Source organism: Prionailurus bengalensis, chromosome A1, assembly GCF_016509475.1.
Source record: "Prionailurus bengalensis isolate Pbe53 chromosome A1, Fcat_Pben_1.1_paternal_pri, whole genome shotgun sequence".
NCBI classification, from domain to species: Eukaryota; Metazoa; Chordata; class Mammalia; order Carnivora; family Felidae; genus Prionailurus; species Prionailurus bengalensis.
This window is the reverse complement of record NC_057343.1, coordinates 239875913-239996445: the sequence shown is the minus strand read 5'-3', so window position 1 is coordinate 239996445 and position 120533 is coordinate 239875913. Positions and strand designations below refer to the sequence as shown.

Below are 120533 nucleotides of genomic sequence, written 5' to 3'. Positions count from 1 at the left end.
ATAGACACCTGAGTTGTTTCTAGCCTTTAGCTGTGAAAACTTGGACTATAATGCGTGACCTCGAACATACGTTTTTCCATGTCTTAATTTGCCAGTGTGTTTCTGAGGTAGATCCTTGGACGGGGAACCGTCGATCCAAACGATGGACGTGGGGACGCTTCTCCAGCGGCTGCCCGGCGCCTCCCCTCGGGTGGCAGGCTGCCGGTATCCTGCCGGCAAAGGCTGAGGAAACCTGTTTCTCTGTAGCTGTGCCAGCAGAGGACAGTGTCCGACCTGTGGAGTTCTGCCGGTCTGACAGGTGAGATGCTGTCCCTTGACTCGGGGTCGTTTTCCTTTCTGTTTCCCTGATCGTGGAGAATAAGCGGCCTCGGGAGCAGGAGCCGTGGCTATTCCGGGTCCCAGGCCGTGCTGTGCTTGCGGTGTTTCTGAGCTAAGGAGCAGCCCCCGCCGCGGATCACCGGGTCTCAGTGCATCGGAGACCGACTCTGCGGGGCTCGTCCAGTAAAAACAAGATCCTGTCGGTGGGCTGCTGGCTCCGGGAAGTTGGAAGCTGCATTCGAGGCGCCACCTAGGTGCACACCTTAGAGAGAACAGCTGCCAGAGGCAGTTTGGGGTAGGGGCCCAGCTCTGCGCATCTTCTCTGGGATCAAGTGGGTTTCTTCGCGTTATCTCAGAAAGTCAGGCGGCCACAGCCGGGGAGCCCGGAAGGTGGCCCCCGTTCTCAGGTGAGGTGTGGGCTCCCTGGCGCTCTCCTTCACGTGGTCAGCATAGTGCGCCCACGGCAGAGCGGTCAGGAAGGGTAAGGATCAGAGGCCCCCGGAGTAGTGCCTGGCACGGAGGAGTGGCCACGTTGCGTGGACCACCCCCGTCATCTTCGCTGGTTAGAACGCCCGTGTGCGAGGTGTCGGGTGGGCTGGGGTAAGAGAAGGGAGGGCCAGGCCCTGGGCTCTGAGTGAGTTCTCGTGGCTGCCGTAACTGGGTCCCACAGGTGGGCGGCTTAGCCGTCAGACATTTACTTCTCGTGGTGCTGGAGGCTGGGAGGCTGGGAGGCTGGGACGCGGGTGGGGGCAGAGCGGGTTCCTCCTGAGGCCTCTCTGCCTGGCTTGTATGTGCCGACCCTGTGTCCTCACCTGGCCGTCCCCATGCGTGTCTATGTCCGGCTCTCGTCTTCCTAGGAGGACACGGGTCATGTTGGATCAGGGACACCCTAGTGACCTGCTTTGGCTTGACCACCTCTGTAGACCTGACGTCCAAACACAGTCACATTCTAAGGGGTTAGGAGTCAGGGCTTCAACAGACGAACTTGCAGAAAACGATTCTTTCCATAGCAGCCCTCAGTTCTGTTGCAAATCCCCCCAGTGTGTCTCCGTAATTAATCCCTGTTGTTTTGAGGGTCGGAGGAAATGCCGGGGGCACGTGAGGCCGTGGGAAGGGGGGAGATGCAGGCCAAGCCAGGACTGTGTGTCCCTCTGCATCCCTGACACCTGAGTCCACACTGGTCCCCGGAGATGCTCCCCAGCCTCCTGTTGGAGGGGGCTGGTGTCAGAAAGGGGAGGTCCAGTGTCACCTAGGAGGGTCTCAGGAGAAAGGGCGGTCCGGTGTCTTGCTAGGAGGTCTCAGGAGGAAGTTTGGCCTGTTCAGGTGTCGGGAGCTGGGTGGGGGGAGGGGTCCCTTGATTCCACTGCCCCCGGGGCAGCGCTGATGGTCCCCAGGGTTAGGCCTCATCAACAGCCCCATTTCCCGGTGGAAAATCAACGAGATTACAGGTTTCAGCCTTAGAACACACGAGCACTATTATTATCTTACAAAAAGCCAGGCTGGCCTTCCCACAACGCTTTTAATACGACTTAGTGTCAATATTGGGGTTCGCGGTTACCTCAGGAAACCCGTCTTGAACAAATAATGGATTCTATTCTCTGGAACACACGGGCCGCCAAACAACGTCTGAAAGCCGACTGGCTCATGGAAACAGCTCTTTCAGTGGCAGGAAGAAGTCAGCCGGAGGCTGTGCCTAATGCTTGATCAAGCTTCCTTGTCTCCCATGCTGACATTTCCCCGACTCCCAGCCTGGGCTCTGATTGCTGGGGTAATTGCCCCTTGGCCACGAGTGGTAATGACCGCTCTGGACCTCCCACGTGGTAAGCCCAGGCGCCAGGGCACCGGGCCTCCCGGGAGCACGGGCACGCTGCCACAGGCTGAGGGGCACCGGTGGACCCTCGGAAACCACGCCAGGTGCACGCGTGGAGCAGGGCCTCGGAGGTGGTGCTCTTAACTTGAGGTTCGGCCCCAGGGCACCCGACATTCCTGTCCGCTGGTCTGGAAGGAAGAGACGCCACGTGAAGGCGCTGTCCTGAGAACAACACGCATCGATTCTGTTCAGTGCCCACAACTTACCCACGTTGGAGCGATTTGCACACAAGGAAACTGAAGCAAGAAGCCTCTGGGGCTGGGGGCCGGGCCACCGACGCCCCTTGAGCAGAGCTCATGCCGCCTGCCACCCCCTAGTGTGTGAAGGGCTGGATGGTGGATACACGAGGATCTGGAAGGAAGGAAGGGGGAACTGGTGATGTGTGAGTGCTCCCCAGGCAGGAGAGCAGGGCTAGGGGTGCCTCGGGAGGGCACAGGGTCCTGCCTCTCTAGAGACCGAGCCATCTAGAAGGGGTGGATATGCCTGTGGCTGCGGAGTCCTGGGGCTTCCCACAGGCGGGAGGCCCCAACATGGGCTGTGTCTCAGGTCCCGGAGCCGCAGGAGCTGGGCTGGACCGGAGCAGAGGGAGCACCAGGGTGGTCAGCAGCGCCCCCATGCACCTGCAGACTCAGGGGCCAGTCAGGGAGGAGAAGGGTCCCCCAGCTGTGCCCATGTGGCACCATGGGTGGCCACGCACCTACAGCAGCAGTCACACCAAGAGGAAGAAACCACAGAAGCCAGGAAGGTGACAGCGCATCTGTGATGGGGGTGGAGTCGGGAACTCAGACGTGGCTTGTCCCAGACGTGGTGCCCGAGACCCGGCGTGAGGATAGGCAGGAGGGGCCGTGTGTCAGGCAAGCTGGGCCAGTGAGCGCTGGGTGCTTTGGTGGCGGCTGGGCAGGGGTCCCGTGCACGTCCCTGCCTGTCCCCTCCAGGGACCGACCCAGCTCAGAGTGGCCTGGGGGGGCCCTCCGGGCGGGCAGTTTATGCCCATCTGCTTACTGCTGTTGGAGGGTTTTCCTTTCAAGCGACACGCCACGCAGGTAAACATCTGTAACCAGACTGAATTCAGCCCCGGGCTGCGGAGACGGGTTCTGGGCTTCAGACATGTCCACCGCTCATGACAACGCCCCGCCCCACCCCTGCAGCGCCCCAGACGTGGGCAAGCAGACCTCACGTGCAAAAGCAGGTTCCCACCGCCGAGGGCACCGAGGGCAGTGCTCTGGTGCCCTCCAAGGCATCTCACGAGGAAACAGGTCGCGGGGCATGCTGCTGCCCTGGGGAGGGGCCGTGGCTGCGGCCACCAAACTGTCCCCACAGCCCCAAGGCTGGCCATGCTGGCATCTGTCCTGCGCTACAGGGCACTCGCTGTGGCGGTGTTTGTAGCAGTGAGGATCGGAGACGGCCGGAACGTCCAAGTGCAGGAGAGCGCCGGCGACATCCAGATGCTGCGGAAGGAGCAGGCAGCGGTCTCCTGAGAGCGAACCGAAGTGAAAACAGAAGGTGTTGACGCACCTAGTGTTCATCCAGTTACAGGGAAGCGAAACGTCTGGGGGAGCGGCCACGTGGGAGGTGAGGCAGGGCTGGCGGGCCGGGCCTCTGCGGGAGGTCCACACACGTAGAATCAGAGAGAAGGAAGCAGGCCGATGCTGGTGTGGACGTCGGCGAAGTGAGCTGTCCCCGGAGCGTCTACAGATTGCAAGGCTTAGAATAAGAGGAATCTGGTCCCTTGAGTCCTGGAGGCCAGAGTCCACGGCCACGGAGTGGGGAGTGGGCACGTTGGCTGCGGGGGCTCTGAGGGCAAACCCTGGGGGCCTCCCTCCTGCTCCCGGGGCTGCTGGCATCGTAGGTATCCCTGCTTGTGGCTGTGTCGACCCTTCTCTACCCGTCTCCACCAGGTGTCTGCGTGTCCCTCTTCCTCCTGCGAGGATGCCGGGGGCGGGGGGTCGGCCAGGGCACAGCCGGCTCCAGGGCGGTCCCATGTTACCAGACGAGGCCCTGCTCTGAGGTTCTTGGCAGACGTGGATTTGGGGGCCCCACTCCACCACTAACGGGTGTGGTGGGAGGCGGGGAGACTGAGCGAGAGAAGTGAATTGTCCCAGTGATGCAGAGCATGGCACCGTGTCCTCAGTGGGATGGACTCAGGGGACCAGAGAAGATCTTTGTGTTAATGGTTTTATTGTCCAGCTTTTCACTCTGAAATCATTACTTACAAAATACGTTATGAAACGCGATGGGAGATGGACGTGGCCCACAGCGGCTCCCCGACGGCAGCGGCCGGGAGACGGGTCCCTGCAGCCTGCCCTGCACTCCTTTTCGGGGCCGGGACCTGACCCAGGGCACAACCCGTTCAGTGTCTCTTGGGTCTCTCCCGGGGGCGGAGCCTCGTCCTCCGCACGTTTGGGGGCATCGGCCATGGTGAGGAACGTGTCCCGGCCTGGGCCCGTCTGCTGTTTCCTGGCGGTCTTGCCGAAGCCCTGCCGGGCCCCACTTGGGAGCGTCGTGGCCAGGCGCTCGCTGTGTCATGCTGACCGCTCGGTGACCCGGCGTCTGCGGCTTCTCTGCTGCAAAGTTACCACTTCCCGCTTCGGTACCTTGTGAGGACCTGCCTGCTGACTTAACGCCCCTGGGGGTCCTGCCTACTGCACGATCGCTGGCCCTGGCGTTGGCCTCGGGTTCTGCCGTCCCCAGCACTCTGCCAAAGGAGGAGCTTGCCCCGCCTTCCCTCTGTTGTGGACTTGTGGGCACTTGTTTTGTTCAGTGGTGCCAGGGCTTGAACAGGTGGGTCCCCCGGATTCATGTGCCACAGCCCTGACTCTCGCTGTGACGGTCAGGAGGCGGGCCTTCCGGAGGCGCCTGGGTGGGACGGGGTTCCCGGGGTGGGCCCCAGGGTGGGATCGACGCGCCCGTAGGAGAGACGCCGGAGCGTGCGCTCCGCCCACGTGAGTGAGGGTGGCGCCTGGAGGCCCTGCTCTTGGAACCGTGAGGAATAAATGTGTCTGCAGACTCCCCAGTCTAAGGCACTTCCCTGTGGCAGCCGGAGCTGTGACGGGGGGCTCCGGCATTGTTAGCTTTGCACAGACTGTGGCAAACCTGGCCTGTGGGAACCTTCGGGCCGGCTTGGGTCCTTCCCACAGCCCTGCCGTCGGGGTGCGCCCTGGCCCTGCGGCTCTCACGTGGCCCAGCCTCCTGGCACTTCCTTGGTCTCAGCTCCGGAGCCAACCCCCCCCCCCCCCCCCCCCCCCCCCCCCCGCGCAGGTGGATGTTAGACCCCAGGCTGTCTGGGAACAGAGCTGAGGGCTACCCTGCACCACCCCCCAGGCACCCAGCCCATCCGTTCCCTGCAGCCTCTCTCTCTCTCTCTCTCTCTCTCTCTCTCTCTCTCTGCTGCTTCTGTCTCCCGAGGCGACACCCTCCTACCCCCAGGGCCTTGTGCTCTGCGGGGACTTCGTTCAGAGCTCCACGGCCGCCACCCTGAGACCCTTTAATGAGCTTTGAAAAGGGCCCCTGGATGCTCATTTTGTGCTCTGCCTGCAAATGATGCAGCGGGTTCTGATTATCTGCTGCTTGCTCGGTTCGAGAACACGCACAAAGTAATTTCAGGCTTGCTAACTCCTGTCTCTCAGCGAAGAGAGATTTCCTAAGTAGGGCACAGTGTCCAGACGCAGGTCCCTCTGTGTTGCAGCGTACGGCCAAAATACTGGCTAAATACCTGTTAGCGTGGAATGGGACCCCCAGACCCATGTCCGCCCGGCCTGGGCCTGCTGGGGGTTGGGGGTCAGGCATCCCTCCGCCTGTGGACGTCCCCACAGCCCTCAGAGCCACTGCTTAGGGTGAGGAGGGGCTGGGGTGGGAGGTGGGAGGCGGGGCCGAGGGGCACGGAGTTGGGGGCAGGTGCCCAGGAGGTGGGGTGCTGGCCCCCGGGGGCTCTGGCTGCGTGGAGAGAAGCTGGCCTCGGCGGTGGCGGGCCAGCGTGTGTGGGGGAGGCTAACTCACCTCACCAGACAGGCAGTGGCCTTGCGTCTGCCCCGGGAGGGAGGCGCAGGAAAGGGGACGGGAGCAAGTGAGCGCACCTATGGCACAGCAGCCCCGGGGCCAGCTTCTTGCACACACCCCGGGCCTGCCGAGGCTGCGTCGCCGGGACCCATGGGGCAGCGGCAGCCCCTGGCCGTGGTCAGCAGGACAGCTCAGCTGGTAGTTTCGATCTGTTTGCATCTCCAGCTAGAAAGTCGCGCGGAGCCGTCAGAAAGCTACTCACTGGATTAAAAACCAACCCCTTCTACGTGCTGGAAACACCCTCTCAGGAGCCGGTGGCCTGCAGAGCGTCGTCCTGCGGCCGGGACCCACGCCCCCACCTGTCGGGCCTCTTGCTAGGGTTCAGCTCCCGTAAGGCTTCTGACAGCTGCCCGGGCATGGTGAGGGAGCAGAGGGAGTGGGAGAGGCCTGTCCTCCCCTGCGGTGCGTCCCCCTCGGCGCACAGACCCCAGAGCGCCCCCCCTTCCCCCCCCCCCGCCCCGGCGCCCAGAAGAGTTAGTTTGCCGCCTTCTGGAATGGATCTGTAGGTGACTATCACCTTTTCCTTCTCAGCTTTTAAAATGATCATTTTGTGTATAATAGAACTTTTTAGAATCTTCGATTGAAGTTTCTTGTGTGAAAAAGGCTTAACGGATATCCGAATGTTTAATAGCTGGTGGATTGTAACCCGCCTTTGAATGCGTTTGTCGAAAAGCCTCTCCAAATATTAGCCTTTGATCCAGACGGAGAAGGAGCGTGCAGTGAGGCCCCAGGGCGGAGGCGTTCTGGTTTGAACCCGACGAAGCGTCTGCCGGACCCTTCATCCACACGACTGATAACTTGAAGAGAGAGGAATTTAGCTCCTGGAATAAGTAAAATTATTTAGATTCTAGACAAATACATTTAGTGCATAAGTCAATACTGGCTGGGTTTTTAAAGTTCAGTTATAGAAACAAGTCCTTTGCATTCTGTTTGGAAAAGCCAGACTTCTAAGCAAATAGCGTTTGTGCTATTTTTTCCCATGCCTTCTGTTCACCCTGTGTGCTTGGAGGGACACCTGAGGCAGCCGTCCCCAGGGGGGCAGCCTTCCTGGAAAACACCACCCCCTCGAGAGCAGGGGCCTGCTCAGGGCAGAAGTTCCCCGTGTCATGACGGTCCCATGGTAGTCTAAGCCCCTCGGGGAGAGCAGGGGGAAGCCGGGAGGAACAGGACGGATGTCTTTGGTCCCTCGTACGTTGCTGGAAGACCGGAGCCTGGGGAGACTCAGAGTCTGAGTTTCTGAGCAAGTTCCCCTGGGTGTCAGACTCATGGCTTTGTAACAGACCAAGTGAAGTCACAAGAAAGGGACTCTGCCCTTTCTGGGCTACGCCGCAGCCCGCGCGGGGTGGATGGCCGTGGGGGCATTGCCGTCCCCACGTGACTTCCTGTGGGGTGCCCAGGATGTGCACCACGGCTAGCCAGCCTCCGCTGCGACCTTGGCTCTGGCGGTGGCTGTGGGAGGCGCTGGCTGGGCGCCAGGGCAGGGGTGGTGGGGAGGCCTGCCCCTAGGCCAGCTCCCATGTGCCCTGCACAGACCGGCCGTTCCCAGGGGCCTCTGTGAGTGACCCCGGGTCCTCTAGTTGGGTGGAGGTGACAGATCTTACCAAGGATCCTGACTGACACAGCGTCCTACACTCGCTTAGGAGTCTGAGGTTCTGGCTTCCCTCCTCGGAGACACAGGTACCGGCCGACACCAGGCCGCATTTCTATGTGATTGAACGGTTCTCTAACATCAGCAGCCTCTGCTCTGCTCTGCACCCATTGCCCTCATCTGCCGACCCCTGGCCAGTGCGTGCAGGTGTCTGTGACCTGTGGCCCCAGGGCCCTTGATTCCTGCTGCAGACAGCGGTGCATATTCCTACACTAAAGGCCGGGAGGCCTTCTGCCCAGGGAAACGGGGGTAACTCAGCGCCCCCCCCCCCAGTCCACCAGGGCTCCGTTGCCTTTCTGTCGTGTACCCGGACAACGAGGGCAGCTGCTGTCCTCAAATCCCCCTCTTGGCCACCCCCGCCCCTCGGGACCCAGTCCCTTCTCAGACTTGCCTGCCCTGGGCCTTCCCCTTCCCCACCTGCCAGCTTGGGCCGAGGGGCGGAGTGGGGCCTGGGGCGATCAAGTGGTTGCCCGCTCTACGGAGGGGGTGCAGGGCCCCGAGTCTTCAACCTGACCTGAAAATTCGTGTCTCCCGCTCTCCTTCTCCCCGCCCCTTCCTCCTGCCTCGCCACCCCTTCCCCTGCTCTGTCCCTGTGTCTCTCCATCTCTCTCTGTCTCTGATCCTCTCTCGCTCTCTCTCACATGCACACACCTGAAGCACATGTTCCACACAGTGGAACTTGCCCTGTTCTCAGGTGCACTGACTCGTATTTTCTGTGTTGTTAAAATGAAGAATGAAGCCAGACTCACTAAATTGAAATATTCTGCCATTTCCATTCTGCGTAAGGACACCAAAAATGGCAGTTGGAAGAAGGCCGTGGCTCTCGAGCTTGGATGAAGGGACTGCTCCCCCGGCCAGCCAACTCCGCCCCGGGAAGCTGGGTGGGGGGGAGTCCAGGCAACCCCCCACCCCCACCTGCAGACACAGGTGGGGGAGCCGCTGGCTTTGTTTTGTTTTCCCAGCCCTGGGGTGAGCCTTCTCTGTGCAGTCAGGCGGGCTGGGTTTTAGGACCCTGCTCTGCGGGGCGGGCGGGTGCCCCAGGCTTTGTGCTACGGTTGTGACCCAGGGGTCTTTGGGAAGAAGAGGGCAGCGGGCAGTGTCTTCCATGGGGACAGCGGCGCACAGGACTTACTAATTAACTGTATCTCAAAAAAGGCAACCTCTTTTTCTGCTGTCAGTGATCAGGAAGCAGGTAAAAGCCATGAACTTTGGCTGGTCAGATGCATCTACAGAGATTAAAGCGGGATTGTGGAATAAATATAAGAAAAGCCAAACACGGAGAATCCATTTACTCCGTAAATCACCTATTTCACGGATACAGAAACTTTATTAAAATGCTTCTCTCAAAGGAAAAATCACATGGCTTTTCTGGGCTTTAACAGCCAGACTTTGTGTCTAAAGGTCACTTGGTGAAGAGCATAAATCCGATGGTAAAGTGCAGCGTGGACACAGGGACTCAGACCTGCGTAGACAGGATATGGGGCAGGGGCAGGCTCTTCCCTCCCAGGGAGCTTGCTTTCTGCAGGAGGTTAGTGTGGGGAGAAAACATGGCTTCAGGGTTTGGAGGTTAATTTCACTTGTATTGAAGAGTGCCATGTCCTTGAAGAATAAATGCTAAAAATAGCATTCATGTCAAGTCCCACAGCAGGGATTTGAGATTGGACCAGAACGACAGACTTTTAGGTGTAATAGAGGACCTTTCACTCATTCATACTCCCGTCCAGCATCTATGCTCCCATCCATCCACCTACGTGCTCATCCATCCAAGTACTCCTCCATCCATCCATCACCTATCCATCCAACCATTCACCATCCATCCACCCATCCAACCATGCACCTTCCATCCATCCATCCACCATCCATCCATCCATCCACCTACCTGCTCATCCATCCAAGTACTCTTCCATCCATCCATCATCCATTCATCCAATAATTCACCCATCCAACCACCCATGCATCCACTATCCATCTACCATCCATCCATCCACCATCCATCCATCCATCCATTGTCCATCCATTCATCCATCCATCCATCCATCCATCTACCTGCTCATCCATCCAAGTACTCCCCCATCCATCCATCCAATCATCCATCCATCCACCCATCCACCCATCCACCCATCCATCCATCGTCCGTCCATCCATCCATCATCCATCCATCCATCCATCTACCTGCTCATCCATCCAAGTACTCCTCCATCTGTCATCATTCATCCATCCAACCATTCACCCATCCATCCATCCACCACCCATCCACCCATCCATCCACCCACCCACCCACCCAACTAAACCATCCATCCATCCATCCATTCATCCACCATCCATCCACCCATCCATCCATCATCCATCCATCATCTATCCATCCATTGTCCGTCCATTCACCCATCATCCGTCCATCCATCCATTCACCTACCTGCTCATCCATCCAAGTACTCCTCCATCCATCCATCATCCATCCATCCAACCATTCACCCATCCATCCAACCATTCACCCATCCATCCACCCATTCACCATCCATCCACCCATCTACCATTCATCCATCCATCCATCCATCCATCCACCCACCCACCCAACTAACCATCCATCTATCATCCATCCATCTTCCGTCCATTCATCCATCATCCATCCATCCACCCATCCACCCATCCATCCATCATCCAACCATCCATCCATCCATTGTCCGTCCATTCACCCATCATCCATCCATCCATCCATCCATTCACCTACCTGCTCATCCATCCAAGTACTCCTCCATCCATCATCCATCCATCCAACCATTCACCCATCTATGCATCCACCATCCATCCACCCATCCATCCATCCATTGTCCATTCATCCACCATCCATCCATCCATCCATCCATTCACTATCCAACAACCCAACCACCTGCCCATCAATCACCCATCTGCATATTCGTCTATCCATTCTTCCATCATCTATCCATTCATCATCCACCCACCCACCCACCCACCCTCCCATCCATTCCTCTACTCCTTCTTCCTTCCTTTCTCCCCTTCTTCCACCTATCCTTCTGTTCATCCATCTACCCATTCACCAAATCCCTGCCTATCCGCTCATCCACCTGTTCATGTAAGTGCCCACCCATTAACTCATTTTTGTGTAAATATATATTAAGTGCCACTATGAACCATGCGCGGGGCCTATTCAAGACATTGGCAAAAATGATAAGACCGACTCCTCAGTCCTTGCTCCCAGCAGAGCTCCCAGCCCACTGAAGAGAGAGACAGCACTCCCCTTCCATGGGGCGCCTGCTGGGGCCAGCTGGGGAGAGTGGAGGAGTTTAAGAAGCAGTACCAGGGCTGAGCCCAGGAGCAGGGGTTAGAGCAGACTTCTAGAGGTGATGTCCAAGAGAAGCAGGGATGGTGTGAGGGTTCGGTGGTTAGAAAGTGGGGGATGGGAGTGGAAAGGAGATTGTTCTAGACAGAGGGACAGGCAGAGGAGAAGACCGGCGAGGTGGACCCCAGCATGTGGTGACAGGGAACCTGAGTTCCCATGCTGGGCAAACCCACCACCTATTCTAGTTCCCTGGGGCTGCTGTCACAGAACAGCCAGGGCCGGGTGGCCTAAAACAACAGAAACATACTCTCTCACTATCCTAGAGTCCAAGTTTGAAGGCAAGCTGTTGGCAGGGCTGTCCCTTCCCCAGGGCCCTGAGAGAGAGTTCCTCTATCCCATGTTCCTCTCCTGGCTTCTGGTAGTGACCTCTGGTCTCGGGCCACATCGCTTCATACTGTCCCTTTGTGGTCACACGTCCTTCTCCCTGCGCGTCTGCATCTCCGTCTCTCTCCTCCCCCTGCAGGTCACCAGACACAGTGGGTTACACGGACCTCCTTCCTATGGCCTCACGTTAACTAATTACGTCCCGTTAAATGTCTTTCCCACGTAGGACACCACTTCACATGTGCAATGACAACCACTTGTGCTGTCGAGTGCGTGGGGCCACGGAAATGCTCATGGGCTCGAATATCCTCCAGAACCACCCTGGCGTAACAGTAATTACATCTCCAAACAAGGTCCTGCTCTGACATGCTGGGGGGACACGAGTTCACCTCCGATGCCACCCCCGAGGTCGTTGCCATCTGCCACAGGTCCTCTCCTGCTAAGCTGGACCACGCTCAACCCCGGGCTGACCGGCATTTCCACTGGTCCCCTTGTGCGTTCGTAAGCACTCGCACGTGCTCCTGACAGATGTGCGCACGCTTGGGGGGGGGCACATAGTTGGGGGTGGAATTGTGGCATTTGGGGGGGCACGTCATCCCCGGTTGGGACTCCTGAGCAGCAGAGCCTGACGGGGGTGCGCCCGATTCGGAAGGGGGGCACCCTCAGGAGAAAGCGAGGGGGAGGGGTGGCCAAGAACAGGTCTGGTTTCAGGTGCAGTGGAGCCCGGCCCGACCCTCGGGGGGCCCGGAGCACACTTCTGCCTCAGGTGGGGTGCCCGGCTTGTGTACACCCGGCTCAGCCGGGGCTTGGCAACCGGCCACTCCCGGGCGGGCCTTGAATGCCAGGCATCTGGGCGAGGCAGTCCCTGGGGTGCTCCGGACCTAAACTGCTAGGCTACAGCCCGGGCAGGTGGGGAATGGTCACACCTGGTGGCGGAAGAAATACCGCACGTGGGGTGGGGCCCCGGAGCACCCAAAACTGGGCTTGCGACAGTACGTTCAACTTTGTAGGCCGTGCAAACGCTTTCCCGAGTAGATGTGTTCATTTGCTTTCCTGCCCGAAATGTACGGGGGCTCCCTGCCCCTGCCTGCTCACTGGCATGGGGCGGGGGGCGGACTTCTCAAATTTCGCCGGTGGGGCAGGTGACGGGTGGTGTCACGTCGTGGTCTGCCTCGCACATCCTCCCTTCTTTAACAAGTCTGAGTGCCTTTCCGCATCGGCCACGGGGACACGCGTCCTCTGCTCGGCACCTGCCCGTCTCCCTACTGGGTTTTCGTGACGTTGCAACTTATAACTTACGCACATACTTGTATACGTTTGGTTTTCATCCAGGGCTCCTGGCTCACAGCTCCCAAAACTCTGAGAGAAGAGTCATGGGAGCATCGTGGGCGACAGCATTTGGTCTCTGGTCCTCGGCTCCTGAATCACTCGCAGCCACCAGGGTGAAGTGTGTGTCTTACCCGCAGCCCTTTCCCAGCCCCGCTGGGCTTACTCGACGAGGGCACTGTGGGAAACCCCGAAGGAGCACTGATTGCCAGAGGAACCCCCCTGAATTGAGGGTTGGAAGATTCAGCCCCACCCCTGGTTTCTGGGGGAGCCTCGGCTGGGGCTGGATCGGCGACCAGTGGCCCGTGACTCAGTCCACCACAGCGCGCGGTGAAGCCTCCTAAAACCCGGAAGGACGGGGTTCAGGGGGCATCCCGGCTGGCGGGCCGGACCGCTCCGTGCAGCACCGTGCTGGGCCCGAATCCCAGAAACCCTTTGGCTGGGGACGTCGCCCTGTGTATGTCTTCCTCTGGCTGTTGACCCGTCACCTTTGACACCCTTGGTAACAAACCAGTGCTCTTTGGTTTTCTGAGATCTGTGAGCCACTCGAGCAAAGCATTGAACCTGAAGAGGGGGCTGTGGGAACCTCTGACTTGCGGCCATTCGGGCAGAAGCGCAGGTGACAGCCCGCACTTGTGACTCACCCAGAGCGGAAGTGGACGTCTTGCGGGACCGAGCCCTGAGCCTGTGGGATCTGGCGGATGGTGTCAGGAGTAGCCAAACCTCCAGACAGCCCGCCGGGGTCACACAGAACTGCCTGGCGTGGGGAAAACCCCCGCGTGTCAGAACTGGACTCAGAGTCAACACTGACCACTGACCAGCAACGTCCCGTTTCTATTGACTTGTAGGAGTTCTTTATATATTTGAGGGATAAGCCCCTCGTCGCCTCCGTACGTGGCTCAGCTCTGGGAAGCACACGGCTGTCTGTCCGCGGACTGCCTAGGCAGGACCCCAGCCCGGACACTTGGGGCCAGGACACCGGCGAAACTCCCGTCATAACCCAAGGGCTGTGGAGACCGGGTCCCTCAGCAGCTCTGGGGAGGCGTGGCTCTGTGAAGGCAGCTCCCGGCACCGTCCAGAAAGGCACTGCATACGCCTGGCTTTCTGGAGGATCTCTGCTGATTGCTGCAGACCGGGCGTGAGAGCACGTGGGCGTGCACACGCGTGCTCACGTGTGATGTGTGCAGCGTGCGTGGTGTGTGTGTCCACGCACACGTGCCGTGGGGGGGCATGTACGAAGAGGGCAGCCCACGTGTCTGCAGCTTCACGTATGTGGCGTGTGCAGCACACACAGTGTGTGTACGTGCGTGTCCCCGTGTGTCCAGGGACGCGGACAACCTGGCCTCCAGGAGTTTTGGACGTCCTTCCCACCCCAAGACCTCTGGCCCCACAGCTCTCCCAGGTATGTGACGCCCAGAGGCCTCCCCGTGGGGGACCGTGGCCACCGGCGCCTGGGGGAGGGTACAGCAGGAACGGAATAGGCCAGGGTCCTGCCTGAGCTGCCGGAGGCCACGGACACTGAGTCAGAGTGGACCTTGCCGGCTCCCGAGGCACCTTGGTGACTGGTGCCTTGGGAGGCATAACCACGCTAGGGCCCACGTGGCTCATCCCCTTGGGGCAGGGTTTCTGTCCCATTGGGGTCCATTGTGATGGCTCGTCTTCACCCTCGACATCCAGAGGCTGGCAGAGGTGGAGACACCTGGGGGCCCGGGAAGGTGGGCTGCAGCCATGCAGCAGACAGGACCCCGGGGAAGCAGCGCAGGAAGCTCCGGATGGTCGAGGCCTGGGTCAGCAGCACGTGGCTGGGGCCGTGGAACTGACAGGAAGACTCTCTGTGCGTGTCCCACGGTCCCTGAAGGAAGCTAGGTGTCCTTTGGGGAGGGCGATCTGGGGCAAGCATGGCCACATGGGTGGGGGCAGGAGGGCCCTGATGTGGGTGTGCCTGCGGGATCCGCCAGCTGGGGGCAGGGCTGGGGGCCTTGTAGGAGTGACCGGTGTCCTGGGAGGTGGGTCACAGCCTGGCGGGAGGGACCAGCTGAGGGGCAGAGCTGACTGGCATCTAGAGGGACCCCTCTGGCCACAGACTGGACGAGAGATTCTCAGGGACCAAGGGCAGGGAGCCACACAGGACTCTGGTGTCCTGTCCCCAGAAGAAGGGCTTGGGTTGGGGGTGTGGTGGTCTGACTGCAGGGCTGGAGTCTGCACAGGTGGGGAGCCTGCGGGGGAGCGGACGAGCGCATGAGGGCTCCGGAGAGTCGAGCCAGGGTGGGGCTGAGCCAGTGGGCACCAGGGACACCTGTAGGTGTGGGCGGGGGGCTCCTGCTCCCCAGAGGCCCAGCTGTGCTCCCTGTGGGTGAGCTGGGTTAGAAGAACTGACTCAGGAGTGAGAGCCTCAGGCACAAGGTGGGTGAGGCCATTGCTCCAGCCAAGAAAAGGTAGCCACAGAGCTACGGTGGTTTTTCCCACACGGATTTATTGTTGGTGATACGTCACACAAGATGCCGACGACGGACACAGACAGACAGATGCGACACCCGTTATCTATGCAGAGTACTCAGCTCCTCAGAAGGAGGTAGACCCGGTTCCTGTTGGCCACGACCCCCGACAGTCCACGAGCTGGTTTCCCTGCGCCGGGAGCTCCTCGGCCCCGGGCACCAGGGTCCCCTCGCTGGGCCACCACGCGGCAGGGTTCTGACTTCCGACAGCTGCCTCCCTCCAGGCGACGCGGGCCGCAGTCTGCACCGGCGTGGCTGATATTCCTTAACCGACAACCGGAACGTTGGCAAGCAGATGTTCAGAAACCAACCCTGCGTTCTGAGAACTGGCTTTGATTCACAGGGAAAAAGGATTTAAAACAGCCATTCCCTAACGTAAACGGTGTTGTTACTGATGCGACGCGTGCCTGGGAGAAATCAAGTCCCGGGGGCCTTCCTCTCCAGGGCCCAGGTCTCCAGGCCGCCTGCCACGGGCACGCTGTGTGGTCAGGGCCCGCCAGGGGGGCACACGCTCCACACGTGAGGAGCACGCCTTCTCCCACGGCCGGGGGTCCACGTGAGGTGGCCACGGCTGACTGGGGTTCACTCGGACTCCCCGGAGTTTTATTTCTCTTGGCTAGAAGGAAATACAGAGCATCCGCGCTGCACACGCCGGGGCCCTTGGGGGCCGCGAGCGACTGGCTGCGTGGCGTGGAGACACGTGGTGGCCCCCAGTTTGTTGCCTTGTGCGGTTTCCCCGCTGTGCCTTCTGCACAATGAGGCGAAATATGACAATGGGCTTTCTTAATTTGAGCCCAAACGGAACACCCAGGAAGTTACAAGCACTGGGCTCTTGGCATCCACAATTACACTTTTGTCCTCAACACACGGGCGACAGCAGGACCCGCGCGGCAGGGCGGCCGGGGGAGGGGAGCTGGCGGGGCACACACGGAACGCGGACGGACGGACGTCTTCTACCTGCGGGGACGGCACAGATCTACGGCAAGTTATCACGGCGACACAGCACGGACGGCCAGTCCCGTCCTGGCGGCAAGGAAGGGGCGCAGGGGGTCAGGGCTGAGCCTCTGCGTGGTGCGGTCCCGGGAATGCAGAAGGGGGAGCCTCCGAGCAGCCGTCTCTCCCGAAGCCCGGCTTCCCGCGGCGGGGCCCCCCGGCCTCTGCGTCCTCTACACCAGCAGCCAGTGGCGCAGCTAGAAAGGAAACGGCCTCTTCAGGAGCGAAGCGGGAGCCACTTGGGTAAAGGCGGCTCCTGGGCCGAGAGACCCGCCAGCAGAGCGCCCGGCCGCCACGCAGCACGCTCAGCCGGGCACGCTGGTCCGGGGCGCCACGGGCCGGACGCCCACGATGAGCTTCTAGGAACACGCCTCGCGTAAACAGCCTTCCACGTAATGTAAATGTACGTGAATACACCACACGTGAATACTTACACGCTGAGCCTCAGAGAAACAGGTAAACAAACCCGTTGGCGAGGAGCAGCCAGAGAGCAGGGCTGCGGTGGGCGGGCCGGGGCGGGGCCCCCGGGGCGTGTGTCACGCCAGCCGCCGGGCGGACAATGCCGGCTGGCCGACCGGCGATGCCCCGGGCGCCCTGGGGCCGCCTCTGTGGGGCCTCTGAGGCCCGTCCCCGTGGACGGCCGCACCCTGCGCTTCCGTTGTGTTTGCTCGACCCCGGAGGAGTCGGGGGCAGGCCCCACTTACCGCTCCGGGAGGCCAAGACCGACAAGAGTGGTATTTAGTCCTCCGGCAAATGTCACCACCTGCTATTATGCAGCTGTTACTTCGGCCTATTTTTGAGCACAAGCCGTTCGATCACTAAATGGCAAGAACCGTATGTTTTAAACGCTTCGAAACGAGAACATGCAGGCTCGTTCCTGACGCGGCCGCACCAGGGGCGGGAAGACGCTGAGTCTACCGCGGGTGGGACAGGGCTCCCCGCCCCCTCCAGGAGGACCCGCAGGGCGCGTCTGCAGACACACACTGCCCGCCGGGGTCCCCGGGGGCCTGGGCAGGGCCGTGTAGGGCAGGCAGGTGGAAGGGGCTGGAGCCCTAGAGCTCCACGGGGACGCCCCACTTCAGAGCAGTCTGCTTTTCAGGGACACAGAAGTATCTATCGATATGCAGGGACCACACGAATCAGAGGTCAAGCGAGAGACCAAAGTGGTGGGGACTGTGTTTGCTTCAGGGGTGGGGGGAGGGGCGCAGGCAGGCGCACGTGTTTCTCAGCGTGGCGTCCGTGTGGCAGTTCACGGGGCTTTGTCACTTAGACAAATAAATCTAACAGGAGGAGCTGTGTGTGCACGTGCCTGCGTCGCAGAGTTCACGGAACTTCTGAGGGAGCCGAGACCCGGAGGACTGGGCGAGTGTCACACACCGGAGCCCCGGGGGGAACAGAGGCAACGGGCAAGGGTGGGAGGCGTGGGCTGCAAAGTTCCCAGGACCGGCAACACCCACCGGTCCACAGACCCTGGACGCACACGATGTCTCGTGCAAAGGGAGCCGCCGAGCGCAGCCTCAGAATGCCAAAGACAGCAGCTGTCCACCGAGAACCGTGCGTGCACGGAAGCGGTCTCCTGGGTAAGGGCAGAATAAAGTTCACAGACACACGAGAGTCGGGACGTGTGTCAGGCGCCCTCCTTAAAGGCAAGTCCGAAGGACTGTTTCTTCAAGCAAGAAAACGATCCTCAAAGGGGCGATGTATACGCCAAAAAGTCGGGAGGAAAAATAGCCAACATGCATGTTAACCCAAGAGAGCACTTCCATACAACACAGAAGTAATTGTGATAATAAGTGTCTAATCTGTGGGTTAAAAAAAAAGACAGAAATTGGACGCTAATAGCATAATAAGTCCTTGTAATATTAACGATGGGGGTAGTTTATATATTTAAAGTGAGATATGTACGTACGATTTCAAAGGTAACTGTTAAAGGAATAAAGTATAATTATGTAAGCAAAGCATATGAGTATGTAAGTTCCAAACAGAAAAAAGGGGAAAAAGGCGAGAAAAAGCAAATCCTCCAAAAAGCGTTCCATAAAAAGGTAATAAAGGAAAAAAAGAAACATTAAAAATGCAGCAAAGAGTTAAAAAGATCATGGAATCAAGCCTGAATGCATTAATGATCACAACAAATGTAAATGGACGAACCTCTCTGTCAGAGCAAAAAATTCCAGGTGTACCCCAGGTCTGCAAAAGAGGCCTGCATTTTGAGACCGTCGCAAAGTTGAAAGTGAAAAGATTACACAAGAGGGCGCCCGGGTGGCTCAGGTCATGATCTCACGGTTCGCGGGTTCGAGCCCCACGTCGGGCTCTGTGCTGACGGCTCGGAGCCTGGAGCCTGCTTCACATTCTGTGCCTCCTTCTCTCTCTCTGCACCTCCCTGCTTGTGCTCTCTCTCTCTCTCTCTCAAATATAAACATCAAAAAAACTTTAAAGGATTACACAAGATATTTCTGGGAGACTCAGGAGAAACCTGGTGCAGCTATGCTCATCTCATCCCAGAGAACTTTAGCAGCAAAAGCACCACAAGGGAGAGAAGACGAAGTCCCGGGGGAGACGTGGCCGTCCGAAATGTGTCTTTACCTCAGAAGCAGCCTTAGGATATAAAGCAAAAATCTGTTGGAGCTACGGGGGGAAAGCGGACCGGTACGCTCCCCAGGTGGGATATTCTAGTGTTTCCCAGTCCTCTGGGCGAGCCAAGCCGAAGGCGAAGGCGTCGCGGGTACCAGACGGACTGCAGCGACCACAGCCTAGCGGGGCGGACGGAAGGGGGAGCGCGTCAGCGGCGAGAGGGCATGTTCATCTCAGGACGCGCTAGCGTCTGCCAAGGGTCAGGGGCTCAGCCGCACACAGGCCCGCACTCGCTTCCGGGAACAGGGTCGCAGACGTCTGAGCGAACGTGACTGCTTCACACACGGACCGCAGGCAGATCAAGGAGACATGCCTACACATCCGGGGCCTTGAAGGCACCTCGCGGGGTGGAGGAGTCACAATGAAAGTTAAAATACCCTTAGCACTAAGCGATCGGGAAAACACCAGGTTAAACGTGGTGGAATGCTTTGTTAGGGAAGAAGAGAGCTTGGACACCGAGGGCCCAGGGTCTCACTTGAGAAACTCGCGAAAGTTAAATGGAAGAAATCCAAGGAGGGGACAGACCCAGTTCTGCCGCAGGCCCCGTGGGACCCGGCTCCTCCCACCCCGGGCGCCCTCCTGCCTCTCTGCAGCCTGAGTGACCCCCTCAGGTCGGGCTCCAGACCTCCCGGCCTCTGGCCTCCTGCCCCCCAAGGGCAAGGCCGGGCAAGGCTCTGAGCTGTTTCAGACCGTCTCCCTCCCTGGTCCCCGGTGGGGCAGCCCCCTCCCTCACGTGGGAGGCCCCCTCCCGGGGCCCGCGCCCCACGCGTGACCCCTCTGCTCCCTCTTTCTGCCCCCTTGCCGCCCCGCCCGGTACAGGGGTGCTCAGGGGGCAGGCCCGGCACCGCACGGCCCGCTCCCAGTGTTTGCTCAGGGAATGAACGTGGCCTCGTGGCTCAGAGAGGCCCGAGACGGCAGGGGGGCACTCACCCTGAACTGGCGCACCTCCCCGCTGTCCACCAGCTCGCGCTCCTGCTCGGGTGTGATGGCGTACGCCAGTTTCTAGAAGGGAAGGGGAGGCGTGGGCACAGGCGTGTGCTCGGTGAAGTGCACAGGCCCCTCGGACACGCCGTGAGGCTGGGCCTGACGGCCTGGCCTCCCCAGACCCTGCAGCAGAGTCCAGCCCGCGTGAAAGGGGAGGTTTCTGTCTCGACACCAAGCTGGCTGTGGGTTCCGGGTGAGTGAATGGCACGCACTCCCCCTGGGAGTCTCTGGGCCGGGGACCCTCCACGGTCGCCACAGCCCACCTGCCTCACCTACTGAGATGTTCTGTGGTTTGTGTTCGGAGTCTGGCCCTTGGGGCTGCAGCCCTGCCTGCTCCAGGCTGAGAGAGGGCCCCTGGCTGGGCCTCGCAGGCAGTGAGGGGTCCCCCTGCGTCATGCCAGCCTGCTTTGCCTGGGGCTCCGGTGACCCTGGGGCTCCCTCTGTCCCTCCCTCCCAAGAGGTCCCGGGGAATCCCAGGGACCTGGGGCCGTGCCTGCCCCAGACCCGGCCCGACTGGCCAGGACTGCTCATTCCAGCCTGTGGGGGAGCCGTGTGGCCCCAGCAGGGTCCCCGGACTGGCCAGGGCGCAGCCACGGGGCTCGGCTGCCCACTCTCCCCAGGAAACTGTGTGGGACGCAGGCACAGAGCGGCCTCGGAGCGACCTTTCGGGCCGTTCCTTCCAAGGAGGCCTGGGCCCTTTGTTGCTTCCAGGAATCCCGGGCCAGGAGATAAAGTGGTGGCTGGTCCCCCGCCCCCTCCTTTACAGGTGGAGGAGCGTGTGTGTGTGTGGGGGGGCCCCAGGGCAACCCCCACCACACAGACTGGACGCGGATTCCAGCCCCAGCCCCTGACCGCTGCCCTCCCACCTTCACCAGGCTCTGTGGAGCACGAGTGTGCACAGACAGGTACACACACGTGCGCACACGGGAGGGCACGTGAGACGTGCACACCCAGGGACACGCACATAGACAGCCGCGATTCCTCCTGCACCTGCCTTCTCCGTTGTGGCCCCGCCCCTTCCACGCCTCCTGGAGGTCAGAAGTCGTGGGGGTGCACAAGCAGGAGCAGGGCTGGAGGTGGGGGGTGGGGGGTGGACGCCCACTGGGCTGGGTGGTCTCCCGGCGGGGGCGGGGCGGGACAGGGTGGGGCCCGTGTGGACACGCACCTCCCGCAGGGAGCCGGGCAGACTGCAGAGCTTGTAGGCCGCGTAGACGGGCACCATACACATGGAGGACGAGGCGATGGCCCAGCCCAGGGCATTGGCCCACTTGGGGAAGGCGTAGGCTCCGTAGTGCGGGGGCCTGAAGGTCACGACGCTCACCACGACCACAAACTAAAAGTGAGGGCAGAGCTCAGGCTGCAGCTCTCAGCTGGCAGACCACGTGGCCCGGGAGTGAGGGTTTCACGGGGAGGGTCTCCCGGGCAAGGCGGCTCTGGGGTCCGGGCCCTGCAGACGGCGCCCCTCAGAGGGTGGGGGCGCTCACATGCCGCTCCGCGAGGGCGGGGGTGGGGTGGGGGTTGCGCGCCCCCTCACCCCTGGTGGCCGTGCCTGGCGCACGCCCTCCGTGTCACCGTGTCCAGGAGACCCCCCCCCCCGCGCACCATGCCCCGGCCACCTCAGCTCTCGGAGCGCCGCCGCCATGGTCTGGAGGCAGGCGCCGGTCGGGGCCGTCGGCGGCTTCGGGGTGTCTGGGTGCAGCTCGGGGAGAAACCCTGTCCGTGCTGGCGGCCGGGCTCCCGCTTCCTCCCGTCTCCCTGCCTCTCCGGCTCTGGCTCTGGCTCTGGCTTAGTCTCTATCTCTCTGTCTCCATCTCTCTCTGTCTCCGTCTCTCACTAGCCACCGGCTGGCCCAGGATGGCGCGTCTGAACCGCCAGCAGCTGCAGACACGCAGCCGGGGACCGTCGGGCCGGGTGGAGGGCCAAGGGGTCAGGATGCTCGTCCCGGTGAGCAGCTCAGACCTAGACCGCCCTCGAACGGCCTCCCGGGGTCACCTGTCCAGGTGCTCTGGGCCACCGGGCCTCGGTCCGCTCTGCTGTTGAGGAAGAAGCCAGGGACGATCCCTACTGAACCCGTGTGGCCCTGTGCTAATAAAACTGGCGGCCCCGGGCCTGATGACACAAGCCAGGCAGCTCCCAGACGTGCCAGTGGTGCCCGGGGAGAGTCCCGAGGGCGGCGCTCGTGACAGGGCCCGAGTCACTCCCGTCCTCGGCATTAGAGCCCCCGTGCCGCACCCCACCCCCGAGGTGCAGATTCGCCGGCCCTCTCTGGCCTCGCTCCCGCGGCAGAGGTGAGACGCACGGGGACCCGGTGCCGAGGCTTCTCAGTGTGGCCGGGGGCGGGGGGGATGCCGTCAGGAGGCCACAGAGGATTTTTGGGGCCAGGCTGCTCTTCTGGCTAAGGCCAGCGTGCAGGCCCCACCCCGGCCTCCCATCATCGGGGAAGCCCAGGCGTGTGCGGCCCCGGAGGGACCCGGACCGAGCCGTGCGCGCACGCGGGGCCCTTACCAGGAGGAAGCAGGGGCTCACGAACTTCCAGCACAGCCTCCAGTACAGGCTGGGCCGCCGCCCGGTCATCTGCTGGATGTCGTCGCTGAACTGCCGCACGCCTGGGACGGAGGGAGCCAAGCAGGCTGGTCAGGACACCGCCCCCCCCCCCGGCCTATGCTGGGTGCTCCCCTCCCCACCCTCCACCCCCCTCCACCCCCGAGCCTGTGCTGGGTGCTCCCCTCCCCGTCCCTCCCCCCTGGGCCTGTGCTGGGGTGCTCTCCTCCCCAACCCTCCCCCTCCGGGCCTGTGCTGGGGTGCTCCCCCCCACGCCCCTCACCCCCTGAGCCTGTGCTGGGGTGCTCCCCCCCTGCCCCTCACCCCCCGGGCCTGTGCTGAGGTGCGCCCCTCCCCACCCCTCACCCCCCGGGCTGTTCTAGGGTGCTCCCCTACCCACTCCCACCCACCCCTACGCCTGTGCTGGGGTGTTCCCCTCCCCACCCCCCTCCCCAGACCTGTGCTGGGGTGCTCCCCACCCCACCCCCTGGGCCTGTGCTGGAGTGCTCCCCTCCCCACTCCCACCCACCCCATGCCTGTGCTGGGGTGCTCCCCTCCCGACCCTCCACCCCCTGAGCCTGTGCTGGAGTGCTCCCCTCCCCACTCCCACCCACCCCTATGCCTGTGCTGGGGTGCTCCCCTCCCCACCCCCCTCCCCGGACCTGTGCTGGGGTGCTCCCTCCCCCCCGCCCCTCACCCCCCAGGCCTGTGCTGAGGTGCTCCCCTCCCCACCCCTCACCCCCCCGGGCTGTGCTAGGGTGCTCCCCTACCCACTCCCACCCACCCCTACGCCTGTGCTGGGGTGCTCCCCTCCCCACCCCCCCTCCCCAGACCTGTGCTGGGGTGCTCCCCACCCCACCCCCTGGGCCTGTGCTGGGGAGCTTCCCACCCCCCTGGGCCTGTGCCGGGGTGCTCCCCTCCCCACCCCACCCCACCCCCTGGACACCGCCCCCTGGTCTTGCTGGCCAAGGTCCCCATGCACGTTCACTGTTGTGACACGGGTGACGTTGGCTCCTCTACCATCATGATCACCGAGGGACACGTGTGAGGCCCCAACGCCGTCCCTGCCTTTCTGCCTCAACTGTTCCTTTTTCCCTTTAAAAAACTGTGGTAAAATACATGACGTAAAATTGACTGTTTTAATCATTTTTAAGTGCTGAGTTCAGAGGCATCAACTCACACTGCTGTGTAGCCGTCACCACCATCGTATCCAGAACCTCCCCCTCCCCCACACACACCGAAGCTCTGACCCCATGAAGTGCTGACTCCCCTCCCCCGCCCGTTCTGACCTGGCTTGTCTCGCTCAGCATGGCGCCCCCCAGCGGGCGTCACGATGTCCTTCCTTTCGAGGCTGGACGGTGTGCCAGCGTTATGTCCACAATCACTATCTTTTAAGGAAAGCTGTTGCCGGAAGCCTAACGAACCGGCACTTTCTCTAGACCTCAACAGTGACCTCTCCCTCCCTGAGTCTGGCCTCTGCTCCTACGACCACAGCTGGTCTGCTGAGCCCAGGGTGGGTCTCGTGGGTGTCACGAGAAGACACCTCCATTCAGAATTCCCTCCGCACACGCCAACCCCATCATCAGAACCCCAGACGCGGGGACGGACCAGGGGAACGGGGACGGGCAGAGCCAAGGCTGGCCCCTCGGCCCCTCCTGGCACCTGGTCGTCGGCTCGGGATGCTTGGTGCAGAGAGCCCCGCACACGGACGCAGCCATACAAGCAACACAGGCTGTGCGCTTGGATCGGGGGACGGGAGTTGCCGTTTGGAGAAACCACGCGGACTCCGTCTCCTGAGGCTTGGGGAGCTGGCGGTCCCCGGCGCCCCTTGCACCTCCACCAGCACTGAGCTCGTGGCCGGAGGTGGGTTTGAGGCGCCTTCTCTTCCACTGCCAGGCTCGACTGGGGGGTGGGGGAGAGAGCGCCACTTAAAGTGATAAAGCACTGACTCCAGGTGCTGACGAAAGCACAGAGTTCGGGGTTTCCCTTTTCTGTAGAAAAGAGAATAGGAAAAACGTTCTTGGAATAGGAGCTACTGTCAGGAAGGCTCTCAAAGCCCACGGGTCTCTCCAGGCCAAAGCGTCCGTGGCTCCGAGGCAGAGATGTGGCCCTCGAGGGGCCCTGGGGCTCCTGCACAAGCCGACCTGGTGTGGCACCACAGACCTTTAGCTCAGGGCTCAGTCGCACAGGGTCACGGACAGGTGCGCCTGCTGCACGGAACTTTCTCTGCTAACTCCCTCAGAAGCCCGGCCAGGCGGGTGGGGCCAGCGCCACGGCCCCACCGTCCGGGACAGGGAAGGGTAGGGCCTTCTCCAGCTCGGGTGCCCGTGGCTGTCACGACTACACCTGGGCGCCCTGGGACACAGCTCGGCAGCCCGGGAGGGGTCTGGGGGCAGCCTGCCCCGCAGCGGCTCCCAACCACAAGGGGCTCGTAGTTGGGACTCAGGAGGCGGCGGCTGACTCGGGGAGGTCTGCCACCCAGCTCGGCGGGGACGCCGGGTACGACAGCAGCCGTGGCACTTTGGAAGCCTCCCATCACCTCCCACCTCGGCGAACTGCGTCGCTGGTCAGGCTCCCCAGGAAGAAACAGGCCCGTTTCTCTGTGAGTCGCCTCACCTCCGCCAGCCGTCAGCGTCCCAAAGTCACCACAAGCCCTTCTCTGCCAGCGGCCAGCTAGGACGTCTGCACGGCACGACCAGGTGGCCACGCTGAAAGCTTCTGACCACGGCAAGCACGTGCGCGCCATCCAGGCGAACCGTCCTCGTTGACCCCGCCCGGCACATGGTTCCCCAGCCTCCCGTCCTCGGTGACGCTACGGGAACCACGACGCTCAGCTTCCGGGAGTCCACGCGCACCCCTTTCCGAGGCGGCTTTGTGGGAAAGGAGGCGGCACAGGGACAGAGCCGGCCCCGGCGGAGGCTCCGTCCTTACCATAGAACCAGGCCACCCCGATGGCCTCGATGAGCACTCCAAAGAGGATGGACGTGCCGGCCGCGAAGTGGTCCAGCAGCGTGAACACGTAGATGCCCCCCTGCGAGAGGGGGAGAGCCCGCTCAGCTTGGGGTGTCCGGCCTGGCACGCCCCGCCCCGCCCACGGAAACCTCGCTCACAAAAACGCTTTTTCCGAAACGTACACCCGGCCTGTGGGTTCGGCCTCTAGACGTTCTTACTCCCCACACAGGCCGGCTGCAGGCACTGAAAACCAGTCCACACGCAGCTTCTCGGGGATGTGCCTTCTGTGCAGAGACCGGAAGGACCGCCCCTCCCCTCCCCTCCCCTAACACCTCCCCTCCCCTCCCCTAACACCTCCCCTCCCCTCCCTTTCCCTTCCCTTCCCTCCCCTCCTGGGGCTCTGGGTGCAATCAGAGATGAAAAGCAACCACATGCCAAACACAGTAGGGCCTCCGAGGGAAGGGAGCTCCCGTCCTCATGGACAGGCCTGTCCCAAGCCCCCAACCCCACAGATCCAACAGGCAGGTACTCAGCCACAGGCATTTTCCCGGCGGGTGGGTGGGTGGGGGGGCGTCCAGGAGCTGCAGTAACCTGAGGCTGTTTCACATGCTCCAGGGCTACCCCACGTGTGACCGCGGCTACTCACATGTGACCGTGGCTACCCCACGTGTGACCTCGGCTACCCTGAGTGTGACCACAGCTACCCCATGTGTGACCACAACTACCCGCGTCATTACAAGTCACGGCTTGTCTGGGGGGAGGCTCTCGGACACGCGGTTCTGTCTGGCCTGGTGGCACCAGCCCCCTGTCCGGCTCCAAGTGCTAATAATGAGAATGGTCAGGCCAAGCGCCAGCCGGTACTTACGTTGGTGACGCAGAAGAGGGAGAGGAAGAAGGTCGCCAGGACGATGGAGAGGGTGAAGAGCTCCCGGTGCCGGTGCAACAGCTGGAACTCGTCGGTGAGCCCGGTGATCACCGACTCCATGCCGCCCATCTGCAGCAACAGCAGGGGTGCGGCACTGCGGGCGGGCCTCGGTCTACGCAAAGCCCACCGAACCCACACCCGGGGTGTGCACACAAGCGGGGGCCGCACGGCATCCGGGGTGCGAGTGCCCTCGGCCACCGGAACGTGGACGCGGGGGCGGACGCCGTCCCCCGCGGTGACCCCCGAGTGGCCAACGTGGTCACACACTCACAGGACACCACCCGTGGCACCGCCACGAAACCTCAGCCCCGCCCGCCTACTCTAAACAGACGTCTCCCCACAGCACGGCCTGTTGGTTCCTGGGGAGACCTGGCGTGGCCACGGGCCCCGTGCTCACTGGGACAACCTCCCGGACTCCGTGCGCCATCGCGAAGGGGCGTCTTCCAAGCGTCCTCCTACTTGGTGGCCCTCTTTGCCCTACTCTGCCGAAACCACTTCCTCCGGGAGGTGCTGTTCATGGGATTCATCCCCACCAGCTGTGGGGCCCGGGGCCGTGGTCACCCAGCGGGCATTGACCAGATGGCTGGGACACGGGGCCCAGGACGAGGGTCCGTGACCCACACACAGGGAGGGATTCGTGGTTCTCTGCACCTTCCAGGAAGCCATGGGGACCCCGAGGTCTCAGCTGTTGGTCCCGAGCAGGCACTGGGGACAGATGAGCCCGAGGGAGTCCTGTAGGCCCACGTGCTGCCTCCCTAGCGCACACGCGCACACACGCACGGGGCCACAGGGAAGACACTCGGTGGGCCGGGGCCGGGCTGCGGTGCCATTGCTGCCCTGCCCTGCAGGTGCGTCCACCCCTCCCGGGGGGCTCAGGGGTCCCGGAAAGCGGGGAGTAGGAGGGGCCGGCCCTGGCTCTGGGTGGTCCTCACCCCATTCCCTGTGCCGCCCCTGCCAATGGCCCCGCACGGGTGCGCTTAGGGTCTGTGGGACTCAGGCACAGGGCAGGGCTGGTGGCCCCGAGCGGAAGAAGGGGGAGTTGGCCCAGCCCCCCCGCCTCCGGAAGGGTCTCCAGCGGTCGTGGGGTCCCTCCCTCCCGCCAGGCAGGGTCTGGGGGTGAGCACAGAGACTCTGTGGGGGGGGCCTCGAGGGCACCCAGCTGTGACGGGCAGGGCCCCTCTGGTGCACGAGGTGGGGGGGGGGGTCCACTCACGGCGCTGTCGATCCCCAGGGTGAGCAGCATGATGAAGAAAACCACGGCCCAGGCCGAGGACAGCGGGAGCGTGGCCAGCGCCTCGGGGTAGATGATGAAGATCAGCCCGGGCCCTGAAAGCAGACCCTTCACTCGCTACTGGCTCGCAGCCTCCTGCCTCCCCGGCCCGGGGAGGGGGCAGGGTCCTTCCCGTCGCCTTCTTCCCCGTTCTCCCGGAAGAGCCCTCTCTCCTGAGGACTCGGTGGGCGCCTGGCCCAGGACTCCGGCAAATGGAAACCGGAAATCAGCCGGGGGGCGCGCGCCACGTTCCTCCAGTCCCTCGGTGGGCCAGGTGCGGGGGCTGCAGAGGAAACGGGGGCAGGACCGACACGGGACAGGGCGGGAGGGGCTCCGGCGACCTGCCCGGCGGCCCTGACAACCACAGGGACACCTCCGGGTCGGCTTTCCCGTGCACGCTGGAGACACACGCACCCACACACACACTCGTGCCCCAACGCAAATGCACGTTTTCATACACGCGTGCTCACACGCGTGCGCCCACACACAGTGCTCACACACTCATGCGTGTGCCCACACACGTAAAAGCTTGCACACGCTCATGCATGTGCGTACACACACGCACGCTCACGCACGAACACGCTCACGCGATGGTACCCGTAGCATCACGTCAACAGTTTTCTGTGTCAACGCATCGCCCTGTGTCTGATCTTTGAAAACCACACAATGAGTATAGAAAATACCAGCTCAGCGAATGCTTCGAAGGGGCAGGTTTCTGCTCACATCTGAGCCCTGGGGATCATCCCCTTCTGGGACATCCCCGGGAGGGGGCCTTGGGTGCAGGACACACACACTCCCGCCCTCTTACCCCGTGGGTGCGGCCTGGGTGGGCGTGGAGGCCGTGGGCTCCGGGCCGGCAGGGAGGCAGGGATGGGAGCTGTGCGGGACTCAACCAGACTGAGTGCGGTGTGGTCTCAAATGATCCCAAAGTAAAAATATTCCCACGAGAAACTGGTAATTCACTATTTTCACGGGCACTAGCACACCTGCTGCACCTGTGCGTGTAAGGACATAACTTACAGCTTCCCGAATCTTCCTTCAGTCTCCAGCAGGGCCGTGGCGGGCCCCAGCTGACGGGATCGGGGCACTGAGGGATCGTGGTGGAAAATGGAAGAGCGGCCACAGCCAGGGTGTCCCAGGGTCCGCACGGGACCCTGTGCTCGGACCTGGGCTTCCCTGCGTTTCCTGTTCCCATGGAAGGGGCACAGTCCCCAGCGTGGGGGTGAGGGGCGGCTCATTAGAGATGCTCTTGGGTCCAAATGCCTTAAGGCTTGGACCCAGAAAGATGGCGGTCAGCCCGACTGAACGTGGTGTCAGTACCTCTGCCTTTCGGTTCTGAACCTCAGTTAACATTTCACCCTGTTTTCTCGAGAATTAGAGCTAAATGACATTTACTTTGCCGGCCATGGAAACGCATAGAAGACATTCACTCTGAGCTCAGGGGTTAATGGGGGTTCTGTAAGCGATTACTATTTCTCATAAAAAAGGGCAAAGGCAGGAGAAATGCATAAATGCAGCAGTGAGTAAATTTCACCGCTCTGTATTTATTTGCAGTATGTTCCCCTTCTCCTGCCTTTATTGGATTTTTTTCCTGGAGGAAAGCGCGTGGACTGAGGAGGCACACGCCCAGCCCCTGACCTCCCTGCCAGTCCCGAAGGCCGGACCCTCGCCTCCTCCTTTCACGGCGGCAGTCTGAGGCCTCAGCGCTGCAAGGGCCAGACGGGGTGATGGCTGCGAGCGGCGGGCACGGGCGGGGCGGCCCTCTGCTCCCCTCCTCCCCTCCCTGAGCAGCTGCCCTGCCCCTGACTTGAGTGAAAAGACCCAGGAGGAAATGAGTCAGTGAGACTCAGGGCTTTCCCGAGCCTGAGGAGCAGCCCCCAGGAGGAGAGGCGCCTTCTCAGAGGGAGCGAGGGGTGAAGACAGAGGCGCAGGGGTAGAGTCCTCCTCTCTGAGCTGCCAGGCAGTCCTGGGCAGGCGAGGGGTTGTCGTGATCTCAGGAGCCCCTGGAGTCCCACACCGACCCAATGCCAGGACTTTGCACCCGCGTGCCAGGACTGGGCAGCCCCCACAAATGCCCAGGGGGCCCCGTCTGCACCCCACACCTGAGCCCGGCCTCCCGGCACGCTTCCTGCTCCCCGTGTCACCCACCTGTGGCCACTTCCGCACTCACACACCTGGTGTCTGCGGATCGGCTGGGGGCGTGGGCTGGGAACATGTATCTCCATTGCCCTGTGTGTCTGAGACTTGAGGATCTCTCCGGCCATTATGCACAACCCCTCCAAATCTGTCCCAAGCCACCCAGCTGCTCTCCAGCCCTGCCATCTGTGTGGCTTGGAGTAGCTCAGGGACCCCACCCCTGAGCTGCAGGGCCCCCCAGCGAAGTGTAAACGAAGTCCAGGGGGGTGCTGTGTGCCAGGTCCCACCCCAGGGACAGGGCGGTAGACCCTGGTGCTGCAGCTCCGAGGCCTCTGGCGGGAGCTCGTGGGCAGCGGGGAGGGAGCGGGGCGGCGGGAGCGTCGCTTCACCGCGTACCGTGGGTTCTCCGCTCTGGAACACGTGACACTCCCGTGAGCTGCACCTGAGGCCCCGGCTCTCCCTCCCACTGTGCGAGGTAAATGCTGGGAGGACCGGGTGGGGTGGCCAGGGCCGTGGAGCAGGCAGAGCTGGGGGCGCCCCGGGCCTGCCCAGGGGGACTCACCGTCCTTGGCCACGTCTCCGATGGGCACGCTGTGCTTCTGGGCCATGTACCCCAGGAAGGAGAAGACCACGAAGCCGGAGGAGAAGCTCGTCAGGGAATTGACCGAAGTGGTGATGACCGCGTCTCTGGGGGATGAGACAGCCCCGCCACGTGCTGCGGCAGCGACAATCTCCTGCCATTGTTCTTAACGTACCGCGTCTGGGGCAGGTGGCTTTGGAGGGGCGCTTTCCCTGAGGGACCCTGCCAGCCTCTCCACGGGCTGTACCGCAGACAGCCTGGTGCTCGCGGTGGCTGAGCAGCTCTAGGCTCCGGGTGTGTCCAGGCTGCAGCCCCGGGCGGGCCCCGGGGTGACCAACCGTCCGTGTCCCGGCACCGAAGGTGAGACAGCGCCCACCTTCAATGCTGGGACTCCGGGGGTGCAGAACAGACAGCCCAGGGTGTCCCCAGCCATGTCCGGCAGGGCTCCTAGATGCCTCGGGGGGATCTTGGTAAAATGCAGGTTCTGAGGGGAGGGTCTGGTGGGGCCCAGATGCTGTACTTCTGTTGGTTCCCGTCGCGGGGGTGCCTGTACCGCCGGCCCGGGGGCCCCACTCTGAAGGCTGGGGACTGAGAGGGCTGGAGGACAGCAGGGCAGGGGCAGCCCATCGGGCGCCAGAGTGGAGGAGGGGCAGCTGCACGGTGCCCGGACCCGGGTGAGGACCAGGTGGGCTTGGGCAGAGGCTGTCCTCCCTCGTGTGCGGCCCCTTGGCCGTGCACGCTGTATTCTCACTGCAGTTTTTGTCCCCATGACGCGAAGAAAACAAACACGACCCCATAAGGATCAAAGAAAGCAGGTCCCAGATGAACTTGCTCTGGTTTCTGCAACCATTTGGGGTCCAGCGTGTGGCTGCAGCTCACCGGGCCTTCCCTGGGTGCCCTGCACCGGGTCTGGGGCCTCCGCTCCCTCGGTGCGGGACCGGTGGGAAGACACATGGGCGCTTCGTCGTGGGGGGGGGTCTCGGGGGAGGCCTGAGCTTGGACACTGGGGGGAGGGGCAGCTGGGGCTGGAGGAGGGGGATCCTCGGGGGAGCGGGAGGAGCTTCCTCCTGGGGGTGTGAAGAGCCACTTCGTGTGTTCTCTGTACCTTCTTTACAGGGAAAATCAACATTTTGCCTGTAACTTCTGCCTTTCAGTTCCCACTTAAAAAGCCATTCTGGCTCAGAGGCTCTGCAAACAGCAAACGCCCTCCCTTCGTGTGGGGACACGTTCTCTCCAAAGCTGGGAGTTGGAAGGCTCTGGGGCAGGGCCAGGCGCTCGGCTCTCACCTGTAGCAGTTGTTGGTGAACTTATTGTAGCTAGAGAAGGCGATCAGCACCCCGAAGCCGACGCCCAGCGAGAAGCACACCTGGGTGGCGGCATCTATCCAGACCTGCGCAGGGCAGAGGGGAGAGAGGGCGCGCTCAGGAGGGCAGAGGGGAGAGAGGGGCAGGGGTGCAGGGGGCGCGCTCAGGAGGGCAGAGGGGAGAGAGGGGGGCAAGAGGGGCTCAGGAGAGGTGGCTGTCACAGGCAACCATGCGAAAGACCGCCACCGGGGGCCGTGGAACAGGGCTGAACTTAAACACGACATTGTTACGAACAGCAAATCGCAGCGACCACATGATCGGCGGCAAATGCTGTCTCCGGGAATAACCCTGCCGTGTCGCTGGCCCGAGAGCCCAGCACGCAAAGGGGCCGTGTCTTAGGGCCTTGTTTGCAGCTTCCCCCGGAATGTCAGGAGGTCATCCACGCGGCCAGACCCGTCACTCATTTATTAATGCTACGGACGTTGGTGCCTCGATTGGACCTGTGCCCGCTGACACGGCTTTACGTCTCTCCCGTGGCACGCGGTATACACTTAGCGACCCACGTGGACGGGCCCGGGAGGCCTGACCGCAACTCAGACACTGGTGTGTGCTTGCTCGGCCCAGCACAGATGACACCGGGGCGGCACGCACGTGTACAAGGCGTGTGGCCGATGACTGGACCGATACGGTATCTGAAGTCCAACAGGAGCGTTTGCGTCCAGGTGACACGGGAGCTTCTCGGGGAGGTGGGCACCGCCTCGCTCCCGCACGGCCCTGGCTGGGGGTGGAAAGCACCTGGCCCCCTCCCTGGGGGAACCACCCCGCAGAGTCGAGGCCACAGCTGCCGTCTGAAGGGGCTGGCTCGTTCCGGGGCCCGTGTCTGCAAGACCCTGTGGCCCGTGGTGGCCCGTGTGGGCGGGACCCTCAGGCAGTGCCTCCAGGGCTGCCAGGGGCCGGCCGTCCACCCACGCTCAGGACCAGCAGGGCTCCTGTCATCTGGGCGGCATGCTCAGGGTCTTGGGATCACTCTGACGATCGGTGTGCTACAGGCAGCTGGCTGGGCCTCAGCACGAGGCCGAGGGTGGCTGAGTGGGCAGTGGGCCAAGGGACCCCTGCTCGGCCATCTCCCGTGCCCCCGTGTGCCGGTCACCGGTCAGCTGGCCTGGCCAGGCGGCTGCAGGCAGGAGCTGAGGTCACCGGGGGCTCCTGCCTCCTGCTTAGCCCTGGCCGGGTCAGCGTGCACCCGGCCTCTGCACGTGCGGCTCGCCAACCAGGATGTGCCTCCCGGACTTCGGTCCAGGCCTCTGCTCCTTGCCCCCCGTGGGACCCAGCTCCGGACCCAGCCCGAGACCCACGCTGGGACCCACCCTGGGACCCACCTGGCAGCCACTCTGGGCTGACCTGGAACCGCCCTTCCTTCCTTCACTTCCTGACCTCTGCTCCCCCGCTGGAAGGGGAGCTCTCCCAGGACGGGTCTCCTCCGCCCCCGCCTGGACCTGGCCCACCCCGTGGAGCGGCCCCAAGGTCGGCCGATGGAGGAACGAGGGTCTGGATGCACCTGAGGATGCTGACCCCTGAGGAGGAGCCCCCTGTCCGCACGGGGGTCCGGAAACGGAACCTCAGGATGCAGGGCCGCCTCTGTGTCAGGACAGGGCAGGGACACGGGAAGGGACGGGGCAGACGCTCTCTCTGCCCTGTCTGCTTGCCAGGAGCCTGTGCGTAAGCCCCGCTCCAGACGTTCCCGAGAGTAGTGAGGGTGCCTTCCGGCAGGTCCCCTCGGACCGAGCCTCGGGGGATGGGTCGGGGCCAAGCCTGGGAGGAGGCCTGCCAGGGAGCCAGTGACCTGATCTGGGCCAGCCTGGGCAACCACGTCCCCGGGTGCACCTGTGGGTTACGGCTCCGCTGCCACGCCCCAGGGAAGGACGCCCGGGTCACTGGATGTCTCTGTGTGTGGCCACCAAGAGTCGAGGGTTGGAAATACCGGCAGCACCTGGGCCGGAGGAGCCCTGGGAGGACACCCCAGCACCATCAGCAAGCCAGTGAGGCCCCATCTCTGCCACACCCACTGGAGGCCTGGAGGAGCTGCCGCAAAGGGAAGCCGGGACCCCACAGCAGGACAGGAGTGGCTCTGCCCTCTGGACCCGGGATCGCAGGGACCTGTCTCTTCGGGACCTCAGGCTCACCGGAGTCCAGGGGCCGTGGGCCTGCTCTGTCCTGGTGTACATCCCTTCCTAGCCCTGAGCTGACAGAGTGGTTGGAGAGGACGGGTCACGCTGACTGGTCCAAGGTAGTCATCATCTATCCATCACCCATCCTCTGTGTCCGTCAATTGGTCACCGAACTGTCTACCCATCCACTGGTCATCCTAGCAACTACCCACTATCTATCACCTGTTTTACCATCATCTATCTATCCAAACATCTATCATCCATCCATTACCTATCTCTCCATCAATCCATCATCTATCTATCCATCATCAATCCATCTATTCATCCATCCATCATCTGTCTACCTACCTACCATCCATCTATCCAATCCATCCGTCCATCCATCCATAATTTATCTATCCACCTACCTATCTACCTACCCATCCATCTATCCAATCCAATCCATCCATCTATCATCTATCCATCTATCTACATACCTACCTATCTACTTCTCCATCCATCCATCATCCACCTACCTATCTATCCATCCATCCATCCATCCATCCACCCTTCATCTATCCATCCATCTACCTACCTACGTACGTCTCCATCTATCCATCCATCCATCCATCTATCATCTATCTACGTACCTATCTATCCATCCATCAATCCATCATCCATCCATCACCCATCTATCCATCTATCTACCTATCTATCCATCCATCATCCATCTATCCAATTCATCTGCCTATCCACCCAACCATCATCTATCTATCCATCTACCTATCTATCTACTTCTCCATCCATCCATCCATCATCCCTCTATCCTTCATCCATCTATCCACCTACCTACCTATCTATCCATCCATCATCCATCTATCCAATCCATCCGCCCATCCGTCCACCCATCATCTATCTATTCATCTATCCACCTATCTACTTCTCCATCCATCCATCCATCAATCTATCATCCATCTATCCATCTACCTATCTGTCCATCCATGATCCATCTATCCAATCCATCCATCATCTATCTATCCATCCATCACTATCTATCCATCTATTTACCCACCTACCTATCTACTTCTCCATCCATCCGTCCATCCATCATCTATCCATCTACCTACCAACCTACCTATCTATCCATCCATCCACCCATCATCTATATATGCATCTATCTACCTACCTACTTCTATAAACATCCATCATCCATCCATCCATCCATCCATCATCTATCTCCCTACCTACAGACCTATCTACCTATCCATCGATGCATCTATCCATCCACTTATCTATTAATTCTACTTTCCATCTATCATCCATCATCTACCTGATCTTCGGCAACCTCTCACATCTGCCATTTCCTCTTCTCTGCCTCACACATGAGCGTCTTTCTGCAGCATCAGTCTGGCTTCTTCCTGTGCACTGCCCAGTTTTCCTGCTCGAAGTACTAGCCTCTTTACGTTGTTCTCACGTTATTTTCTTCGAATTCTTCCTCCTCCCGCCACTGGCCTCTGACACCCACAGCCTCCTCCTCCTGCAAGAACACCGCGTCTGCCCATCGGCCTTCCCCACGTGAATGCTCTCCCGCTTTCCTCGCTCTCACGGAGCACCCGCCTGCTGCTCTCACGGCTTCACTGCCTGTCCTCGCGTGGACCGCTGTGTGCTGCTCACCCCGCCCTTGCCTGCGGGTGCCTCTCACCGCTGCTGCAGCTGCACAACCTTGCCCTGCCACTCCCCTGCTCCCTGGGGGCTAGGAGCTGCACCTGCCTCCCCTCCTACCTGTTCCCCCATTTCTGCCTGGGGGCCGCGCCTTCCCTCCTCGCGGCTGAGCGCCACACCTGACTCTCACCGCCTCCTGGTGGCATCGGGCAACAATCTTCCAAAAGGCCCCCGGTCCCCCGCCTCGTCCCCCCAAATCCCGGCCACCCTTCCCCGTGAGGCCATTCCCCGGGCAGCCACTGGGGTCCCCACCATCTGCTAAAATCTAGTGCACCCGAATTTTCAATGATCTGCCCTGAATGCCTTTTCCATCACTGCCCGCTTCTGCCCATGGCCACCCCCATTTCTGGGTCTTGTCTCCCTAAAATGCTGCTGTGGCTTCTCTCTCCCTGTCCTGGGAGACCTCTGTCCCACAGCCTGGCCAGGCCTCCTCCCTTCACGAGGCCGTCCCCCAATATCTGCACACAGAACGAACGCGTCCTGTGCTGGAGAAACGCATGGCCCGCCGCAGACCTAGTTTCTGATGTGGTGTGACTTAGACGGCTCCCGTGTGCCACGGCACCATACGTGAGTCACCAACAAGGTCTGGCTTCCCCAGGAGGGGGTCTTGGTCCGTGCACCCGTGCTGAGCAGGGAGCCAGAGCTTGGGCTGCGTTCCAGGTGCGTGGCCACACTTGCTGGCACAGGCTGGGCAGAGGAGGCCGAGGGCCTCTGTCCGGGAGAGGGGTGGGCCACGCGGAAGGTGCCGGGTGGAAGCAGCCTTTTGTTCTGTTCCTGCAGAGACGGAGCAGGGGACCCGCTCCCCCAACTTTCTCATTTGGTCCATTCAGCTCCCTGCCGCGCCCGCACGTCCCTCTGTTTGGCCTGACAGTGCACTCTGGTGGGCGGGGCCCGGGGCCGGCGGACACAGCAGGGCAAGTAAGAGGCTCCGGCCCCACTGCCGCCTCCGGGGTCCCTGCCCCAAAACACGGGGGGAGCCCCGCGGCACGGAGCCTGCTAGCGCGTGCGCACAGCGGGGCCACGAGCGAGGCCGTACTCACAGAAGACTCGCAGAGTCGGTGGAAGTCTACGCTCAGGTACGCTCGGATGCCGTCGACGGCCCCAGGGAGAGTGAGTCCTCGAAGAAGCAGGGCAAAGAGGACGGCGTACGGCATGGTGGCCGTGATCCACACAACCTGGGAGAACACAGTGCCACCAGGCGTCACCGGCCACCCACCGGCAGGGCGGGCACAGCGTCACCGTGGTTGGTGGCCTCCGGATGGGAAACCCATCGTCCCAAACAGTCACGGGATGCCAGCTCAGCAAAGTCTCCCTGCAGCGCACCGTTAATGCCCTCTACCCTGTAACTTTCCCAGGGATTAAAATGGAACAGACCATTTGGCAGAGAAGGGACATTCCTCTTCTGCATTTGGTCTGCAGCAGTGGGCGGGAGGGGCTGAGTCCCTGATGAGTGAGACGCAGTGAATTTGCACTGGGTGCGCACACGCACGCGTAGTCGGCGTGTAGCCGACGGACTCCGGGCTGTGAGACGGAGGGAGGAAAGGAACCCGTCTTCACCGAGAGGCTCCCGGGGGTTGGTATCCTACTCCATGCATACAGCAAGCGATGCACGTTTTGGTCAAAATTGCTTTGGGTGCCCAGATAACCACCAAAATATTTTCATCGGCAAACACCAATTTATGTGTGCTTGCGTTCACGCTGGAAACACCCTGCCGTGAGCGCCTTTCTCTTGACGCCATTCCTTACCCACGGCCACCTGTCCACTTGTCAACCTACCACAGCCACCTGCGCCCTCCCCAACGTACCACGGCCCACCTCTCCACTCCCAACCCAACCGCGGCCCCCAAGTTCACTCCCCGAGCATGGCCGTGTGTCCTCTCCCTAGTGGGCAAGGCCTCACCTTCCCAGAAGTCTTCACTCCCTTCCACAAGCTAAAGTAGAGGAGGATGATGACCAGCACCAGGCAGGATGTGAGCTGCCACCGAGGGGGGCCCAAGTCGTCGATGCCACGGCTCTCGTGAAGGTGCAGCACGCCTCGCCTGGAGAGGGTGGGACAGGCGGGTGCTTCGGGGTGCTGCCTCCCTACCCAGAACCGGAACCGTAAAGCTGAGCTTGCCCAGAGAACTCCCCGCCCCCAAGAGGCCTGGCGGAAATCCCCCGGCCCGATGGGACCAGAGACCCCGCTCAGAAGGGTCAGGCCCAATAGCGTGGCTGGGGGGCAGGGCCCATGCCCTCGAGGGCTGTATCTTGCCGGGAGCCCGCAGAAGCCCAGCCCCGACCTCTCGCTCTCAGCGTCCCCGCTTTGCGGAGCTGCAGAAACCAGAGGGAAGGTGCTCAGTGATGTGGTGCCCTGCGCGGTGATCCAGGGCGCCCTCGGCAGAAACGAGGCTGAGCTCGGGACACACAGACGCCTTCGCCGCTCTCTCAGGGGACGGCGGAACGGCTGGCAGCACCCGCTCTCACGCTCCAGCTGCCTCGAGCAGGGTTCCGCGGGTAACGGACTCAGGACGACTCTGCTCCAGGCTTGCCCAAGAACCCGTCTCGTGGAGGGAACCCATCCTCAGGGCAGGCCACGAGGCCACGAAGAAAGGCAGCGGGACTCGTGGCCCACGGAGCACTCCCTGGGGGCCGGTCTCTCCTTAGATCCCTGCGAACATCTGCGGGGGTCCCGGGTGCCTCTCTGCCCGGCATCCCCTTAGATCCCGTGCCCGTGTGCGAGGGTCCTGGGCACCTCTTAAAATGTTTTTCTTTTTTAATGTTTATTTATTCTTGAGAAAGACAGAGACAGAATGCGAGTGGGTTAGGAGCAGAGAGAGAGGGAGGCACAGAATCGGAAGCAGGCTCCGGGCTCCGAGCCGTCAGCGCAGAGCCCGACGCGGGGCTCCAACTCACAAACCGCGAGATCGTGACCTGAGCCGAAGTCGGACGCTCAACCGACTGAGCCACCCAGACGCCCCCCTGGGTGCCTCTTTACATGCTTTCTCCTTAGATACACAGAACCCTTAGTTCCCGTGACCACCTGTGGGGTCCTGGGCGCCTCCCTGCACCGTAGTCCCTTAGGTCCCCGTGACCGCCCGCGGGGAAGGTGGCGGCACCATCACACTCGCCGTGCACCCGCTGCCTGGCCTCGGCGGCCGGGATTTCGGATCGACCCTGACGGCAGGCTGTGCCGCTGCTCCAGGAAGCGCAGCGGCCCCGTTTTATGAAAGGAGCCATCACTGCCCAGGTTTGCTGAGGTCCTAAGAGAAGAATCCTGATGCCCACGGGAGAAATCTGCGCACCCCAGAGCTTCCCACCAGCTATAGGCGTCACGGAGCCATGGTGGAGGAATCCAGGCTTCCAGACTCCGGAATCAGAGTTTCGTGGCGGGGGGGAGGGGGTGACGGGCACGAACAGAGCCCAACTCGACACTCCCAGCTCCCTCAGCACCACCAAAGTGTCACATCAACCTGTCTCCTCTATGGAGTGCAGGCCACCCCTCACGTGACAGGAGCCCCCGACCCGACACACACACATGCTGTCTTCTGTGTGAGGTCTAGGAGTGGAGATCCCTGGGGCAACAACGCTCGGGCAGCTGTGCCCTGCCCGTCCTCCCCGAGTCCGTCCTCCCGGAGGGCTGCCCTCCCCTGAGTCCGTCCTCCCCGGAGCCTCCCCCGGCAGCACCATTTCCAACGACTTCCTTCTCCTCTCCCCTCCCCGCAGCCCTGGCCCTGCCTGACGCCCCCGCGTCCTGGCCCCCCAGCCAGACCACTTCACCCAGGCCCTCTCCTCACCAACAGAAGTCTCTTTGGGACGACAGCGCCGAGGGAGGCCGCGTGGCCGAAGGCCCAGTCACACCTCGGCCTCCCTGCAAGGCCTCACACACGGGTACCGGTCTGCGACGTGGCAGACAATCGGAAGCCGGACGAAGGACACCAAACGTGTGTTTTCAGACGAGACCGGAGATGATGCAGGGCTGCCCCCCCAGGAGAAGGCAAGGGATGAGGTGAGCCCAGTAACGCCCCAGCTTCCTGTCTGGCAGGGTGTCCCCGAGGCTGGGGCAGGCGTGTCCCAAGGACCGCAAGTGACGGCAGTGTCGATAAAGCTCAGGTGGCCGGAGGTCTGGGAAGGACGCGTCCCCGTGTCCACCAATTCACGGTGCAGGACCCGGGGGCTCCCGCAGGCCAGGGCGGGGCACCTGTGGGTCACACGGGGAGCTCAGGGGAGGCCCGGAAGCGCCACACGGCAGTGCCCAGAACCACCGAGAGACAGCTTACGGACCGGCGTCAAGACGATAAAGCTCTCCGCGAGCAAATTAACTTCCCGCCAGAACGCAACTAACAGTCCTTAAAGGAAGACGACAAAACCTAATGCAAAAGTCAAACTTACTACGTCCGACGTGGAAGAAGAAAATTAGCAGACACACAGGCGGAACACGTGGCCTACAACCACAACACGAAACTTAAGTCGAGACGGGAAAAGGACCCGATGGAAGAGGTAAAATGGTAACGTTCTTGGAAGAAAAGGGCAAGTCTTTGTGACCTTGGGTTTGGCAATGGGTTTTCTGATATGACATCAAAATCACAAGCAACAACGACAAAATTGATAAACCGACTCCATCAAAACACAAATTTTGTGCATCAAAGGACACTACTGACAGAGAAAAAGGTAACTCACAGAATGAGAAAACAGGTAAGCGAGTAACAACCAGAATATGGAAAGGTTTGTATCTCGATAACAAAATGCCCCCCAAACAATTCAATTTAAAGATGGGCAAAGTGGGGCTACATCAGACTAGGAAGTTTCTGCACAGCATAGGAAACCACCAACAAAATGAAAAGTCAACTTTATCCGAAGAAGATGAAAACACTAAGTCGAAAATATACTTGCACCCCTGTGTTCACTGCAGCTTTATTTACAAAGGCCAAGACAGAAAAACAACCCAAGTGTCCATCGACAAATGAACACGAAAAATATGGTTCATCGATACAGTGCAATAGTGATCAGCCTTAAAAGGAAGGAAACTGACAGCTGCTACAGCAGGGATGGCCCCTGGGGACATCACGCTGAGTGAAATAAGCCAGACACGAGGACAAACGCTGAACGATTCTTCCTACACGAGGTCCCTACGGTCATCGAATTCATAGAGACAGAGCACAAGATAGTGGGCGCCAGGGGCTGGGGTGGGGGTGGGGAGGGAGTTAGTGTTTCACGGGGACAGAGCTTCAGTTTGGGAGAACGAGAAAGTCCTGGAGATGGATGGTGGTGACAGCTGCACGGTGCCGTGACTGTGTAATATTAAACCGCACGCTTAGAACGGTTAAAGAGATGTATTTTGTTATGTAGAGTTCACCACAATTTACGGAACTCCCCCCAAAACAACGCAACATGTTTCAGAAAAACTAAAGCAGAGAGAATTCGTTGCCGGCAAGTCTATGCTGTAGGACGTGTTAAAGGAAACCCTTCAGAAAGGAGGAAATGATGCCCAAATGGAAATCTGGATCTGCACAGGGCAGGGAGGGCACCAGAAACAGCGGACGTGCTCGTAAACATAAAAGGTGTTTTTCCACTTAGACGTACCCGGAATACAATGCACCGTTTAAAGCAAAATAGTAGCAACGCGTTATGGAGTTTATAACAGATGTGGAAACAAAATCTGTGACAATAAAGGGCAGGAGTGAGAGTGGGAGCACGCTGTTGTAAGGCTCCTAGTTTCCGCGTGGAGTGGCAGGACGCCATCTGAAGGTAGACCCTGACGAGTTACAGACGTGGGTCATAAACCCGGTAAACAGCCACAGAAATGAAAACAAAGAGCGGCTATAGCGTATTAGCCAACAGAGTAACTCAAACGGAAGCCTAAGTGTTCGTTAATTCCAAAGGAGGGACGAGTAGAGGAAAGAAAACACAAAGAGATGGGACACAGAGGAAAAACGTGGAGACGAAAGACTTAAACCCGACCTCGTGGAAGATTATTGAACGGAAAGCCCTACGACGAGGCAGAGATGGCTGTACCGCATAAACGGCAAGAACCATGTCTACGCCGCCTGCAAGAAACGCGCGCTCGGTACGACACACGTGGGTTAAAAACACAGGATGGAAAAGGTGCCGGTGCAAACGCGGCCCACCGCGGGCCGGGGAGGAACGCTGCTGCCGGACAAAGCTGCTCCAGGAAGAGGAACGTGACCAAGGGGGACATTTTATATGGAAATGGGTCCGCTCAAAGACTTGACACACACACACACACACACACACACTTCGCCACAGAGTCCCAGAAGCACAAGTCAGGCAGAAGCCGACGGAATCAAGACGAGGCACATGCACAGCCCACATTCCCACGGCGCGTCCCACAGCCGGTAGCACGGTGGACAGTGAGGACGCAGAAGACCCGGCGGGTGGCACAGGAGCTCACGCGACCCGTGGGTGCAAGTCCCTTCCCGGCGACAGCAGGACTCACGTTCTGTGCCAGTGCACCCACGATACCCACCAGCGTAAACCACACACTAGGCACGAAAGGTCTCAGTAGAGTTTGGAATAATGAGGCTTTGTACATATATTATGTCACTAAATCAGAATTAAATCAGAAATCAAGAACAGAAGCGGATCTAGAAAACCTCCAAAATTTTCGACACTAAACGGGAATGCCTCCAAAATCTCCCATGAGTCAAAGAAGAAATTACCAGGCGGATCAGGGAATACTTGGAACCGAATGAAAGTGAAAACAGCACCGGGAGCTTTGGGGGAGCAGCCAAAGCCGTCTCCTAGAGGCAAACGTGTAAGTAGTTTTAAACGTATAGCTCTCTAGTTTACAGTGGAAAGTAGGCGACGGTGGTGTCGATAAGTGTCTGTGGGACTCGGGGACGTTTAAAGTGGTTGGGGTTACACGAGCCTGTTTGGGGGTCTCCAAGCCCACGGGCGCAGTCCTGGCTCGGCCCTCATGGCCGTCCAGCGAGTCCCCCGCGCGGTTTCTCAGCCCTGGGAGCCACAGCCACGAGCCTCTGGCTTCTGCTCCGAGCCTGCAGGGTCTCCTCGGGCACGCCCACCAGGGACTGAAACTGGGACCCTCGGCTGGCGCAGGGGCTGCCGAGGACAGCGGTTCTGGGGCTCCGCTTTCTTGGGGAAGATGTGACGAGAATAACAGCAACATCAGTTTTCACTCTGGGGTCTCAGGAGGAGCCACGTGCTTGTCGGAGTCCTTTCCCCCGTGAATCCGTCCACGCCTCCGAACAAAAGACAGGTGGCCCCCAATGGCGTCACTTGGCACCTCTCAGCCTCCGTGAGCTCTCCAAACTTCAAAATTGCACGGGTATCCATCTCGAAATAGCGAGAGACGCCTCAGCACGAAACCTTAGTCCCCAATTTGTTGGTGTAACGACGGATTAGACCCAAGCCAGCACCGAGCGGCTGAGCGTCCCTCAGCGTGGTGGGCCTGACCGTGGGGCCCCAGGTGCTCGCGCGCCACTGGGTCCTCATCTCCCCTTCCTGGTGCAGGGGGTCCCCTGCGGACCCCTTACCTCTGATCCCAAGCTGAGCCGGCTCGGGCCACAGGGGGAGGGCACACGCAGCCGGGGCCCGGCCCGTCAGCGAGACACCATCACGTTTGGGAAACGGAGCAGTTAGCGAGACAGCGGCAAGCGACAGCAAACTCGACTCCTCCTTTCCTGGGCAATTCTCGCTTCCTCGTCGCACCGCAAGTCCCACCCACACACTCAGATAAACTTCCCCCGGTCTCCTTTCTCACAGACGCGCCTGGCCGGGGTCTCTTGGGCAAGTCAAGAGGGACAGACAGACCTCTGAAACCAGCCGGCCACCCCGGAGAGCTGGCGGGGCTCACGGCCCCCCCGCTCCCGTCAACCCCCCGTTCGCTCTCCTCCAGTCACCAACCACCACCGACGGCGTCCTAAAAACACAAGCAAGTCCCATGGCACACGACGGTCACCCGCCCTGACTGCTCTTCCTGGCCACGGTCTGGGGAGAACGTCCTCCCAGCATCGCCCAGACCCTCCCAACCCACCTGACCTGTCCCCGCCCCTCGATGCCACTTTCCACGACAGAGATTCGGTCCCCGCTCGGGGCTCAGAATCCCAGAACAAAGCATTCGGAGTCTCAGTGTCCGAAATGCAGTTCAAATCCAGGACACCCACCTCCCTGCTGGCGGTATCTTGGAAGTCCACAGGTCGGGTCGCCCGGCTGCCCGGAGGCGCTGTTTCTCTCCCCTGTGCCCGGGACAGGGCCCCTTTCTCCCAGGAAAGGCCTCCTCGAACCGTTCTGGGACAGAAATGGAGATCCTGGGGCGGGGGGGTGTCTGTCCACCTGCCCAGTCCCTGGGTCTTCTCGGAAGGACGGGGCTGACGCCTAGACACCCAGACACTGTGTTTCTCAGCTCACGGTTTTCAACTCCACGCGTGTTTTGCAAACGTGCCTATTTGCTGGTGAAACCAAAGTTGTTTTATTTTCGTCGGTCGAAGTTCCTTTTGCTAAGTTGTGAGCAGACTCATTTTCACATAGAAACGTTAACAGAATATATGTAAGCGGACAGCTGAGACTCAGTCCCCAAAAGAAACGTCCCACTGGCTGTGAAATTGTGGCGTCACGGGAAGCCCCTGGGATGCCCTGTGCTCACCTCCGGAAGAAGCTGCCTGTGGGGACGCTGAGGCAGCCTGAGCTACGCGGGGACCCGGGAGGGGCTCCCGGAGCCGCTCCACACGCCACCCGGCCCGCTCACGTTTACCAACGTGTCTCAGGCACACCACTCCGCCAAGGCCGGGTCGGCGTCGCCCCGGCAGGGCGGCCTTGGGACACAGCGGGTCCTCGGCAAGTGTCTGCATTCTGAGGAGAAGCGATGTACCCATCGGGCCACTGACGGCCCTTCCAGGCTGGGTCGGGCCACGTGGGATAAGAGCGAGGGGGGCAGGAGCCGTGGCAGAAAGGACCCCGAGAAGAACAGGTTCGGCCAGAGTGACGTGTCCGCAGGTGGTGGATGCCAAGTGGCGCGGAGGGCAGGGGCTGGAAGGGGGGGCACCGGGAGCGCCATTGGACGTGGGGACCGAGGGCAGCCTCGGACCAGAACTAATGTTGCGTTTGTACCGGAAACAGAACATCTCGGAAAAAGCAACAGTCAGCGTGTTGAGCAAGGCTGGAGACCAGTCCTGCACAGCGTGCAGGGGTGGCCGGGGGAGCGGACGAGGCAGAGCCCGGCCCACTCGGGGGGCGCCGCCCCCCCACCCCCCTGCCCTCCGTGCGCCGCCTCCGCCAGCCTCCCGCACCCACACCAAGGCTGCCGAGGACTCACCCCGCGAGAGCGTCGCTGGGCCACCAGAGGTGGGATTCGGCACGGCGCCCCCCCCTCCCCCCCCCCCCCCCCCGAGAGCCCACGGGCACGGGACGGGGGCGCAGCACAGGGCAAGGGCCCTCGGCACACCTCGCGGGCAGCGCGGCCGGGGCGCCTGACCCCCGGGGCTCCCGCATCCCGCCCTGCCCAAGGCAGCCACGGAAGGGCCGTGTCCCCGGAGCCCCACTTACTCGAAGTACTCGGTGGCGGGCGTGGTGTGGAGGGTGCGGTTGGGGCCCGAGCCGGGGCCGGCGGAGCGCGCGTCCACGCAGTCGGGGCTGTTCCACGTGTTGTTGCAGTGGACCCACGGCAGCTCCGCGGCGAAGGAGGAGAAGAAGTAGTGCAGCGCCCAGGCGATGATGACGTTGTAGAAGAAGCCCACGTACAGGGAGATGAGGATGACCGTGAAGCCCACGCCTAGGGCAGGGAGCACACCGCGTCAGCACGCGCCTGGGCGGGGCCACACGGCGTCAGGGCAGGGAGCACGCGACGTCAGCACGCGCCTGGGCGGGGCCACACGGCGTCAGGGCAGGGAGCACGCGACGTCAGCACGCGCCTGGGGCGGGGAGCACACGGCGTCAGGGCTGGGAGCACAGGGCGTCAGCACACGCCTGGGGTAGGGAACATATGACGTCAGCACGCGCCTGGGCGGGGCCACACGGCGTCAGGGCAGGGAGCACGCGACGTCAGCACGCGCCTGGGGCGGGGAGCACACGGCGTCAGGGCTGGGAGCACAGGGCGTCAGCACACGCCTGGGGTAGGGAACATATGACGTCAGCACGCGCCTGGGCGGGGGCACGCGACGTCAGCACGCGCCTGGGCAGGGAACATTTGACGTCAGCACGCGCCTGGGCGGGGGCACGCGACGTCAGCACGCGCCTGGGCAGGGAACATTTGACGTCAGCACGCGCCTGGGCGGGGGCACACGGCGTCAGGGCGGGGAGCACGCGGCGTCAGCACGCGCCTGGGCAGGGAACATTTGACGTCAGCACGCGCCTGGGCGGAGGCGCACGGCGTCAGCAGGCGCAGCCACCTCCCCTCCCCAGGCCGGCTCCTTGGACCTTGGACGCCTGGCAACTTTTCTAAGTACCAGAGACAACCAGTGAGCGCTCAGTTGCCAGAATTCCCGCCAGGGTCACAGAAAGAGGACTGTGCCCACCCCCCGAAATAGCCATGGCCATCTCTGAGCACCCAGAGACATGCAGGGTCACCAGGGCCACCCTGGCGGAACCAGGCACCCGCAGACAGTGTGACTAAGGGCCGTCTGTGGCCATCCACTACCACTTGCGGCCGCTCAGCATCAACATGGTCATGTAGGGCCCCCAGGCCACACAAAGCCATCAGAATCATCTAGTGCCACCATCACAAGGTAGGACCATCCGGGACACCCAGGAATGCAGAGCACCACCAAGACCCAGCGGAGACCACCCCAAACCATACAGGTCACCCAGGAATACCCAGTATCTTCCAGAGCCATCCAGGGCCACCAATGGCCATTAGATAACCAGGGTCCTCCACATTCACACACAGCTACCAAGAGCCACTCAGAGACATTTATGGCCACCTATGGCTGCTCACACCCCCTCAAGACGACCCAGGGCAAACAGAGTCATCTGGGTTTACTCATAGGTACCCAGAGCCACCTGGAGTCACCCGGGGCCATGCATGAGCATCCAGAGTCTCCTGAGGCCACTGATGGCCTTTTCCAGTGACCTTCCCAGTGTCACGAAACCTGGCATTTGGGATCTGTCATCGAGGGGCTCCTGGCCCCTCGTGAACGAGGGCAGAGTGGCAAGCGGTCTTTGGGGCTGTGCTGTCCTGACTCACGGCAGATGGGGCTGGCCTCCGCCCACTGGCCAAGGTGCCCTTGCTCAATGCCAGGCAAGGCCGCCCCGGTCCTGCTACGGCGGCTCCCTGCGGTAGGCGCCACGCACGGCTATTTTCCTTCCAGCTCTGCGTCTCGGCTTCGCAGGCAGGACTCGTGTGGACGAGAGCTCTGGCTTGCTTTACTAAAGTCTGTTTGGCTGCTACGTCCCCGTCCTGCCTGCTCGTGGCCGGGAGGGGGCAGGAGGGCGGGGAGCATGCCTTCGAGGTGGTGTTTATAGGAAGAGGCTTGGGTTGTCTTTTATGAACGGAACCCTGAGAAGAAGTAAGTCAATGCTCAGGGCACTGCACCGAAGTCGCCTTCCTCCCCCGGAAGCAGAAAGAGGCAGTAAAGTTCATTGGTGCACATACATTAAACAGATCCCGTATCGGGAGGGCCCTAAAGTCAAATGGGCCCTGTTGTGCAAACCCTCTCGGAATATGTGTGCAGCAGCAGTGGTGACCACAACACAATTTTCTGTGCAAGGTCTTCTCCCACGTGGACTTGGTCAACACTAAACCAAGCTATATTGCAATTCTGCTCCCTGGGTTCCCAGGAGAGAGGCCGGGCCACGGTTTACAGCGAATCTGCCCGGGGCAGCCGTGCTGTGGGGAAGCCGTGTTCCCAGGAAAACGTGCTGTGGGGAAGCCACGGTGCTGGGAAGCCGGGCTGTTTAGAAGAGCATCACAGAAGGTTCTCCCTGGCAGGGGGCCGACTGTGGATGCCTGACCTGAAACCATTCTGAGGTTAAAAGTGTGCAGCCTGACCCTTGGGGGAGTCAAGGGAGCCTCTGAACCAACCCGAAGCAGATCCAGACCCACCTTGCGAAGGAAGAGTTATCTTGGCCGCGGCCCTTCCTGCACCCGTGCCCCGTGCACAGCCCCCTGCTAAGCTAGGTTTCTCCACCTTCCTGCCAGAGTGACAAGGTCGCCACGGGCCGATGTGGCTCCCAGAGCACGAGGGCCTGCCCCGTGGCAGCCGGGCACCGGAGGCCCTCCCGCATACGAGGGTCGCCTCCCCTGGGCTGCCCTCCAGGTGCCCACATGCCTGGGCAGAGGGCCCAGTCCCCAGGAAGGTGGCTGTGAAGGTGGGCTATTTGTGGGGTCACTCCAAGTCTGTCCCAGGTGGACACAGCCTCACAAGCCCACGGGCTGGGCCACCATCACCACACTCCGGTTCATGTCACTTTGGGCCCCCTCCCGGCGGCTGCAGCCATGTTCCTCCTTGCAAGAGCCTCTAAATAAAGCTGCACCTGACAGAACTCTTCTGTCGCGGATGGCATAGGACCGCGTCCCCCGGTGGGCGGGCTCGCCCTGTCCCGAGTTCCCAGGAAAACATGGGAAATCCGCCCACTCCCGCCACCCCCCTCCTTCCCCCAGCCCCTGCTCCCCCCCAGCCCCTTCTTCCCCCCAGCCCCTTCTCCCTCCTGCCCCTGCTCCCCCCCGCCCCTGCTCCCCCCCAGCCCCTGCTCCCACCCCTGCTCCCCGCCCCACACGCCCAGCCCTGGCTCCTGCTCAGTTCCTGCTCCTGGGACCCCGGGACTAACCGTGAATTCCAGCCACGGGTCTTAATGTCTGGTTTCTGAAGCTTCTGTTTTCCTCAGTACTTCTTTATGTTGACTCTATAAACTTTAGCCTTTACAGTTAACTGTGTGTATTTTATCTCATTTTAAGCTACTTCAAATTCTTTTTTTTTTTTAATTTTTTTTCAACGTTTTTAAATTTATTTTTGGGACAGAGAGAGACAGAGCATGAACGGGGGAGGGGCAGAGAGAGAGGGAGACACAGAATCGTTAACAGGCTCCAGGCTCCGAGCCATCAGCCCAGAGCCTGACGCGGGGCTCGAACTCCCGGACCGCGAGATCGTGACCTGGCTGAAGTCGGACGCTTCACCGACTGCGCCACCCAGGCGCCCCATCAAATTCTTTTTAGAAAGAGGAGTTTGATGAATCACACCGAAAATATCACAACTGTCTCCCACTCGGCAAAACAGGGTGCTGTGTCTCCACAGCACCGGGAGGCAGGTCTGTGTCTGGCAGGTAACTGGGCCACCTAAGGGGGGGCATCCCGGTGGAGCCCACCCCCCACCCCCAACTGCGCGGGCTGCTGCCTCCGGGAGCCTGTCGGGAGCACCGGCCACAGAAGGTGCTCCTGGAGGAGTGGCCTGGCTGTCCTCACGACGGTCACTGCAGGCCACTGCGAGGAACACACAGGATTCCTCCGGACAGTCTGGGCATCCTGAGTGTCTGCTGGGTCTGTGCGTGTGCGCACGTGTGCGGAGGAGAGGGACAGAGACAGAGACAGAGACAGGGAGACAGAGAGGGAGAGACAGGGAGAGACACAGACAGGGACGCAGAGACAGGGAGACACAGATGGGGAAACAGAGAGAGCCAGGGAGACATAAAGAGAGACAGGAAGGGAGATGGGGGCAGACGGAGAGAGATGAGAGACAGAGAGACAGGGAGAGACAGGGGGAGAGAGAGAGTCCACCCACAGGGGCCACGCAGCCCCAGCACGGCCCTCCGCACGGATGGGTGTCCAGAACTGGACAGAAGGTGTCTTGGGCTGCAGGCAGTGTGGACGTGGGGCTGTGGGGCAGAGGGAAATCTGAAGGAAGCAGTGTCTGCCCGCGGGTGCTCCGGGCCAGAAGGAGGTGAGACGCCCCGCACCTGGGCTCCCCTTCTCCCTGAGGGTGCTGGAGCTCCTGCTACCGGGGTCACGTTTTCCTATTAACCCCTCCGTTGGGTTAAGTCGTCCTAACGGGCGCCTGGGGGGCTCAGTCAGTCAAGTGTCCGACTTCGGTTCAGGTCACGATCTCCCGGTTCCCGAGTTCGAGCCCCGCGTCGGGCTCTGTGCTGGCAGCTCGGGCCTGGAGCCTGCTTCGGACTCTGTGCCTCCCCCTCTCTCTGACCCTCCCTGCTCGCACTCTGTCTCTCTCTCTCTCTCAAAAATAAATAAACAAAAAATTTTAAAAAACAAGGATTAAGTCGTCCTTTGAGATCTTCGGGAATCAATCGCTATTGACACTTTATAAACTGCAATATAAAAACCTCTCTACGTTGGCAGCTTCTCTGGAGAACATCCTTCTCCTGGCAGGACATACGGAGGCAGGGCGGTGGGTGCTCGGGGGTCCCCGGCGGGAGCGGGGGGGCCCGGCTTGGGGCACGTGAGAAGCAGACACACTGCAGACGCACAGGGCCGCTGCCCGCAAAGCCAACAAGGCAGCCGGCAGCGGGAGGCCACCCCCGCCCCGCACTGCCCCCGGGGGGTCACCCGAGGACGCACGGACAGCACTGACCACGGCGCTGGCGGCGCGCGGGCCAGGGGGATGGGCCGCTCCGGCCGCGTCCACGCTGCGCGCGCACGGAGACGCCGCGGTGCCGGCTGCTTCCCCCGCCACATCCCTCCATCGGGCTTCACGGAGGAAGAGACCAGCGTCCGGCCTCTTGTGTGGCCGTGCAGAGGGGACGCCCAGGCCCGGCACCGGAAGCCACAGCCGCGGGCCTCGTTCTGAGGTTGGGGGGGGGGGCGGGGGGGGGGGCGGGGAGCGGGCAGGCCTCTCCTGAGTTCTGTCTGGGGGACCCACCGGTCACGTAGCGGAGGGACAAGCTGCTACCATCCCGAAGCTCGGCAAGCGGGCCCTTAAGAAGGAAACCCGCACAGCGCCGGAGGGGACATCGGGCCGGGCCAGTCCCCGTGCTTCCGCTGCCGGGCGGGCGGTGCCCCCGGAGCCCCGGCCACACGGCCGCGCGCCGTCCTCGCTCCTCGGGCCCCGGCAGCTGCCATCTCTGACCATGACCCACCGGCCCATCCTCGCGCGTCCCGGAGACCGGGGGGGGGGGGGGGCTTCCGTCCTCCTGCAAACACACTGACTTTTCAAGGATTTCTCGGGAAGTCCTTGGACTGATCTCTCGGCAACCGTTTTCGTGATGAAACCCGGCAGCGCGCCCGCGTCTCCCCACGAATCCTCCCCGAGCCACGGGCTCCGCAGGCGCGGTGTGGCCCGGAGGCCGCGCTCAGGGGGAGACGGCCGGGACTCAATCCCACGCTGCCCCCCGGCCAGGGACATCATCCTTGGTGCCCGAGTCTCCAGGATGGGGACAACACAGAGGGCCCTTCTTCCCTGGGCTTCTCACGAAGGTGGAGGGAGGCGACCGCGGAGGAGCTGACTGCCAGGCTCTCTACCTCGGCTCAGTACAAGGCGCCCCTGTCTCCTGGCGCCCTGGCATCTCAGCAGGCGACTGGAGGGAGGGCTCAGCACAAAACTAGATCCCTAGATACACACAGGTGGCCCGCTAGAGAATAGATAGTGAGAGAGATGGAGATAGATGGGGGATGGGGGACAGGGGATGGGGGGATGGGGGATGGGGGATGGGGGGTGGGGGATGGGGGCAGGGTATTGGGGGACAGGGGAGGGGGGAAGGGAGAATGGGGGATGGGCGGATGGGGGTTCAGGGGGACAGGGAATGGGGGATGGGGGATGGGGATGGGGGATGCGCAGGTGGGGGGATGGGTCACAGAGGGATGGGGGATGGGGGCACGGGGGGACAGGGGGATGGGGGACAGGGGATGGAAGAAGGATGACAGGCAGATGACAGGGGTTGATACATGACGGGTGACAGGTGGATAGATCCTGGATGGCAGGTGATAGGTGGCTGACAGGTAGACAGAGGGACACAGGTGACAGATGACATGAGTTGAATTGCGTCCCCTCCAAAATTCACTTGCTGAATTTCTAAGCCCCAGTAGGTCACGGTGTGACCTTATTTGGAGGCAGGGTCTTCCCAGAGGTAATCAAGGGAAGTTGGGCTGTGAGGGTGTGCCCCCGTCCCGTGTGACCGGCGTCCTCAGAGTTATAGGGACACGTGTAGGGGAGGTCTGGAGCAGATTGTCCCTCACGGCCTCAGGAGGAATGCCTTCTACCCCCCACGCACCTCGATTTCGGGTTTCTGGCCTCGAGCAACGTAAGGCAACAAAGGTCTACTCCTCAGGCCGCCCGGCGCGTGGGGCGTTGTACACGGCCGCGGCCGGCCGACGCAGAGAGACGACGGGTGGATGGACGGCCCGTGACGGGCAGAGGGCAGACCGACAGACGGACGGGTGTTTTTTTCCTGTCTAGCGCATAAACACCGACAGCACGGCCCCCGGACGGCAGGCCTCACGGCAGGGACGCGCGCTCCCGAATCCCGTCACCACAGGTCGAAAGGAGGACCAGAGTTAAGATGCTACGTCCAGGGGCAGAGACGGGGAGCAAAGCGGGAGCGAACGCACACGGCTTGGGCCGTGCCACGGCGGGGTGTGGGGCGTCCCGCCGTTACCTTTCAGCAGGGGGCAGATCTTCCAGACGCCAGCGGCCCCTTCCCTGGTGAACTGCCCCAGGGCCAGCTCCATGTAGAAGAGCGGCACCCCAGCAATGGCCATGAAGAGCAGGTAGGGGACCAGGAAGGCGCCTGTGGGACAGGACAGCATGTCAGCCCGCGGGCTGCGGCCGGGCCCGTGTGCTCCCCGGGGCGCGGCCGTCCCAGCGCCACCCACACCGGGTCTCCCGCCGGTTCCCCCCTGAAGCTCCCTGCGTGGCCACCCTCCGAGGGGAAGTCCCTGGCTGGGCCGGGTGAGCCCCCTACCTCCCTGCCCGGCCCCCACTGTCATCGGCGCCCTGTCATCACGTCCCCACTGAAACCCCGGCCGTCCCTCGGGCCAGGCTTGAAATCAACCCGAGAGCAGAGCAGATGAAGCCCCTGCCCACACCCCGTCTTTGCTCCTGGGTCCGGCCTCCCCCTGCCCTGCAGACGCCGGCCTCCGCCCCGCGTGAGCTCTAACTGCCCGCCGGGAGCTGAGGTCCAGTCCTGCCCTTCGTGGGGTCCGTCACCCACCCCCAGCTCTCCGTCCTCACAGCCTGCCTCGGCGGGGGGTTACGTTGACAGGTGCCGCGTGAGGAGCCGGCGTCCCTCCAGGGTGGCGCCCGGCCCTCCTGTGGCGGCCCCCCGTGCTGGGCACAAAACTCGGGGCCTCGCGGGCCCCGGCCCACACGAGGGGGCTTTGCCGCGGCTCTGGTCCCGGGGCGGGGAGGGGGAGGCAGGGAGGCCCCGCGGCTCCTTGCACCTGCCTGGGCCCCAGTGTTCTCCCCTCGGCACGGGGTGGGGGCTGGGAGGGCCTCCCACGGAGGTCCTTCCAAAGCCCTCGTGTGTGCGGCACTGAGTGACCACGGGGAGCGGCCACCAACTCAAGGGTTTCTCCGCCTGAGGGCTTTGGGTGACCCGTGCCTGTTTTCGTTTTCTAGTCCCGAGGCAGCTGTGGGGGAAGGGCTGGCTGGCTTCGGGGCAGGCGGAGGGACACTTTCTCCGCTACTCCACGCTCAAGGGCCTCCGCACCGTTCGCAGACACTGGCTTAAGTCGGCCAAGGGTACCGCTCTGCGGGCACCTGAGAATGTTCCCCGCAGGGTGACCCGGCCCCGCCTCTGCCCCCGTGTTTGCGGGCTCCCCCCGCCCCCGGGGACTCCGCGGGCCCCACTCACCGCCGCCGTTTTTGTAGCACAGGTAGGGGAACCGCCAGACGTTGGCCAGGTCCACGGCAAAGCCGACCACCGACAGGAGGAAGTCGACCTTCTTGCTCCAGGTCTCTCGTTCTCGGGTCTCCACGGGCGTCTGCGTGGGGTTGGTGAGGGCGGAGCTGGTGAACTGCACCCCATTCCGCTCCTTGACCAGGACGAGTTCCACGGCCTTGGGGCCCGTAGCGTTGGGCTCCTTAGCCGGGGCCACGCCGGAAGACATGGGCACCTCCGGGCGCCGGCTCTCACTGGTGCGCAGCCTGGGGCCTCGGACTCGGTGCGTCCTCCTCCGGCCTTCAGCCAGCATAGGAAGTAAGCACACACAGGAAGGCAGCGGCTCAGGAGCCCGGACCGCGGGGCGCCTCGCCGCAAGAGCAGACTCGGGCAGAACAAGCGCAGGCCGAGCACCTGAGACGCCACGGCCAAGGTTGGGGACACTAGGAGAGGGGAAGTTCCTGTGGGGGGGGGGCGGGACAGCCCGTGGAAACCTCAGGACAGACACCTGCCACCTGCCTTGCTCCCCCCCAGCACCCTCTCTGTTCCTACACCTGCCACCTGCCTTCCTCCCCCCCCACCTGGCACCCTCTCTGTTCCTACACCTGCTTTGCTCCCCCCCCCCAGCACCCTCTCTGTTCCTACACCTGCCTTGCTCCCCCCCCCGGCACCCTCTCTGTTCCTACACCTGCCACCTGCCTTCCTCCCCCCCACCCGGCACCCTCTCTATACCTACACCTGCTTTGCTCCCCCCCCAGCACCCTCTCTGTTCCTACACCTGCCACCTGCCTTCCTCCCCCCCACCCGGCACCCTCTCTATACCTACACCTGCCTTGCTCCCCCCCAGCACCCTCTCTGTTCCTACACCTGCCACCTGCCTTCCTCCCCCCCCACCTGGCACCCTCTCTGTTCCTACACCTGCTTTGCTCCCCCCCCCAGCACCCTCTCTGTTCCTACACCTGCCTTGCTCCCCCCCAGCACCCTCTCTGTTCCTACACCTGCCACCTGCCTTCCTCCCCCCCCACCTGGCACCCTCTCTGTTCCTACACCTGCTTTGCTCCCCCTCCAGCACCCTCTCTGTTCCTACACCTGCCTTGCTCCCCCCCCAGCACCCTCTCTGTTCCTACACCTGCTTTGCTCCCCCCCCCAGCACCCTCTCTGTTCCTACACCTGCCTTGCTCCCCCCCCAGCACCCTCTCTGTTCCTACACCTGCCTTGCTCCCCCCCCAGCACCCTCTCTGTTCCTACACCTGCCACCTGCCTTCCTCCCCCCCACCCGGCACCCTCTCTATACCGACACTTGCCTTGCTCCCCCCCCAGCACCCTCTCTGTTCCTACACCTGCCACCTGCCTTCCTCCCCCCGACCCGGCACCCTCTCTGTTCCTACACCTGCTTTGCTCCCCCCCAGCACCCTCTCTGTTCCTACACCTGCCTTGCTCCCCCCCCAGCACCCTCTCTGTTCCTACACCTGCCTTGCTCCCCCCCCAGCACCCTCTCTGTTCCTACACCTGCCTTGCTCCCCCCCAGCACCCTCTCTGTTCCTACACCTGCCACCTGCCTTCCTCCCCCCGACCCGGCACCCTCTCTGTTCCTACACCTGCCTTGCTCCCCACCCCCCCGGCACCCTCTCTGTCCCTATCAAAGTTCAACACTGTGTCATCTCTAAGTCTGCTTTTTAAAAAAGGTTTATATATTTATTAATTTTTTTTTGAGAGAGAGAGAGAGAGACAGAGCGTGAGAGGGGGAGGGAGAGAGAGGGAGACACAGAATCCGAAACACACTCCAGGCTCCGAGCTGTCAGCACAGAGCCCGACGCGAGGCTTGAACCCACGGACCGTGAGATCGCGACCTGAGCTGAAGTCAGATGCTCAACCGACTGAGCCACCCGGGCGTCCGTGATTGTACTTTTAATAATAACGCGAAACGTCACCTCTGCCCACATCGGCAGGGACTCATTTTATAATCTTCACGTAGCACTCAAAAGTCAAGTCTTCGTAGCAGGTGCATATGTGTTCTTGACACACAGCAGTAAAGGTGAAGAACAAATTTTTATACCCAGGGTCGCCCACGGTGATTCCGCTCCTCGTGGAATGCCCCCGTGATGCCCTCCACCTGTGGCCGGGGACTCAGGCGCCCCCGCTGCAGGCGGGCAGACCACAGCACTGTCGTCACTTAGCTGGGGGCAGACGGGATCCCCTGGTCAGAAACTTTCCCAAGGAACTGCTTCCAAGATACTTTCCTAAAACTCCACGCAGCATAATTAGAACAGAAGGATTACGCACAGACATAGCAGGTGGCCCCGACGGCTGCGACGGTGCCTTCAAACAGGACCCCTGGCTTTGGGGTCCATCAGGATTGTTTCCATTGCACACACATGCGTGTACACACACATGCGCGCGCACACGCACACACACACACATGCACACACACATACATGCACATACACGCATACATGCACACATACACGTGCACACACACATACACATACATATGCACACACAGATACACACGTATATACATGCACACATACACGCACACACATACACGCACACACGTACACACACGCGCGCACACGCACATACGCACATGCACACACATGCACACACACATATACATGCACACACACGCATACATGCACACATACACGTGCACACACATATACACATACATATGCACACACAGATACACACATATATACATGCACACATACACGCACACACGTACACGCACGCGTGCACACACATGCACACACACCCACACGCACACACATGCACACACACATGCGCACGCACACTGTGCACACACATGCCCCGGTTGAGGCAGAAAAACCGACATTGGCTCTAATGGGCGTCATTTCCCTCCGCGTTCAAACTGGAACGAGGACTCTCGATACAAGTTACTTCCCCACCACTTGTGTGCGGCCCCTTCTCCTCCAGTGACAAACCCAGCCTTCCCGAGATGCCGGAAACCCGGGCCTGGCTTTGCAGGGGCTGAGGACCAGTGGGACTGGCCTGTGGGTGCAGCAGGGAGGGCTGGAGGGTGCCCACGGCCCACAGCAAGCCTCCCCCCCCACTACAGGCACACCCCGGGAGCCCACGCTAGTATCTGGGGCGAGCAGACCCAAACCTTGAAGCCACGGCCTCAGGGGCCAGGTTTGGGTACAGAAAGCAAGGCGTGGCCTCTCGGAAAGCTCCGCTCTGTGCCCAGAACGAGGCGCTGCGCTGGCCGATGAACCCGTTCGCTCCTGTACTCCCTACCCTCAGCCTGGGCCCGCAGCCCCGCGTCTCCGCGCCCGCACCCCTTCTTTGCAATCCCACAGTCTTCCCGCCAAGACGAGGCGCTGGCCGAGAAAATCACCCGGATCGGTGATTGCTTCGCTCCCGCCGGCCTCGCCCGGTTCGGGCCTGTGCGCCCTCTTCCCTCCCCACCCCCCCACCCCCCGGCACTCCAGGGGCCACCGCGGCGCGATCGTCCCCGCGCCGCCTCCTCGCGGCACACCTGTCGGCACCGCCTCAAGGTCGCTGCACGCCCCCGTCAGCCACTTTTGGAGACGCCGCGGTCTGCAGCCCGCGGGGCCCCCGACGGTGCCCGCCCCGGCTCCGCGCCTCCGGGCCAAGGGCTTCGGGGTCCGCGGGGGGGAGCGGCGCGCCCCGCGGATGCGCCCCGGCTTACCTGCCCGCCCCGGCCTCGTCGCCGCGCTGGGGTCCCGCCGCCGGGCGCCCGCGAAAGCTCCAGCGCCGGCTCGGGTCCCGCAGCGCCGGGCGGTCGCGGCCTCGGGGCTCTTATGGTGTCGCAGGCCCGCCCCGCCCCGCCCCGCCCCCTCCCCGCCCCGGGTGGGCGGAGGACCAGACCCGGGCGCGCCCCCGTCCCCGCCCCCGCCCCCGGACCCGGCAGCCCGCGCAGCTCCTCTCCGCCGGGGACCTCGCGCATCCCAGGGCCTCGGACGCGTGGGAGCGGGGACACGTCCGGGCTCCGGGTGTCGCGGGCCCAAGACGGCGGCTGCCCGGAGGAACCGGTCCCGGCGTCCCCGCGTCTGCCCCGGGGGAGCGGCGGGCGGGGAGGGAGCGGGGCGGCGGGCGCGCCGGGCGCAGCGCTGGGACTCGCGGGCGGAGCTGGGCGCCCCGACTCGCCCCGTCCCTCTGCTGCGCGGACCCTGGTCCCCAACCGTCCGGCGGCACCGACTCCTCCCCCAGCAGCCTCCCTTCCCGCGGCCGGCGCCCCGGGCGTCTCCCAGCCGGGGCTCGCGCGGAGCGAGGTTCGGTCGGCGGCGCGGGGTCCCGGGTCCGGCGGGTGCTGTCCCGTCGGCGTCCCCGGCCCCGCGGGGCTGACCCCTGCACCTGCTAGAGCCGCCCGGGGCACTTCCTTGCCCCCCTGGGACCCCGTGCCAGGGCCTCTGGGCCGCCAGGTACCTGGCGGTCGCCCGGGGCCTTCTGGAGCCGCGCGCAGCCACTGGGACCGTAGGCCCGAACGGTGCGCCTCGGGAGCCGGTTTCTCCGGAGGGGCCTGGAGAGCCGCGGCGGCCGGAGCCCACCCCACTCTGGGACCCAACAGGCCCGGAATCTTTGTCGACGTGCCCGCGACGAGATTGTACGTGTTCCAGGCCACCACCAGGGCGCAGGACCCCGACGTGCGGGGAACGGTGTCAAGGTGAGTGGCCGCCTCCGGGGGACCCAGTCCCTGGCGTGACCTTCCTCCTGGGGAGCCTTTGGTCTCCCCACTGTGCGTTCGCGGCGGCGGGGCGTCCGCGCCAGTCGGGGCTGCGCCGTGCGTCTGGGCCCCCTGCGGTCGCTCCGCGGCGCTCTGTCTGTGCCAGGGGACCTGAGCATCCCTGTCCCTCAGAACCATGCCAGCACTGCGCTCCAGCCCCAGCCCCGAGGCCGCCCTCGCTGCCTTTCACCCCGCCTCCTGCTAACCCAGGACCCTTCCCCGGAGCCCCAGGAACTGCTCTCCCAGACCCAACCACAACCAGGCAGACTGGGGGCCTCAGGCTGCGTGGCCACAGGAATAAAAATACCACAGGACGGGAGGCTCATGAACCAAAGAAATTTATTTGTCCCCGTTGCGGAGGCTGTCAACTCAGGGTCAAGGCACTCAGTGGCGACCCGGTCCTGGTCCCTAGCGGTCTCTGCATCTGCACCTGGAGGGAGCTCCCTGCACCCTCATGACCTAAGCACCCCCAGAGGGGTAGGATCTCAACACGCGACTGTGACAGAGACACAACTCAGTCCCCAGAACTCAGGGAGGTGACAGGGAGTTCAGAAGATGGGGCCAGACCACCCTGAATGCGTCACCCGGCCGTGGCCGTCGCTCAAGGGCTGCCTCTCCCCGCACAGGCTCAACAACTCGGGTTTCAGGGAAAGAAGTGGCCGAGCGACAGAGCTTTAATCAACAAGGACAACGACAGAAAGGTTTTCTTTCCAACAAGGGAAGCCAAGGCACACGGTGGGGGGGGGGGGGGGGAGTTCAGACATACGGACACACGTCCACTTCTCTCAGTTCTGGAGTCCGCAAGCCTGAGGTCAGGGTGCCGGTCAGGTCTGCGTCCGGAGAGCCTCTCGGGCTTGCGCTCACGTGGTGGGCGGGCAGGGGTGCTGGGGGAGGAGAGACGAGTGGGGCGTGGAGATGGATGGACAGAGTGCACTTCCCGGCCTCTCCTCGAAAGGGCACTGATCCCATCGCGGGCCCCTCCCGCCTGACCTCGTCTACCCCCAGTCAGCTTCCCAGACCCCCCCGGCCAGTGCACAACACTGGGGCCCCTGGGAGTTAAGGCTCCAGTTTTGGAGGCGCACAGACTGTCTGTGGCTCACAGCTCCGGACTGAGGTGTTGATGTTATTCACACCGAGCTGCACCGTCCTAGGGTTTCATTTCCCTTCTTGGAATTTTTTTGCTGTCCCTTGGATTAATTATTACCTGTTTTGTCATTCGTTCATTTTCCACGCTCCTGTTATTAATTCAACTCCAAACTCTCCAGCAAAGGTATAAATCACCTTTACGTCTTTTAAGCCTTGGGAGGCAGTTGGGACTTAGAGCCTCCTGCCTCTGCCCGGTAGAACAGCTGGCCCTTCAGTCCTGGCACCCCGCCATCGTCCCGGCATTTCCCGTGACCTTGACTCTGGGAACTTCGGACACGCTCTCCTTCACCACGCCCCCGTGTCCAGGACCCCACGCGCTCTGTCTTCTATTTTATCACCTTGACCTCACCACCGCCTGCTTCTCGGATCTCCTCTGCACCACAAGGGAGGAACCAGGAACTCTATGTCCTCGAGTCCCTGCCCCATACGGTTCCAGGTTAGAATTTGCCGGTAAGAGACAGTCATAAGTGACCAGACAGCGGGAAGCAAAGTGGAAGCCATTACCCCCCAGAGGCATGCCGCCAGCTCTGATGGCACCTGTTCAATTCTTAGCCGCCCCCTCAGGCCTTTTCAGAACCACCTGCTTTAGCTGCTCGTGAGGGCTCAGCTCCACCTTCAGGGCTGGTTTCCTAACTGCAGTAACTCAACTCACATCCTGGTCTATGCAGCCACCGATGCAGTGAGTGCCCCCCACCCCAACGATTATGCGGAAAGACCGTAAGGCCGGTTTCCCCTCACATGGCAGGGAGAGCAGTACGCCCCCCGTCTCAGCACTATGTCAACCCTCCAGCTCACCGTCACGTCCAGTCCACAGACAGTTATCGCCTGTCACCCACTCCACAGCGCACGACATTGGTCCACACCGCCAACGGCGTGCTGAATCAACCAGGTGAGCAAGAAATAGAAAATACCAAGATGCTTCAGTGAGACACAAGCATACTAAGGATCGGGAAAAAAATAGAAACATAAATATTCCAAAGCTTGCCATCTTGGTGAAATTTCTATGGGTCCACAGTTTGGGACCGGGCGAGATACACATCCAAATAAAAGCTAGCTACACCTGGCGATCTACTTCTAAGGAAGAATCAGCATATGTGGCGAATGTCTTTGGGTTTTGGGGTTTCCAATTGGGAATGCGTCTCTGACCCATTTCCTGAGTTACCCCCAAGGTGTTCAATTTCGAGGAGAGCCCAGAGCAGGAAGGGTTCCGTAAGGGTGTGATTATTCTCAGACTGTAGCATGTATTGAAATCCCCTAAATAAACTGTGTTTATGGTGCATTAAGCACAGATCTCTGGGGCTCACCCTCAGGTTTAGATTCGGTAGGTCTAAGGTGGAACCTGAGGACTTTCATTTCTGACATGACGAGTTCCCGGGTGGTACTCATGCTGCGGGTTCAGGGACCCCCTCTCAGCAGAACCAATAGGGTGGGAGGGGTTTCCAGAAGATGGAGCCTCTGGTGTGGAGCGTCTGTAGGTGACCACAGTGCAGACACGTAGAGTTTTGGAGAATAGCCAAATACTCTTCTCAAAATACGTATTCTCCTTTTGAATGGGTGTGTTCCTGAGTCGTGCAGAAACTTATGGAACTCTAAGTTAGCACATAACCTCAACAGCCCATCATAAACCAACGTCACAAACCCATAAAGTTTGGTATTGACAGCAACCTGCCATCATGAAATGGAAGCTATATCTACGGAATCACGCTCGAGTAGATGCTGAAGACACGAGGCTGCACGGACGAGGGACACACGAGGGTGCACGGACGAGGGCCCGCTCTTGTTGCACGAGTGTAGCCCCTACCTCTAGCTTCATGGCTGCCTGAGGAAGCACACGGGGATCCCATATGTTGTAGACTACACACTGACCCCACCAGGAGGTGGAGGGCTGCAGCATCGCAGGGACCCTCAGAAGGCACCGGGGCAGGAAACGTTCCCAGTGGGCAGAGAAGCAAGCAGTGTGTCAGGCTGTTACTTAGCCAAGACAGAGGGATGGCCAGAGAGAGGTCTCAATTGGCTCACGGGCATTGGCTAATTGTTTGTTGTATCGTAAGAGACTTCAGAGGAAATTAAGAAGATGACAAAATCTTTATTGGCAGACTGCATAATTATGCAGAAAGTCTTAAGGAATCCTAAAATCAACTACTAGAATTAATAAGTGAATTTAGCAAGGTCGTGGGGTGTAACGTAAGTCAATTGTATTTCTATAGACCAGCAACAATCAACTGTAAAATACAATTTAAAATAATTTCACTTGCAGTACCACCTAAAACAAATGCCTCGGCCTAAAATATGTGCAGATCTCGTAAAAAAACCTACCCTGTGTTAAAAACTAGAATACGTTGCTGAGAAACTACAAAGGCCTAAATCAGTGGACAGGTATACCATGTTCATGGTGGAAAGGCTCACTATTAAGATGTCAGTTCTCAAATTAATGTACAGATTCAACTGGATACTAACCAGAATTCGATCTTGCTGTTTTTGAAGAAATGTACCAACAGATTCTAGAAAATATATGGAGATGGAAATGACAACTGCAACCAAAACAGCCTTAAAAAAGAAGAATGAAAATGGGGGACAGAGGAACCACCATTCATAATCCCACCATCCTAACAAAACCGATCTTACTGTTTCTGTCATTATTTTGCCACTTGTGTCCTCTTTTTAAAAACAGCGTTGTTGTTGGGGTGCTGGGTGGCTCCGTCGGTTGAGCGTATGACTTTGGTTCAGGTCATGATCTCGCGGTTTGTGAGTTCGAGCCCTGCGTCGGGCTCTGTGCCGACAGCTCGGAGCCTGGAACCTGCTTCGGATTCTGTGTGTGTGTCTCTCGCTCTCTGCCCCTCCCCCACTCGTGCTCTGTCTCTCCGTCTCTTAAAAAAATGAATAAATGTTAAAAAAGAAACAGATTTGTTGAGCTATACACAACAAACGCATTTCAAGTGTAGTTTGATAGGTTATTGGTGTGGCTGTGGAAACATGAGCACAATCGGGATGATGATATGTTCGTCCTTCTCAAGCTCCCCCTTCCTTGGTGATCCATTTTGACCCCACCCCATCCCAGGCAACCTCTGATGCGGTAGCTCTAGATTATGTTCCCCAGAATCTTATATACTTGGAGCTATACAGTAAGCACTGTTTTTTAAGATGTTCTTTTCCACTCAGCGTATTTGAGATGACTCCATGTCATGGTGTGAATCAGCAGTTAATTCCTTCTCTTGCTGAAACACTATATACTTCCAGCATTGCCCATGCACCCTCCACCTGTTGATGGGCGTTAGGATATTATAAATAAGACCACTATGTACATTTGTGTACAGGACTTTGTATGGACACATGCTTTCATTTCCCTTGGGTGAGCACTTAGTTGTGGGGCGGCTGAGTCGTCTGGTAGATGTGTGTCTGTTTTTAAAAACTGCCAGGTTGTTTTGCAAAGTGGTCATGCCATTTTACTTTTCTGTGAAGCACGTATAAGAGTGTCAGTTGGTCCGCATCCTTGCAACACCTAGCATGGTCAGTCTTTTTAACTTCAGCTGTCCTAATTGTTGTGTAATAGTGTCTCCTGGTTTAAGTTGTCATGTCTCTAGCGACAGAGATGTTTCAGCAACCTCCCTGTGTGTGGCTGCCCTCGAGTTCTCGTCCGTGTCTGTTCAAACATCTTGCACGTTGGATTGTTTCATTATTCTCGAGTTTTCAGGGTTCTTTACATGCGTCAGCTATAAATCCTTTATCAGATAGGTAATTTGCAAATCCTTCCCCTGGTCTTGGATTATGTTTTCATTCTCTTCGTGGAGTTTGTCAAAAAACAAGACACTAATTTTGAGGAAGCCTCATTTACTTTTTTTCTTTCTTTTATGGATCTTGCTTTTAAGTGCTGTATTTGGGAAATATTCGCCTAACCCAAGATCACAAAAATTTTCACCAAGTTTTTCTTTGAAATGTTTGAAATTTCAGGTTGCACATTTAGGTAGATGACCCATTTTAATTGACATGGTCGAGATAAGGACAAAAGTTCGCTATTCTACAGGTGGGCAGCCCGTAGCTTCTGCTGCGTTTGTGGAAAAGACATCTTTTCTCCACTGACCTGCCTTTGCACCTTGGTTGAAAAATTCGTTGCCCTATATGTGGGTGTGGGGTTATTTCTCAGCTGTTTCCTTGACCTATTCCTCCATTTTGTGGTTGGTTCCACTCTTGCTATGGACGAATCGTGTCCCCCCGCCCCCAAAATGCCCTAACCCCAGGGTGACTGTATGGGAGATGGGGTCTTTAGGAGGCAAAGTTAAATGCGGTCATCAGCCCAATTGGACTGTGGCCTCGTAACAAGGGATGACCCCTCTCCCCGCCCACCACGTGAAGACACAGCCAGACATCGGTCGGCCCTCTGCGATCAGGAAGAGAGCTCTCACCAGGAACTGAATTGCACAGACCTTGGTCTTGGACTTCCCGGCCTCTGTGCGAAAATAACTTGCTGTGGTTTGAGCCATGCAGTCTATGGTGTTTTTGTTATGGTGGCTGAGCTGACTAGTACAGCACTATCTTGGTCACTGTTGTGTTGTGATGCATTCTTACGTCCGGTAATAAAAGTCACACAACTTTGTCCTCTTTCAAAGCTCTTTTGACTATTCTGGGTCATTTTCATTTTTGTATGAATTTTAGAGTCAACATTCCCATTTCCATAAAAAAATCCTGCTGGGATTGCTTTCGGTGGAGGCTGTCACTCGTTCGTGACCTTTGTTCTTTTTAAATCTAAGCATTTGATGCCATAAAGTTCGTAAAGTTTGAAATATTTTTGTTTACATTCATTTCAAAATATTTCCTAATTTCCCTTTTGACTTCCTCTTGGAACCATCGTCATTCATAGATGTGCCAAATTAGTCTCCAAATATTTGAGGATTTTCTGTGTATATTTTATTCTTTTCTGGATGTATCTCTTGTATCGGTACCTAATTTACTTACTTTCTCATTGGAGAACACACTTGGATCCTTTTAAGTTTGTTGGGACTCATCTTATATTCTAGAGTACGGACGATCTTGGTAGGTGCTTCACACGCATTTGAAAAGGTATATTCTGTGTCACTGGGTGATAGGCAAACTCAAACAGGGCAAGCTGGTTTTACGGTTTCTGTCGTCTGTATCCTTGTGCACTTCTGCACACTCGTCCAATCCGGGTTGGGAGGCGGGTGCCGAGACCCCAGGTGGATTGTGTGGACCCGCCCGTTTCTCCTGCGGCTCTGCGTGTCCCGGTCCCACCGATCGTGAAGCTCTGTGTGGGTCACACACGTAGGACCGTTCCGTCCTCCTGGGGAGCTGAACCCTAATAACCTCTGCTCCGAAATTGACTTTGATGCTAGGACCATCACTCCTCCTTCTTTCCAGTAGCGTCGGCATCTGTCCTTTGCCCTTTAACCCATTATTTCAAGGGTGTTTCTTTCAGGCATCATGTAGTTAGGTCTTGCTTTTCAGCCCAATCCTTAGTTTCTCCCGTCACTGGGGTGGAGCGGGTGTTGAGATCATCTACGTTTGATGGGAATGTTGACATGGTTGGGTTCAAACCTACCGTCTGCCATCTGTTTTCTATTTTTCCAAAGCGTTCTCTGTTCCCTTTTTCCTCCTTTTCTGCCTTCTTTCGGGTCGAGTCGTTTTTTTAAAATTCAACTTCCCCTCTTGTTGGGATCATTAGCTACGTCTCTTTGTTGTGTTACTTCGGCGCCTGTCCCAGTCTTCCGTTGAGTGATGTGACCCCCTCCTCACACCGTGGGAGGACTTTGCAGGCACTTGCTTTCCCCTCCTGGTCGTTGTGATGTTGTGGTCAAACGTGTGGCCTCTGCACGCTGGGGACCCAAGCACGTGGAGTCGGGTTTCCTTCAGGCCGTCGATTGTCTTTTAAAAAGATTTAAATAATGAAAAGAGAAGTGTAATTCCCATCTCTGGACCTCATTCTCTGTCGGTCCAGATTTCAAAACCGTATCATTGTCCTTCTGCTTTAAGGACTAACTTTAGTATTTCTTTTAGGTAGGGTCTGTGGGCGATGAATTCTTTCAGCTTTTTTAAGTCTAAAGACATCTCGGGGCGGTGGGTGGCTCAGGCGGTTGAGCGTCTGAATCTTGGTCTTGGCTCAGGTCATGATCCCAGAGTCCTGGGATCCAGCCCCTCGAGTTGGGCTTGAGATTCTCTCTCCCTCTGTCTACCCCCCGCCCACCCCCCCACCGCCGGCCCCGCTCGCTCGTGTGTGCTCTCCTCTCTCTCTCTCAAAAAACATTTATTTCTCTGTTTTCTGAGTAAAGAATCCTGGGTTGGTGGTCTTCTGTTTCCCCACCCTAAAGACCTCGGCCCACTGTCTTTTAGCCATCATGATGTGCCTGGTAGTTTCTGTCATGGTTCCTGTGCTTAGAGCTCACCGAGCAAATTGGATCCATGGGTTTGCAGTTTGAATCGGATTTGGAAAGTGATTTCTTTAAATATTTTTCTTTGCCCTTTTCCTCTGGGGACCCAGCTTGAGCTCCTACCGCTCACTGATGCAAGGTTCAATTCTTTCTTTTTTCTCTATTTCGTCTTGAGCTGTTCGTATGGCTTTATCTTGAAGTTTACTTGCCGCGTCTTTTGCGACGTCAAATCCACCCTTAATCCCAAACGTGCCTTCGCGTCTCAAACACTGTCGTTCTCTTCTCTAGAATTTAGATTTGTGTCTTTCAGAAGAGACTTTTAATTCTCCACTGAACACGTTACATGTTGGCTCCACGAGGTTTCTGAGCAGGTGAAAACGGTTGTGTAGTGGGACAAGCCGTCAGTGCCTGGTCCGCAAATCCGATCACCCGAGTCACTGCCAGGGCTGGTTCTGTTGACGAGAGATCTCTTTTCCGCTTTCTTGCATCCCGGTGATTTCCGACTGGATGGCAGGCGTTGTGAATTTTACTGTGTCGGGTGCTGCACAATTCTGCATTCCTGAGAGTATGCTGGCACTTCTACTGGGGCTACAGGTAAGTCACTTACAAACAGCCCGCTCATTCTTCCAGGTCGTGCTTTTAAGCTGTGTTCGGCCGGGTCAGCGCAGCGTTCGTCCCGGGCTGGTGCCTCCTCAGTGTCTCCTCCGTGACGGCTTGTTCCCGGAGGGAGGGTGACCCAAGGCGGTCTTGGTTCCTCCATAGCCACTAGGAGCAAAACTGTGGACGCGTTAACTTCTATTCACTTCAAAAGAATTGATCGGCCCGACTGGCCCTTGGCGGTATCACCGGGCGGGGGCTGGTCCCCCGTTCGGGGAGGAGCCCCGCTCGGCCCCCCGGAGACTCGGTCAGGTGGGCCGGGCTGCAGCCGGCGGAGCCCGTGTTCTGCAGCCTCGGTCCCAGGAGGCACATGCTCCTCACGGTGCAAATACTTCCAAGTTTACAGAGATGCACCTCTAGCCCAGCATCGCGTCTGTTTTGTCCGCGGCTTCACGCGCGCTTGAAAGAGCAATTCAGTCAATTTAGTAAATGGGGTTGTTCGAATTTCCTCCATAATTATGTCTCTTTCCCTGGTGGTTCTATTGATTACCGAGAGAGCTGTGTTAAAGCCTCCAACTAGATTTGCTGATTTCTTGATCTCTCCTTTTAATTCGGCCAGTGTTCGCTAAGTATATCTCGAGCCACGCCGTTAGGGACATATACCTTTGGGGCTATTGTGTCTTCCGACTGAACGGGGCCCTCGATGGTCATGAAGGTGACCCCTCACCTCCACACTCACTGGGACCACAGTCTGACCACACAGACTTCCTTACGGTTATGTTTGCACGCCACGTGCACCTCCCATTTAAACATTGTCAATATACCTTTAAATAGCAATGGTTAGGTTTTTAAAAAATTTGGTCTGGCAACTTATTTAGGAGTTTTTTAGTCTATATTTGATATAATTATTGGTATGGTTGGATCGAAATTTACCGTTTGCTGATTTCTGTTTGTATTGTCTGTCCTTTGTTCCCTTTTCTCACTTTCCTGCTTAGTTTAGATAAAGTATTATTTAAAAATATATTTTACTTCTGCTACTGGCTTCTTAGTTCTACATTTTGGTTTCTTTGGGGGCTTAGGATACACATCGATCCTATTCTACTTTCAAATCCTCGCAATCCTTGTGCACACGGTCTCGACGTGCACAGTCCTCGTGCACAGGGTCTCCACGTGCATAATCCTTACGCACAGGGCCTTCACATGCACAATCTCGTGCACAGTCCTCATGCACAGGGCCCCCACGTGCAAGTCCTCGTTCACACAGTCTTCACGTGCGTAATCCTCGTGCACACGGTCTCCACATGCATAATCCTCGTGCACAGGGCCTTCACATGCACAATCTCGTGCACAGTCCTCATGCACAGGGTCTCCACACACACAGTCCTCGTGCACAGGGTCTCCACATGCACAGTCCTCGTGCACAGGGTCTCCACATGCATAATCCTCGTGCACAGGGCCTCCACGTGCACAGTCCTCACGCACAGGGTCTCCACGTGCACAGTCCTCATGCACACGGTCTCCATGTGCAGGCCGTGGAGGTTTCCTTTCTCTGGCTGCTTGGACAATGGTCTCTCTGTAAGTGGCCTTTGTTTGTTTCTTACAGTGCGGTTTGCTGTATGTTACGGTTACTCTGCTTGTGGCCTCTTGTGTTTCTGGGATGCCTGAGTATACAGATTTGCAAAGATCCTGGCTGTTACTTTGTCAAGTAATTTTTTTGCCCTGATATTCCCTGTTCCAGGACTCCATCACAGGTGACAGAACACTGAATGTTTCCTTCTGTTTTTGGCCCGTGTGTCCCCGGGACCGCACACTGCTATTTTCTCGAGAATACTTTCCCCAAAGGGTCTGGTCTCTGGAACTCGGTCCAGGGCAGGACACACGGGGTGGACGGCGGCTGCCTCTTCTCCCAGCCAACGCAGCGTGTGGACACCTGCACAGGGCGGCCCTGGAAGGGGACTGAGACGAAGCAGAGTTGGTCAACCGGGAGACCCCCGGGCCGATGTGGTCACACTGGTTCCCCCTTGACAGAAGCAGCTCCCGGACGTGGCCCCCGAGGTGCTGCCGCTCCCTGGAGTCCGGCCGATCACCCTGGATCCTCCTTCACCGAGGGAGGCCGTGTCCTCGTTTTAATAAGCTCCTTCCAGGGATGCGTTTGTCTCCTCTACCCTGGGCACCTCTGCCGGCACCGTCTGCACACTTAACCGGGGGCTTCCTCCCGCACGGCGGGTCGTGTGCGGCACTAGGGGCGGGGCTTTGCCAAAGGAAGCCCGGGCGTGCGCTTGCACCCCTGCTCTTACCGAGCTCCCCCCGCCCGGAAGCAGCTGGCCTTGCTGGACGAAGGAGCCCCGAGGCACCAGGACCCGGCCCGGGGGGACATCCGTGATGTGGGCGTGTCCCGAGGGCTGTTTCCTAGCAGGAGACACTCCTGTGACCCAGGCAGGGCGGCGGCTCTTCTGACACCTGGTAGTAACGGGGGGGTGGGGGGGGGGTGGGGGCTGGTGTGGTTTTGCCTCATGGCAGGTCCCTCCTCCGGACAGACCCCCTCCCCCCCCCCCAAGCCGATTCCAGCTGCGCGTGGTTCTCTGGCCAGGGAAGCGGGAGCAGCGCTGACGTGTTTCCTGCGCAGACTCCCCGCCCCTCCCTGTGCTGTCCGCCCGGCGGACCGGCTCGCCGCCCGGACACCAACGGGTCTGCAAGTGGCCTGTCCCCCGGGGCGAGGGGGGGACCTGCCGGATGCCCTCGTTCCCGGGAGGCCGGTCACGCACTTCCGCTTCTCTTCGCGGCTTTGGGCTCCTTCGCTTTGAGGTCATGGTTCCTAAGGATGGAGCGCCACCGCCTGGGGACACAGCTGACCGCCCCCCGCCCCCGCACTGAGCTCAGCGGCCCGCAGGACGGGGAGGGCGGAGCCCCGTGGCCCTCTGGGCACTTTCATCACTAAGATCGTGGCTGATAAAGGCTCCAGATACCTCGGGACGGAGATGCTCCGCTAGGTAAGGACACTCACCTTCCGGGGACGGCGGGAGCCAAGGCCACGTGCGTGCGGGTGGGAAACCCCGTAAGCGGCCACGCGGACGCCTTCCTGGCCTGGTGTGTGCGCGTGCACGGCGTGTGCTTGTGCGACGGAGCACACGCCGCAGGTGGTTGGCCGTTCACTCACTCCCCCCACTCCGTGGACTCCCCGTGCTGTGGGTGGGAACGTGAACGGCGGTGGACGTGAGCTCTGTGTTCCGTTAGACAACATTGGGGGGGGGGGGGGTGTGACCGCGTCCGCGTTCACGCTGCCCAGGACTGGACGCAAAGGTCCGCGGGCGGGTAAGTCCCGGGGAGAAGGTAACGCGTCTGTTGGGAGCGGTGGCTCAGGGGCAGCACCCCGGACGGGAGGCGCGTGCGGGAGCGGACAGGGGACGGACGGGCAGCGCCCGTCGAGCGTTCAGAGCGCCGCTCCACCAGCCGAGGCCAGGGGTCTGGCGCTCTCCCACCGGCGGCTCCGGGGGGCGCAGCAGGGGCCTGGCCGGGGCCGCGGAGACGCCTCTTCTGCCCCCGGTCCCCGATGGAGACTTCCCGAGGGTGCGCGTCCCCGTCAAGCCCGTGCCCGGCGGGGACGTGGATGTGCCGAGTGCCCAGAGGCCGCGGCAGGCACACCCCGTTGTCACCGCCACGGTTCCCACAGCCCATGGCGGCTGCTGCTTCTTCCCGCCACACCCGGAAGCCCCCGGCTTCGAATGTGACTTGAACCCTTCGAGAGGCAACACCCAGTTATGACAAGAAACAGGGCAAGGAAGTAAAAACCGTTTCACGGGTGAGTGCCACCTCGGGGCGCAGCCTCCCAGCCCACCCCGCGGGCCGGCTTCTCTGGCGCGTCACACCGAGCAGGGCCGTGGCGCATTCCCCCGTCCTTGGAGGGAGCGGCCACTTAACCGTCTTGTTGCGGTTACTTCTGGGGACTGTCGTGACCTGGCCGTTTCTCTTCGTCCACTTCTGAGCCCTTTACGGCCTTGAGAAGAGGCCCGAGCCCGGACCCTTTCTCGTGGCCGCGCCACGCGGAGCGCTTGCGAAATCCCAGGAACCGACCCACCAGGCAGGCGGGCGGCCGCACACGTTTGGGATCCCGGGGTGTCAGCCGCTGCCCCCGGCCGGCAGGAGCGCGTTTGCGACAGAATTTCAATTCCGGGGCTTTCCAAACATGCCCCCAAAGCCCCATCTTGACGGGCTCTCGGTCGTGGCCCAAGAACCGTCTGTGGTCGCGTCTCCAATAAAGAACGACACGTGACAAGGCGCGTCCTCAGGTACGTACGACTTTACACTTTATTCATTCCAGTGGAGACCAAAGCTGTTTCACGGAGCCCACCCCGGACCCCCGGTCCCCGCGGGGCCCCCGTCGTCTCCGTCCCCACCTCCCACAAAAGGGGTCCATCCATATCCACGTTCTGAACGCCCGCAGGTGCGAGGCCGCACGGAAGCGCAGGAGGAACAAACATCCATCCCAAGTCTGCTTATCAGAGGCTGTTTTCCTGAAAATGCGCCCGGCATTCCGTTCAAACAGCCCTTCATGCGCAGACGGGGAGGGGCCTCCCCTCGGGATATCTTAGTCTGTTCACCTCCTTCATCCGTCACTTGTACGTTTTCTCTCTTAAAAACAAAACTTTATGCATCTACAGTCACATAACTGATCGCCGTGAACCGCCAGGCTGTGTCTGGCCACCGCGGGCGCCCAGCTGGCACTGTCACGCTGGTGTGGTCGGGGAGGGGGCACAGCCGAGGCCGGGGGGCTTTTCCTTCACTCGTGGCCGTGGCCGTGGATGGAAATGCGCACCGAGAACTCCTGGGGAGGTTACAAACGCTTTTTCCTGTACTTCGGGCCTGGCGGTCACTTCCTACGCAGAGGCCCAAGAACAAAATACAACTTTAGAAATTCAGAAGAACTTTCCCCCCAGGCAAACCCAGAGGCTTTGCTTCAGGGAACGGAGTGGAGACCGCGGGGCTTATGTTGTGCTTTAAGGACAGGTTTCCAGCTGTGTGTCCAGGGAGTGATCCAGGCCGAGCTCCGGGGGGGGAAAGGCGACAGGAACCTTCTTTCCTGCGTCTGGAGGCTGTGCTCCTCCCCTCGGGGTCACCAGAGGCCTGACAGCCTTCCCCAGACCTCCTGCCATCCGCACGGGCTGTCCCCCAGGCACCGGCTCCCGCGGTCTGCACACGGTTCCCTTCCCCCACAGCTCCTCCCCCTGCACACGTGGGACCCAGCACCGGGAGCAGGGACGAGGGTCGGCCTCCCAGCAGGCCCGGCCCGTCGGCAGCCCCCCTGTCGGCCCAGCACCACCGTTGAGGCCGCTATGTGCACGGGGAGGCAGATCACGTCCCGTTACACGGAGACACCAGGCTGGTAACGTCTGTAGAAAAGAGGGGTCTGAAAAGGGTTAAAGAGGCAGATGCGAGCTCTGGGCCACGTGTGTGGGGGACCCAGACACGGGTGGACCCGGTGGAGAGAGGCCGGCAAGAGGCTGAAGTCAAAGCCCCACACAGCCTCGGACCTGATCACAAAAGGGCCCGTAAATAAATATCCTCTAGCCCTGAAAGGAAAAATGAAGTAGAAAACAAGTTTTGTTTTTTTTTTAAAAAACACTGTGAGCTTCCCGAAGTATCTAAACGAAGTTTATAAAACGCCCGCGAGCGCCCACAGATACAGAAACGTTTAAAATTAGATGCGGCCCAGCCAGCCCGTGACCCCCAAGGTCGGCGGACGGTCTGTGCCGGGATGGAAACGCGCGTGACGCGCCCTGGTCTCAAGCGTGTGTCGCGCGTGCACGTGGAGGCCCGTCCGCCGGGCGAGCCGCCGAGAAGGGACACGAACGGGGACGTGGCAGAGACCGTGGTGGAAACGAGCCAGGATGGTCCGGGCGACGGGGACAGGCACCCGGCCACGCGGCCTCCCTCACGCGGGGCTGTCCACGGAGGAGCAGGGTGGCGAGCCCGAGTCTTGTGGATGGGCCTGAGGCCGGCGGGCGCACGGCCACGTGGAGGCGGGTGGTGACTGGGCCACGGAGACGCCTCATCTTGCCAGAAACCTTCATCCTAGTCCAGTTTCTTCCGGAAAGGTTTCCTCCCAACGCCCGAGTTTTCAGGGCTGAAGTCAGCACAGAAGCCGTTGGGGGCTGGAGCTGGGGGCGTCTGCGGGCAGCTCTCAGGACGCGTCTGGTCAGGGTAGAGGTAGTCCTCTGCAAAGTCGGGGAACGCTTCTGCAAACCTGCGGAAGTCGGCTGAAAAGACGGGCACCTGGGTTACAGGGGGACAGACGTCTGGAACCTGGGGCCGCCATGCCTGGTTCTGCATGGGCAACCAGCTTACATCTCACACCCTCCCGGGAGGGCTGGGTCCATGTGTGTGGGGAGGGCTGGATCCATGTGGGGGGAGGAGGGAGGGGTGGGGCCCATGTGGGGGGAGGGGGGAGGGCTGGGGTCCATGTGCGGGGGGAGAGGGAGGGCTGGGGGGGTCCATGTGGGGGGGAGGGGGAGGGCTGGGGGGTCCATGTGGGCGGGGAGGGGGAGGGCTGGGGGGGGTCCATGTGGGGGGGGAGGGGAGGGTTGGGAGGGTCCATGTGGGGGGAGGGCTGGGGGGGTCCATGTAGGGGGGAGGGGGAGGGCTGGGGGGTCCATGTGGGCGGGGAGGGGGAGGGCTGGGGGGGGTCCATGTGGGGGGGGAGGGGAGGGTTGGGAGGGTCCATGTGGGGGGAGGGCTGGGGGGGGTCCATGTGGGGGGGGAGGGGAGGGTTGGGAGGGTCCATGTGGGGGGAGGGCTGGGGGGGGTCCATGTGGGGGGGGAGGGGGAGGGCTGGGGGGGTCCATGTGGGGGGGGAGGGGAGGGTTGGGAGGGTCCATGTGGGGGGAGGGCTGGGGGGGTCCATGTAGGGGGGAGGGGGAGGGCCGGGGGGGGTCCATGTGGGGGGGAGGGCTGGGGTCCATGTGGGGGGGAGGGGGTGGGCTGGGGGGGTCCATGTGGTGGGGGAGGGGAGGGCTGGGGGGGGTCCATGTGGGGGGGAGGGGGAGGGCTGGGGGGGAGGGGGAGGGCTGGGGGGGGGGTCCATGTGGGGGGAGGGGGAGGGCTGGGGTCCATGTGGGGGGAGGGGGAGGGCTGGGGTCCATGTGGGAGGAGGGGGGAGGGCTGGGGTCCATGGGGGGGAGGGGGGCTGCGCATGAACGGGGCTCAGAGCCATTCGGCTTTGCCGCCTTGGGGAAATCTAAGGCGAACGTGGTCTTCGAGGTGCGGGTGTACTCCGGGTGCTTGGCACGTGCAAAGGAGCCGCTGTTCACCCAGGAGTCGGCTCAGAGGCAGGACAAATTGTCCACACCGTGACCTGATGACCTGCGAGGCAGCCGCCACTGGTGACCCGTCTACGCGCTGGAGACACCAGGGTCGCCCTCCCGGCCGATCACCTGAGTGGCTCTGAGCCCCCGCGTCGTCTACCAGGCCTGGGACCCAGTCTTGGGGTGGGGAGTGCCCCCGGGGCGCCCCAACGGCTTGGAGACGCTCTAGGCCTGGGTGTGGGAGGGCTTTTCTGGAAGGTGCTCACTTGGCACGTCATCACCACGCCTCAGTGCGCCCGGACAACACCACCTGCCCTGAGGCGGAGACACGCGCACGCACACACACACACACACGCTCACGCTAAACCAACACACGTGTCTGACATTTGGACGCAATTTAAAAACACATCCAAACAAGACACGAACAATGACCTTTCCTGAGCAAATGTCTACTGTTTTTTTTAGCGAGGAAACATTCACTTCCAGACGTGCGCACTGGCTGGTGTGCACAGGGGGCTGCCTCCTGGGGGTCCTACTGCCCCTCCCCCTTCCCCCTTGGCCTGCGGGTGGGTTTCAGGTCTGAGTCCCCGAAGATCTTGGCTGTCCCACTTTGCGTGGCCGAAAGCAATGAGCCGACCCCCCACCCCCTCCCTGCAGCGGTCGGTCCTGATGGGGCTGGCTCCCCGCCTCCACGGAGAACCCGGATCGCGGACCCCCGTGGGCGGCCATGGCCCGGCCTCAGCACACACCGCCCGCTGCCCTCGGGGGTGGCATGGATCTGGGGTTCGAGCCTGGGCTTGAAGTCTGGCCCTATTAATTCCCCGCAGGGATCAGATCCCAAGTGGCCTAACCCATCCCCGCCAGGTCTGGGGAAGAACCTTCCTTCGGACAATCTTGTGTAGCCCGAGACACCGCGGGGCCCTGGCGAGCATGGATGGTGTCTCCCACGGCCCGCCTCCTGGGCACACGCCTGCACAATGCAGCCGTCCTCCCCCTGCGCCCGGGCCGCTCACCAAACGTGATCCTCCCCGTCTCCTCCTCGTCGATGGCCCGGAAGAGGTCGGTCACGGTGAGCTCGGCCACGCCTAAGGCGGTCTTGAGGATGCTGGACAGGGCGCCTTCATCGACGCAGCCGTCCTGTGACCCGTACATCTGCAGGCAGAGGCAGGTGTCACCCACGATCCCCCAACTGTGCAGAGGCCCTGACCCCACGGCTCCCACTCCCAGGAGCACAGAGGCCTGCGTGGGTGCTCAATGAAATGGATGTGCCACCACCGTGCTTGACCTTGAGGGGGTGGCTGACCCACTGACCTTTTCCAACAGCTTCTGCTTAGGTTCTGGCGAGTGACCGAGAGAGTCCCTGTGGGGCTGGCACCAGCTGTCAACCGCAGTGTGAGCACCCCAGGGCTGGTCACCGTCGGTCTGCCCGTTAGCCGGGGGCCGCCCTCTCCCGGGCTCCCCCTCCTTCAGTGGCCTGAGAAGCCTGCCCGTCCAGTGGGACCCCAGCACTGAGATACAAGCACTGCCTGGCTTATACATCAGGCTCTCACGAGTCTGGGTAATAGGAGTTGCATCTGGGGGCATCTGGGTGGCTCAGTCGGTCGAGCGTCCGACTTCGGCCCAGGTCATGATCTCACGGTCTGTGAGTTTGAGCCCCGCACTGGGCTCTGTGCTGACAGCTCAGAGCCCGGAGCCTGCTTCGGGTTCTGTGTCTCCCTCTCTCTCTGCCCCTCCCCTGCTCATGCTCTGTCTCTGTCTCAAAAACAAAAACCTTCAAAAAAAATTAGAATAGCAGGTGCATCTGTAACAAGGAGCCGTTCTCAGACCCTGACAAAACTGTGTTTCTGGGGAGTGAAGCCGGCCCAGCCCCATCCCAGCTGACAGTGTCCTGGGGAGGCGGCCGGGTGGGGGCACGTGAGCCGGGACCCCGTTATGGGTGTTTCTCAGACTCTCAGAATCCCGGGGATGTGGTGGAAGGCTCGGCGCTGGGCACACAGCCGCTGTGCAGCCTGAGCCGACGCGCTGACGAAGAGGCCGCGGTGGGAGAGCGGACCGGGTGCGGGCTGCGCCGGATGGATGGCGTAGGGCAGCCCTGTCCAGGCGCCCCGGAACTCACAAAGATCCTACCCCGTGCCCTTCTCGTGAGTGTGGACCACGAACCGCAGGAGGAAATGGATCGAGGACGTTTTGGGCGTTTTCACAAACGACGGCTGACACGAGCTTACGTGGAACGGCAGCGGGCACAGAGGAAGCCCGTCCGTACCGCAAGGGCTCGTAAACGGGTGCGGCGGGCCTGATGTGATCTGCGTCTCGCCGTCCCTACAGACGGACCTCATACGCACTCCACACTTACCCTGAATGCCAGCTGGATGGTGTCCAGAGTCCGGGACGGCCGGCAGACGACGGACAGGGCGACGACATACTCCCGAGGATCCATCGTGCCGTCTCCACTCTGGGAAAGAGACACATCCTCAGGGCACAGCTCGGTCCCTCCGCGCGCGCGTGTGGGGCGGTGCTGGGGTGTTAACGCTAATCCCTGGATATTAACGGGAAGGTTAGGGGCATCTGGGTGGCTCAGTGAGTTAAGTGTTCGACTCCGGACTTCAGCTCAGGTCACGCCTCACAGTTCCTGAGATGGAGCCCTGAGTCGGCACAGAGCCCGCTTGGGATTCTCTCTCTCACTCTCTCCCGGGCCCTCCTGTGTGTGCACCCACTCTCTCTCTGTCTCTCTCTCCCTCAAGATAAACTTTAAAAAAAAAAGTTCCACTTGATTTGCTATTACCTGCTTACATGAAATGTGTATTAAAAATTTTTTTGTGTGTGTTTATCTGTTTTATTGAGAGAGAGAGAGAGAGAGAGAGAGAGAGAGAGAGGGAGGGAGAGAAATGGAGCATGAGCAGGGGAGGGGCAGAGAGGGAGACACAGAATCCAAAGCAGGGTCCAGGCTCCGAGCTGTCAGCACAGAGCCTGACGCGGGGCTCGAACCCACGGACCGTGAGCTGAAGTTGGACGCTTAGCCAAATGAGCCACGCAGGCGCCCCACGAAATGAGTATTTTGTAAGAACATTCACGGCCGACTGGCCTTTACAAGGTGACCTCAGCACACACCCTTTTAGGATGTTACAACTGATTCTCAAAGTCTACAAGAGCAGCACGCGAATCTCCTCCGGAAAGTTCACGCGATGCGGTGCCCGCTGCCTAAGGCTCTCCTTCTAGAAAACCCCAGCAGACAGCAAGGCTCTCATCTGTGCCCCGAGAACCTAGGTGAGCACGTGGAAAGGTGGGCACACAGCCTGGCCTGCCGCGCGCCCACGTTGCATGTCCCCAGGGAGCCTGCGGGCCGGGGTGCTGTTGAGTGAGCAGGCCGCCACAGGGCGTGGGATGAGCTGGGACGGGGAGGTGGAGGCCTCGCGGGCGGGGAGATTTCTGGCACAGGGGTGGGGGCACAAGGGTCCCTTGCCGTCCCCCGAAGGGAAGGGACAGGCTTCCCTGGGATGGCGCCACGCCCATGGTGCAGGCGGGGTGGCCTCCGGAGCGAGCTCAGGGGCCAGGCAGGTGAGTTCACTTCGGGCCCCTCAGCCTGTGTGTTCCCGGCCCTTTAGCTTCTGGGTCTGAGGGTCTTTGTGTGGAACGGGGAGTGTCTGCGTCGCAGGGCCACTGGGCGCCCGGGGTGGGAAGTAAGACCTAACAGCCGCGTGCCGCGGCGGGGGGTCTGCGGGTCCCCACCCGATGCACGTGCCGGGGACGCCGCTCGCTGCTGTGTTCCAACGCGACACCGTGGCAAAGCGCCAGTGTGAAAATACCGCCACGGCTGGGGCTCCGACGACGGGAGCGCGCGGCCAGGACGCAGCTGTGAGCGGCCTTTCCGCGAGGGGGACCCTCCAGGCCAGCCCGCCGGTTTGTGACGGCGGCACACGGGGCCATGCACTGCGACGCGTCAGCAGGACGCCCGTCACCGTGACCTGTGAGTGCCTGTGGTGTCTCTGACGTGCCCGAGTCACACGCTTGCCTCTCCTTGGTCCCACCACGGGCCAGGCCGCACGGAACGTGGCACGTCACCACAGAGGACACGCTGTGATATTCACGTGGAACGTGCTGTGCTGTTCACACACATTTGTGGCTGAAGGGGCTGCTCGGCACATGGCCTGCCGTGGGACTGGCCGCCACGGGGGTCCATCCCTCGACGCCAACATCCGGGAAAGAGCGGGCGTGGCAGGCACGGCCGACCGTGGCAGCCACCGCTCCCGGCGTGTGGTCTCCCAGCTCTACTCCCGGGGCCCAGCTGGCGCGGGTGGCCGTGGACCCCTGGTCCAGCCACGACACGTGACCCGACTATGACGCATGGCTGGCGGGGGTGAGGGACGCTGTGCTGGGGGGTCCTCTCGCGCTGGACGGGAGGTCCGTGGCGACCCCACGTGCCGATCATGGGGAAACAGGCCCGTTATTCGGGAATTCTGGATTTCTGGGGAAGGGGACACTGATATTACTAGGTTTTTGGCGGTCCCACCGTAAAACCCCAAACCACAGGTACGTTTATCAGCAGACATTAACTTAAACGTCCGACTTCTGTGTGCGTTTAACAGCACGGGAGAAAACTCTGGGCGGGCTGGTCGGATGGGCGCGGAGGGGTCGTTCCCGCCCTGCTTCCTAAGTCTCCAAGAGATGCTTCTATCGTAACAAAACAATGTACACGGAAAAGCTGGAAAAGCTGGAGGTTCTGCCTCGAAACCGCTCACAGGGCTATGGCCCCACCTCATCAAACAGGGAGAACAGGTCTTGTAGTGTGTCTGAGACGGGGACGCCCAGGTACTCGGCGAACTCGGGGAGGCCCACCCTGCGTCCCCCCTGCGTCTGGGCCCGGTCGGAGTATTTATCCAGATCTTTCTCCAGCGTTTCTGGTTTCAACCTACACAAAAAGAGAAGGAAGGACATTTTTCGGTGAAATTACAGCATGCTCAGAACAGGGAACGTACTGTTAGAAAACTCAAGAAAAGAGTGAAGTCGCTTTTACAACAAGAGGCAAGTTCGTTTAAAAAAAAAAGTGTTCTAATAACTTTGCCTCCGGCGTCTACAGGAACGAGGCCCCGCCAGCTGTGGGGACCCACCCTCGGGCAAGTGGGGGCGGCCGCCGGCCGCGCTGCGACAGTCCTCCGGGTGGAGCCCACAGAGACCGCCGCCGAGCACTGGGGGTCTGCAGCGGGTATTCGGAAACCCCCCCGAAACCCTGAGCACAAGCCCTTCTATCTGCTCGACGGCCCCCGCGGACCCTCCGCGCCCACTGCCATCGCCAGCCTGACCACCAACAACTGCAGGGGTGGGGGCCCCTGCGAGGGCCTGACAGAAGTTTCTGGAAGCTTCCTGTCTGAGAAGCGGCGTCTCGGCAGTGCCCTTCAGAGCTCTCCCCGTGGCCGAGCAAACCACTGGAGCTCCGTCAAAGCCGCCACAGCCTCGAGGGAGGGCCGTTCCGGGCTGACGGCTCGAGTGAGAAGAAGCAGACTCACCCCAGGCCCCTCACCAGCCGGGCGAACTCGAGAAGGCAGGTGTCCGCGGGGAGACGGAGCTGGCCTTCCGCCAGGGCCAGCTGGCAATCGTCATACGTGTAGTCGGTCACCGAGACGCCCAGGGCCCTGCGGGAGAGGAGGGCACCCCGTCAGCCCCCCCCCCGCCACGCAGCACAGCAAGGAGCCTGTGCAGGGTGACCCCGGGAGCCCGGCGCTGGGGAGGGCGTGGGGCGGGCTGAGGGCGAAGCTGGCACCCCTCCCCTCCCCCCGTGGGACACGGTGACATTCCTCATGCACTCCCGGCTGCCCTCAAGCTGAGAGAAGGAAAAAGCACACGGTTACCCGATAGAGTTCACGGTCCTGCGGGACGTGAGTCTCAGTCGGTTTGCAAACATCTTAGTAAATTACAAGAAAGGGCGACCTCATCAACAGCCCCATCTCCAGAAGCCCGTAGGCTCCGTTCCCCACAGCCCCCACATCACCCCCCACAGCGCCGTGGGGACAAAGGCCAGAAGAAGTGGCAGGTAACGTCAAACTTCCTTGTGACCTGCGGCCCACGGACAGAGGCCTGCGGCAGGTCCAGAGGAGAACACCTGCCCAGAACCCCCTACTGTCCCAGGGGTAAGGCCTCCCCAGGGGGAAAGCAGCCCTAGCTTCCCAACGGCAAGGCCTCCTCTCCTGGGATCCTCCCGGGCACGTGAGAGCCCTCCTGCCAGCCTTCCCAGGTCCTTTACAAACCGAACCCCCAGATGCAGAACCGCCCCAGCACGCTCCTCCTGCCCACGGCCCTGTCCCCGCGCTTCGGCGAAATCCCCCTCTGGCACCGAAGAGGTCTCAAGACTTCTTTCCTGGCCGTCGGCAACGGACCCCCCACCCCTCCAAAACCCCACCAGTGCTAAAGTCGCAGCGGCCCCACCTCACAGGCCCCTCCCCTGTGGCTCCTGCCTCGTCCACACAGCAGCAGCACCTGCCGCCCCACACGTCCGTGAGGCGCACGGTGGCTGGTGCGCAAGACCTACGCTTGCGGATGGCGATCCCTGCCTCTGGGTCTAAGAGGTTTATGTGCCAGCCACGTTTCTCTGGTACTCTTGTGGCCCCGTGAAAACCTGTTTCAGTTCGACAACAGGAAGAAACTGCTATGAATACAGGTGGTGTCAGGGTGGGTGTGCCCGTCAAGGACAGAACACGTTTCCCAAGAAGGGACACCCACTGGACGACCACGCGACGGCAGCTGGAGAAGAGGTTCGCACCAGAAAGCCACGGTGCGTCTGTGGCGCTGGGGGCTGACAAAGAACTCCCAGAAGCAGGATGAACCGTCCACATCGGAAGTACGCCCACATTGATAAGTCTTAAAAAGTGGGGCGTCTGGTGGCTCAGTCGATGGAGCGTCCGACTTCAGCTCAGGTCACGATCTCAAGGTCGGTGGGTTGAAGCCCCGTGTCGGGCTCTGGGCTGATGGCTCGGAGCCTGGAGCCTGCTTGGGATTCTGTGTCTCCCTCTCTCTGTGCCCCTCCCCTGCTCGCACTCTCTCTCTCTCTCTCTCTCACAAATAAACAAGAAAAAAACCTTGTAAAAACTGGACTAAAGCACACGAATATGTGAAAATTTCTAGTAAGCAGATGAGCAGTTCTCAAGCCCGCCTCTCAGGGGCTCGTCACCCGGCCCAGCGCTCTGTCCCTTTGGATCCTGCGGGCACAGCACAGCTGTCCCTCGCAATTCCGGCACCCGGCAGCCTTTAGGCAGGTGAAGCCGGGGAAGGCCGGCTCTGGGGAAGGCTCTGGGGAAGGTCCGCCCTCTGGGCCAGGACCCTTGTGGTTTCCCGAGTGCCCCCTCCCGTCCACTCCTGCATCCCCCCAAGATGGGGGTGTCTGGTGGGGCCCCAGCAGGACAGACGGACCCCCACCTGGAGGAAGGAAGGAGGGGAGGATGGGGGGTCTGAGCAGGGGCGGCGTGGTTCCAGGGCATCAGCCCTGGCTGCAGCCCTCGCCCCACAGCCTGCACCGGCGTTCTCACGCAAGCCCACGCGGGCACCCGCCACGCACGAGCCCGTAACCGGAGCCACGGGGTGGCGGGTGCTCAGCATGCCGACGTGCACAGAAAGGCAACGTGTCAAGTCTACACGGGGCACTAAACAGAAAAGCTTATGAGCGAACCCCAAATTTCAGTTACTTGGACCCTGGGGCCCCAGGCTTCGTGGCTAGCACAGTATTACCACGGTCCCCCTGCCAGGCAGCCGGCGGGTGCCTCCAAGAGGACACCGCCCCGCGAAGGGGGGTCTCACCCGGAAGTCCCGCTGGTCTAACGGTGGCGAGGGGCCGCTCTCATCAGACTGATGGTGCCCTGAGGTCAGAGGCGGGGCTCAGCCATCCTAAAGCATTGCATCAGGCTTCTGAAAAGTGTGCGTCTCCCATTAAAGGAAACCTCAATGGTAGAAAACTCACCACGTGTTGAACCCTGGGCCCCTCCCCTAATGACCGAGAGCACCTCCCACCGTTCCCACAGCCCCTCGTGGCAAGACGGTCCCACGAGAGATCGTGGGTAAGGAAGCGGGTTCTGAAGCGGCTCTCCCACAGCTACTAGGATCCCCGTGTGGGGACAGGAGCCGGAATGTACCCGGAGCGTCTTAGACTGTCCCTCAGGGACCCGGGCTGTTTCCAGGTGGGTCTGGAACCAGGAAGGGGACACCCCACATCCCTGTTTCTGGGTTCTCTGCCCTTTGCCACTCGACGTATGATGTCCTCTGTTAACAGGCAGAGTTTGTGAGATGCTCATCAACATTAATGGCTAATTTATTTGAACGGGAATTAAAAAGAACTCACACCTGTCAAGCCTTCGATCCCGTAGGGATTATTTACCTAGAGGCTGAAGCAAGGTGTCACTGAACGCCCTGACTGGAGTCACGCGCATCCTGGTGGCCAGCTGCTGCCTGTGTGTCCGGGATTCTGAGAGCGGGAGGGACACGGGCTGCCAGTGGCTGGGCACCCAGGGGGACCGGAGCCATCTGCTGGGCTCTGTCCCCAGCCTAGCTTTCTGAGGGGCGTGTGGACACGCGGAGTTCGAATTTACCTGTGTTCAGGTTAGGATTCTGCTTTATACAGTCCCACAGAGTATGTCGCCACAGGGGTGCGATCTGTATACAGTGAGGGGACAGGGTTGAATTCACACCCAGGCCACACCAGCTCGGCAAAAGTGCCTGTGAAAACGCCTCCGAGGCCACGCAGACCTCCCGCCGGGGACCCCGCGGAGCCCCTGAGCTCTGAGAACCCCTCCCGGGACCTCAGTGGCCACACAGAGGCAGCCCCTGCTGCCGGGGAGTAGAAGAGAGGAGGAGAGAGGAGACGGGACACGGGGGGAGGGGGTGCGGAGGGCGCAGGCTGATGTCTCCCCGTCCGCAACGGCCGGGAAGGATATGGAAACAAAAGCGAGAAACTCCCCGAGGGCACGCGCGCTCGTGGTGGAAGCACTTTGTCTTCCAGGATTAGACTTGGGAAGAGGGAGGAAGAGGGCTGACGGCTACCACGGCGGGCGAACAGAGAGCTGACACGCACGGCAGCCCCGTGGGCCCCCAGGCGGTGCGGCCCCTCGCCCTCGGGCGCAGACCCGGCACCGGGCTGACCGGTTCCTACCCGCGCGTCTGAATTCACCAAGTTAAGCAACGAAGCAGAGGCAGAACCGTGACCCCAGGGCCACCGGAGGTGCGAAAAGAGTGGCCACGCACGCCCCCCGCCCGTGTGCACACTCAACAGGCCCTCGCTCGCTCCTGCAGAGACTGTTTTCCTGCGGCCACTGGCCAGTTTGCTCCCAGGGCTCAGGAGGAAGCTGCGGCTGAGGGGCAGACCCGGGCCGTCCTCGGGCAGTGACAGGGGCACCAGGGTGGCGGCGGGGGCCTGCGCCCGGGGCGTGGGAGGGACGGCACTCACTCTGCCATGACGCGCCGCACGTTGCTGGCATACAGGGCCGGGTCCTTCTTCTCCTCGTCCGAGGGGCTGTACACGGGAAGGAACTGAGCACAGAGAAGGCCGAGTTACTTCCACGGGCATCACGAGGCCACCGGAGGTGACGGTCGCAAGTCTGACACGATTAAGGTCTGTCAAAGCACTTTCCGTTAGAACCATCTTCAAAGTGGCCACGGTGCGCGTGCACGCATGCACGGACACGTGTGTGAACACTCACAACCCACGACTCCTGGGCAGGAGCGCCCCCTGCCTGCAGGCGCACTGGGTGACAATCTCACACGGAATCTTCCTCTACGGATGCAAAAAAGTTACTCGTGTGCCTTCCTCTCGAAAGGCCTCAGCTGGTGTCGGGGGTAACTCGACAAACTATTTCCTCATGAAAAAGCACCAGATTTGACATCCGCTGCATTTTCAGATTACGACAAACCGTCCCACGGAAGTGTGCATTCGCGTGAGCGGCGCTTTAAATGAGTGAGTCCCACGCTCTGCTGCCGCCCCACTGTGTGCAGGCGTCACTGTGCCCTCTCTCTTTATCACAGACATCTGACAGTACAAGGACATCCCGAAACCCCACCAGTCCTCATCACGTGACTTCATTCACCCGGCACCGTGAACTAGACACCGTGGAAGTCACAACAGGTGCTCACGGACACCTGTAAGCATGGCGTGAGTAAAGACACTTAGAGCGATTTCAAAAAGTCATTGTGTCTTTTGAACTCAGAACATCAGAAACGAGGCGTGAAATGGAGTTCACACCGGAGGCACGGTCCTCCGAGGCCCCTGCACCGGCTGCTTCCGGGCCACCGGCACACGAGCCACATACAAAGTTCTAAGGGGCAGGCCCGCCACCCTCGGATGCGGGCCGGGGACCCTTTGCTTCAGCCTGTTGTGATTAAGTGGCTTCTGTTCTCCTGAAGTAACAAACCCGGAGTTCCGGCCGAAAGCCAGGCTCATCAGTAAGTTCGGTGCAACACGACAACTTTTACCGGAAGGACGTTGTCTCGTTACGCCCTCCACGCCATGAACGGGCCATCCCTACTCTGCGGTGCGGGACTAGCCTATTGGTTCCCTTCTTAAAAAGGAACCCTCCTCCCTCATGCACTTGGATGAAACGTGCAGGCTGCACGATTGTGACTATTTAACGGAGTGGAGGGAACAGGAGTCGTGACTCGGGAACACCCAACGGGATGCAAGCCGGGAGGCAGGTTATGCGATCCGACCGAGCATCGAACAGAAAACAGCAGTGTGAGACATGTGCCACGTGAACTCGCCAGTATCAGACCACGTAAAAACGCCAAAACATAACTCACCGCGTATGCACCAATTTGCTAACCGTGTTAAAAGACGGTTGTGGATTTTTAAAATCCTATGTAAATGGATTCAAAATCATGCAAGAGACACAATGTGATTGATGAAAAGCCACGGGAAGTACCTCTAAGGAGCTACAAAGCAAGACAGATGCGTATAACACTGAGACACAACGTGACACTGTATAGTATGTGCCGCGACAACACGTAACACTGTGGAGACCCCGACGTCGTACAACACATCTCCACAGACACAAATATGACACAGTATCCGCTAACACCACGTCCACACAGGTAACGTCACGTTGTGTTTCCACGACACGACACCAACGCGACATTACATCTGTACGGACAACGACGTAACAATGCTCAACTCATATCCGTAGAGTCCCCAGTCACAGACTGTGAAACGCTGTATCCGTGTAGACGTCAACATACAACTTTACCCGCAGACGCTGTATCACATCTGTTGGTACAGATGTTAATACAACATTGTATCTGCATACACCCCAGTGAAGGTTGCCTAAGCTGTATCTGCACAGAGGATAACACTGTGCGACGCTGTATCTGTATAGAGCCCGACGTAACACCGTATCGCGGTGCATCTATGCAGACCTCGACGCCAACACTATAGTTCCTACCTTTATAAACCCCGACATGACATTGTAGAGGACGCCGCATCTATACAAACCTCGATCTCCACTCGATTGTGAAACTGACAGAGCGTGAGCCACAGGATTTTCAACCTTAAAACGAACAAACAGATTTACAGCATTGGTTAAAGGATTCTCGATTTTGTTTAAACTACTTCCGATTCTGGAGCAGAGCCTCCGGATGCCTTCCCCTGCAGAGGGCACCACTGTGCAGTGAATTCTTTCAGCGGACGCCGAGCCTCCCTCAGCCTGACCCGAACCTCGCAGCAGTGAGGAGGATGGGGCTACCTTTACTGAACAGGGGACTACCCTGTCCCTACTAAATGCACCGACCCTGCAGCTCTCCTTTGCCCTGCATGCCACGTTTCCCCCGAGTGTCCTCCGGCCCAGGACACCTCACCTACCTGACGCTGTCCCCGACCTGGCCGTCCCCAGTGACGCGGACCTCTCCGGGCCCGGCCCTAGAGCTCCTGACCGGCATCACCACCCTGTTCTTTGCAGAAGTCGGACAAGGGGAGCCATCTGAGTCCTGTCCTCGGGCCATCGCTCACCCTCCACAGTGGACAAGTGCCCTCTTAACTCCGTGCACACCCGACTTCTGCCCCGTCACTGCCACCCCCAAGCCTGACCGCCACAGCCCAGAGGAGCCCCCTCCTGCCTTTCCCAGCTTCCCTCTTGCTTCTTGCCACCCACCCTCCACACTCCAGCCCCCGCAACGCTATCACTCCCCCCCCCCACCCCTCGCCGGCGCAGACGCTGCCCTTTAGGGAGTCTTCCCAGCATCCCGTTCCAAATGCCTTGGCAAGGCCTGGGGGCCTGGCTCCACCAGCCCCTTCCCACCGCCAAACAGCAGCTCAAATGCTGGCGTCGTGGGGAGGCCTGCTGTCCTGGAGCCCCCGGGCCTGAGACGGGGGCCGTCCCCGCAGCTCCCCCCACTTCCCAGCAGCCGCAGGTGTCCGACATGACGGTGGTCACCGAGCCGACAGGCGCAAGTGGGAAGGAGAGCCACTCCCAGTTACCTTCCCACAACGAACTTAGGTCCTGGACGCCAGGAGGGTGAGAACGGGCCAGGTTTGTACACCTGGTTTGCACAGGGGGCAGAACTGAACTGCTGTTGAACAGCAGCGGGTCACGCGTCCAGAGTTCCCACGTGTGCACAACGCAGGCCAAAGTGCAGGCCAGTCGCTTGAGGGGCCACTGTGCTTTCTGGGGAGGACAGGACGCGTGAGAGCGCGCGGTGTCTCACTTACGCTCCAGGTCCTTGCCACGTCCACGTGATGGTGTCCTGGGGGGCAAGAAAGGAGCAGGATGAGTCACAGCTGACCCAGCGTGTGCCCGCCCTCCGTCCTGGCCTCGACCTGCCCGTCTCTCGCCAAGACGCTGGTGCCCTCTTCTTCCCCAGTCTGCTCTGGGACAAGGGGGCAGGCGGGTGGCTACCACCTCCGGGCCACTCTAGACACACTCCTCTCCTCCCACGGCTCCAGGGCCGGTGCATCCCTCGTCCTGTCCCTTGTTCAAGCCGTCCTGCAGCTTCGGTCTACGGCCCAGGAGCCTGCCTTGTGCGGGCCTCGGGAGCGGTCCCTACCGCGTGAGGTGCGTTCCAACCCACACCCACCTGTACCCCCACTGCGGGGCCTGTGCGTGCCCAGCACCCCGAGACTTGTGGACGCCCCCCACCCTCGGTCTTTGCTGCTGTGCCAGCACTGGGCGGGACGGACGTCAGAGGACACGCGCCCTGTTTCTACCCTGACGCCGGTCTCCCACGCGGGCTTTCTTCTGAAGTCCTTCCCACAGGCTGCTGAACACCCTCCCCTCCCCGACCCCAACCTCAGGGGCTTCCCCGGCCGCCGACCCCATGGCCCTGGCCCACCCTCCTCCCCACAGGACCGGGTGCAAAGTGGTCAGTGGTGGTTTTCCGGGAAATTATGCAGCTGAAGAGGACGACACAGGCCAACGAGAAGAGACTGCAAAGCAGCCAGGCTGAATGCTTCTAGAAGAACCCAGGAGAGGCAATTTGCTTAAACTAAGTTGACAAAGCAAACTTAAGAAGTGGAAAACCTAGAATTCTACACGTCGATGACAGATTCTCTGACTCTCAGACGCCGGCTGACGCACGCACCTCTCTGGTCACGTACCGCGAGACTGTGCCACCTGTCAGTTTCCGTGGCTTCCGCTTCTGACGTTTACTCACTGGCCACTCTGGGGGCCTCTTTTGTGTCCGTCTGCACCTGAAGGCACGGGGTCTGGTCCGGCAGAAGGTGGGCCAGGCCCCTCACGCCCACAGACGTCACCCACAACTCTGCCCCCATCCGTGCCAGCGACTCCAGACCCCACCGTGCAGCGACTGGGGAGTTTCTGTTTTGCCGTCACAAAGACACAGTGGGACAGAGACACAGCTCGCTGTGACAGACCCACCTCCTGTGTCCTCCGTCAAGAAACAGCGCAGCGCATCCAGTGCCCAGGCAGGGCCCAAGGACGTCCCCCTGGCAGGGGTTCTGGCAGAAGTGAGATGCTCTTACAGAGGTGGCAGCGGAGGGCACGGGGGCCTGTGACCAGAGCCCGCTGAGGCTTCGTCCAGCTCCCTGCCTCCCCTGGGCTGGGGGTCCGTCGGGATCACCCAGGCACTCGGAGCCCCACTTTTACCCTGCTCTGTCACAAGCAAAGACCTCTGCACGGAGCCAGACGCACCGCGGCGGCGTATTAAATACCAAGTCACTTAGTTCCTTTCCCTCCTGCGGTCTCCAGCCTTTCAGAACTTAAGCACTCTTAATCTTAGTGTTTCCTGGTAAACAGGCAGTGAAGGCTCCTGGGGACGTGGGGGCCCGGCTCACATCAAACCGTCAGACCCAACAGACAGGAAGGGCCTCCGCTCACGACCCACGAAAACAGGACTTCACGCACGAACGCTGAAGCGTTCTGGAATGTCGGGATTGACTACAAACGGTGCCTGAAACGTCTTCAAACTCTCACTCCCAAGTAAATCACCGGAATCCCCGGGAAACACGCTCACCAGTTTGTTCGGGTACCGCAGAACCACAGGCTGGACGGGAACTCCTGGGATGAACGCACCTGCGGGGGAAAGGGGAGCGTCCTGGACCCCGAGCCGCGGGCCCCGCGCTGGAGCCTCTCATGCTGGTCTCGGAGTTAACGTGAGCTTTTCTCCCTCGCCCGCCGGGTCAGAAGTCTCATGAAGGTGCCTGGAGGGACCCTCAACACGGCTGCCAGCTGCGAAATCTCAGGGGAACCCCAGGCTCACAGCCCGTCCTGCAGGAGCGCCTCCGGCCTGGGGTGTACTTTTGTGGGAAACCTGGGAGGCACCGGTGGGAGCAAGGGTCTCCCCTGCTTTCTCGAGGAGGACTTTCTCTGTGGAATTAAGAAAACTAAGGGGCGCCTGCGTGGCGCGGTCGGTCGAGCGGCCGGCTTCGGCCAGGTCACGGTCTCGCGGTCCGTGAGTTCACGATCTCGCGAGATCTCGAGTGATCTCGCGTGAGTTTGAGCCCCGCGTCGGGCTCCGGGCTGACGGCTCGGGGCCCGGAGCCTGCTGAGGATTCTGTGTCTCCCTCTCTCTCTGCCCCTCCCCTGCTCGTGCTCTTTCTCTCTCAAAAATGAATAAAATGTTAAAAAAAATTAAAAAAAACCCCTACGTACCAGGCTTGAAGGTAATTAGGCACGTCCTGTTGGTACATGTTCCTTCTGGAAAAATCATGATCTTGGAATGAAAAGAAAAAAAGGTGAATCTTAGACATAATTCAGAATACAATCTATTTTCTCTGCTGCTGACATATTTCAGATGTTTAATCTACTCTGTTGAAACGGGTCAGACACAGGACGAAGGCATACATGGACGGATTTCCTCTCCAAGCACGGGTTCTACTAAAGTCTAGAAGTGCAGACCTACACACAACACAGCCTCCTTTCCCGAGTGTGCAAAGGGGTGTGCTCACGAGGGGGAGTGCTCACGAGGGAGTGCTCACGAGGGTGTGCTCATGAGGGGTATGCTCACGAGGGGGTGTGCTCACGAGGGGGTGTGCTCACGAGGGGGAGCGCTCACAAGGGGGAGCACTCACGAGGATGTGCTCACGAGGGTGTGCTCATGAGGGGGAGTGCTCACGAGGGGGAGAGCTCACGAGGGAGTTTACTCACGAGGGGGCGTGCTCATGAGGGGTGTGCTCACGAGGGCGGTATTCACAAGGGGGAGTGCTCACGAGGGGTATGCTCACGAAGGGGAGTGCTCACGAGGGGGATTGCTCACGAGGGGGAGTGCTCACGAGGGGGGTGCTCACGAGGGGGAGTGCTCAGGAGGGTGTGCTCACAAGGGATGTGCTCACGAGGGGGATTGCTCACGAGGGGGTGTGCTCACGAGGGGGGAATGCTCATGAGGGGGAGTGCTCACGAGGGGAGTGCTCTCGAGGGGGAGTGCTCAGGAGGGTGTGCTCACGAGGGGGAGTGTTCATGAGGGGTGTGCTCACGAGGGGGAGTGCTCACGAGGGGTATGCTCACGAGGGGGAGTGCTCACGAGGGTGTGCTTACAGCTGCTATGAGGCCCAGGTGCTGCCACCTGGGGACACACTGCCAGTGCGGAGTGGGCCCCCACAGAGACACAGGCAGCAAAGGCACACAGGTGAGGGCCGTGGGCGGAAGGAACCGGGCCGGGCCAGAGCGGCAACACCACACACGCGGTTAAACTCCTCCCCAGCGGGAGCTGCAATGACTCGGACTCACGCTGACCCCAGCGACACAATATAAGTCCCCCCGACGTTGGAAAATATGGCTCACGTGGCCACGCGGCCGCTCTCAATCGTTGGGCAGCCCAGGGGCACAGGGGCCTGAGAGCCAGGCCTTCTGGGGTTTTCTGAACATCTAGAACCCACAGAGTCCCACGGACCCCAGCCCCTCGATGTTGGAGGGAGGATACACAGCGTGACTGAAACCGTCCTCAGCCGACACAGGCCTGCAGCCAGGTCAGGACCTTCCCTCGGGGCTCCGTCCAGGCTCTTCACAAGGAGTGGACAGGCCTCGCGGACCGACGTGCCGCTGAGACGTGGGATTGTGCCAACCACGGAGCCCAGGTTAGCCAGCTTCCGCCCGGTTGGAGCTTACGGGGAGACGCCTTTCCATACAGAGGCTTCGGCAACTTGAGACAGGCATGGCGATGCTTCCCTTGTTTGAATTTAAAAATTTCAGGACCCAAAGTACCCCAAGGTCAGCACAATCCTGAATTCACACACTCCTCAAAAATAAAATGAAACGACAAATCCAGCCCCAGGGAAGGCTAGTTCTGGCCCTTTGGGTCCCCACCACCCAGCCCCACCTCTAAGTTCACATCTCTCGGGACAGATCTGCTGAAAACGCGCCTGTGCTACCTGCGGCCACTTTCCGTTCGACTGTGCCCGCCTCCTGATCTCCTCCACGGTCTTCCTGCGGGAATCCTGGTCCGACCGGGACACGAACACCGGCCGGATGTACTTTATCAGAGCTGGAAGGGAAGGAAGGCACTCGTGTGGGAACAGGCCACAGGACTGGAGGAGGGACAGCAGTGGCCCTGAGGGGCAGGCCGCAGTCGATGCGTGACCCTGAGGGAACCGAGCATCGGCAAAGCTCCCTCACACGGCAGCACGCAGCCCCGCACCCTGCAAGGTCCGCAGTAACCACAGCGTCCGTGGGCCTGTCCATCAGGATAAAGTGAGAAGAACAAGGCTGACCGCACCCCTGCTAACAGAGGACGGTGGGGAAGGCTCCAGGGTCAGAAGGGCCTCAGGCATGTGGCTTAAACCCCACCCGCCCCTATTATGGGCACACCGTGTCTCTCGAAAACACAGGCTGTCGTCCTAACCCCAGTGACCTAGGACCGTGACTTCATTTGGAAACAGGGCGTCTGCAGATGCAAATGTATGACGAGGTGGTCCCGGAGTGGGGTGGGCCCCAGCCCAGGCCCGGTGTCCTCACAAGACGTGGAGGAGGCCACGGGACACCAAGGACTGCGGGGAAGGGCCAGGGGCTGCAGGGGGCTGTGTGGACTCTCCCCCCCCCCCCCCCCCCCCCCCAACACCGCCGCCCAGGACCTGCCCTGTCCACACCTGTGCTCTGCACTTCTGGCCCAGGTGGAGAAATCAACACCACCCAGCACGGGTGAGGCAGCCGCAAGCCCAGCCATGCGCCACAGGCCACATGTGCCACACGGCCCCCTGGTGAGGGGGTGGGTCAGTGCTCCCACCACCAAAGAGAATGGTTGTCGGGAAAGAGGGTCTAAACGTGGGAAGATACACCTTAGAAGAGAAACCTGGAGCCCATGTGTCCCGACGTGTCCACATCTGAACCCCCAGAACCTGTGCACGAAACCTTATCAGGGAAAACGTTCTTCGCGGACGTAACTAGTTATGGATCTGAAGATGAGACCACCCTAGACCATCCAAGGACAGGCGTCCTTATAAAAGACACACACACAGAGGCGGCCTGTGACGAGGGACGCGGGGCCACCAGGAGCTGGAAGAGGCAGGAGGGATCTTTCCTGAAGGCCTCCGGAGGGAGGGCGGCCCTGGGACACCCCAGCCTTGGACTTCTGGCTCCAGAAGGGGGTACAAGCTTCCGCTCTCTTAAGCCACCAGTTTGGTAATTTGTCACGAGGCCTAGGGACACTTGCACAGCTGGGCTTCCGGTACAGGAACCAGTGCTCTGGGACACAGCTGGGGAGCTGTCCCCAGGCGTTAGAGTGCCTCTGTGATACAGAAGCTGATGACCTGCTCCAACACGTCACGACATCTGGGGGCACTTGTGTGTGCACGAGATGTAAAAGTTGTAACAACAGATGCTGCAAAGGAACCCTAAGAAAAGGAAAGAACAGACCCAGGACAAGTGCCTAGGTCACATGGGTGTGACCTGTGCCGACCAGCAGGAGGGGGACTCACTCCCAGTAGGAGGTGGGGAGGACTCACTCCCAGTAGGAGGTAGAGGGGACTCACTCCCAGTAGGAAGGGGGAGGACTCACTCCCAGTAGGAGGAGGGAGGACTTACTCCCAGTAGGAGGTGGGGGGGACTCACTCCCAGGAGGGGGGAGGAGTCACTCCCAGTAGGAGGGGAGGACTCACTCCCAGTAGGAGATGGGGAGGACTCACTCCCAGGAGGTGGGAGGACTCAATCCCAGTAGGAGGTGGAGGGGACTCACTCCCAGTAGGAGGGGGGAGGACTCACTCCCAGCAGGAGGTGGGGGGGCTCACTCCCAGTAGGAGGGGGGAGGACTCACTCCCAGTAGGAAGGGGAGGACTCACTCCCAGTAGGAGGGAGGAAGACTCACTCCCAGGAGAGAGGAGGAGTCACTCCCAGAAGGGGGGAGGACTCAATCCCAGTAGGAGGTGGGGGGGGACTCAGTCCCAGTAGGAGGGGAGGACTCACTCCCAGTAGGAGGGGGGAGGACTCACTCCCGGCAGGAGGTGGGGGGGCTCACTCCCAGTAGGAAGGGAGGGTTCACTCCCAGTAGGAGGGGGAAGGACTCACTCCCAGTAGGAGGGGGGAGGACTCACTCCCAGTAGGAGGGGAGGACTCACTCCCGGTAGGAAGGAGGAGTACTCACTCCCAGTAGGAGGTGGGGAGAACTCAATCCCAGTAGGAGGTGGGGGGGACTCACTCCTAGTAGGAGGGGGGAGGACTCACTCCCAGTAGGAGGTGGGGGGACTCACTCCCAGAAGGAGGGGAGGACTTGCTCCTAGTAGGAGGGAGGACTCACTCCCAGAAGGGGGGAGGACTCACTCCCAGTAGGAGGTGGGGGTGACTCACTCCCAGCAGGAGGTGGGGGGGGCTCACTCCCAGTAGGAGGGGAGGACTCAGTCCCAGTAGAAGGGAGGGAGGACTCACTCCCAGTAGGGGGGGGGGACTCACTCCCAGCAGGAGAGAAGGACTCACTCCCAGTAGGAGGTGGGGGGACTCACTCCCAGTAGGAGGTGGGAGGGCTCACTTCCAGTAGGAGGGGACGACTCACTCCCAGCAGGAGGTGGGGGGGGGCTCACTCCCAGCAGGAGGGGAGGACTCAGTCCCAGTAGAAGGGGGGGAGGACTCACTCCCAGGAGTGTGGAGGACTCACTCCCAGCAGGAGGTGGGGGGGGCTCATTCCCAGTAGGAGGGGAGGACTCAGTCCCAGTAGAAGGGGGGGAGGACTCAGTCCCAGTATGAGGGGAGGACTCACTCCCAGTAGGAGGTGGGGGGACTCACTCCCAGTAGGAGGGGAGGACTCAGTCCCAGTAGAAGGGGGGGAGGACTCAGTCCCAGTAGAAGGGGGGGAGGACTCAGTCCCAGGAGTGGGGAGGACTCACTCCCAGCAGGAGGTGGAGGGGACTCACTCCCGGGGGGGGGACTCACGCCCCACATGGGGAGGGGGAGCTCACTCACTTCCCCATATTGGGATGTTCCTGCTCTCTGCCTTCATCACGATGGAGGACATCGTCATGGTGACAGCGATGGCGTCGAAGTACGAGGAATGGGGCGCCAGAGTGAGGATGGCAGCCTCAGAGGGTGGGGCCTGCTGCCCCTTCACCACCACCCAGTGGAAGCCTCCGGCAAACCACATGGTGCGCATGATGGCCTTGAGCAGGACGTCCACGACCCTGCAAAAGAAGGTGCTGTGGTCAAACCGAGGCAGGGCGGGGGGGGGGGGGGGGGTCGCAGGCCGGCTCCGTCACGGCTTGTGAGCCTGAGGCCGGCCCCGTGCACACGGACCTGACCTGCCAGGCCATCCAGGGTGCCGTCCAGCCTGATCCGAAACGTGCACCGGCCGGAGGAGGGAAGAACACAGGTGGTGTGCTTTCATCCCTCTGTGTAGACGTGCAACGTTGTGACTTTGTTAGGAAAACGGAAGTGGCTGTGCCACGCCTCACAGCAGTGTAAAGACACACAGAGCCCCGACCTCACAGACTCCGGGGCCACAAGCGTTGGAAGGTGACGGATTCGCATCCTGAGCACGGAGGTTTTAAAGAAACATCAGCCCACTAAAAAAACATCCAAAATGCAAGTAAAATCAGGAGTGAAGTCAGGCCGAGACCAGGAGCAGAGGCCTGTGGTGAGAAACCACGGTCCCACCTCCCTCAGGCTGCCCGTGGTCCCAGGACCAGATGCCACGCTGTTAAGCCTTTTCTAGATGAGATCAGGTGGACGATGACTTTGGAGAAAAAGGAAAAGTCAGCCTAGATTAACTGAATTTGCTTCCTATTTATTTTTAGGTGTACGAGAATACAGACATCCTGAATCTGCACATCCTTCCGTCGTAATCTCTGACCAGCATTTCCACGTCACCGGAACTACACCGGGGCCAGTGGCACGGGCTGTCCACGGTGCAGTCCACGGCGAGAAGGGGTCACCTCTGTGTGGACGCAGATGACAGGACTGAGCGACAGAAAAGAGCCGGAAATCTCACGGGACTGATCCCCTCAAGAGAGTTCTGGAAGACGAGGCCTGAGGGCTCTGAGCAGCAGTCCCTCACGGGGCCGCCTTGAGCCGCCGTCGCCTGCAGGGGATGAACAACCCCGGTGTGGTTGTACACCTGCTGGGGGCCAGGCTCACACATCCCCACATCGCCACAACCGGGTGTGATCACTTGCTTACGTGTCCAAGCGCACATTGCTAAGCGTGTTTGTGTGCGCGTCTGCTACTTTTCCTAACAGGAACACGTGCAAGAATCAAAGCCAGCTGACACCTGCTGATGCGTAAGGAAGGGGGCGCCGGGCAGGCTGTGGCGGAAGGGGAGCCAGTCCCGGGAAGCTGGGTGCAGGAGAGGGGGGCTGGTGGGAAGTGGGGACCAAATCCTGATGTTTCTGTTGGACACACACCCACCACCCCTCAGGCCAACAGGCCAAAGGGCACTAAGCAGAAGTGGGCGGGGGGGGGGGGCGGGCGGATGCACCACCCCTGACGATTCTCTGAGGTCTCGGGGAATGCCATCCCCAGGACACCGCCCACTGGGAAGAGCCGGCCTGCGGACGTGGAACAGGCCTCCTGGCCTGACGCCTCCCGGCCAGGCTCAGGCAGCCACGACAAGCCTGAGGTGCCCGGAGCGTTTCCTGGGAATAGAGAGGCAGGACACAGACCTACACGCACAAGGGCGTTCTTGCTGCATCGCCCAGGCGGGAGCCCAAGAACCTGAGACGTGAGCACAACCAGCCCCGTGATGGAGAAGAGACCGACCAGGGGAGAGGCTGCGGTCCACACCGTCCTCGAGCTGTTAGAATCCAGAATGGGGCGCTGTGAAAGGAGCAGAGGACGAGGCAACAGTCTGGCAAATCCAGCCTCTCGCTGCAGAAGCAGCCAGTTCCCTGGGAAGCTGAGGAGTGAGCAGGATTCCCCCGGGAACAGGCAGGGAAGAAAGGACGGCACTTCGGACACGAAGAATTTAACACGAAACCACAGACTCCTACAACTTCCTTCGAGAATTTTTCGAATTCCCAAGGACGGACAGAAGATGCCAAAACTTCCAGAAGAGCAGATGGGCTACCCGGGCACCACGGCACACTCGCATCTTCGCGGCCCCGGGGACGGAAGGTCTGGAACCTGTCGCCTGTGCCCTGACAAGCTACCCGTCAACACTGAGGGGAAAACAAAGACTCCCGGGCATGAAACGCACCTCAGTTTCTCCTGCTTGTCCTCTGAGAAAAAACCCCGATGCTCCACAAAATCTTGGGAGGAAAAAAAACAAGGGGAAAAAAAAAAAACCCAAACCAGGCTGAGGAGACAGACGACGCCCAAACCTGCAGAAAGTCGCTGCACCCAGCGGAAGAGGAACGTGTGATGGGGGGCCGGGGGCTCGGGGACCCCCAGGAGGAGAGCATCATCGCAGCGTGGACACGGGGCAGAAGTGCAGGCTATGCTTGGGCTCAGCATCCCATTAGCCACAGGCGAACGAGAGTCTGTAACTGGAAATGAGGTTCGATGGGGCCCTAAGAGCGGGGCTGTGGCGCGATGGAACAGGTGTCCCGTGAGAGACAGACCGGAGCTGCCCGCCAGGTGAGGACCTCGAGAGAGCACGTGCACAGGCCAGGAGCGGGATCTGCCCGATTCCAGACCCCGCAACCTCGCGCTGTTCCCCAGCCTGTGGCACGTGGCTGCGGCGGCCCAAGGGGACTACCACCGGCCCTTCCTAACCTCGTGAGTGGGCCCAAGAGGCAACGCCGAGGACCATCCTCCACCGCTGGCCTGCTGGTCGGGTTTTGCAAGATGTGCTGGTTGTTTACACGACTGCGGTTGGAAGTAAGTAAGTGTGTTGTGAGACTGTTCATTCCTCCCTTCCCTGGAGGCCCAAGGCTTTTCCTTTAGCAAGTCCGAATGGCAGGAGCTTACATTCGGCAAAGCCCCTCCCCGACGGAGGAGCATCAGCCCGCTCAGACCCGCACGACTCTGCAAGGCGTGAAACTGCACACCTCCCGGCCGACCCCACGACTCTTCTGCACAGGCCCGTGTGCACTAATCCGTTTCCTCCTAACTCCTGAGCCCCTGGATCAGGCATCTTGTCTCCACCTTCTCCTTTAAGGAGTTCAGTGTTGATGGTACTCGTGTTTTCCCTCCAGCACCAGACCCAGCGCAGGGCTGTGCATGGCTCGCACACACACACACACACAGTGTACACACCCACATTTGCATACACACATGCATTCACATATATACACATGCACGTGCTTGTATACAAATACACATACACACTCACGTACATACCTATATATGCATGTATACGTGCACATGCTTGCACATGTGCACACACATACGCATGCACGTGCTTGTACACACATATGCGCATGCACACTCATGCACACACCCACATGTGCATATATACGTGCACACATTTGCACACATGCATATACATTCACACGTATATACACATGCATATGCTTGTACACACATATACACACTCATGTACACACCCACACATGCATATACACGTGTGCACATACACACCTGCACGTGCATGTACATACACACAAATGCTCACACACAACACATGCGCGCTCACATGCCCACACATGTATGTATGCATGTGCTCACATGCTCACACACATATATACACATTCATACATATATGCACACGCACATGCTTGTACACACATGCTTGTACACACACATGCTCACACACAGGTACACATATGCACGTGCACATGCTTGGACACAGGCACACACATGCTTGCGACGTGCGGTCTCCATGGACACAGACACCTCTACTTCTCGCTGCCGAGGACACTTCTTAGGCATGCTCTGGGCACACGAGGCACCTGGGAGGCAGTGGCCCGTCTGTCACCAAAGGAGCCACATGGAGCCGCACAGGGTGGGCACGGGGAATGGAGAGCAGCCCGGAGTCCCGTACTTTGAAAAGACAGAATCTGCACTGTGTGTGTGGACAGAGGAAGGGATCCCAGCCCAGGGACAGAGCTGAAGAAGGAAGGAATTAAGACAAAAATGCCAGGAAGTCGTGTTAACCTATCATGACTCAAACCTCAAATTTTTAGTCAAATCACTTGTAGTTTGTCAAAAACTACAAAAAACTCTGCTTTCTACTATGGATTCTCAACCTAGCGACACTGAAATTCTGATTTCTATTTGGTCTAGATTTTGTTTGATTACACATTTGACACTAAATCCCTATTTTAGGGCTAAAACATTGAAAAACACCCTCCAGGTTAAGCAAGCTCTTCAAAGAGAATTAAGAAACCCAAGAAGTCAGAACGAGGACCCCAGAGCCAGTGATGACCCCAGTGCACCCAGGTGACCACAGTGGACAGGAATGCCAAGCAGCTGTCCCTCCCTCGGGACCTGCTTCCTGGCGTCCCCGGGCCAGGGGCTGTGCTGGGGACAGAAGGGGAACAGGTCACGGCCTGCCTTTGGGACCTCCGGGAGGGAGACAGACTGTGGCTCACTTGGTACCGATGATGGTCCAAGAACGTGAAACACGGCAGGGGGTGCACACAAAGACCCTGTGTGAGGGGTCCCCCAGGCACCTGGACCGTCCCCAAGCATGGCCACGCCTTACTCATCACTGGCTCAGCAAACGCTTGACTCGAAATTGGCCATCTTTGCCCCGCATGTCAGTGCCCTGTGTGAGCACGACAGGTGCGTGTCGGGACCACGGGCACCGAGGACCCGCCAGCTCCCGCCTGCTGGCCGTGGGCATGGTGTTCCTGCAGAGCAGAGAGCAGAGAGCAGACACGCTCCCGGTGCAGGAAGTCGAGCCTGTCCCTCAAACCCCTTAAGGCCCAGGAGCGAATACCCTGGGCTCTGTCTGCCCTGGCGACTCCACCCTCCTGGGCGGTATGCGGGTCAGCGGGTGTGGCTGGGCTCCAGCAGAGCTGTTGGTAAACCGAGTGCAGCTGGACCTGGCGTGTGCACCTTTCTGCTGACCCCTGTGCGGACCTAGTAGTAACTCTTTCTGAACAGACCGTTCAAGGGCCCCGTATGGCTGCTGAGAGGTGTTAGGGTGTGGAGAGCGGGGAAGTCTCCGGGTTTACGACAGAAACGACAACTTCCAGGACACTGGAAATACTTCTCGAAGTCCTCCTGACACTCGCCACCTTCATTTACTAAGGCGTATACTCTGCGAACAGCTTTAGGAAGAAACAAGAAAATACTGTGATTTCATTTAACTTCCTGTGGTCCACGTTGGGTCTCTGGCTGAGACGTATTCACAACTCGTCCGTCTACAGACGGCTCTCCTTTGTCAGTATCTGGTGAGCAAACGCAAGGGACCTTCCAGGTGTACGAAGCAGGGAGGGTCGCTGGACCCTGTGGAGACCAGACCAGCGAGAAGGACAGACGCTGGCCGACACACAGCCTCGCAGGGCTGGGGACACGGAAACCCGCGGGGAATCTCTGTGCTGAGGACACGCCAACAGCAGCCCAGCCCCAAAGGACCCCCTCAGGGCAGGGGTGTGGTGGGGGCACGGCAGGGGCGGAACCAGCCACTCCCCGAGGGGAAGGGGGCATGTGGCCGGCGGTGTCCCGGCCGGGAGAGGGCAGCCTGGCGTGCTCCAGGCCCAGGCGGGGGAGGAAGGCCAGAGGGGCAGGGCACGCGGTGGCCCTGCAGACGGGTGACTTACTTCCGCCAAGAGGCCGGGGACGGCTCGGGCTCCCTCTCCGAGGACCCCAGCGTGGCGAAGAATGTGAAGGGCCAGGCGAGCAGCATCGCGATCAGGACGAGCAGCAGCCGGATGGGGAAGAGTGTCAGCGTCATGAAGGCCATCTGGGAAGACAGAGGCGAGGTCATTCCGGAATCGGCGGACTCTGCACGGGCAGCCAGCCCCGGAGCTGGCGTGGAAATGCCATGCCTGCCCTCACACGTGGCGGCGAGTGGCCAGGACGTCCTGCCGAGGCTCTGGGCTGCACCGCCATCCCCCAACCCCGGCGCCCACAGTCCCGCACCTGAGCCCCTCTGGGGCCCGCCCAGGGACACACGCCTGAGCCCCAGCACGACCCGGGGACGCCTCTGCAGCGCTGAGGTTCCCCGTGGTGAGGCGGATGCGGGAGCTCAGGGAGCACTGGGGACGCCCGTGACTCTCCAGCCCCAGGACATCACGGGCGGGAGCCCAGCAGAGAACGGGCACAGCCAGCCCACCTCCAAACGGGCAGTCTGGTCGGGGTGACACCACGGGAGGGGCTCCGTGGGGATGGACACATGGTTCACCAGAGGGGTCAGGGCAGGAACACGGTGGACAGATGGCCATTCCTAAAACCAAGCGCCCGTGCGCACAGAACCAGGCTGTGGTCCCCACCTGGGGGCACACGCCTGGGGACACACGCTCAGGAGCCTCGCGGTCTCAGAGGGCCAGCATCTCAGCGATCAGGGAGGAAACAGGGCAGGGGACGGACGGCACAGCTTAAACTTACAAAGGATTGGTGATCAACAGATGCAACTTACAATTATTTGCAGTAACACATGCTTCGAACGTGTAGGTTTCGGCGCAGGGAGGACAGAAAAGACAGGCCAGGAGAAAGTGCACAGCGACGCCTCCTAGCTCCCGGCTGCAGGGCCCACGGCCGCCCCCCTGCTCGTCTGTTACCTGCACCGGACGGCCCCGCGGTTTCTCTGCAGGCACTCCCGGGTCCCCTGTCAGGAGCAGCACCGCCCAGCAGGTGGGAGACAAGCCGTGTGTGTGAGTTTAAACTGTCTAGTGGCCCCACAAGGTGAGGAAGTGAACGTAGCACAGACATCACATCTGCTGTCCTGTGGTTGATGCCGGTGACGACGTTTCCCATCAAGTGCGGACTTGCTCTGGGCTGTAGCAGACGTGCTTTGCTGATGAGAAAGTACCTTCCCGCCCCTGGGTTCCTGGGAGTTGGGTTTGTTCCACGTCACGAATGGGTGAACGCGACCTGCTGTCCTTCCTGCTTCTGGTGTTTGTTTGCTCAGCCCGCATCCGTCACATGCTGCTTTTAGACGTGAGAACCTTGGTCACAGCGCTGGGGTTTCTTTTTTTTAATGTTTATTTATTTTGAGAGATACAGAGCACAAGCAAGGGGGGCAGAGAGAGGGAGAGAGAACCCCAAGCAGGCTCCCCGCTGTCAGCACCGAGCCCCGCGTGGGGCTCGACCCCACAAACCGTGAGACCACGACCTGAGCCGAAACCAAGAGTCGGGGATTTTTTTAAGGAACTGCTGAGTCTGCTCACCGATGCGTCTCTGGGTCGAGTCGGGGGCAGGCCTGACCCACAGCTTCCCTCCGGCGGATCCCGTGGCGTGGCCGCCCCTGCACACCAGCGAGCTGCCGCTCGGGGGAGTTTCCACGGCGATGCGCACACAAGCGCTGTTCTAATTTTATTTTCATCGCTTACCCGGGTGTCCCACTTCCTCTGATCCTTCAGTGCCACTGAGAAAATCCTCTCTGGGAGTCCCCAGCGGGTTTTTCCTCCCCTAACCAATCTCCCACCCCGCACGCGTCCGCAAGAGAACCGAGAAGCTGCCCGCGGCCCTCTCCCGTGCCTCTCGTCACCCTGCCCTGCCGTGTAATCGGCATTGTTCGTGCCCTCTGAAACTTTTCGGCCTACACTGACCGGTATTTTTCTACTCTACCAGCCTGTTTACTGAACCAGTCTTGGATGGGTTTACCGTCCCCGGGGCCAGTCGGTCGGTCGTATGAATTTTAGCTCCTACAGGCACCCCGCTCTTACTCGGACTCTAACGCCCCTCTTAACTTCTTGAGGTAAAAGCACAGAGCGGTATTTTCGGAAGCGCCCCGTTTCCCGCTGCCACACTGAGAACGCCCAGCTTTCTCCAGCCCCACGGTAAGTTCCGGACGGCTGGCTGCGGGCGCCCCGGACGGCCTTTACACCTGCTGCCGCGCGGGACGGGCCGAGGGACGACCAGGCAGCAAAGCACGTGAGCAGAGCCCGCCAGGAAGTGTTCACAGTGCGAGGGTGCAGCCGCGATGCTGTTCGCCCGCCATCAGGCCGACCCCCCACTCTGGGTCAACAAAGACAGAACCACACGGGTTCCTGGAGGGCGTGGGAGCGCCAGCCCCGCCCCGTGCCTCTGAGAACCACAGACGGGGACGGGGACGGGGATGGGGACGGGGAGGCGAGGGGCCCCTGGGGGGCAGCGCCCCGCTCCCTCCAGGGGTGACCCAGACCCGCCCGGTGCCCCGAGTCAGGGCACGTGTGCCGCTCCTCACGTTGTTAATGACATGTGTTCCCGTGGGTGGCCAGCAGCTGTTGGACCCGGGACACAACACGTGAGTGACCACAACTGACTGTGACGACAATTCGTGCACCTCTTACACGCATCCCGAGAACACCACCTGGTTTCCGAGTTTCACGGTGAGCGGGGAGGGGGCGTGTGAGTGCCCAGCACGGGCCGGGGCCCTCAGCTCACAGACAGGGCTCGTGCACAGTGTGGTGAGTGAGCGTCACAGGCCTGCAGTGACCACCTGGCTGGGCCTGAAGGACGGGGAGAAGGTGGACACGGGTTTACGAGGGCCACGTGAGCGACCTGGGGAAGGCGAGCACCTTCGGGGGGCCCATGGGGTGCAGGAGGGCCCCGGCCACCTGGGCTAAGACCCCGTGTGTTTCCCGGGCTGCTCCCCAGGACCCCATGACCCTGCCTTGACCTTGCCCCAGCACTGGGCCCACGTGCTGTCCACTGGGCTCAGCCCTGCCCCGGAGAGGCAAACGGTCCGCAGAAGGGGCAGGACTCGGAAGGCTTCCTGCAGCCTCTTCCAGAACGTTCTGTGGGCTATGGCCACTCCTCCTGAATTCCAGGCTACCGGCTGGTTGGACCCTCCTGTCCCCTCGCATCTTCTGGCCCACCTGCGTCCTTCCCAGGCCCGGCCACCTCCCGGTGCCCTCGCTGTCCACCACGCCCTGTGCCCAGCCTGTCGGAGCACGCTCAGAGTTTCCAGCCACAGGACCACAGGCAGGGCAGCCGTGCCAGCCACACGGACGTTCTCAAGTGTGCTGGGGCCGAGGAAATGCGTGCTCAGAACGTCCTGGCTGGACTGGAAAACAAACAGGGCCACAAGCAGACGAAAGGGGCCAACTGGGCTGTTTCCAGGCAGTTCCGGCTCAACGTTCGGGAGGCACTGTAATTAGCAACTAGGCTGGACACGGTATTTCCTTCCCGGAGCCAGTGGGGGGCGTCCCATTCCCCAGTGGGAGTGCGCCGGGAGGCAGAGGGAGGCCCCGGGGAGAGAGCGGGTCTCCGCTCCCCACAATCTGAGTAAGACCCAGCTCTGTGCTGGACTCCCTGGCTGGGGCGTGCCCGCTCCCACCGGAGCCCCCCTCAGGGCGGCCCTGGGCCGGAGTCAACGGGGCCTCAGGGAGAGAATGCTAGCCTTGCCCCCGGCAATGGCACAGGGCAGGGGCCAGGGGCAGCAGTGGCACACGGGGAGGAACGCTGCTGACCAAGCAGGAAAAGGCTGCTAACACGGGACCGCGTCCCCTCCAAGATGCTCCGAGGGCTGCGGCCTGTCCCTGTCGGGAGCCCCAGTCACCCTCAAAAGGGCCAGGCCGGCCCTCCCATGAGCTGAGGGTTTATAACCCAGTCCCAGGGGGGGCCGTGGTGACAGTCCCTGGCTGAGTCGGTTCACGCTCCTTGGAAGCTGGCTTAGATACACGGTCCCATCGGAAAGGGGTCCCCAGGGACAGACGCTGCCCTCCAGGTTCACGGTTGCCCTGAGTCACAGAGCAGCTGTTCCGGCCCGGTATGCTCTGTCTGGAGTCCCCGCTGGAGCAGACCCAGGCGCAAGGAGACCCTCACGGCCGCCTGCAGGCTCCCGGCACTATTTCCTGCCAGACGGAACCAGGGCTCCTGGGCAAAGGCACTCCCAGCGGGGGCAGAAAACGTGGAAGGGGTACCTGGAACCCAGCGGCACAGCGGAGATGGGGAAGGCAGGCAGAGGTCCCCGGGCCCGGGAGCCCCCGCGGCAGACATGCCACTGTTACCACGGTAAGAGCCATCGATGAGGTAACGGAACTTCACACGTGCTCACGAGTCCATCAGCCAGGCGCACACGCCCCACCTCACTGGGGGCCTCCGCGGACCCCAGGAGACCAGCTCCGAGTGGCACCCGGGCCAACAAGGACGAAGAATCAGGCATCGTGCTGTCCATCCCGAGACTGTCCCTTGGGGCAGCCACGGGGAGAACCCGGGAGTGTCCCCACGGGCTTCCGGAACCTCACCACTCGCACACACCCATGTGAAGGGGCCTGTGTGGACGGAGACAGACATGTGAGCCGGGCGCCGTGTGGATGAGCCACGTGACAAGCCAACAGAAACAGAGCCTCCTGATTCTGGATCAGAAGACACGAGAGACACGGGGAGGCGATCGGTAAAACGCAGAGCAAGACGCTCAGGGACAAAAGCCCCAAACACACCGTAAGAAAATAAAAGCAAGGAGCTGGAAGGAGGCTCCAGGGGAGGACGTGTGTGAGGCTCCGGGGTTGACGCCCGCGGCCCTGCTCGAGACACACGCGCACCCGGGAGCATCTACAGGTCAAGTCTGGGCTTTGCTTGCGGATCAGTGAGACCAGGGAGAGAGCGGGCGTCGGCGAGACCAGAGTGGCCGGAAGTTGGCGACTGCTGAGGTGGGCGAGGGTGGGCATGGGGCTCACTACGTTTTCTCTGCTTCAGTGTTAGGGGCTGAACCGTGGGCCCCCCTTCAGTACTGATGCCACAACCCCCAGCCCACCTCCCGACGTGCCCGTACTGAAGACAGGGCCTTGGAAAGGGTATTAAGGTACAATCAGGTCACCAGAGCAGACCCTAATTCCATAGGACAGGTGTCCTTATACGAAGAGGAGACTAAGTTACAGACACGCACAGAGGGGCAGCCGGTGAGGACTCACGAAAGTCACGGCACCTCCACGCCAAGGAGAGAGGCCTCAGGAGGAACCCACTCTGCCCACGCCCGGGTCTCGGGCTCCCAGCTCCCAGGACTGGGACAGATAAACGCCTGCTCTTAAAGTTGCAGGTCTGTGGGGTCAGCACCCGAGCACACTCACTGGCGTCCATCTCAAACCTCCCGGAGGAAGACGGTTCTAATGTAAAACGTTCCCCGATTCTCAGTGAGCTCACCGGATCCGTGGTCTGGAGCTGTGGTCACAACACCCCCGCTCAGGCTCACCTGGCAGCCACTCCCTCCTCTCTGCCAAGGCCATGAAGGCCACCAGGACCGCCGACATCATCGTCACGCAAGCTGGTCCAAGCGCCTTGTGTTTCACAATCAACACAGAACCGCCGACAGGGTGCACGAGAGACAAAGACCTCGGGTGCACACGAGGAAGGGTCCCCGGTGTCTCCACCTGTGCCGCCCTGTGGCAGGCCAGGTCACTGCAGTGACACGCGTCCTCGCAGGGCGTGCACAGGCTGGCCAGGCACCGAGAAACCGTGCGCCCCCAGCGCACACCGAGGGACCCCAGCCTGCGGTGCAAGGTGCTATCGGGGGGAGGGCAGGTTGCAGGGAGAGCGGGTTCCAGGGCCAGCGTGCTTCAACTGCAGAAAGGATAATCACCACCATCCAAAGGACACGAGAACGTGTTCCCAAATGCACTAGAGAAAGATGCACCCTCCGTGTGATTTGAGAAAACAGGAGACACACGCGGAGGCACCTGCCGGCCACACACAGTGACACACGGTCCTACCCTGCACTAGTTCCACCCAGCGGCTTAGAAAGTGTCAGGGAATGGCGCTCACACACGGCGAGCACCCCATCAGCCCGCAGGCCGCACACGCCCCTCCTGGAGGCTGCCGGACACACAGACGAACGAGAGAGCGAACGTGGGAGACCACAGCTCGGCACCGTGGCCATGAGGCTGAACACAGGGCCCCGGGGCCCACCGGCTGTGGGGGAGGCCAGGTGCACCTGGGGTTCTGCAAACAACCGTCTTCTCCCACGAAGCTGCGCGACAAGGCGCTACGGGTGACAGCTCAGGGAGCCTGTGTGTGCAGCTGGCGGGCCCAGCTCCCCGGGAGCCGCTCGCGCGGGTGTTGCTGCTGACAGCACAGCCGGATGGTGCCACCAGGGGACACTGAGGCGATGGTCACTGTGTGACAGGTGCTGGTGGCCAGCCAGAGGGAGGAGCTTCGAGGACGTACCAGAAGGGACCGGCTCCTGGGGGAGGAGCTTCGAGGATGGACCAGAAGAGACCGGCTCCCGGGGGAGGAGCTTCGGGGACGGACCCAAAGGGACCGGCTCCCGGGGGAGGAGCTTCGAGGATGGACCAGAAGAGACCGGCTCCCGGGGGAGGAGCTTCGGGGACGGACCCAAGGGGACAGGCTCCCGGGGGAGGAGCTTCGGGGACAGACCAGAAGAGACCGGCTCCCGGGGGAGGAGCTTCGGGGACGGACCCAAGGGGACCGGCTCCCGGGGGAGGAGCTTCGAGGATGGACCAGAAGAGACCGGCTCCCGGGGGAGGAGCTTCGGGGACGGACCAGAAGAGACCGGCTCCCGGGGGAGGAGCTTCGGGGACGGACCCAAGGGGACAGGCTCCCGGGGGAGGAGCTTCGGGGACGGACCCAAGGGGGCGGGCTCCCGGGGGAGGAGCTTCGGGGACGGACCCAAGGGGACGGGCTCCCGGGGGAGGAGCTTCGGGGACGGACCAGAAGAGACCGGCTCCCGGGGGAGGAGCTTCGGGGACGGACCCAAGGGGACAGGCTCCCGGGGGAGGAGCTTCGGGGACGGACCAGAAGAGACCGGCTCCCGGGGGAGGAGCTTCGGGGACGGACCCAAGGGGACAGGCTCCCGGGGGAGGAGCTTCGGGGACGGACCCAAGGGGACCGGCTCCCGGGGGAGGAGCTTCGAGGATGGACCAGAAGAGACCGGCTCCCGGGGGAGGAGCTTCGGGGACGGACCCAAGGGGACGGGCTCCTGGGGGAGGAGCTTCGGGGACGGACCCAAGGGGACAGGCTCCCGGGGGAGGAGCTTCGGGGACGGACCCAAGGGGACCGGCTCCCGGGGGAGGAGCTTCGGGGACGGACCCAAGGGGGCGGGCTCCCGGGGGAGGAGCTTCGGGGACGGACCCAAGGGGACCGGCTCCTGGGGGAGGAGACAGGGCTGCCACCTTCGCATCAGTTAGACCCCAGTATTCGGACGGCACGTTCTTCCAGAACAACAGAGCCCAGTGAGCGCAGGGAAGGGAGACGATCACGAAGGAGCGAGGCCCGGGGGGATGGTGGAGCCTGGATTAATGGGGGTGCTACAAATACAGCGAACACGGGAGAGGGTCCAGGGGGGACCACGGGCACCCTGAGCTGGCAGTGAGGTGCCATCTGAGCGGTGGCCTGCCCACACCCAGCAGGACGGGCTCCCAGGGCCGAGCAGGGAAGTCCCAGACTTGTGGACACTGGGGGGCTCCCGGCCCAGAGACCCAGCTCACTGGCTGAAGGGACGCCTCAGGACCAAGTCCCCGAAGGGCTGCCGTTCCGGGAGCCACACTGAGAGGGAACCAGCTAGCCCCATCAGGTAGGCCCGGTGGCTCAGGGGTTAGCGCGGGCTCATCTTCTGAAACGAGCCTGCACAGGGCTCAGGCGCTGAGGGCACCCTGGCGTCTGGGGTGGGTCTTGTAGTTTCCTCACACAGCACCCTGGGGGGCTGGGCTGGCCTGGGTGGCTCCAGGCTCTTCCCACGAGGAGAGGAGAGATGAGACACACGGAGTCTGCAGAAAGATCGCCAGGGCAACGTGGGATAAACAGAGGAGAACCCTACCTGGGGAATCGCTCTCTTCTCTTTGCTGTCACTTACTTAAAAATTCGAAAGCAAGTTGTTTTTGAAAATCCTGATTTAGAACAGACAGAATATTCCGAAACTGGGAAGCCAATGCCCAATGTCCCCCCGCCCCCCGAGCCTGGTCCAGGAGGGAAGCGGTCCGCAGAGCCACGTCCCCTGGGGCCACTGTCCCCCGACGCAGCAACAAAACACATACATCTACCTTTCCTTCTAAAGAACTTAGAAAACGTGCAGCAACTGTCACAGGAGAGCCATCAGCTGGCAGTCCAGTGCTTCCCTGCACAAACCCCCGGCCTCGGAGCCTCGGAAGGAGAGTGGCCATGCGGACCCAGCGCTCTACAGATGCCTGCCCAGCAAGCCAACCTCAGAAAGCACATCCCCTCTGTGTCCCCACAGGGGGACGGAGCAGGGGACGGGGAGCACGCTGTGCCCCAAACGCACGCGGCAGGGGTGGGGATAACCACCTCCTTCCAGTAGCTTCCTTACTGGAAAGCAGACAGAGGGAGCCGCGCCCTGAACTGTGCTGCGATGCTCCCACGTCCTCACGCGCGGCTGCTCTCACGCAAAGACTCCCCTCCACGAAAAGACAAAACACGGAGCGAGGCTAGAAATCCGGGGCGGGGGCGGTGCAGGGACGTGGGGGTCACGTCGGAGGCCAGCTCTGTCTTCACTGGGCCTCCTGCGTGACTGTCATTGTTTACTCTGGTGTCAAATCCCCATCGGACTGACCGTCCTTTCCTGGCTGATGTGTGCAGGTGATGGTCTTCTCGCCCCTGGGCTCCCACGGTCCCTTACACTGAAGCCGTCTGTCCGGCCATGTGACTGTCGGGCCACGCTCACCGATACACAGAAGCTATTTTTTCTCAGCTCTCCCACTCAAACCTAAAATTAAATATAGCGTTCCTAAAACCTGCTTTTTCCCTCAACCCGCAGGCAGCCCTGGTCCTGTCCGTCCGGCGCCCCAGTCCTGTCTGTCCAGGAGCTTTCAAACCTCATCTCGAGCACACTCACCCAACCTGGAGTTTCTGCAAAAGGACAGTCTTTCGGTAATTCACTCTGAGTTTGCAACCTGCAACGCAGTCCAACGGCAGAGCCGTTTTCCCAGACACACACACACACACACACACACACACACACACACACATCGTGCCTGACACGCTGGACGGCCTGGCTCGTCGGGCAGCAGCAAACAACTGTGCGGTTCCCTGCGGAATCAGAGTTGCTCTGTCCATGGCACCCCGGGGCACGCACCCCGTAACCAAGGGAATCTGCATTACTCGGTCCTCCTCACCTGCCCTTTGACGAGCGTCTGAGGGCCCGGGGGCGGAGGTCAGAGCCTTGCAGGGGCTCAGGCCCGTGTCTGGTCTGTCACCAGGCACTTCATGGGGTCCCGTGTGCAGGCCCCCGGCACCAGGGCCCACACACAGTCCAGCTGGCGAGAGAGGCGTGAAGCCAAGTGCGTGGTCAGCGGGCAGCCAGGAGGGCAGTTCAGGGCCCCCGGTGAATGCAGCAGACGGAGGCACGGGGGGCCCCGAGGGGGCGGGCAGGGCACTCGGGGACATCAGGAGATGCCTGCCACACAGACTCCAGGTCCCCAGGAAAAACCACCAGGGGCTGGGTCCCCAGGCAGGGGAGGGACGCAGCGGCCGGTGGAGAAAGGCCTGGGAAAGCAGGGACCTCGGTGTCCCTGCTGCACAGACAAGAGAATGAAGGACCGGACGGGCCTGGGGGCAGAGAGGAAGACCCCCGGACCCCTGCCGCACTGCCACTGTCACGGCCGCCACCTCAGCTGCCCAGGCTCCCCCGCTGGCGCTCAGCCCTGAGAGCACGCTGCTGGGCAGCGGCACGATGCCCCCTCCACTGAAGACCCGCTCCTACCTGAGCACCTCTGAGCTCCCAGGGCCCCTCGTGTGCCCCCGTCTCCCCCCCAGTCTGGGCTTCCCTGAGCTCTCGTCCGGGCCACATCAGGGTTTCAGCCCGAGTGCACCTGCAGAGAGCCCTGGGGGCGGGGGGGGGGGGGGGGGCAGCGGCTCGGGCTGTGAGTAGGCAGAACACATGTGCTGGAGAACAAGTTCACCGGGCCAGCGCACACACGCCAAGTGTCTATCGCGAGCCAGAGCCAGCGTGCTCCCGACGCCCACACGGCATGCACACCAGTGGGGACAGCCCTGGCTGGCTCACAGCCCTGCGGGCAGCAGCAGGCGGGGGAGAGGGCTTGCCTGCGGGCAGGGGCAGGGGCAGGGGTGGGGAGGGGAGGGAGCGCCTATCCTCCAGGGGAGGGGACGGGAGAGCTCCGCGCTACCTGGTGGGGTTTAAGGAAAGACAAGAAGTGCAGGGCCCTGCGTGGAGGGAGGGGGCGGTTGTGGGTGTTCCCGGCCGGCCCCTCCCGGCTCAGACGGCCAGCACACGCCCTCGGCCTCCGCCTCTCCTCGCCCCTCCCACCCACGGAGTTTCCCGCAAAATCTCATTTCCTCAGGGTCTTCCGGACCCCTGAGCTAGAGCCGGAGCTCTGTCCCCGGTCCCTGTGACTCCACGCTGCCAATCCTGTGCCCCCCCAGACGTGAAATTCCAGGCAGGCCAGAGGCCCTTCGCGGGTCCCGGGTCACCCTGAGAACTTAGCGCCCCGGCCTGGCTCTCTCTTGGCAGGTGCTCAGGAACAGACCAGCGGGACAGAAGCAGGAACACCATAAAGAGTAAGATTTCTGGGCTGGACGTTCCACTCTGGGGACGAGGCTCACATCCAGAGCAGGAATTGGCCCCAGATCCCTATTTAAAGACTGGAGGAACTCAGCGACAACTGACCCGTTTCCACAGGCGTCTCACCTGTGGGGCCAGGACACCCTGTAACTACACGTCCTCAGAAAGGGAGCTTTCCAGGCACAGAGCTCCCACCTACAGGGTGGCGGGAGCCCTCTCCCCCACAGATGGGTACAAGCCCAGGCTGGGAGCACAGCTGGAGGGGGACACGTCCTGGTGAGGCGCTGGGGGGGGGGGGGCGGAGGGGGCGGCACATCCTGGTGAGGGAGGGACTGGGAGGGGAGGGCCGCCCCGCCCCCAGAGGCACAGTGCCTCTCCCAACCTAAGGGGGCTAAGGGGAGGGACCAGGACCTGACCAACCAACCAGGGAGTAGGCGGGAGCAGGGAGGGAGCACGGAGAAGGCCCCCTGTCCCTGTCCGCTGAGCAAAGGAGGCTCAGAAGCAAAGCACAGGGTCAGAATGCAGCGGGGCCTTTGGGGATGAGCACCTGAGTCCCTGTGCCCCGGCCGCACCAGGAGCTGTGAGCTAACCTGCCCACGAAGCGTCTGCTCCTCCCACAGCTGCTGCCCCGGGACACAGCAGGGCCCGGCCCTGAAGCTCAGTCCTGACAAAGTGACGCTCAGGTCAGGTCCATCCATCCGAGGACACAGCCCGCAGCTCCTAACAGCAGTGTCTCAGGTCGGGGCGTGTCCTGGCATGGAAGAGGGCGCAAGGGTCCTGGGGAGCAGCTTACCGTCGCTCGCCTCACGGTCAGGACTGCTTCAGCCACGAGCAGAGCAGAGCGCAGTCCGAGGGGCAGGGAACGTGCGAGGGGCACCAACCTGCCCTGCCCCGTGGGGGCCTCAGGGCTGGCATGAGGCAGGGAGGAAGAAGACTGAGAAAAATAAGTAACTGTCAATCCCCCCTCCCGCCCCCCCGCCAGACGCACCTGAGAGGCACAGACCCGGTCCCCCCAGCTGCTCACCCCCACAGACACACCTGGCCTTGCGCCCCAGGAAATCCCTTATCTCTAGGGCCCTCGGCAGGATCTGAATAGAAGAATCTTGAAATTCAAGAGCTGAAGCATTTCCAGAGACTTCCAATCATTCGGCAAATATCCAGAGAGCCTGTGGGGCCCAGGGTCATAGCACATCCTCAGTCCCTCGCAAGGGGCCCCTCCTGGAGCCCTACGATGCCCTGCCTCCAGCTGCAGACACCCCCGTCCAGGCACCTCCTACCCCACTCCCCTCACAGACCGAGCGCCCCCAGGACATCTCCGCTCAACCTCACCCCCAACAGCTGGCTTCCCCAAAATGATGGCTCCAGGGCACCATCTGCGGGAAGCTCCTGGGGAACCCCCAGGCCCTGTCCCCCAACTGCAGGGAACCCCTTAACCACATGCCGCCTCCAGCCCCCAGCTGTGTGAGTCCCTCTCCAGCTGCAAGGAGACTCGAGGGTACAATCTGTCCCCCACCAGCTGTAGGGAGCTCCCAAAGCATCCTGGCTGTCTGCCCACCCAGAGGTAGGGAGGATCCTGGCTCTGTCCCCCCAGCTGCAGGGAGGATCCTGGCTCTGTCCCCCCAGGTGTAGGGAGCTCCCAGAGCATCCTGGCTGTTCCCCCCCACCACCCAGATGTAGGGAGGATCCTGCCTCTGTCCCTCCAGATGTAGGGAGGATCCTGGCTCTGACCCCCCCAGCTGCAGGGAGGATCCTGGCTCTGATCCCCCAGATGTAGGGAGCTCCCAGAGCATCCTGGCTCTCCCCCCCCACCAGATGTAGGGAGGATCCTGGCTCTGACCCCCCAGCTGCAGGGAGGATCCTGGCTCTGTCCCCCCAGGTGTAGGGAGCTCCCAGAACATCCTGGCTGTGTCCTCCCTCAGATGTAGGGAGGATCCTGCCTCTGACCCCCCCAGCTGCAGGGAGCTCCCGGCCCACCGTAACACTTTCGGGGTGAGGGTGGGTCTCACACCAAGCCTGGCAAGGGGTGGAGAGGGGCCTGGGAGCTCGCTACCCCAACTACCCTGGGGAAGGGGAAGTGTGGAGTGGGCTGGTCCAAGCGCTCCTGGGCACAACACACAAAAGCCGCCGGGACAGGATAGGAGGGCGTGGGGTGGGGGCCGGAGGCAACAGTGGCCGTGGCTGCTCTGGGGGGCAGGGGAGGGGGACTCTGAGCTTGGGAGCTGCTGAGCTCCGTGGGCCCACGAGGACGTAGAGCTCGTGAGTCACGTGGCACAGAAGTGACTAAGGACTCAAGTCCTTCCTGCTGGTGAGAGACTTAGCGCCACAGGGACGGGGTTCCGCTGTGGGCCCTACGCTGGGAACATTCAGGGCCTGATCCCAACCAGGCCCTCAGCCCTGGGATTCCCGGCTGTCTTGGAGCAGGGTCACTTCTGGGCATGCTCTATATGGAGCAGACCTGCCCTCCAGGCCTCAGGGACTCTGTCTGAGCCCGGCTCTGTGCCCCCGTCCTATGGGTTTCAAATATTAACACTGCTAAAGATGCTCTTCAGAAAGACTCTATGTGGGAAAAGGAATCACCACACTGGCTCTAGGACGGAAGGAAGACTCGTGGAAGTAAAAACGCCACGGTGTCCAGGCACCTGGAACACGTCCCACGTGTGAGCACTGACGGAGCCAGCGGCTCTGCCCAGGCCGGTCCCTGGCAGCTTCGCGGGGCGTCAGCAGGTGTGAGAGAACCGAGGGGGCCCTGTGCTAGAAGAGGCGGGTGCCACTGCTGCGTCTGCGTTTAAGGGCAGCATTTAGCAGAGGTGCCCTCACTGAAGTGTGCGAGGCTACCACACGGGGAAAACACAAAACACCAGGAACATGCAACTCGGTCACGCTGCTGCCCATCGTGAAAGGGAGGGCTGCAGGATGGCTGACTGGGCCTGAGAAGCACAAGCACTGTCCTCACACTTCAGACACACCCTTCGCTCTGGCCTCCTTTGCAAAATAATCTGCAACTTACTAAAGGCGTGCGGAACACCAGAAATGTGGGAAACACTCCTCGTCCCGACCCACTGCAGCAAACTGTGCGGGGCGGGCTCTGGGGACGGGACGTTCGGTCCAGGACGTGAAGGTCAGAGAGGCGGAAGGCCCCGGGGGCAGGAAGGTGAAGGAGCAAAGTGCCAGCGAGGCCCCAGGTCTCTGGCAGGGTAGGGGTGAAGCTCTATGAAACACGATTTGTGGGAGTCCTGCTCAGACTCGCAGGAACAGAGCGCTCAGGACACGTCCTCGGACTTTCTCCACCATCTGGGCGAGGCCTCTGGTGGGCGGATGCCTGCGGGGGCAGAGGGCGGGCAAGCACCGGCTTCTGCAACAGGGCGCCTGACTGGCCAGTTTCAGGGACAAAACCTTCGTCTAAAACGGGACGTAAAACTGACAGTACTTTGTTCAGTACTCTGAAATGAAGAAGAACGCAAAACACGACCGCGTGCGCACGTCCATACTTGCGTGTGTGTGCACACACACACACTGAGACTCTGTTTCAGGACCAGAGAGCAGGCAGGATGGAAAGTCAAGTCTCTCCAATCCCGGACCCCCTTCCCCACTCCCCGACGCTGGCCACAGTTAAGCGCAATGTGCTCGCCCTTCCGGAAAATGACAGCCGGATTACAGGCGGCTCTTGGTGCATTCGGAGAGACAGCCAGTCCCCGAGGGCAGGGCTCATGGGCACTGAGCCTGCCTGGGCGTCCGGGGACCTCGGAGTCTACTCACCTGGGACACCAGGACGGGCGTGGGGCCTCCACCCCCTGCCTCGGGGGCTGTGCTGCCCGGCCAGCGGCAAGGATGCTGCACCTTACTGGGCCACACGTGCACCAACGGAGGCCGTGCTCTCAGGCTCCCAGGGCCCCGCTCCAGAGCCTCAGACTCCCAGGCATCTGGGGGGGGCCCCGGGCCCCGCTGCAGCCGGCCCTCTGTGTCTTCCCACGCGACACCTGCTGTCCTGGAAATCCTCATTCCCATGTTATGTTCCTCCCGGAATTCCATTGCCACCCACGGCTCACGAACACCAGAGTCAAGCTGCCCTCCCCTTTACGCACCCCTTCACGCTCTTCAGCAGAGCAGTCTCGTGCGTGGAGTACCCAGACAGAGGGGCAGCGGGAGCACTGGGGTGGGTGCCCGGAAGCCTGGCAGGTCAGAGAAGCAGCTGGGAGCCACCAGGCCTGGAAGTGTGCGGGGTGTGGGACCCCCGGCCCCAGGAGGGCCACACCTGACTCGGGATGCAGGCTGGAACCAGGGGCACCTGCTGCTTGCCTGCCTCCCTCCCTCTTCTTTCTTTCCTTCCTTCCTTCCTTCCTTCCTTCCTTCCTTCCTTCCTTCCTTCCTCCGTTTCTTTCTTTCTTTCTTTCTCCTTCCTTCCTTCCTTCCTTCCTTCCTTCCTTCCTTCCTTCCTTCCTTCCTTCCTTCATCAAAACTCATGTATTTGGACAGAACTTGGAGACAAAGATCACCTGCCTCTGAGAAATTAAAACTGCACACAGGCCTCCCTGCAAATGTGCTGGGTCGGAGCCTGTCCCTGCGTTCAGCCTTGGCAATGCTCTCTGTGGATTTAACTGGGAGAAGGTGAACCCCGCAGTGTCCTCACATAAAGGACTCCGTTCCAAGATGTACAGGAAGCCAGACTGCTTTCTGGGAAGTACATTCTAACCCTAACCCTGGCCCAGGTCACAGGAGTTCAGAAATGAGGAAACATCAGAGCTGGAAGTGGGGTGCACTCACACCTGGGGGTTCCAACAGGAAGTAACCCCCAACACCCAGGTGACAGACACCACTTTGGGACTCCCAAAACAGCAAATCACCACGAGGCTAACCAATTCCGTACTATTCAGTTTTCATGTCTTAACGAGTTATTTTCTGCCCAAAGAGATACTTAAGCTCCTTCCTAAATCTGCTACTAAATGACAGATGGCCTGGTCATTAGCCTGCAGGTGACTAACAGCCCCTCCCCAGCGGCACAGGTGAGGGCAGGCGCCCTCACCGCCTTCCCTTCACTCGGAATTTAGGTGAGTCTCTGAGCAGCCCTCGGCTGTCTCAGTCACTGCTGGATCGGTTTATTTACTGATTCGGGAGGCAGGCTCTGTATGCTTGCACAGGCTAGTTTCCTCTGTGGAAACCTTTGCATAATACGGTGCAGAGAAGTAAAAAGCTTCGCAGAGAAGTAAAAAGCTTCGCAAAGCACTGCTTTGTGAAAAGCAAAATGTTTCTGCAAAGCGAAACTCGGAAGTTAGCATTTACAAGTTACATACTCCAGACCACGCTGGGGACAGCTGAACAGTAACCACAGCTTTGCCACCAACGTATAAATACACCACGATGATTCTGGCGAATATTCTGACACGGCCTCTGAAAGAGCGCAACCAGGTGTATACAAAGTAACCTTCCCTTTCTGAGGGGCTGAAACAGTCCACTCACCTGTTCTTTCTTGAGTGTCTTCCAGAAGCTGTGAGCCAACATCTAAAACCAGAACCTCTGCCTGGCGCTAAAGAACAGCTCCCAGAGCTGCTCCAAACCCCGGCGGCTCCACGACCCTGCGACCGGGGCCTGAGGGGAGTGGGGGATTTCTGGCTCGGCTCTTACATCTGGCCCCCTTCGCTCGTTCACTCACTCTACAGCTAGCTGAGTGTCCACAGTGCACCTCGCCTGAGCAGCAAGCACATAGCTTGGGACGGGACAGACCTGGCCCCTGTCCGTCCACAGTAATGGGGGCGAGGCTGCAAAAGTGACAGGGATGCAGAGGTAGGAGGCACAGCAGGAAGATGCAGGCTTACAGCAGCTGGCGCCCAGGGGTCGGGCTGCAGGTGGGGCAGGGCCTTGGAAGCCACCCGGAAGAAGAGTCAGGGCTCAGTCCCAGGGCAACCCTCAGAGGGTTCAGAGCCATGGATCACAGGCGCGAAGGGGGTCGGCCGGTGGGGGGGCCATTCAGGAGCCCAGAGGAAGCTGCTGCGCTCCTAACCCCCTCACAGCTGGGTAGGGCACCGCAGACGAGGAGTTCGAGTCCGCGAGCCAAGGAACGCAGCAGAGGGGGACCAAAGACCACACAGGCAGGCAGCGACTGGCGTCTGGCTCCAGACAGACACAGGGACAAGGCCCAGGAGCCGACTGGGATGGCCCTGCTTTCTCCCGTCACCAGAAGGGATGCCACCCGACCTTCTCTCCTCTGTCCTCAATCTTGTGCCCACCCTTCCCTCTCCCACCACAATAACCAAGTCCACCTAGAGGATGCTTCGAGAAAAAGCAGGCAGCCCACGACAACTTCAGACTGGGTTCAAGAACCCAGTTTGCACTTTGATATTGTTCCAAGTGAATAACTTTTTGCATTAAAGAAATCTAAGTGTCACCCGAAAAAGTTCTGTCACAGCGGAAAATATACTCTCCGTCAACTGGACAACAGCTAAACTCCTAAATCTGTACCTGTTTCTATTGCGGTTTTGGAGCTAAAGGAAAGGCTGTACTGAGAGCAGTCTTACAGAAACGCAAACACAAGGAACAACCAGAGGCCCAACATTGCCAGGAAGTGCACCCCACCGGGTCAGGGTGCCAGCCCCCACCGGGTCAGGGGGAGGCGCACCCCCACCGGATCAAGGTGGGCGCACCCCACTGGGGGGCGCACCCCACCGGGCCAGGGAAAGCGCACCCTACCGGGCCAGGGGGGCGCACCCCACCGGGTCAGGGAATGGAGCCCACCTTGGAAACCCTGGATCGATGTGAAGGAAAAGGACCAGTGTGGGGCCCCACTGCCTCCTGCAGGCCCCATCCTCAGCCAGGACCAGAGGGCGCCACGAACAAAACTGCACACTGTTCCCTCCCGTCACGGAACCGAGAGTACATAAAGCCGATTCCGCTACAGACGAACCCGGAGGGACCCCCCCCTGCACGCTCCGCAGAACACAACTTGCAAACGCAGAGGCGGACATCCTGCCGCTCCCTTCAAGGCACCTCGCGCGGGCTCGAACGAGCCACGAGGTCCCCACACAAGAAGCTCATCAAGCGACAAAGTCCCATCCCGGGGGCGGGGGGGCCGCGCCTGTCCCTCGTGGGGCCTGCGAGCGGCGGGAAGGGACGCGGGACCGGGGGACCGCGCGGCGCAGAGCGACGGGGATGCAGGGATGGCGGGAAGGGGGCGTGGGGAGAAGGGATGTGGGGCCCGGCCCGGGGGGAGGGGGGGGGCGAGCCAGAAGGGACGCGGACGGGGCGAGCGCGGCCAGCGGCAGGGCCGCGTGGGGGTCGCGGGCCGCGGGGGGCGGCGGGGTGGCCGCGGGGCCAGGCCGGCGAGACCCCCTCCCCGGCCGCAGGGGCTCGGGAGCGCACCCACCTGGGCCTTCCGCAGGGCGCCGAGGCGCAGCTCGTGCACGAAGGGGTTCCGCCCCGGGGGCGCCAGCCGCCGCGCGTCGCCGGCCCCCGCGCCGGAGGCGGGGGCGACCCGGGGACCGCGCGCCCGCAGCCTCATGACCGCCGCCCGCCGCAGGGAGCCGGGCGCCGGGCGCAGAGCGGGCGCGGAGCGGGACGCAGAGCGGGCGCGAGGCGCGGGGCGCGGGCCGAGGATGCGCGGCGGCCGGGGCGGGCGGACGCGCAGGCGCAGGCCGGCGGCGGCGTGACGCGGGGGGCGGGGCGGGCGGGCGGGGGGCGCCGGCGGGGCGAGGCCTGGGCGGACGGGGGCGGGGCGTCCCGAGAGCCCCGCCCCCGAGGGCCCGGAGGGCGGCCCCGCCCGCGCCCTGCGCCTGACCTCGGCTCCCGCCCTCCTCCCCCCCCCGCCCCCCCCCGCAGGGGGTGGCGGGGCGTCCCGGACCGTCGGTCCTGAAGGGCGCCCAGGCTCTGGCGGCGCCCCTCCCGCAGTGGCCAGACGGCGGGGACCCTCAGGCCGGGCCTGGCCCCCCCCGCCCCGCGCAGCGAGGCCCGCCACGTCGCCCCGTCCTGCCGCAGCCCCCAACCCCCAGCCCCAGCCCCAGCCCAAATCCCGAGGGACACGACGAGCCGGGCCGCACGTGCAGAGGCCCGCGCCGACTCTGTCGAAGCTCCACAGGGACGCGCCCAGACCCAGCTCTTGCCGCTTTTCCTGCTTGTCTGCCCTCGCTGGGACCTGACCTCCGTGGGCGGCGGCGGGAGGGAAAGGAGGTTTCCTCCGGGCGCTGCTGCCGGGTCCGTCTGTGCCCGTCCTGGCGGCGAGCTGCACCCCGAGAGCGGCCCTGCCCCGAGACGCACGGTCTCCCACCCGGGCAGTGCCATCCGCTGGAGGGGTGCACGGAGGCATTTGCTGATGGGACCCAGTGGTTCAACAGGGTCGTGAATCAAAGGATTCTTTCTGGTTGGCTCATTACTCCAGTTCATGGAATTACTCCCTTGCACGAAGGGGAGGCATTTGGGGATCCCTCATTTGTGGCACAGTATTAACTGGGCAAAAGGTATCAAAATTTATAAATTTCTAAAATTTACCGCAAACTCTACGTGGTTTCTGTGCGTGACTGTCCTTGTGACCCTGACGGGCAGGAGGTGACCCCTGAAGTAGGCAGCGGGCATGGGTGAGGGAGGGCAACTTGGGCACAGTCCAGCAGCCCCCCGGTTCACATGATGCCTGAAATCATGAGGAAGCAGTCTAAATGCTTCCTGCATTGCTCTGGGACTAGGGGAAGGCCAGGCCCTACTGTAGGGCTGCCTGGCCATGGGGTCCTGGGTGTGTCCATGCCCTGTGAGGCTCCCCAGCCCTGTCCCTGCTTGGGCAGCAGGTCAGGAAGCGATCAACCCTCTGATAATCTAGCTGATACCCTGGCCAGCTGATACGGTGAAGTGTGACCTTGCTGGGGGCCCTCCTGTGTTTAGATGGAGAGAGGAACACAGGACAAAAGAGAGGCCAGTGACTCTGCGGTGGTCCATGACACCCTCCACAGCCTCACCTATACAGAGGCAAAAGAGTGGGGCGAGGTCCCCAAACCCTTTCGAAGCCTCATGCTGGACTGGGGCAGGTGACCTCTCCTCCAAACCTCGCTGGTCAAATCTGGAGAAGGAAACTGGTGCAGTGCCCACATTTCTGCTGGGCGTGACGGCAGGGTAGCCCTTGCGGGCTGTGGTGGGCGCTGTTTCCATTGCCTGCACGGCCGTGGGCACACTGCTGACCTCTGAGCATTCAATTGCCAACTGCCCTGATCACAGACACAAGAGCCCAGCTGGGAGGTGGTGGGACAGTGTGAGAAGCTATCCCGGGACAGGCAACAAGGAGAGGGCTTTTCCACTCCTTCCCAACAAGCAGATCCATGGAGAAACCCCAAAGGCCAACAAGGGGAGAAAACAGCCAGGAGAGCAGGGGTAAGGAGTGGAGGGCCCAGATGAGTGAGTCTGTGGACAGGAAAGGTGAGGAGTCCAGGGCCTCTGTGAATCTGTGGAGAGCAGGGGTGAGGAGTGGAGGGCCCAGGAGAGCAAGGGCAAAAGGGAGGAGTGGAGGGCCCAGAAGGATGGGTCCATGAACAAGAAGGGTGAGGAGTGGAGGGCCCAGAAAGGTGGGTCTATGGAGAGCAGAGGTGAGGAGTGGAGGGCCAAGAAAGGTGAGTCTATGGAGAGCAGAGGTGAGGAGTGGAGGGCCCAGAAGGGTGGGTCTATGGAGAACAGGGGTGAGGAGTAGAGGGCCCAGGAGGGTGGGTCCATGAACAAGAAGGGTGAGGAGTGGAGGGCCCAGGAGGGTGGGTCCATGAAAAAGAAGGGTGAGGAGTGGAGGGCCCAGGAGGGTGGGTCCATGAACAGGAAGGGTGAGGAGTAGAGGGCCCAGAAAGGTGGGTCTATGGAGAGCAGAGGTGAGGAGTGGAGGGCCCAGGAGGGTGGGTCCATGAACAAGAAGGGTGAGGAGTGGAGGGCCCAGAAGGGTGGGTCCATGAACAAGAAGGGTGAGGAGTGGAGGGCCCAGAAGGGTGGGTCTATGGAGAACAGGGGTGAGGAGTGGAGGGCCCAGGAGGGTGGGTCTATGGAGAACAGGGGTGAGGAGTGGAGGGCCCAGGAGGGTGGGTCCATGAACAGGAAGGGTGAGGAGTGGAGAGCCCAGAAAGGTGGGTCTATGGAGAGCAGAGGTGAGGAGTGGAGGGCCCAGAAGGGTGGGTCTATGGAGAACAGGGGTGAGGAGTAGAGGGCCCAGGAGGGTGGGTCCATGAACAAGAAGGGTGAGGAGTGGAGGGCCCAGGAGGGTGGGTCCATGAACAGGAAGGGTGAGGAGTGGAGGGCCCAAGGGGATGAGTCCAGGGAAGTTCATTGTCTTGCACTGCTTCATACTTTCTTTGCTTCAGTTTTAATCCTGCTATGGAATATTCTAGAAGTCCCAGAGTGTTCTGGAGGCTTGACTAGGAGAAGTTGGGCTTGGGCAAGGGGTTATATGCAGTTTTCTTTCAGTGAAAGGAAAAAGACATTCATCTCTGGGACTTAGTTTCTTAGTTTGGAGAAACTGCCAGCTGGGCCCTCAGACTCGGACTCGGAAGGCAAATCCCGTGGCGTTCTCCAGGAACCTTCTGGAACACACCCTGGCGCACAGAGCTGCGGGCCAGGCTCTGGGAAGCGCTAGCGGTGTCCCTGTGGCTCCTTGTTCTTACTCCACTTCTGTCTGAGGAAGGCAGGTTCAGAGAGAAATGTTTCCACAGATGGACCGAGAGCACAGGACATGCTCGCGGGCGTGGGGCTGGGTGTTCTGGGTCTGTTTGCGGAGTTTTAGAGTTATTTACAGATTTCAAGACGTTCTCCTCCGTTTCCTTCTGATACTTCTTTTCAGTTCTGCCTTTCATGTTGTTTCCAACCCATCCGCACGTTTTCTCCTCT

The 120533-nt window shown here is 61.0% G+C and overlaps 2 protein-coding genes across 2 annotated transcripts; both read right to left on the bottom strand.

The window, feature by feature from the left end:
* Positions 1–16258: 16258 nt before the first annotated feature.
* On the bottom strand, positions 16259–58138 carry SLC6A3 (solute carrier family 6 member 3). The gene is made up of 16 exons (XM_043574275.1): positions 57446–58138; positions 56966–57326; positions 53266–53592; positions 52069–52200; positions 45079–45304; positions 37481–37619; positions 36621–36755; positions 31694–31797; positions 30390–30514; positions 27635–27747; positions 26362–26490; positions 25476–25575; positions 22509–22609; positions 21169–21336; positions 19950–20021; positions 16259–16585 (listed from the first exon to the last, which is right to left on the bottom strand). The coding sequence occupies exons 1-16, from the start codon at positions 58136–58138 to the stop codon at positions 16562–16564; spliced, it is 2949 nt and encodes a 982-aa protein (XP_043430210.1). The 3' UTR covers positions 16259–16561.
* A 12264-nt stretch (positions 58139–70402) lies between these two features.
* LPCAT1 (lysophosphatidylcholine acyltransferase 1) lies at positions 70403–117305 on the bottom strand. Its single transcript, XM_043601586.1, has 14 exons — positions 117061–117305; positions 98893–99035; positions 93215–93429; positions 90199–90311; positions 88484–88544; positions 87846–87904; positions 86086–86120; positions 84874–84928; positions 82840–82922; positions 78920–79045; positions 78171–78324; positions 75772–75870; positions 74432–74570; positions 70403–72374 (listed from the first exon to the last, which is right to left on the bottom strand). Exons 1-14 carry the CDS (start codon positions 117193–117195, stop codon positions 72190–72192), a joined length of 1602 nt encoding a protein of 533 aa, XP_043457521.1. The 5' UTR covers positions 117196–117305; the 3' UTR covers positions 70403–72189.
* Positions 117306–120533: the final 3228 nt, after the last annotated feature.

What these genes read in the sequence shown, in the direction of transcription:
- SLC6A3 (XM_043574275.1), bottom strand. Translation starts at nt 58,138, where the DNA reads ATGGTTCTGAGGGACAGGGATGCTCAGGTCCCCTGGCACAGACAGAGC. An exon ending in CGGAGACGTGGCCAAGGACG is followed by an intron (nt 27,748 to 30,389) that starts GTGAGTCCCCCT and finishes GTCTGCTTTCAG; the next exon opens with GGCCCGGGCTGATCTTCATC. An exon ending in CCCTGGGGATCGACAGCGCC is followed by an intron (nt 26,491 to 27,634) that starts GTGAGTGGACCC and finishes CTGTTGCTGCAG; the next exon opens with ATGGGCGGCATGGAGTCGGT.
- LPCAT1 (XM_043601586.1), bottom strand. Translation starts at nt 117,195, where the DNA reads ATGAGGCTGCGGGCGCGCGGTCCCCGGGTCGCCCCCGCCTCCGGCGCG. An exon ending in TGCGGTACCCGAACAAACTG is followed by an intron (nt 86,121 to 87,845) that starts GTGAGCGTGTTT and finishes CTTGCCCCCCAG; the next exon opens with GACACCATCACGTGGACGTG. An exon ending in TGTTCTCCCTGTTTGATGAG is followed by an intron (nt 75,871 to 78,170) that starts GTGGGGCCATAG and finishes TCTCTTTCCCAG; the next exon opens with AGTGGAGACGGCACGATGGA.